General features: G+C 44.9%; 1 protein-coding gene across 1 annotated transcript; it reads right to left on the bottom strand.

Moving 5' to 3' along the window:
• Positions 1-23,952: 23,952 nt before the first annotated feature.
• Positions 23,953-130,564, bottom strand: ANKFN1 (ankyrin repeat and fibronectin type III domain containing 1). The gene is made up of 17 exons (XM_033138735.1): positions 130,324-130,564; positions 122,432-122,642; positions 117,649-117,843; positions 114,218-114,331; positions 100,496-100,593; positions 97,652-97,742; positions 89,408-89,515; positions 77,099-77,198; positions 73,601-73,733; positions 70,813-70,929; positions 64,490-64,705; positions 53,039-53,205; positions 49,694-49,841; positions 44,752-44,920; positions 35,424-35,590; positions 29,742-29,961; positions 23,953-24,751 (listed from the first exon to the last, which is right to left on the bottom strand). The coding sequence occupies exons 1-17, from the start codon at positions 130,507-130,509 to the stop codon at positions 23,958-23,960; spliced, it is 3,234 nt and encodes a 1,077-aa protein (XP_032994626.1). The 5' UTR covers positions 130,510-130,564; the 3' UTR covers positions 23,953-23,957.
• Between the last annotated feature and the right edge of the window lie 13,615 nt (positions 130,565-144,179).

Here is a 144,179-nt window from a genome sequence, read left to right as displayed (position 1 = left end):
AAAGAAGTATAAACAACCAAGGTGTTTGGGCTGTGCCCCTGTTCATGTTGTTCGTCAACCTTTCCTATTTCCTACACCCGGCTCCTACCCCAGTGGCGGACCTACATTTTTTGGGCCCCCGAAGTTTGAACTGTTATGGGGCCCCCTTTGCAACCAGCAATAATGTCTGAGTAACCACTGCTATCTTCTTCATTGGGGTTGTTCTGCGACTGATCAGCACACCTTTACGTGACTGAGTGTTTGGGGGCTGGGTGGGGAATTGTGGTCTGTGAAGACTCCAAGTTGGCATAGGCTGGGGTAGACATTTCTATGGGTCTCTGCCCCCTTTCCCCCCTCAAGGAACCAGTCTTTCCCACCACCCAAGCTTGCCCTCAGTGAGGCCTCCCAGAAGACGCGGAAGAAGCTGCCCCCTTTCCCCATGATTGGGTTTTCTTGGCGTTTTCAGTTTAGGAACACAAATACAGGCCTCTGTGCTGACTCTAGAACATACGGTTGCACCCTCTTTTCCAAAACATGACCCAAGTTCCTTTATCACCCCGTGTCGTCTTTGACTTTCAAGATCCTCACATCTCCTTTTGCTCTTTCTAATACTGGCATCCTGCTGTATTCGGGGCCATTGTCATCAGGACAGATCCATGGGCCAGCTTGAAAGTGTCTGTTGGAAGGTACTCCTCTAAACAGCTCCCTTCGCCTTCTCTCTGCTTTCTAGCCGAACAGGAGTGAGCATACAGCTCCCTTTCTTTTCTTTGGCACCCAGACAGCTTTGCCACTGTCACTGCCCTGCAGTCTTCAGGCAGCCGAGGAATTCCAAAATAAATGAGCATGTTGTAATCAGGAGAGAAAATATTGTGTCCTTGTGGTGTCGATGTTGATTGCAGCTCAGATCCTCCAGCGACTGCCACAAGTCCAGCTGCATATTTCCCAGCGAAAATATGCCTGGGCCGCTCAGCTTGGCAGGCCCTGTGCTGAATAGATACTTCAGCGGCTTACATGTGAAGCTGCGGCTCGACAAAGTGCTGTTGATGAGCTGGGTTTGGCCAGGCAAGTAGCCCTGACAATCGGCACACAGTCTGCTCCCAAAGCTCGGTGGGCCGCCAAGACGGGCTGCTGGCCGTGAGGCTCTCCTGAGCTTTTGTGGAAGCCAAAGTCTGACAAGCTCTTGGCAGGGGGAGGTCTGCGAAAGAGGCAACGCTATTGAGCAAAGATCAGCCCGCCCCAGACATTTTTTCGGAAACCACACCGGCAAAATGAACCAAGTAGGTCACTCGCAAATATGCCTGTGTGACCAGCAAGGAGTACTTTTGGAAGAGAACAAGCTGACATTCAGAAGCAGGGAGGGTGAAGAGACGAAACGTCCTGCACCACACGGGTCCACACAGCCATACTTTCTTTCACAGCAGCATCCGTATGCAGGGATGCAGGCTCGGCAAAGAGGACCAGGGAGCAGGCCTGTAGCGAGAAAGCACCCACTTCCATACTACATAGGGTGCTGGTGGCGGTGGGTTCTAAACTACTGAGCCTCTTGGGCTTGCCGATCAGAAGGTTGGCGGTTCTAATCCCCGCGATGGAGTGAGTTCCCAACCTAGCAGTCCTAAAGCACGCCAGTGCAAGTAGATAAATAGGTACCGCTGTGGCGGGAAGGTAAAAGGAGTTTCTGTGCGCTCTGGTTTCTGTCACAGTGTTCCGTTGCACCAGAAGCGGTTTAGCCATGCTGTCCACATGACCTGGAAATGGTCTGTGGACAAACGCTGGCTCCCTCGGCCTGAAAGCGAGATGAGCGCCACAACCCCATAGTCGCCTTTGACTGGACGTAACCATCCAGGGGTCCTTTACTTTTACATTTACCTATAGCTATAGCTATACCTATACCAAAGCAGACCACTGGTTCTTCTTTTTTAATAATAATAATAATTTTTATTAATTTTCAATTTCAATCCACTAATAGCCTCATTATAACAATACCAAATTATCATATAATTACTAAAACCAATTGTTTGAATACCAAATTATATAATTTAGGTGGTCTCTCGCATGCTAGAATTGATGGTTTGATGATTTTCTTTATTTCCGCTTTCCAAAATCTTATTAATTTCAATTACATTCTGGTCAAAATAATAATCCCTTATACAACAACTTGTATTCGTGTTGACAAATTAAATGATTTATAAAACTACAAGTGAGGCACTCAAACAATTCCTTGTTCTTCCTGTGTGTGGCAATTATTCTGTCCGTGGTGTTTCTTCCTGTCCTTGTAAAATGTTGTGTCTATCTTTTCCCAGTTGTTGCTGTTCTCCATCATGCCTTGGGTGGAGCTAATATCCCATTGTTGTTTCTGGACCACTGGTCCTTCTGACTCAGTACTGCCCACACGGACTGGCAATGACTCTCCAAAGTCTCTGTTGCCTGGGATTGAACCTGGGAGTTTCTGCATGCAAAGCAGGTGTTCTCCCATGGATATATGGCCTTCTCTCCCCCCCCCCTTTAGACAGCTCATTCACCTGGGTAAATGTCACATATGAGCCAACCAATCAGGGAAATGGCCTGCAGCAGTTTCCCTGATTGTATAGCTAGACCCAGTTATGGCTCCCTGACAGCTATCCTTTCCAGTGTTTTTGACCACGTGTGATTATGGCTCAAGAACATCTGCATCTCTGGTCAGTTCAGTGTCCCCCCTCCCCCCACTCCTTAAACAGTTTAAGGAGTCTACATCTTAGGTACGAATGCTGAAGGCACAATTTGCCCCTCCTTTGAAAAAGTAGGGATTTCCCCCTATGTTGCTAGCATTTCTGGAGTTATGATGTGGTTAGCCATACCCCAACCATAGCAAATGCTCTTAAAATAGGGCTGGGCTGAAACGACCCCTTCCTCAATTTCATGGACTCATCTATAGGCTATGAAATTGGGGAGCTGGTGGGTGCTAGATTTGTGATTTTCAAAAGTAGGAGCATGCAATTTTGAAGGGGAAGGTGAAACTCATGGTAGCATTGGGTTGCCATACGCCCAGAAGCTCAGCATCTTTGGCAAAAAAAAAAGTCAACTTTTGTGTCTGGATTTTCACTTTTTGAAATATGGCAACTCTATGGAGCACTAGAAGACAGCCAATGTGGTTTACTGGCCAGGGCCAGCCCTACCGTTAGGCAAAGCAAGGCAACTATTCCTCCTAACCACAATTACTGGCCATTCCCCTCTTTTGGATGATGAAGCTATACAATGCTGCATGGTATTATCCTGGCCCAAATCAACTAGCTTGCAGTCTTTGACATGATGGAGGAAACGACTCCGTCATCAGAGTTGAATTAGTGTTTACCTGTCAGTCCCGTCAGCTTCTAGATATGGAATGGAGAGATGGTGTTGTCTTGTCCCCTGCCTCTGGTAGCCAAAAACTCTTGGGTTGGCGCCATGAATGAAAATAGGGGGAAAGCGGGACATTCCGGGATCAAATCAGAAAGTGGGACGGCTTCTGTAAACCCGGGACTGTCCCTGGAAAATGGGGATATTTAACTGTGTTGCTTGTATTTAACAGTGGTTGTTCTTCCTTTGTCGGCATTAGAAGTCATCCCTTTCCTTGTCACTCGCCTGAAGATGCCTCTGTGTGGCTTCTTTGTAAATCACCGGCATTGATGTACACAAAAGAGGAGCTTGTGGTAACAGTGCTCATCCCCGGTTTAAATCCTGCGTTGACACTTGGAGGCTTTGTTGGAGGTACACAGGATTTATGCCGCTTTCAAACAAAGCGGAGTCTGGTGTTGCTGTGTGGCTGTGTCCTCCCCCCCCCACAGCCCCCCATGCTTGCCAAATTGCTCCTATGGCCTACCAACAAACCTAAAAGTGGAGGGGGAAGAGGTCGGAATGGATGTTCTCTTCTCCCCATGAGGCCTCACAAAAGGATGGCTCTCATGTTTAGTTGCGGCTACCCCTGGAGGGGAGCGGTGCTGTTTGTTTTCTTTCTGCAACCCTTTGAAGATCTACGAAGGAGGCAATTTTTATGGTTGATTCATTAGCTAGCTGGCTCTGCCCAGCCTTCGTCTTGCAGAAATACTGGATAATAATTCCCTAAGCTCATTGTAAGTCTCACAAGGATGAAACTAAAAATAAATGAAGGAACTTGCAAGCTTCCTCCTTTTTTAAAATAAATAAATAAATATAAAAAATGTCCAACCCACTTGGGAAATGTTTTCAAAGTGACTGATCTCTATTTTTTTTTTTAAAAAAAGAAAGACTCTGGGATTTTTACATTACCACCAAATTGACAGAAAAGGGGATACATAGAATCCGTTGCTTAAATCTGTAGGTGGAGCTGTGAAGTCTTTTGAGCTGAGTTGGGCTGGAGTTTTCAGAGTTTCAAACTGGGTTTTGGTATGAAAGGTCCGTCTCTTGGCAAAGATACTGAAGTGGTCATTGCTGAATAATAAGTGTGCAAAGTCACAAGGGGAGGGGGGAGGGAAACCCTGCCCAACTGTTGAAAAGTGACCTGTTAGTGGAAAAGGACAACTACAAATGGGAGCGGCAACAAAATGTTGCAGAGCGAAGTGCTGATTGTTCAGTAATTCCAACCACACCATTCCCTGCCCCCCCCAAACAGTCAGTTAGCATTCCCTGTGCACTGACTCTTTCCAGCCATTGTTGGGCTGTTTGGGGAATAAAGCCTCTTTTGGTATTGTGCAATCCTAACCCGTCTATGACTGTTGCGTCTGTCAAAGCAGATGGCAGTAGTGAGCCTTTTCAGATGCATAGGGCCAACTATGGATGGGGAGCAGGGGCAGTTTCCCTGACACAGCCCTTGATCTGTGTCGCACATGCCCCGGTCCCGAATGCTCATACACTGATGTGCACATCTGCAAAGGGTCAGCCTCTGTGCAGTGTACACACAAAGGCAAACATCTGCACCAATGCATGGATGTCCTGGGGGATGGAGGCTGTCTTGGGAGGAGCCAAGAGGCAGAGCTAGGTTTGCCACCTGTCCTATATACAAGGTGCGATCGGAAAGTAGTAGTAGTAGTAGTAATTTATTTATACCCCACCCATCTGGCTGGGTTTCCCCAGACACTGTGGCCGGCTTCCAACAAAATGTTAAAATACAATAATCTATTAAACATTAAAAACTTCCCTTAAAAGAGCTGCTTTCAGGTGTCTTCTAAAAGTCTGGTAGTTGTTTTTCTCTTTGACATCTGGTGGGAGGGTGTTCCACAGGGCGGGTGCCACTACCAAGAAGGCCCTCTGCCTGGTTCCCTGTAACTTGGCTTCTCACAGCGAGGGAACCGCCAGAAGGCCCTCAGCACTGGACCTCAGTGTCTGGGCAGAACCATGGGGGTGGAGATGCTCCTTCAGGTATACTGGGCCGAAGCTGTTTAGGGCTTTAAAGGTCAGCACCAACACTTTGAGTGCTTGGAAACGTACTGGGAGCCAATGTAGGTCTTTCAAGACCGGTTTTATGTGGTCTCGGTGGCCGCTCCCAGTCACCAGTCTAGCTGCCGCATTCTGGATTAGTTGTAGTTTCCGGGTCACCTTCAAAGGTAGCCCCGCATAGAACGCATTGCAGTAATCCAAACGAGAGATAACTAGAGCATGCACCACTCTGGCGAGACAGTCCGTGGGCAGGTAGGGTCTCAGCCTGCATACCAGATGGAGCTGCCCTGGACAGAGTAGGCGGAAAAATTGCATGTTCTGTGTGAAATTGTTACTGAGGTTACTGAGTTGTCCCACTCTCCATTATTCTCCCAATCTGGCCCCACCAGATTTCTTTCTTTTTCTAGAACTGAAATCTGCACTGAAAGGGCACATATTTTCCAATATTTCACACGTCCAAGCTGCTGTGATGAGGGAACTAAACGCAGTACGAAAAGAGGACTTTTCCAGATGTTTCCAACAGTTCTACGAACGTTGTCAATGGTGCATTGTATCAGAGGGGGCCTACTTTGAAAGTGGCGCTGTGGTCTAAACCACAGAGCCAAGGGCTTGCCGATCAGAAGGTGGGCGGTTTGAATCCCCATGATGGGGTGAGCTCCCATTGTTTGGCCCCAGCTCCTGCCCACCTAGCAGTTCAAAAGCACGTCAAAGTGCAAGTAGATAAATAGGTACCGCTCCGGCAGGAAGGTAAACAGCGTTTCCGTGCGCTGCTCTGGTTCGCCAGAAGTGGCTTAGTTCTGCTGGCCACATGACCCGGAAGCTGTCTGCGGACAAACACCGGCTCCCTCGGCTTATAGAACGAGATGAGCATGCAACCCCAGAGTCGTCTGCGACTGGACTTAACGGTCAGGGGTACCTTTACCTTTAAGGTATGTATGTTTGAATATTTCTTACTGTCTGATTTCTGTGACCATTCACCAAACTTTCCGGTCACACCTTGTAACACAGGGGTGTCCTGCATTTCAGTGTAAAATATGTCCTGTATTGATACAGTTTTGTCCTGTCTTTCAGCTTTCAGGTCTTCTCTCTCTCTCTCTCTGCCAAGTTAGCGCTATTCTCCAAATGCATGGCTGTGAAAGGTCATGTATTTAAGCTCTGGGTAGCCAAGCACAGACAGAATTACAAATTTGTGTGTGTGTGTGACGAATTCCAGAGGGGCCACCCTGTTAAACTGCAATAGATTGTATTCGGTTGCTTTGAAGACACTTCAGTGCCCAATGAAAATAAATAAATAAAAACCACACCCCTCCCGACCTTCCTGCCCCACCCAGCGTTTTTGCAAGAACGATGGTGGCAACCCTAGACAGCCCGATGCCCTTAGTCCCCTGTGCTGTGGATGGCCATGCCTGAAAAGGGCTTCTGCTGGTGGCCATAAACACATTTGCTGGCTAAGCACGCATAGGATTACATTTGGCCTTAAAACAGCTGACAAATTCTGAGGATAAAGGCTGGTTTACTCCAAGACACATTTTTTCCAGGTTAGTAGAAGCACATGGTGCCGCTGTTGCTGGTGTGTGCGGTGGGGAGGAAGTCTGGAGCAAACACACAGGTGCACGGAAAAGAAAGGGTTTCCAAACAAGCTGGCTCCTATGCATAGGAGGCAGTGGCTGGGATTTGTATAGAGACCTTGTTCCCAGACTTGTTTTGCTGGACCCCTACAGCATTGGAAATAAACATGAGCAAATCGAAAAGGAAACGGCCACCTCGACATTCTTTCTGCTCACCCATTCTGCTTTTTCGTACAATTAAAACTTTTCTGTACCACTCCCCTAATAATAATAATAATAATAATAATAATAATAATAATAATAATAATTTAAGGTGAACTGTTATTTAGTCCATTGGCAAAGGCAGTGCCTGTACACTGAGGTCACCATGCCTGGTTTGTGGTCAGTGCCCTTGATGACGGGCATGGTGGCGGCAGGTGACTCCATGGCCAAGGTGGAAGGAAAACTGACAAGGTGGAAGGATACTGACAAGCTGGAACGTGTCCAGAAGAGGGCAACCAAAATGGTCAAAGGCCTGGAAACGTTGCCTTATGAGGAACGGCTTAGGGAGCTGGGTATGTTTAGCCTGGAGAAGAGAAGGTTAAGGGGTGATATGATAGCCATGTTCAAATATATAAAAGGATGTCATATAGAGGAGGGAGAAAGGTTGTCTTCTGCTGCTCCAGAGAAGCGGACACGGAGCAATGGATTCAAACTACAAGAAAGAAGATTCCACCTAAACATTAGGAAGGACTTCCTGACAGTGAGAGCTGTTCGGCAGTGGGATTTGCTACCAAGGAGTGTGGTGGAGTCTCCTTCTTTGGAGGTCTTTAAGCAGAGGCTTGACAGCCATCTGTCAGGAATGCTTTGATGGTGTTTCCTGCTTGGCAGGGGGCTGGACTGGATGGCCCTTGTGGTCTCTTCCAACTCTATGATTCTATGATTCTATGAAAAGGCTTTGTTGCATGATGTCTCTTTGGGGCCAATCCTCACTTTCCTGTCTGAAGGCTATTGGATGAACAGACATAGGAAAACTGCGCTCAGAATTTCGGACACATAAGTTATCTGCAAAGCATCTCATAGTCGATTGCAGGCACGTCCAACTCCCGAGACACCGCAATCTACTCCCAGTATTAAAAAAAAGGATGTTGATCTACCCATTGTCATTGGAGGGAGGATGAGCGTGCATGGGGTGTTTGTGTGGAGGGGGAGCATTGCCCAGAGTTGTTGAGTTTTTTTTGGGGGGGGGAATTACAGTCAGTTGCTCAGGTACTTAAAAGGGGGGCAGGATTAAATCACTCAGCAGGACATCGGATGCTAACACACACACACACAACGCTAAAGAATACGCCTAAAGACTGCCCACTGGATGCGGTGGAGAGAAAGAACGAGGGGGCCAGGGGGCAGAAACATTCATTGCCCCCCCCTTTTTGCTACGGATAAAAAGGATCACACAATTGATCGTGATCACCTGGGGATCTACCTGTCGATTGCAGTCGACCGGTTGGACATCTCTGGTTGTATGATGCCTTAAAAGGCATGCAACTCAGATTGATTATTATTTTTTGCACATTGCTTTTTTTAAAAAGTATTTACTGTTTTATTTTCCTCAAAAATAGTAAATAAAGTAGTATTCATAAACTGTATACTTTTGAGTATGGAAATTGATTTTTTCATTCCAAACATTGATAAACGGAGCTCATCTGTCTATAATATTTTATAGAATATTACTTTTTGGTCTCTCTGTCATATATATATATATATATGTATGATATATATATATATCATAATCACATTTCTGGTTTATGAGTTTGGCATTTTAAGAACTTCCATGCTTCTTTGTGCCTAATTTATTTGACTTGATTTATTTCTGTCTATGATACCCCACCCTTCTGTATCAAGATATACTCAAGACAGTTAATTTGTATGGCTGTTCATTTGCTTTGTATGAGACACGAGTCTGAGGCAAGTAGCCAACGTGGCTCAAATCCAAAAATAAAAAAAATGGGTCAATGGTGCCTTGTGACACCAGATGACCACACCTCTGCTCATAACACTGTGCATGTGTAACAGAGGGTAGCATCATATGGCTGCTTACCCTGGAGTAAGCCCCATTGGGACTTCTAAGGAGATACCTATAGAACTGCATTTAGTCACCCAATAGTTAACCAACACTGCAGACACAGGATTTTTACCCATCCATCAGTTGTCATTTATGTTTTCTGCCCACACCCAGCTTCTTCACAATCACCTTTGCACTTCACTGTGTGATTTGGTGCAAATCAAGCAGAAGAGAACAGCACAATACTGTGTTTTGTTTTGTTTTTTAAAAGTAAATCATACCTTTCTAACCTCTGCAACTATTTGTCTGAAATTGGCAGGCTCCATCTCCTCAGAAGGACTTACTATGCTTGTAACGTTAATCAAATTCTGACACCAAAAATATATATATTTGCACTTTACATAACAATACATGAACTGAAACTCAGCTATGCTTCAATATTTGCATGCCTGTATTTTGCAATGTACTTCTTCAACCAAGCAATGTATGCCAAAATGTATGTGTGCATATAAATGCATGCAATTGGTGAAGGTAATGCATTGTTTTGGCAGAAACTGCTTTGCTAAAACGTGTACTTTAGGCAATGTTTCATTTAAAAATATGAGTATTTAGGAGAAATCCACATGAAAATCCTGATGAATTCCAAACTGATACTGAAATGTGGAGAACTGAAGATAAGATTGGCAAAATGCAGAAGAGAGAGAACCTGAGAGAACCTGAAACTGAATATACCTATTCCCTGGATGAGAAGATGATCCTTTCCTTCAGGGAGGGACAGAATCATTCCCTCCACTGGTGCACTGACCATTCCCTCTGCCGGGAAGAAGATATAATCCCTTCTCACCTCTTCTTTCCTCCCAGTGCAAGCTGAGAGGCTGAGTCTTCTTCAGATCTTAAATCCTCTGAACTGGCAGCTTCCATCTCACATAAATATGCATGCGCACACATGCACACAAATAAATACATACATTACACTGCTCCGCAGTTGAGACTTCAATTTCTGGATTGCTCTATATTCCTCAGCCCACTCTTCTGGCGCGGTGTTAAAAGACTTCATGGTAAGAAAGCACTGGCACTAGCTTCCCACCCTACACTTTTAAGAAGTGGATATATATTTAGAACTGTGATCTATAGCAAAGCCAACATGCCCAAGGCCATTGGTGTGATCCAGCAAAACAGTTCTTAACGTTTTCTCCTCACCTCCCTATAGTGAGCCAGTGCACCCCTAAATCCTAGCTGTTGGGAAAAGCAGTACGTAGTGGGGAACAGTACTAAAATCTTAACCCCTTCCACCATGCATGTATGAAAGGTAAACACTAGCAGTGTCGAGAGGACTCGTTCAAATTAATTCACTTTTCACAAGAACTCTTGGTTTTACGCATATGTGACCCTATATACATGCAACTGATTGATGATTAGCCCGCTAAGATTTATTTAATCAAGCTACAGCTCCAATAAAACGTAACCACAACATATCCTCTTAACATTAACAATGCTTGTTTTGAAATTCAATCTGGAATAGATTTAAGAACGAGCCTTGGAATGTTGCTGTGAATCTTGTTCCACGCTAAAATCTCTTTATCTGTAACCGCTGCCACAGCCTCCATGGTACAACCAAGGGGAAATACATGGGAGCCCATCACATGTGTACAGAATCATGTGTCCATCTCTTTAAAAGTGTGTGTGTGAGAGAGAGAGAGAGAGAGAGAGAAAGAGAGAGAGAGAGAGAGAGAGAGAGAGCGAGAGAGAGAGAGAGAAGTTTACCAAGCATCCCGAGGCTAAGGTTTTCAGAGTCAAAAGAGTTCAGGGCTCCTGCACACACCCATAATGGCAAGCAACAAAATCATGCCGTTGCTGATGGCAATTCACAAATGGAGCAATCTTATCAAGACTTCCAGCTTTGCCACAAATGGAAATTACAGAGGGTATAATTCTCACACCAATACTCACTGAGAAATACCCTCTCCGTAGCATGGTGTTCCTGCCTACTGGGGGTTGTTAGGAGATGTTGCATCTGTTGTTAAAACTGACAAATATCAATCATACAGTTTCAAAACCAATCCTGCTTAGTTACACCTCTACTGTGACGTGTCAAGTGTTCCCAAAAAGCTACTTCCCACTCTTTGGCCCACCATCTTTCCTTTGTGGGCCCTTCTACTGCTTTCTGCCATCTAGCCACCTCCATCCGACCACCTGACAACAACAGTGATACGAGTTCTTTACGATGCACCAAGGGGTTCTGTTCCCTTTCATCCAAATGCAACGCCAACATAGGGTCAGGGACCAAAAGCTGGCCATTTATACCGGAGACTCAGAACAACCAAACTCAGAATTGGTTCGGCCTGGTACATTCTCACCACATGTGAATAAGTGTCCCCCTTTCCCCTCATCAGACGGGATGCAGGTGGCGCTGTGGTCTAAACCACTGAGCCTAGCGCTTGCTGATCAGAAGGTTGGCGGTTCGAATCCCCGCGATGGGGTGAGATCCTGTTGCTCGGTCCCAGCTCCTGCCAACCCAGCAGTTCGAAAGCATGTCAAAGTGCAAGTAGATAAATAGGTACTGCTCCGGCAGGAAGATAAACGCTGTTTCCGTGCGCTGCTCTGGTTTGCCAGAAGCGGCTTAGTCATGTTGGCCACATGAACCGGAAGCTGTACACTGGCTCCCCCGGCCAGTAAAGCGAGATGAGCACCGCAACCCCAGAGTTGTCCGCGACTGGACCTAATGGTGAGGGATACCTTTACCTTTACCTTCCCCCCCATCCATGTCAGTTGAGAGGGGATAAGGTCCTATTCATGGAACCAGTAATGGCAGAGATCCTTGAAGGGAAACCTCTGCAATGGGGTGCCCTCTCACAATAAGAGCCTAGATTTGGATTTTAGTGTTAGGAATTATAAGATTGAAGCTCCCTTTATGGCAGGAGACTAACATGGCTACTTTCCTGTTGCTTGTTCTTCAGCCATTCTACCATGTGAAAAAGAATATTGCCTCTTTCTTTCTATAATATCCACCCTCGGTAAATAGTGGAGCTCCAGATTGCCTGCAGAGCTTAGTCTGAGCCAATGTTCAGCTGTAGCAACTCGAACGCCCGCAACACGGGGTGTGCATAACCCGGGGTACCACTGTAAACAGCCACTGAACTTCCCGGCTCCCTTGCCCTCAGATTATGAACTCTTTTCACCCTAGTTAATGGTCTTATGGAAGGCTGCCCATAGGGAAAACCTGGAGCGTATTTGCAATCATTTGGATATATTAACTGCTTTGTTATATGGTTTTTATTTTTTTTTAAAAAAAATCAGCATGACAATATATAGGCACATCTATTTCGCATCTTCCCCATGAGCTGCAAGGATAGAACCAATCAAGTAAATGAATACGGGAAATTACAATAATTTCCAGAAGTTCCAAGTTTGCTCTAGCTACAACAGAGCACCCAGCAATAACGTATTCCCTAATGCATGAATGAGACTCGGTTAGACATGCCTCATTTCCTGGTCCCATTACAGTTACGGCCATGATAATTGATTTGTTTTGTGCCATTTCCCTTTCTGGTTACAGAGAATGGGTCCTCTAATAAACGGGCTTCCTAATTTTACCTTACTTGGGCCTCTGGTTCAACAACACTACCCTAGTACATGTGTTTGAAGACGTTATCCTTTTCTTAAGTATGCTGAAATACCTTTTAGTGCACAAACAAGCTGTTAATGCCTCTACTTGAGGTCTCATTCCACCAGATCAGAGTTTGAGAAGTTGTGGACCTCAAGATGCTGTTGGACTACAAAACCCATCTTCCTTGACCCCCTGGTCATGCTAGCTGGGGCTTATTTGGGTTCGAATCCCAAAAGATATTGAAGACCACAGATTCCCCATCCCTGAAGGAGATCTGAGGGCTTGGCTAGTTTCTGGAAGGGAGGGAGAGAAAGAAAGAAAAATTAAAAAGAGAGGGGGGAAACTCAGAAATGAATTCTTTGTAAACCCCCATCCTTATACAAGCCTCATCATCCCTAGCTAGCAAGACCAGTGGTCAGGGATGATGGGAATTGTAGTCTGAAAACAGCTGGAGAACCCACACGATGCTAGAGGAACAGAATGCTTTAATCCTCATGAACTGCACAAAATTTAAATTTCCAGTATGTGACTGAATCCCTCTTTCAAAATACCGACAATCTGGAGGGGACCAGAATCCATTAAAAAAAAACAATGCAGAGTTTTAAAAAGCATGCTAATAAAGCAATTTAAATAACCTTGTGTGTGTGGTTTTTTTTAAAAAGGTTTTCATTTTATTATTTGAAGACAAAATAAAAAATAAAACAAGGATCGTTAAGGAAAGGCAACATTTTAACCAGGAGAAGACGACACATTTGGAATCTGAGAACGGAAAAGTTAAACGGCGGTTGTTGTCAGAAGAGCGAGTCACAAACATGCTGTTAAAACAGGTCCATTTCACAGTTGGTTGTTGTTGTTGTTGTTTTCTCCAGTTGGTTTTTAAAGCGTTTCAGTGTACGACACAGAGGCAGCTGGAAAACGGAACAGTCCTTCCTTCACAGCAAGACATGACAATTCAGAAAAGAGCTTTGTGGAAGTTGTAAATGCTCACCTCAATGACTTCTTATGCAAAGAAGAAATCATAAGCACCGGTAAGTATATACAACCCAAACAGGCCAATCCATCATGGTCCATGCAAAACACATGCACAAAAAGGTGGTTTTTTTGTTTTAGTTTCAGTGGCCTGGCTTTTTTGGGGGGGAGGGGTGTTAAATCACCTTTGTGCTACGATAAATGTTTTTTTTTTCCCCCACCCCCAGTTTTTGCTACATGCAACAAAGCCATCATCTTTGGAAATTAAAAGCTCAAGGAAGGGCACACAATATTGTTAGAATTCTTTTTGGCTTTGGCCCAAGACTCCTTGGCTGCCTTTTTTGTTGTTCTGGTTGTTGTGAAATCTGTTCTCGCACATCAAAGCGGCCCAATGTGCTTCAGTACTCTGAACGGGTGGTTTGGTGGAGCCTGCACACTTGGGTTCTGCCTGGTAGACTTCTTATTGGACGGTGACTTCAGCATGGAATGTCGGTTACCATATATACTGATGCACAAACCCCCAGTTCGGAAGCCGATGAAGATATTCCTGTGATGGCCAATTTCATTTCATTCCATGGCATTTTCAGGTGGACTGTTGGAAGCCACCCAGAGTGGCTGGGGGATGATGATGATGATGATGATGATTGAATAGGACATCCCTATTTGCATTGGAGAAATGTTGGAGGGTATGTGGGTGGGAACCACAGCTCAGTGGTAATAATAATAATAATAATAATAATAATAATAATAGTAAATTTTGCAATTAACAGGTGACCCACAAATAGTTTAAGTTTATTCTTCAGGGAAGGCCAGTGCCTAAGGGAAAAAAATGCCATCTATTGTACTGCTGGGTACAATAAATAATAATAATAATAATAATAATAATAATAATAATAATAATAATAATAATAATAATAATTTATTTATATCCCACCCAAGTGGCTGGGCGGCTCCTGACAGAATAATAATAATAATAATAATAATAATAATAATAATAATAATAATTTATATCCCACCCAACTGGCTGGGCGGCTCCTGACAGAATAATAATAATAATAATAATAATAATAATAATAATGCAATAAAACATCAAACATTAAAAACAGGGCTGCCTTCAGATGTCTTCTAAAAGTCAGATAGTTGTTTATTTCCTTGACATCTGCTGGGAGGGCGTTGCACAGGGCAGGCGCCACTAGTGAGAAGACTATTTGCCTGATTCCCTGTAACCTCACTTCTCACATGGAGGGAACCGCCAGAAGGCCCTCAGAGCCGGACCTCAGTGTCTGGGCTGGACAATGGGGGTGGAGACGCTCCTTCAGGTATACAGGGCCGAGTCCGTTTAGGGATTTAAAGGTCAGCACTAGGTCAGGGGTGCCAACTTGAATAACATTTTTTGGGTGGAGGCAGGAAAGCCCCACACTGCATAATCAATCACAAGACATTGCACATGGACACAATTTGAATGACAATGCCCATCAACTTAGTGGGGGCCTGGATCCTCAAATATTTTATTGGGGGGCCTGTACAGACATCAGCCCCTAGGAGTTGGCTCCTATGTAATGGTAGAGGAGAATTAAGCAGTGGCTTGTTGTTCAGATCAAATCAAATATGCTGTGTACTAGGTTGTTTGCAAAGAAGAAGAAGAAGAAGAAGAAGAGGAGGAGGAGGTGGAGGAGGAGTTTGGATTTGATATCCCGCCATGTCACTACCTGAAGGAGTCTCAAAGCAGCTAACATTCTCCTTTCCCTCCCCCCCCCCCACAACAAACACTCTGTGAGGTGAGTGGGGCTGAGAGACTTCAAAGAAGTGTGACTAGCCCAAGGTCACCCAGCAGCTGCATGTGGAGGAGCGGAGACGCGAACCCGGTTCACCAGATTATGAGTCTACCGCTCCTAACCACTACACCACACTGGAGTAGAGGGCCAATCAACAACTCACACCCACCCATATTAATCGCTGGATGGTACATTAGTATATATGGTAACCTGCAGCTCAATTCTATAAACATCAACGCAAATCCTATGAAAATGAAAGAGGATTTGCAAAGGTTGAATGATCTGAGAACTGAATCCATCCTTGTATATTTCCTTTAACAGTGGAAAGAAAAATAAACTGAAAATGCATTTCAAACAAGAATTAAAACAACATTTTGTGTCTTAAAAAATTCAAAAGGCTCCTGCCTCAAGATGTCTTATTAGACAGAAAATAAAATTCAATTTCATGTGGGTGGCGCTGTGGGTTAAACCACAGAGTCTAGGGCTTGCCAATCAGAAGATCGGCAGTTCGAATCCCTGCGACGGGGTGAGCTCCCGTTGCTTGGTCCCTGCTCCTGCCAACCTAGCAGTTCGAAAGCACATCAAAGTGCAAGTAGATAAATAGGTACTGCTCTGGCGGGAAGGTAAATGGCGTTTCCGTGCGCTGCTCTGGTTCGCCAGAAGCGGCTTAGTCATGCTGGCCACATGACCCGGAAGCTGTACGTCGGCTCCCTGGGCCAGTAAAGCGAGATGAGCGCCGCAACCCCAGAGTCGTCCGCGACTGGACCTAATGGTCAGGGGTCCCTTTACCTTTACCTTTACCTTTAAAATTCAATTTAAAAACAAAAAACTAACAACTTTTATGGCTATGAATACAATTCACTCAAATAGATTCAACATTTCTTAGGCTGATCAATTTTCTCTCTCTTTAAAATAGCATTTCATACATTTGAAGGTATCAAAAATACATGTTGTCGAAAATTAGATTCATTTCATATTTAGTGTTAAGAGCCAGCCTCTTTCCAAAACACAAGTCAAGAGGCACAAGAGATAACGACAGTATTTTTAAACATTTTCTGTTTTGTTTTTAGCAATTTATACAGGAAAATATTGTTCGGGATGCAAAATCCCCAGAGGACACTTAACACAGTATCTATTGTGCATCTGTGTATGTACAGAGTTTTTAAGCACACAAAATTGTGCATTTTAATGTACCAAAGTTGAGACTTTTAAACTTACACTCAGTTGCATGGATAGCAACAAGTTACAATAAGAATAGGAACAAGGACAAGAAAAACAACAACAGGCAACTTGCTATATACAAACAAGGCCGAACGGCATTAAATCGGGTCAGCCCAATATACTTTGCATCCTGAGCAACTGAACCATGTAATATGATAGTTGTGCCCCAGCATCCTCTGGGGAACTGCCAAGGATTCTGGGTACATCTATGGAACCCCTTGCTGGTTCAGTGGCAACCCTATGAATATCGTCATCTCAAGCAACCAATGGGACTGATTTTGTAGTCAAGACGACTCTAGCACTGAATCTGTCTCACGCATTTCACTTTAGATGGTGTTTTCTCTGAGGGGGAAGCCACGAGTCCCATCGTTCTGCCAAGAGAGTGTTGTGTTCCATAAAACATGCTACCAGCCATCTAGATCACAATTTCGACATATAAATAGCATGGTATACGAATATAATTTCCGTATCCTGGACAGAAGGCCAAAACCTTTAGTCAGAGTCAACATCTGTACGGGTGGGGAGGAGGAGATTGGGCAGGGTGTCACAAGTTGCTCCAATTGAAGTGGGACAAAGAAGAGGAAGAAATCAGAAAGTTCTCTCCCTGCTTATAAATGTTGGGTGGAGAAGACTTGTGTAGCTCTTGATTCCTCATGTCCATGCTCCTTGCACTGCACTGACCAGTTGAGGGACCCTGAAAAACTGGGCTGGGAGTGTTGGGTCAAGGGACAGCCAGTCCTGTTTTGCCACCTGAGGTGAAACAGGAAAGTGCCCCCCCCTACTTTAGATAGCGGCGGCTTCCAGCGAGATCTCACCGGAAGTGGCCAACACAACTCCTCCTTGCTTCTCTGGTGGCAGGGAGGGGTGGGGTAGTTGTGGGAGTGCCATGGGGTAGCTAGCTGTGGGGTTCCTCAGCCTGAGGTGGCTGCCTCAGTCTGCCTCATGGGCAGGCTGGTTCTGATGGTGGTAGCAGGGCTCACAGAATCCTGCAGTATTTGTTTTCATGCAACCAGGAGCAGGCAGAACGCAAGACACAAGCCTTGCACCTTCTTAGCATGCCTGTCTCCGGAGCTTTAGTTCCAGCCTGAACTCGCCAGAACTCAGTTCCGTCACCTCTCAGGTGGATGCTATTGCCACTATCAGAGAACAAGGGAGGTGTTCATGGTGAGTTCCAGCACCTATTTTTCTAGAAAAATAGCACTGCCTGTCTCCCACTTTGAAACAGTGTGGTTCCACCTTTCAGCCATTGTGCTCAGCTCCTGGCCAGAACAAGAGTAAGGAATCCAGGCCATATTCTCATGGCATGGGTCTTGGCACACCAAGAAGAGGATCCAGCCTTCTTGTTGTTTTGAAGAGGGCATCGTGAGCAGAAGCCCAACAACGGAGCTTCTCGCTACTCTACCGGCACAGGGGAAATCTGCCGTTGCGACACCGCAACAAGAGGAGGCATCCCTTCTTCCTGCCGTACGAAGTAAAAGAGCACAATGACTGAAACAAGGAGGAACCCCACCATGGAGGAACTTGCCTCTGCAACCACACACAGAGACACACACAGGGGCCTGTTCTAAAAATATATTTTGCTGATGGCAAAGTTTGACACTTTGCAGAAACTCTGAAATCAGAACCTTAGAAGCCTCTAAGCTGCACAGCATCTATTTCAAACACACTACAGCCTTGTTGTTGGTAAGGCGGCACTGGAGATATAAATAAATACATACATGTATGTATGTATGTATGTATGTATGTGTGTGTGTGTATATATATATATTACATAACAGTCACAAGCCATGTGTTTAAAAAGAGTTGACCAGCAACTTTGTACATTTTTTTTGGTGTGTGTAACACATGCAACAGATAGATGCACCGTTTCTTTCCAAAACATTTCTCCTTAAATACACCAAGCGTAAACGTTCGGGATAAAACATTCCATTCCCTATATACACGAAGCCCCTCTCCTTCCCCCCCTCCTCCCCACCACTTCGAATCTTTCATTGGCTCCATTTAAAAATATTTACACTTCAGCAATGAAGTAGTAATTTATAGCTTTCTGTGTGGGGTGCCTTTTCTGTATCTACGCATGCATGCATGCAAAATGACCCAATCATTAATGAATGTGTAGTAGTTAATTCAGAAGGCAAACAGAGAGGGGTGTTTTTTAACTGGACAGTGTTTGAGCCGGGATTTCAGTAAGTGGGCTAGCCTGACAGCAATGAATGATGGGTGCAAACCTAGCTAGTTATACATGAAAACTGAATTTTAGGCCGAGAATTAATTTGGGAGCTCTTGTGATCTAGAGATACTTGAGGGCTCTGATAGGATTAAGCCCACATTTACGTGATTAAACCCAGCTTAGTGGCTTTCATTGCAGTGTTATTCATTTCACTTAAACTGAAGCATGTTGATTTATCAGCTTTCAGTCGGAATTGCAGAACAGCTTGTCAGGACCATATCTTTCTTGAACTTATCCATAACTTCAGGGAGTGTGCCTATGTCATTAAATTGCAAGGTGCAAGAGGACAATTAGCAACCCCTAGCGCTGAAAAGTGCTTTTCTCTTGGGAGAAAAGCAATGACAAACCTAGACAGCATCTTAAAAAGCAAAGACATCACCTTGCCGACAAAGGTCCGTATAGTTAAAGCTATGGTTTTCCCAGTAGTAATGTACGGAAGTGAGAGCTGGACCATCAAGAAGGCTGATCGCCGAAGAATTGATGCTTTTGAATTATGGTGCTGGAGGAGACTCTTGAGAGTCCCATGAACTGCAAGAAGATCAAACCTATCCATTCTCTAGGAAAGCGGCCCTGAGTGCTCACTGGAAGGACAGATCCTGAAGCTGAGGCTCCAGTACTTTGGCCACCTCATGAGAAGAGAAGACTCCCTGGAAAAGACCCTGATGTTGGGAAAGATGGAGGGCACAAGGAGAATGGGACGACAGAGGATGAGATGGTTGGATGGTTCTCGAAGCTACTAACATGAGTTTGGCCAAACTGCGGGAGGCAGTGAAGGATAGGCGTGCCCGGCGTGCTCTGGTCCATGGGGTCACGAAGAGTCGGACACGACTGAATGACTGAACAACAACAACAAAGCGCTGAAACAAGTAAACGTTTGAAGTTTGTTGAAATGCAATTTTGCCGTTTCTGAATTCTGACTGTTTCTACTTTGAAATTTTAATCTTAGGCTCTGGCAGCTATGCAGTGTACTCCTGCGCATGTCAACCCAGAAGTAAGTTCTGCGGAGTTTAATGGGACTTGCTCTCCAATAAGTGTGTATAGTATTGCATCTTTAAATAATGTTGGCATGTCCCGACTGTTCCGAGCTTAGTAAGCTTTAAGAAAGAAATCCCATAAATTGCCAAAATACTATCCAACATGAAATGCTGTTGCTTGTCAGCTATCATGTATTGCCCAGTATCAATGCTCAAATCCAAAGAATTAAAGTCAAATGCCATTTGATATCAAATGCACATATCAAGTATTTGAACACTTTGAATTTTCAGCAAATATGTGTGCATACAGCAAGGTAGGGAATACTCAACATCAAAATTTGGGGGGGGGGGCAGGACAGGGGACAGTTTCAGGCAGTAGGGTTCCCACCCCCCAGACTTAGCATCCACCATTGCACTAGAAAACTGACATCCCTCCCTCCCAGACCCTCCAAGTGTCCCTAATCTTCAGGAACATCCCTGATTTAGAGAAGCCGTCCTGGTTTCTGATTTGACCCTTGGAATGGCCCGCTTTTCCTTAGGATGTCCCTATTTTCACTGTAGAAATGTTGGAGGGTATGGAGTTATTTGACCCCCGGGCTGTCTGAAGGCAGCCCTGTATAGGGAAGTTTTTTAAAAAATATGTTTAATGTTTTATTATGTTTTTATATATGTTGGAAACTGCTCAAAGTGGCTGGGGCAACCCAGTAAGATGTTAAGGGGAATAAATAGTAAAATGATCATTATGGAATGGGACGTCCCTATTTTCATTGGAGAAATGTTGGAGGGTATGCCCTCCCCACCCTGGTCATCTGGTGCTCGCACATAATTTGGTGATAAAACCAACAGTACAGTTTGTACGGAGGAGAAACTCCCAGCTCCCATCAGCTGCAGCCAGTATAGCCAGTGGGAATGGACAATGGGCACTACAGTCCAACAGCATCAGAAGTGCTGTCTTCATTCATCATACCATAATCTCTGGTTAATAAGGGGTCGAGGTTTGTGACAGCTCAGAAACCTCCAAGACCTCCATGACCAGTATCAATGGGACAAAAGAAACTGGCATACTATGCGCAGCAATGCTTCTATAATGATAGCTTCCACTCTCAAAAAGTGCTAACATCAGCCCTAGGTGAAACCTGGTCTTTAAATAAGTTTATGCAAGACGCAGGACCACCTGCATTTAAAGCAGAACCATATCACTTTCAACAGCCATGTCTTCCCTGAAAATATCCCGGGAGCTGTAGTTTGTAAAGGGTGCTGAGAGTTGGGGCCCCCATTCCCCACGTAGAACTACCATTACCAGAGTTCCCTGTCTACAATACCCAGGCTCTTTAGGGTCTCCTCCTCACAGCACCCCCTTAACAAACCACAGTTCTTAGGATTCTTTAGAGGAAGACGTGACTGTTTAAAGTGGTACGATACAGCTTTAAATGTGTCGGTCAGACGAGGCCACTGTATTAAAATGAAACGGAATAAAATGAAAATGTCATCTTTTGTTCGTAACTATAACACCACCAGAATGGGGAGGGCAGGGGGGAAAACACAGGTATTGTTTGGGAATGGAGGTGGTGTTAATTTGGCTAAAAGATCCAGGTTTTTGGCTTGTTTTTTACCAGGGAAGATTAGTTTGTAATTCCGAAACCAACATTATTAGATAGTTTCCCTCTATTTTCAGCTTCGTACAGAGACTTAACTGAGATTAATTTCATTCTTCATTTCCCTTTATAGATTGCTTCATGATCCAAAATGTCCTATGTAATAATGAGTTAAAGCTCAGATTTCCAGGGGTGCAGAGTGAGAATATTGGACCAAGGTCACTGTGCCCATGGGGTTTCTGCGTGGGGCCACACAGGAGCTGGAATCTTGTACGAACTTGGGCATGAGTTTTGAGATACACTTATATTTTAAAGTTTGGTCTCTACAGTTTCCACTATAATAAACGGTGGCAAACGATAGAGGTTAAGAATCGTGGTTTTCAAAATGCCTTTTTCTCAAGCGCCATAGAAAATACAACACTCCAGTCTTCGGGATAGGCCCAGGGTCGGCGAGAAAAATCATGTCTCCCACCCTGTGTGTTTTATGGGAATAAGCCACCAAACCCACCCCATTGCCTAACAAAACCCCTTTTGAGATGCAAAGGAGAAGCTCGCAGGCATCCTACAAACAGAATTGCCAATTCTACCCCGTCGCAGAAGCAATAGGTAGATTGCAAACCTCTTTCGATTCTGTATCGCTTTTAAATGTCCTGGTTGTCCCCACAAAGACCTTTGGGAATGGTAAGCTTGTAAGGTGGAGAAAATCATCTGCAGGAGCAGCTAGCTGAACACCGTAGAGCAGCTATGACCCGAAGGAATTCCTCTCGAATGAATGACGGGGAGTCATTGTTTTCATTTTTCTTTTTTTTCCTGTTTTTTTTTTGGGGGGGGGTTATTGGTTATCTTTTTGTGATTGTGTTTGTATTGTATGATTTGTATTTTTCTTTGCTGTATATTTGTGTGTGAATGTATTCTTTTAAAATATTTTGAAATAAAGATTATTAAAAAAAAGGAATTCCTCTCCCTCTACAGCTGCTCCCAGACATCCAAATATCAAAAGTTAGGGCTTAGTTGAAACAGGGATGTCTTTGTGCAACAGTTTCATTGCCCTCTCCCCAAAGCACTATCTTTCCCAATTTAGGGAGTTTAGGGAGATCTTTGTGTGTGATTCCTCCCACCCACCCTATGGGGGCACACTGAAGGCAGAACATCTCTCCCCTCCCCTTCCCCCCGGCTCAAAATGGGTACCCTCTTTATCCCAGTTCCCTTGGTTTGTCACTTCGTAGCACCAATCAGCTGCACCGTTGACACCGTTTCATTCTTCAAGTGAGCCTTTTCTGTCCTAACACCTGACAATGTCCTGTAGCCAATCACATCGGGCCACACAATGTCACCGGCACCATCAAATGTGCCATGTGAGTTGCCCTCACACTGAATGACGCTCCCATGACATCACACAGCCCAAATCTGATTTGCTACGTGATGGCGCAACACTTTGGTTGGGAAAGAAGAGCAACCTTGAAACAAAAAATGGCAGCGAATCAGCAGTTGATTGGGGCTGGGAACACCAGGAGTAGGAAAGAAGGCAAAAAAAAAAAGGAGAGCTCTCACCCCCCCTTTTTTCCCCTAGCAGGATGATCACCACCATGAAGCCGAGTGAAGTGACTGTCTTAGGCTGGTGATTTTGGGTGTCACGGAAGAGCTAGCCATTAAATTTATTATTATGCCAGGGAGGGGAAGAGGCTCTGGAGCTTTCAGTTTCAGGTACCAACATAAATAGACTGGCCTTGTGCATTACGCACCATGCTCATCCACACGCCCATTTGTCCCGTGTCTGGAAAGCACGGGCCCGAGGAGTTTTCTGCTTGCCCCACACTTTCTGTGCATGTGTCCGAGTGGTTTTGCCTTTGCCCTGCTGCTCCCCGCCCCCCCCCTGGAAAACCCACTCTTTAGCGATAAATAGGAACAAACGGCGATCCGCAGAAAACCCGATTGCCGTTTGTTCCAATTCGGCGCGAAATACTGGGTTTTCTTGTGGGAAAGCGGTGGGGCAAATTGAGGAGCAAATGGAGACCTGCGGGTATAGGGCAGTATACAAATGTTAATAATAATAATAATAATAATAATAATAATAATAATAATAATAATAATAATAATAATAATGTGTGTTTGCCTCACATTGCTGCTGTTCCTCCTCAGGCAGCAAACGGGGCTATATCCAATATTAGCCCAACTCAAAGCAGACCCAAGAGTCGGACACGACTAAACGACTAAACAACAACAAACATAGGCCCGTTAATTTAAATGGCTCTCATCTGAGTAGAATCGACAGCCCATTATCTTGGGACATGAATGTTTTTCATTTCCCTGAAAGCCCCTTTTGCACACGGGAGAAAAAACAGCTCACTGGATAACCTTTCTCCCTGCCCTATTAAAAGCACAGAAAAACCCTTAACAGTTAGGGGTCAGCTTCCCTGTTTTCAAGATGGTTGCACAGGCATGCATGTTTCTAAGAGACAAAACCCTTTTTTCATGCCGCACCCCAGAAATGCATGGTAACTCTGAACTGCATCTGGCAAAGACGAGAATGCAAAGGTTGCGTTGAAGCGAGACCTCTCTCTTCCTCCATTTGCAATAATTGCGATCACACCCTGAAGGCAGTATTGAGGGGGAACAGAGCCTGCAGCACCCTTAAAGATCGCTGCTGTATACCTCAGCGGTGTTGGAACTGGACTGATCTTCTTGAACCATTCGCTGGCCTGCGGAAATGTGCAAATCTTCATGTTCCTCCGGCCGGCTGCCTAGCGCCCAGGATTTACCATCCTCGCCGGTGCCGTACGGCTCCACATATATCCTGCGGATGCTCGGCCTCAGTTCCTGGTATTTGCCTTTCCCTTCTTCCGGGAGGCTCGTAGCATGAGGTAAGAATGTGCTGCGCGGACAGTCGATGGAGATGCTTATCTGCTCGCTGCCGGAGGTAGGCTCTTGCGAGAACTCCATTGCTCGTGTGAGATGTGGCGTATACAGACCCTCGGAGAGGGATATGGACTGGCTCTCGCTGTGCACACGCAGCCAGCGATGGTGTCGGCTGAAGTAGCTGGAGTGTTGATGCTTCCCGTGCTTCTTCTTGCCCAGGAAGCTCAAGGGTTGCCTCAAGCTGGCGGACTTTTCCGTGCATTTAGGCGAAAGCCCCCCTCCCAGCGACAGGCTTTGCAGGTGCTCCTTGGACTGATCGACGTCGGCCTCCAAGGTGCCACCCCCTCTCAGGTTCTGCTTTGGAGTCAAGCAAGGCTTGATGTCGTGGATCTGGAGAACGTCCGGTGCGCTGCCGCTCAGGCAGCTCACGGCCTGGTGGGATATGTCCTGCGAGGACGAATAGACCAAATCCAGCTCCCTCGGGCTCAAAGCATCGCTAGAGTCGTAGTCGCTGTCGGTCGGAAGGAAAACCTCCGAGCAGCCTTCTTCATCTGAGTACGGCTGGGAGTCTGCAAACAAGAGGAGAAGAGCAGATTAGCCACTGGCAGGCTGTATACCCAATACGGTTTTACCTTGGTTTCCGAACAGCTTAGTTCACAAACAACTTGGAACTCAAATGCCGCAAACCTGGAAGTAGGCGTTCCAGTTTGCGGACTTTGCCTTGGAAGCCGAATGTCCGGCGTGGCTTCTGATTGGCTGCAGGACACTCCTGCAGCCAATCAGAAGCCGCGCCTTGGTTTCTGAACATTTCGGAAGTCGAACGGACTTCCGGAACACATTCTGTTTGTAAACCCAGGTACGACTGTACGTACATTAGATGCAGTAATAGGGCAAAATTGTCAGGAGTGGTACTAGCTAGTTCTGTAATGCTTGTAGTATGAACGGGGGGGGGGGGAACGGGACACACACAGGTAGTGCTGTGGTCTAAACCACAGAGCCCCTTGGGCTTGCTGATCAAAAGGTAAGTGGTTTGAATCCCCGCGACGGAGTGAGCTCCCGCAGTTCGAAAGCAGGCCAGTGCAAGTAGATAAATAGGTACCGCTGTGGCAGGAAGGTAAACGGTGTTTCCATGCACTCTGGTTTCCGTCACGGTGTTCTGTTGCACCAGAAGAGGTTTAGTCATGCTGGCCACATGACCAGGAAAGCTGTCTGTGGACAAACGCTGGCTCTCTTGGCCTGAATGAGAGATGAGCGCCACAACCCCATAGTCGCCTTTGATTAGACTTAACCGTCCAGGGGTCCTTTACCTTTACCTAGTCTGAACAGAAGTCCATATAATTTCTCCTTTGAAATGTGACTATGTTGACAAACAGTTGATATGCTTTATTACAGATGATATCAAGCAGTGTTTTTTTCTGGGGGTACACAGAGGTAGCACACCCCTAACCATTTTGCAAATCTAAGTTTGGCCTCATTGAGGGGCAGTATTTGAATATGAGTAGGGAAATGAGAGTACCCCTAAACTTTTTTTTTTTAAATAAAAAAGCACAGATATTAAGACAGATCCTATGCTCTAGTTTCCACGAATGCAAATGGCAGCTAAGTTGATAGCACTGTGGCGTTGGCCCACTCTTTGGGAAAATGTTTGTACAGATGGAGATAAAAGGGTTAATATGCTGACCAATAGGAAGGCCCAGGGGCGGAGCCTAGCTGTGTTTAAAGTTCAGCACAGGGGTTTTGGCAGTTAGTTTTGTTAAGAGTAGCAGTTGGAGTTAGCGGTAGGCAGTTGGTGTTTGTGGTTGGTGGTTGTGAGGGTTGGTGTGTGGAACTTTGTGGTGGGGAGGTAGAGGAGTTAGAGTGAGCTAAAGGCAGAAATGAGACTGAGAGGTTAAAGTGCAACAGTGTTTTCCAGGGGGATCCTGGTTGGTGGCAGCGGAATAGTGGTGGCACAGGGTCAATAGTTCGTGGAACGACTGGGGGCTCTGTGTGATCACCACAAGCACCTAGTGAAAAGCAGTTATGGGTTGGTTGGATTTTGCATAATTTGCATTTACCAGTCTCTTGCAAATTGAGTTTTGCAAATAATAATAATAATCATGCAATTTAAATTGAATTAATTCCTTTGTATGGATGGGACTTCCTGTGGCGTCACACACTATTGCCTAACAAACTCTAAAAGGGGAGATGCTTAAGAATTTGATGAGAAGTGTGCTACCTATCCTACCCTGTATTTAATAATAGTAAAAAATTAAGCAGTATTTAATTTCATAGTGGGACCATTCAATTTGGTGTAATTCTGACCTTCCTTTGTCACCCTCCCATTATGTCCATGCCACTGCATCCTGGAATAGTGCCAACAGTAGGGATCTATGCCAGTGCAACATTCCACTGGCAAAAGCCTCAGGTCACAATGGTGTAGGGACACTGCCAATGGCATATATCTAATGTAATGGGCTTCCACCAAATCCTAAAACTCTCCTGTAAGAGTATCTGCGACATAGGACTGTGCTTTAGTGTTTGAAATATTCACTTAAATGTGTACACTGCGAATGGGGCAAGTGCATGCTTGTAGATACAGCCGTACCATGTTTTGCGACAGGGATCCGTTCCAGAGCCCCAGCCGCTGGCCAAAAAGGGCGCAGGGCAAAGCGCCACGTCTGTGCACATGCGCGGAGTGGTTTGCGCTTCTGCAAGCGGCAAACCCGGAAGTAACCCATTCTGGTACTTCCGGGTTTGCCGCGGACTTTCACTAAAGCGGACGCTAGACGAGGCGGACGTTCACGGACGTTTGTCACTGTATATGTACCATACAGGTATTTTTTTTTGTCAGGGAGATGTGATTGGCTGTGGCTTCTTGTTCCTTGTATACTCTGTAGCAAACCCAGGCTTGCTGCAGCATAAATCACCTCAAGTATTTGAACGGCTTCCCCAAAGAAACTTGTGGACTGTTTCTGGAACCGTCAGACCCTGGAGTTTGAACTTTTCTTTACATGAATGTCGACATTATTACCCTCTCTTTCCCCACAAGTTGGAAATTCACAGCTATCTTATATATTCAGTTTGCTGTGGAGGAGGGATTTCTGAAGATTTTACTTTTCTTTTTCGTCATGGAGAAATATTTGGTGCGGTACTAAGTTGGGCCTGTACAAACTACAGCAGGGATAGCCAGTGGGGTTCCAAATGTTTTGGACTACAACTCCCATAATTCCTGACAACGGCCCATACTGGCTGCAGCTGATGGGTGTCGTAGTCCATTTTGAGGGCACCATGCTGGCTAGCCTTGCTGCAGATTCTTGACAACACAACTTCAAAGGGGGTAAGCCAATTAATGAGCTTTCCTTTCTGCTATCTCCAAACTCACCTCGGATATGTTGCTTCCTGCTGGAACAAGTCTGGGCAAGTCTCTCCTTATGTTCCATATTTGGTTGCCAAGGCATTATCTTGGGTAATCCTTAACTTTTAAGGTAAAAGCGTTATTAGGAGTATATTGATAAGAAGATGATTACTAAGGTGGGCTCTTAACTTTCTATCTTTTCTTAGGTATAGCCTGCAGAGACAGCCTTCAAGAGAGGAGCTATCTAGGCTGACTTAGCTGCCAACAAGTCTAAAGTACTTGAAATTCAAATTACCGTATTGGCCTGAATATAAGCCTCACTTTCCCCCTAAATTACGACCATGAAAAGTTAAAGTGCGGCATATATTTGCGACCTTACGGTATGCAGCCAGGAGCGTGTGGAAAACAGCACCAGGAGTGTGGGGTAGCAGTGCCCGCCCTGCTCGTAATCCCCCCGTCCTCTCCTCCAAGGCCGGGAAAGGAGAGAGTGAGGAAGGGGAAAGGCCTCTAGCAATGCAATGCAGCTCCGCACCCTGCCGCCACCCAGTATGCAGCCAGGAGCAGCACGGAAGGTAGCAGCTTATATTCAGACATTTTTTCTTTTTTTCTCTCCCCCCCTCCAATTTTAAAGGTGCAGCTTATATTCGGGTGCGGCTTATATTCGGGTCAATATGGTATGGGCTAAAATGGTGTAATCACAATGCCTAGTATCCAATTTTGACTTGTTTAGAGTAGACCCATTGAAACTAGCAGGGCATAAGTTAGGCAGCTTGTGCCTGAAAGAAACTGAAAGGGACAAATTCACCCATTCAGGTCAGCAGACACCAATGGACCACCTAGGCTGATGGAGTCATCCTGGAGCCTGAGAGAACATCATTGATGTGGGAAGTCTGTAGTTCTGACTGGATAACCACAAGAGGCAGCAGAGCACAGATCCAAAGGTTCCTTCTTAGTTCTGGCCTTGTTGTTCCCGAGGCTCATCTCTTTATAACCATTTGTGTTCTGGGATCCATTTTTTCATTAGTCGTACCTCATGTTGCGTTCGCTGTGGGTTGCGAACGGCATGGGATACGAACACGGCAAACCCGGAAGTGTTTACTTCCGGGTTTCGCCATGCGCGCACGTGCAGAAGCACTCCGCGCAGTCTGCACATGCACAGAAGCGTTCTGCACAGGTCGTGCATGCGCAGAAGCGCGATATTGCGCTTCCGTGCATGCATGATATTGCCGCTCGGGTTGCAGACTTTTTGGGGTGAGAACGGCACCCCGGAATGGATCGTGTCCGCAACCCGAGGTACCACTGTACCCTGAGCTCTGCTGCCTGCTGCCTGTTCTTCCAATTAGCCAGAAATCCCTCTTTTCTTTGTAGCATTAGATAATCTTTAGTTCAACGATAATCACCTGATGTTACCAGCCTTGCTTAATTTGATTTTTGTAAAGATGTTGTTCCCTTGCACAAACCACCTGAGTGCAGTAGAAGAATGCCAGTTAAACTAAATCACTAGACCCATGCTGCAGGGAAGTCCTCTGTCCAAACTGCAGGAGAAGGCCAGAGAGGTAGAGAGGCGATGTGAAGACAGGAGAGGTGTCAAAGGCAGGAAGGAAAATGTACCCACAACCCTCCCTCCCATTGATATATATATTTAAATTTCTCTATGGAACCTTAAGCTCTGAGCTGCAACATACTAGAAGACAAAGCAGAATTTTACTTCCAGGATGAGGAAAGCTAACATTGAGCTGGAAGTCAATGCAAATTATTGGCCCTGAGATTATTTAGCCGTTTCCACAGGCATCTTGAAATCTCTGTGGCAAGTTTTGTGCTCCCGACCTGTATCATTTAGCAGAACTCACCATGTGAAAAGTGCCCATCAGTTTCCTCATTCCCCACATGGAATGGACCACCTCACTGTGTAGCGGGCAGCATTTGTGTGATGGGACCCCCCAGAATGGTACAGCTGCGGCTGGTGTTGGTGCGTGATCTACATGACAGATGTAATATGTGGATTGGGTCTCAGTATTCTATCGCTGTGTTTGCAAATGGCTAAAAAGCAGGTTTCCTCACTCTGCTTTTAGCCATTTGCCTGTGGCAAGTATAAACACAGGCAACCTTACGGTCACTGGGCAAGTCATAACGTACGATGCCCACGTGCTTCTGAATCAGAAGTGATGGGGAATTGTGCCTTGTCCTTGCCTAGACCGAAGGGGAGTGAGATGCTTTCCCCTTACCGCTCAAGACTTTTCTCCGGTGGGTCTCCATCTCTGGCGAGGGTGGCGGGGATGGAAGACAGTCGAGGTGAGAGGATGTTGAACTGATCTTCTTTTGGATGGGTTCTTCTGACAGATCCACAATCTTCGCTACCGGCAAGCCGGCGGGCGGCTGTCTGTACCGTGCATATTGTAGTGCTTCATTGATCCACCTCATTTCACGCCAGATCTCATCGATTTGCTATGGGAAGAAGATGGTGCAGACATATATATATTTATGTATGACAAGTTTGAATAGATACCTCATTGTTAATTACAAGAGAAGTGTAATGATGACTGGCGGTTCCTGTAGCTTTAAAGGGGGTAAGGAAATCTGTCATTGATGTGGTTCAGCCTCCCCTGATCTCTGAGATGAATAGTCTTCTTGTACTCCCAGAATTATTGCTGTGCCTCAGCCATCAATTTTCTGACAGAGGGCGGTTTTTGCCAACTTCTTCTGGCAAGAAAGGTGCAGCCTTTCTTTCTTGCTGGGACTTGGCGAGAACAATTCCCGATTCTCTAACATTCCTGATTTTTTACTACAGCCATGCCCAGTGTGGCTAGGGCAACCCAGTCAGATGGGTGGGTATAAATAATAAAATTGTTGTTTTTGTTGTTACTCATAGAATCATAGGGCTGGAAGGGGCCCCCAAGGGTCATCTAGTCCAACCCCCTGCAATGCAGGAATCTCAGCTAAAGCATCCATGACAGATGGCCAGCCAACCTCTGCTTAAAATCCTCCAAGGAAGGAGAGTCCGCAACCTCCTGAAGGAGACCGTTCCATGGTCCAACAGCTCTTCCTGTCAGAAAGTTTTTCTGTACGTTTAGTTGGAATCTCCTTTCTTTTAACTTGAGGCCCTATGTCCCTTACAGATCAAAATGCAAATCAAAAATGTAGTATAAACACTGACCAGCTGGGAAACACTGCCCTGCGAGCATTCCAATCGGACAACAGCCTTGACCGAAGGTGTCATGGGCTTTGAAGACACTCTAACTCAGGACGAAAGGGAGAAACGTGCTAAGAGGAAGGCACGCTTGGCAAACCCTCACCGTGATCAACTCCCGCCTGGAAACCTATGTCCCCACTGTGGAAGCACGTGTGGATCCAGCACAGTCACTTATGGCCTCACTGTTAAGACCATGGTGAGGCAAACTAAGGCCCGGGGGCTGGATCAGGCCCAATCGCCTTCTCAATCTGGCCCGCAGACGGTCCGGGAATCAGCATGTTTTTACACGAGTAGAACGTGTCCTTTTATTTAAAATGCAAATAGGAATTTGTTCAACCCCCCCCCCAAAAAAATATAGCCCGCCCCCCACAAGGTCTGAGGGACAGTGGTCCGGACCCCTGCTGAAAAAGTTTGCTGACCCCTGGTTAAGACCGTGTTTATGGAAGACAATCTTACTTGGCTACAAGCGATCGCCAAAGAAGACGACAGATCACCCCCCCCCACAAAGTTATAAATCAAGAACGAGTAAGACTGTCCTGTGTCATCATGGGAACATCACTAAATTATAACACCACAGGGAAGAAATCAAGGAGAGATTCTTGGTAGCTGCTCAACCTTTCTGGATTTCCTAACCCCTTGGGGCCAAAATCAGAGCACATTTTGGAATATGTGAAGTCCAGAAGACCAGTAGGGAGTGGCCGGATGGAATGGGGGCACCCTTACAACCCCATAGTGGGCTGCTGTTTTTCAAGACAGCAGCTGTGTGAATGAACTGTGTGTGTGTTTGAGAGATAAATAATGGGGAGTTGCCATCCTTTTTCAGGTCCCTCCGGGTGGATTGTTTAGATGGGCATATTATTCACAGTAACTCCTCCCATCCCTGTTTGATTGTTACCCAGTCTGACCCAATATATTTAATGAAGCTTACGTATGGACCTTTGTTTCTGTCACCAATACAGCTCTAAAGGAACATTATGCTAATAGCCCAGTCATATGAGCCACGCTTCTCGCAGAGTGCCTGACACATTACTGTACATATAAATTATGGCTTAATTGCCATTTCAGCTCCAGATATTCAGCTTAGCTTGGGTCAATCCTGAAATACCCCTTTCCTCCCTGCCCAACAGCCTGTTTCAGACACAACATACCTTATCTATGGCATATAATTTTTTTACTTTCTGGTTTCTCTCCAGCTCCCATTTCAGAACAGCTTTTATGGACTCCCTTCGCTCTTTACAATGTTTGGTTTGTGTAGTGACTCCAGCACTGTCTCAGATCTAGGATCATACAAATGCTCTTGTGGTTTTGCGGTCGCCGCTGAAGATTGCGGTATGCGCTGGGCCGAAAGTCCCTCCCTCCCCCCCCCAATAGGTGGAATACAGCTGGTTTTAGTTTGGGAAGGAACCTGACAAGTCTAATACACTGTCACAATAATTCGGTACAAAACACTGTGGTTTGAAAGGCTCTGCTACGTTTTCATCCATTACGAACAATCACGAAACCTAAAGCTTGAGTCACTGTCTTCTCTAAGAGGTCCTAGGCTGAGGCCACAACAGACCCCTTTGTTTGAATCCTTAATATTTTCTATTTCATTTATTTTTTTAAAAAAAAATTCTCAATGTCCCTATACATCATGCTTTGTGAGAATTGCGACTCCTAACCTTCTACGATACATACAGCTTTCTCATTTTGTAATGATTGGTGGGGGTTTGGGTTTTTTTTGGGGGGGAGCAATAACAAATTTACACACAGCCAGCCAGCTGTTCACTTCTCTTGCTTGCTGCTATGTTTGCTGAAATGAGGAGGAAAAATGGTAGCTGGCAACCATGACTGTAAACCTACTGGGATAGTTCAGGTTCACGGTTAGAGGGGAAATACGTATCTGTTGAAATGAGGATGTTACTGGTGATGATTTGTGAACATGTGGATTTGGTATAATCAGATTCACATACACAAATTAAAAAACGATTAAGACTTAAGCTGAAGGTACGTGTGAGAGGTAGGCCAATGTTAAGCATCTGCGCCCAAGTCCTAATACTTTTTGAAGTATTAACTTCAGCACTAAAAATGTAAGTGCACCACAGTTCAAGAAGGATACTGACAAGCTGGAACGTGTCCAGAGAAGGGCAACCAAAATGGTCAAAGGCCTGGAAATGATGCCTTATGAGGAACGGCTTAGGGAGCTGGGTATGTTTAGCCTGGAGAAGAGAAGGTTAAGGGGTGATATGATAGCCATGTTCAAATATATAAAAGGATGTCATCTAGAGGAGGGAGAAAGGTTGTTTTCTGCTGCTCCAGAGAAGCGGACACAGGGCAATGGATTCAAACTACAAGAAAGAAGATTCCACCTAAACATTAGGAAGAACTTCCTGACAGTAAGAGTTGTTCGACAGTGGAATTTGCTGCCAGGGAGTGTGGTGGAGTCTCCTTCTTTGGCGGTCTTTAAGCGGAGGCTTGACAGCCATCTGTCAGGAATGCTTTGATGGTGTTTCCTGCTTGGCAGGGGGTTGGACTGGATGGCCCTTGTGGTCTCTTCCAACTCTATGATTCTATAAGTGAATAAATGAATAAGGAAGGACTTGAAAATTGGGACAGGGCATAAAATTAGGCACAGCTGTCTCAGCGACTAGAAGCATGGGAAGTCACCCAAAGACTTATAATTTGGTATAAAATTTGGATAGTTTGATTGCATTATAATTTGGAATGTATTTAATGTGGATTTAATTGGATTGTTAAAATGGAAAACTTAATAAATATTACTATAAAAAAGAAGCATCTGCTAATATAAATTATGCAAAAATAAAATAAAATCCAAAGGCTGGAACACGGCGGTGAGGTGTTCAGGACCACCTGGGTTCAAAAGGCCTAGGTTTTGTATCCTGAACTCTGCTGAACTCTATTCCAGGAGTGGAATACTTGTGTCTCTTCAGATGGTGTTGGCCTCCAACTCCCATCATCTTGAACCAGTGACCCATGCTGGCTTGGGATGATGGGAAATGGAGTTCAGCTATGTCTAGAGGACCGTAAGTTCTTTGCCTTCTCCTTCAGTCCTAGAATTCTCTCCATTCTAACTTTAAACACAGAGAAATATGGCAAAATTCAGAAGGGTATTAGGAGCCTGGAAAATTCTGGTGAATTCTAGGCATGTCTACTCGGAGGTTAGCCTCCGAGTGCAGTGCATCTGGCCCGGCGCCGCTGCTCCTGTGGCAACTGGGGGAGCTGCCAGGTGAGAGGCAGCTTGTGGGGCTGCCCCGTCCGTCCGCGGAGCAGCATGGATGGGGTGCCGGGCAGTGGGGAGTGGTGGGAGGGGCCACCAAGTGTCACCCACTCCCCTGGAACCCGGGGCATCCCGCTCCTATCGCCCCTCCCTTGCTACGCCTCTGAGCATCTGTAACCTGAAGCATCTGTAACCCAAGGTACCACTGTATCTGTAATCTGCATTGAGTCCTGGTATGGGAAGATGGCAGGATAAAAATAAACAAAGTGAGATAAAACAAACAAACAAACAAACAAACAAACCATAGCCAGAGTAACCCAGTAAGTTTATATCAAGGCCTAAGTGAAACTAAGGGCCAGTACGCACTACCCCCATATGATACAGTAATTGAATTAGCAGCATTTCAGTTTGTGCTATTGTACTGGGAACTAGGCACTAGGTAAGGTTCGCAAATCGAACCATATTTCCCCTGCCTTGCACTAATTAACAAAGGTTGTAACGAACCAAGAAGATCTCTGCCTAAGCTGCTACTGAACTGAATGGAAGCCATCTAAGAGCAAAGCACTGGTCCATTTTAAGGGTGCTGGGGGACAGTAGCGTAGCATGGGGTGGGGCACAGGGGCAGTTGCCCCGGGTGCAAAATTGTTAGGGGCATGAAATTTCAACACCCAGTGCTGCCTCAATGCAGCTGTGTGCTTCCGTTGCCGGGCTCTGTTGAAAACAGCTTCTCCATGCAAACCAGGAAGTGACATCTCCAGACAATGGAATGACTCTTCTTTCCTTATCTCTGCAGCTGCGATCTCCTGGATGATGTGGACACCATTAGGCAGATGAATGTGCATGCGTTCTCTGTCCGTTTCCCTCCCTCCCTCCTGCTCTGTGTGGCTCCAGGCTCTGGCAACCCACGCTACGCCACTGCTGGGGGAGGACAGCTTCTTGGCGAATGGTGCTCCATGCCTGATCTGTTTGCCTCCCACCCCGCCACCTTCACGGGTCTCCCCAAATCTCCTGCCTAACCCAGCTGCTGCTTCACATCACCTCACAGTAGGGCCGCCTCTGTCAAAAGAAACAGTTGTTGGCAGGGTGTGCATGTTTCATTGCAGACTGACAGTCGGAGTGGTGGTGGGGTCTTGTAACGTAAAGAGAAGAAAGGCTACAACCCAGCCTAAACTGAGGTTGTTTTTGGTTTTTTTGCCTCATATTAGAGAGGTAGGGGTGGGAAATGGGATTTATAACCCAAACTGACACGCTTCTCTACAACACTCCAGTATAACTGTCATATGATTTTATCCATGAAATTTCTCCCAGAAAGCAAGCGAGGGAAAAGTGGGGTTGGGGGGGAGGGAAGAGCTGCAGAGTGGCTATTTCATAAAACCCAAATTGTATTTTGACACTAAACGTCTTTATGCTGTGCCTTTGCCCAACAATTCTCCATTTAGGTTCCAAATTACAGCCCCTGCTAGAAATCACCTTTGACTAGTCGGAAAAACAGACGGTTACCTGTGTGTAATCTAGGACTTGCTGGTGTCTTTGTTTAGCTGCAGCGACTTCACTGTCTGAAATTGCTTCCCTTAGGGATTGCTGGGTGCTCAGAAAATCTAGCTCTATGACAGCGGAAAGGCGGCAATACAGACTAATAAATTTCTCCTTGTAACTGCAAAAGTGAACTGTGGAGACAACAAAGCACAGAAGCAAGTGTGTTAGAAAGACACACACTCACAGAGGCAGCTCTCAAAAAAAGCCTTACCTTTCTGAGGATCTTGAAAGAAACAAGCTGTCATTGCTTGCGTTTATCCCAGAAAACAAGTGTTTTATATATATCTATATCTATATTTAAAAGGTTATAATTCCAGAGGAGCAGCGAAAGCTACAGAGAGTCTTGTAGCACCTTGAAGTTTAAAAGATCTAATAGTGGACTAAGCTTTCATGGACCTGGCACAGGTGTTAAATTAGACACGGATAGCTCAGGGGTAGCCTAGGTGGTGCCCTCCAGACATTTTATTTATTTATAAAAATATTTAGAGACCGCTATCAAGTGGTTTATAACAAAAAAAAAATACCTAAAACCATACAGTAAAAACATTAAGAAGTTAAAAACAGACACCAACCACAGTGGAAAGACGTACTTTCAATTGTCTGCATAGGCCTGTTTGGGGCACCCAACTCCCATCAACCCCAGTCAGAATGAGCAATGGTTAGGGGGGGTGGGAATTATAGTTGTAGGAAGACAAGGAATGTTTTCACAGGGTTTCCTGTTGAGGACGCGTCACTATATATATTTTTCTATGCATTTGGGATCGGCATGGAAATGTAACAAAGAGGTTACTCTCCACGCACCCCAGTTTGCATTTTTAAACACTGCATCCAAGAGTGTGTGTGTGTGTGTGTTTATGCGCACATGCGCCAACTAAGGACGTTTCATGCATCTGAAAACGTGAACTCTAGTACATGAAAGCTTGCACTGCACACACCAAATCTGCTAGGGCTGTTACGCTAGTCACACTCAGATTGAACCCCTTAATGGATGTGGCTCAATACGTCTACTCTGAGTACGACTTAACATTAGAAGCAACCCGTAGAAGGTAAAGGTGAGCTTTTCCATTGGACGGCTTCCTGTTGGTGTAAAAGATATGAAAGTTTCAGCTCTACACAGAAATCTTGATCAGGCAGGATGGAAACATAAGCAAAGAGTCTGTTTACACAAGCATTTTTATCACCCAGTGGGGACAAACTCAGATGATGTGTGAAGATGCCCATTTCAGTTTAATGACCAGTGACAAAGCTTTTTTTATTTCAAATGCTAAAAAGTGGGGAATTATTAAGTGGTGTGGATGCAAATGTGGACCAAGCCTATGGTAGGGTCACTCCTGGCATAAATCTATGGGTTGTAGCTATGCAACAGATGCTGGTTGATGAGCTAGAGTCTTGCACAATATATGGCTCAGCTGTGCATCCGATGGGCAACAGACCTACACAACCAATTTTATGCTGCCGTAGGACACACATGACTGATTGACAGTCATAGAGCAGTCATAGAGCAGCCATCTGCCTGCTTCAGCAGAGTGCCATTCCATGACACATTGTTCCTGATCAGTCCAGTGGGTTTGGGCATATGACAGTGAAGACTTGGTCCACAACCATTCCAAGAATTCCTTGTCCATGTACGTGGGGATGCTGTCCCTGTAACACACTGAGAAGTTGATGGGTGTGTGTGTGGAAATCTAGACCTCCCCACAACCCCAGAATAGCTACAATCGCATTCCAAAATAAACACAGCCTTGCACATGAGCAAATACTAACATGAATGATTGCGTAACAAGGGAACTGGCCCTCAGCCCTATGGTAGGGTTGTGGGCAGATGGTCCTTCACTTGTGCCTTTTTTTAAAAAATGGAAGTGACTAGGATTGACCAGGGACCTTCTGCATGCAAAACACATGACCCCTTCCCTTTATGACCCCAAGTATTTTTAGACATTTCATGTAGATAATGATCTAATGATGCCTTGACATTCTGAGTGCTTGTTGGCCAAAGCATTGCTGTCTCTATTGTTGACAAGATCTATCTATCTATCTATCTATCTATCTATCTATCTATCTATCATCTATCTCTATCATCATCATCATCATCATCAACATCATCATTCTCTCTCTCTCTCTCTCTCTCTCTCTCTCATCTATCTATATCTATCTATCTATCTATCTATCTATCTATCTATCTATCTATCTACCCTCTAACTTTAACTGTGTTAAATTTTTTCCAGTAGCACCTTAGGGACCAACTGAGTTTGTTCTTGGTATGAGCTTTCGTGTGCATGCACACTTCTTCAGATACCTGGAAAGAATTTTCTATTTTGTTTCGACTATGGCAGACCAGCACGGCTACCCACCTGTAACTGTTAAATTTGTGCTTTTCTTGTGGGCTGTAACTTCTCCAAAAATACCTCTTTCCCAGGGAAATCATGGTAGCATTTGAAAAAGTTGTGTGGAAGTGTGGCACCATGCAGCCTCACTCCTGCAAGTGCTCCTTTAAGGTAGGGATGGAAAACTTTTTTTTTTTACTCCTGTGGAAAGCACATGATGGTGGGTGGGTGGGTGGTCAGAAGCTGCTTGGTGTGTTGGAAGGAGCATGACTCACATGGGGGGAAAGGTATGCAGAGATGACTTTTCCTCTGCAAGCCACTCCCCATATCACCATTGCAGGAGAGGGCAAATTCAGTAAAATTTTGTAGTGGGCTGCAGTGAAGACCTCTGAGGGTTGCACGTGACCAACAAGCAGCAGGTTGGCCACATGTGCTTTAAGGATAGCAAAGGTGCCAACCTGTGCTGGTGTCATCACATGTGCGCCGTCACATTGCAACCACTAGTCGAACAGCGTTCCTGTCTTCACAGAATAATGCAGGGGGGGGGTAATGCTGTATTTCATGCCTTGAAAGTGACTTTTTGCACCATTTCTCCTTCCAGGCAATCAATACTGCAGTTGGATGGTTTATCAAGGCTTTTGCAGGGAATGGATTTATTTTTTGCAGGAGCCATTAGCACTAGTTTCACACTGCATGTTCACCCCCCCCCCCCCGTGTGTTATCCAGTTTTCACAACATGCAGCAATGGCTGCGACGTATATCAATGACTTTTTAAAAGGTGAACATGGAGGAAAACAGGACAATCTGTGGGGATTATGGGCCTTATTAGGCAAATGTGCAAATCGTGTGATAACAGAAAGGGCTCCGTTGCATCACAAACTCTAGCCAGGAACTGCGGTTCTGCAAGGAGCAGCAGCGAACTTCCACATTCCATCAGTGCAAGGATTTCTGCTTGTCTGACAGGACGTCCTCCCTCTCCTCCCTGTGTGCATGTCCCCATGTCTGTTCCAGGTGGCTGGGGGAACCCCTAGAAGAAATTTAAGGGGGTGCGTGGGGACCGGGAGAGGCAGGGAACATTCCATTGCACAAGCAGAAATACCTACAATGATGGAATGTAGAGACATTGCACACACTTTTGTAAATCAAGAATTTTTTTAATAATAATAATAAAAATGATGGAATGTTTGTCGTAGTAGAAACCAGGGTCACCAAAATGCTCTGCTTGTGAACTTCAACAAGACAGCTGTCTGGTCAGATTTCTAACTCAGTGCTCACAGTACTTTAACACCGATCCCTAATCCAATGTGGCAATGCATGGAAAAACCGATGAACACCCTCAATAATCTTATTGTCATATTCAGAGTGAGCCCACTGAAATCAACGGACTTAAATTATTTAAATCAATTAATTTCAATGGATCCGTTCTGAGTATGAAACTAGCTATGGCCCACAGAAATTCTATTTACACCCCTCACATTTCCTTGTTGCATTGTTTCAAAAGCCTGCCAAACCTATTTGACCAGAGATGGTGGGTAGAACCAACAAAGTGGTGCATGCTCTGGTTATCTCCCACTTGGACTACTGCAATGTGCTCCACGTGTGGCTACCTTTGAAGGTGACTCGGAAACTCCAACTAATCCAGATTGCTGACTGGGAGTGGCTGCCAAGACCATATAACACTGGTCCTGAAAGACCTGCATTGGTTCCCAGTACATTTTCAAGCACAATTCAGAGTGTTGGTGCTGACCTTTAAAGCCCTAAACGGCCTCGGCCCTGTATACCCAAAGGAGCGTCTCCACCCCCATCGTTCAGCCCGGACACTGGGGTCCAGCTCTGAGGGCCTTCTGGTGGTTCCCTCACTGTGAGAAGTGAAGCTACAGGGAACCATGCAGAGGGCCTTCTCGGTAGTGGCGCCCGCCCTGTGGAACACCCTCCCATCAGATGTCAAGGAAATAAACAACTATCAGACTTTTAGAAGACATCTGAAGGCAGCCCTGTTTAGGGAAGTTTTTAATGTTTGATGTTTTATTGTGTTGTTAATATTCTGTTGGGACCTGCCCAGAGTGGCTGGGGAAAGACAGCCACATGGGTAGGGTATAAATAAACAGTAATAACTATATTATTATTATTATTATTATTATTATTATTATTATTAAATGGGTGTATTTGCCCCTTGGGAACCAAAGTCTCTCCCAAGCCCCTTTCAGTTCTGTAAAATCTATGGTCCATCACCAGCATTGAAATGTTTGGAGACACAAACTTTTCATATCACTTTCTGAACATTGCGTATGGTTGGGAATCAAACCAATCTGTTTTGCAAAGAGATCACTAGCAGTATGATCTGAGCCTACAACTCGAAGGAGAATAGTCCTGACTCTTTCTGCTCCCCTCCCAGACATCTAGCTCCTGCAGTGGTCCAGGGAGCAAGCAGCATGTGGTCTGACAGCTCACACCAGACGTGTGGCACCATTAGTGAAATTGCAGCCGCCGCTGCAGCTTCTAGCCACTGCGGTTGGAAGCCAGGCTGTTAATGTTACTGTAACAAATGTTGCTTCAACATTGCCTTTTTTGCGGTTTCGCAATTACAGATTCAGTAGCCGCCAACTAATAGGGAGTGGAAGCTTCTAATATTCCGGAGGTGAATCACAGCCATTTTATAGGCACTGGGGAGAAATGTGCAATAAAACCAGACAGAAAATGGCCTCCGCTTTAGGGCACGAGATTGGTTGCTTTTTGTTGGAAAAGTAAAATTGGGCTTTTATTGGAATTCTCCCTGCAGTACTACAAAGTCCCCACACCATAAATTCACCGTGTTGAGAGACAAATGAGGAAAGTCTGCCGAATCCTCATTGTGTACGGCAAACCACTTTGCCATCTCCATTGCTGCTCTAATCTATGATTGACATTAAATACGTTTGTGATCTTGCCTTGCTTGACATGTTTCCGACATGCAGGTGTAACAGTGGATTGGGTCCCCTTTAAGGGGAGAAAAAGATGCTAGTTCTCTGTGTTACAGACCCTCCAAGTGTGCTTATATTCCAGGGACAGTTATGGATTTACAGAAGCCGTCCCAGTTTCCTGATTTGATCCCGGAATGTCTCGCTTTTCCTTAAGATGTCCCTGTTTTCATCATAGAAATATTGGAGGGTATGGTAGAATTTGAATTATGGTGCTGGAGGAGACTCTTGAGAGTCCCATGGACTGCAAGAAGATCAAACCTATCCATTCTCAAAGAAATCAGCCCTGAATGCTCACTAGAAGGACAGATCCTGAAGTTGAGGCTCCAGTACTTTGGCCACCTCATGAGAAGAGAAGACTCCCTAGAAAAGACCCTGATGTTGGGAAAGATGGAGGGCACAAGGAGAAGGGGACGACAGAGGATGAGATGGTTGGACAGTGTTCTCGAAGCTACTAACATGAGTTTGGCCAAACTGCGAGAGGCAGTGAAGGATAGGCGTGCCTGGCGTGCTCTGGTCCATGGGGTCACGAAGAGTCGGACACGACTGAACGACTGAACAACAACAAATGGTAGAATGTCCCTATTTTCAAATGTTGATGGGTATGGAGTTTAGTGAGCCCCCAAGCCAAGGAGATAAGTAACTAACTATACAACCTTTGGAGGACATCTGAGGGCAGCCCTGTATAGGGAAGTCCCCCCACCCCCACCAATGTTTAATGTTTTATTATGTGGCAATTATTTATAACCCACCCACCCAGTCAGATGGGTGGGGTATAAATAATAAAATGATGATGATAGAATAAGACGCCCCTATTTTCATTGAGGAAATGTTGGAGGGTATGGTGTTAAAAAGCAAAGACATCACCTTGCCGACAAAGGTCTGTATAGTTAAAGCTATGGTTTTCCCAGTAGTAATGTATGGAAGTGAGAGCTGGACCATAAAGAAGGCTGATCGCCGAAGAATTGATGCTTTTGAATTATGGTGCTGGAGGAGACTCTTGAGAGTCCCATGGACTGCAAAAAGATCAAACATATCCATCCTTAAAGAAATCAGCCCTGAGTGCTCACTGGAAGGGCAGATCCTGAAGTTGAGGCTCCAATACTCTGGCCACCTCATGAGAAGAGAAGACTCCCTGGAAAAGACCCTGATGTTGGGAAAGATGGAGGGCAAAAGGAGAAGGGGACGACAGAGGATGAGATGGTTGGACAGTGTTCTCGAAGCGACTGGCATGAGTTTGGCCAAACTGTGGGAGGCAGTGGAGGATAGGGGTGCCTTTCATGCTCTGGTCCATGGGGTTACGAAGAGTCGGACACGACTGAACGACTGAACAACAACAACAACAACAACAACATGGCATTAAATACTGGAAAAATATGTTGAAATGTAAGGCTGAACTCATATTTTTTAAATATCTGAGGCTACCAACAGTGTTGATTCATAGTTGCTGGTCACAGAAGGCATATGTTGATTGTGGGAGTTTAGCCTGGCAAATTTGGCCTGTGCATTACTCATACCCCAAGAGCTGTGGTATGTAAGAGATGTAACCACCTTGCCCAGAAAAGGGCTTCATGAATGATTCATAAAAGAGAGCTGGCAAAGAAAAAAAAACACATTATTCTGGGAATGGCTCAATCTTCTTATAAGTTTATATCACTTAGTGTGTGCATTAGGGTTATAACAGTCCTAACAACTTCATGTTCCTGTAGCTTAGTTAGATGAACTTTTGCCCAAAAACAAAGGAATGAACTGTCATTTCCAAATCTTTTGGAAAAAGGTCACCCTGAAACCAATAAATCAATTTTTGTATATGTAACTGTATAATGTATTATGTAACAGGCATAGCACGTGCAGGAAAAAAATGGAGATGGCAATTTCTTTTAATACCTGTACAATGTTTTGCACATTGTACATCACTTCTTACTGCTTAGAAAAAATTGAGGTTGCAGTTTGTCTTCGTTTCTGCTGCGAGCACCATAAAGTTCCCACATCACTTTGATTGCGCGTTCTGCGCACTGATTACTTCTTGTTATCTGGTCTATGGAGGCCTCTTGCTTCCAGTGATTCTCCAATACAATACATTACAGCTGTCTAGGAAGTTCCAGACAGCTGTAAAAGTTCTAAACAGTTCCACAAAGTTTTTCAGAAGTGCGAATATACCTATTATATATAATGCCCCAATTCTAATCTATATATTTTAAATGCTGCTGTATATGTATATATACGTGTATGGTTTTTGTTGTGCAAATTTTAATGTATTATTTTTGTATTATTGATTTAGTAAGTTGGGCTGTGACCGTAAAAATATATCCATTCATTCTTATGTAGCAATGTTACATATACGGTGATTCAAACTTTTCATTTCAGGGCGACCCTTTTTCACAACTGAGAACAATTAGTCCCTTCTGCAGGGTTTCTGAGCAAAAGTTCATCCCTTTACGTTACAGGACATCCTTTTTCAAAAAGTCAAAAAGTTATGAACCTATTGTGTATGTGTGTGTTTATAGATATGGGATAGTTTATGGGTAAAAAACCCTTGGATGGTTAAGTCCAGTCAAAGGCGACTACGGGGTGCGGTGCTCATCTTGCTTTTCAGGCTGAGGAAGCCGGCATTTGTCCACAGACAGCTTTCTGGGTCATGTGGCCAGCATGACTCAACCGCTACTGGTGTACAGAGGACTGTGACAAGTGCCAGAGTGCATGGATACTTTGTTTACCTTCCCGCTACAGTGGTACCTATTTATCTGCTTGCACTGGTATGCTTTTAAACTGCTAGGTTGGCCGAAGCTGGGACAGGGCAACGGGAGCTCACCCCATCACGCAGATGCGAACCGCCAACCTTGCGAACAGCAAGCCGAAGAGGCTCGGTGGTTTAGACCACAGTGCCACCCGCGTCCCTTATACATATGGAAACATGCATGAAAGATGACTGTTACTTGTAAGGAGGGGGGATGGGTGATAGGGTGGTGGTGACAACTCAGTCTCAGTGGCAGAGGGGTGGAACAGCGTGCAAACAACAATGCACATCATGGGCAATGCTATCACAATATTTGCACGTTCTGTGTCAGGAATATCTTGGTACTTTGCTGCTTGAAATCTGTCCATGCTTTTTCTAGTACTGGATCTGTGGGAGAGAAGATTAAGGAAACTTTTGCTGAACAAAATCAATCATCTGGCTCTGTATGTTTTTCTCTGGCAGTGGCATTTCAGCAGCGAGGGCTACCAACCAGAAGACCGTGCTTGCTGGTGCACATTCCCCAACCTTTATGGTATGAGAGAAACCACCAGCTCTCTGTGGCACTCCAGATGTTACTGGACTCCAGCTCCCATCAGACCAAACCATCATCATTAGGGATGATGGAAGTTGTAGCCCACCAACCTCTGGTGCTAACAGCTGCGAGGTCTCCTTGCATCCCATAAATGGAGTGTAAAACTCGGGATTTTGCGCACTCGCATTTATCCTACTGACCGTCAATACTGCTTGCACAAAAATTGTCTGATTTCAATGGGACTAAGTCTGGATCTGGCCCGATAACAACAAATAAATTCTGCACCAAGCTCAGTTCCGTAATCAAAATGGTAACGGAGAGGCTGTCAAAGATGGGTGATCCGCCTTCCTCGGACATATTTTGAAATCAAAAGCCCTGCTAAGGCAGCTTTGAATCGTTTTGCTTTCACCGAATGCCGCCTGAACTGCCCATTTCAACATTCACTATTCTTCATGCCTATAACCAAAGGGTCGTGTTGTTGCTCGATAGCTTGTGGACTGACTGGCTTCTGCATTCCTGTAGTTATGACTAGAGCATGTAACCTGGTAGCTACACTCCTTCTATTACTTGTCTGTAGTCAGAGAGAAAAAGTGTTGTTGCCAAGAAATCATCACGTGATCTATTGACTCTCCGCTGGGACGGGGGGGGGGGAGGCAAGGGGCTGGAGGGGAACAGATACAACTTTGTGATTTTATTATAAGGCGACTGGGTTAATATTTCTAGGTGAAGCAAGGTAGTATACCGAGTTCAAACATCTGAAGAGGGAGGTTAAGGAATCCTGAGTGCGGGGTGTAAGGGTTATTCTGTCCTGGGGCAGTGCAGACGTCGTCTGAGGCAGGGAGCAGGAGAAGAAAGCACACATTGTGACCCAGTTCCAACACCTCCTGTGTATACAGACGGAAGAGCTTAGCCTGCAGAGGAACACGCACAGAGAAGAAATGGGGGTGGGCACGGGGGGGGGGGGGAGAAAGGGGAGGCGAGAGTTACAGCATCGTACTTATATAAACAACCCCCAAAATTGTATAAAACATTAGCGCAAAGTTGCACAGCATCAAGATATAGGGGTTTTTGTAAAAGAGAAATGGGGGGGGGGGGGAATATATACCTGTATATGTATATATATACACACACACATGTTTGTGTGTCTATATATCGAGGGGGAGAGAGAGAGAGAGAGAGAGAGAGAGAGAGAGAGAGAGAGAGAGAGAGAGAGAAAGGCCATGTGTGTGTTAATTTTGCTTCATAAAATAAAGATTTAATGCTCCAACGTTCCACATTAAAAGACACACACGTGCACACAACACAACCCCTTACCTCCCCCAGAAAATAACATTTATGTTTCTTATTAGCCAGAAAACGATCGCACTCCATGAGCTTTTCAAGATTATGATTGTATAATTATGTGAAAACATGAAAATGAATTCAATTAAAAACCTTTAACATTCAATTTAGGAGCTGGTTAGCAAAACTATGCAGATCCCCCCTCCTTTTTTGGGGGGGGGGGCTTGCTTCCTCCCTTCCCCTCCCCATTTTCTCCCTGCAGCCTGTCACCAAATGGTGCAATGAAAAAGATTTAACAAGCCGCACTGAGAAAAATGAAAATGAAATAAATATCAAACAGCAAGAGGTGTATGTTTGATTAAAATTGACTTTGATGCTGAATGGAGGCATGGAATCAGCTGGGACCATTATCTAAGCTTGTAATCTCTCCCTCTTGTTATCAATCCTTTGTGTGGGGGTGGGGGTGTGTGTCAGGCTCACCAACTCTATGGTGCTGAGGTCTCTACAGCCCCACAAATGTCCATGGGGACAAGGCTCAGCCCCACAATCTTGAGGGAGCAGAAGAGGCCTGGTGGGAAGTCGCCTCAGGCTGCGTGGCATCTCCTGATGCTGTGAAACCTGGAAGGAAGCTGTTCCGGGGCCGTAGAGCTTTGGGAGATATTGTGTGGACCAGTGTGCACTGGCGTGCGAATTTTGCATTTTTTGAGTCTATGGCCATCTTTGGCCAACAAACACTCCGATTTGGGAGCTATGGTAGAAGCTCGAGGTTTCTTATCTTTTCTTTAAGTTATGTGAATCAGGGCTACAAGAAAGAAGTGTGGTAGTAACTTACATGGTTATGTTTCCTAAATCAGCTTCAGCTCAGCTTCTTCATGGAATGGATTTATAGCTACCAATAAACCATGCTTGGATGATCACATCTCAGTTTATTAAGCAGAGATATGCCTGAGTTTTTTTGCCTGCGAATGTGGCTCCTTTGTTCCTCCTGTTGCTACGAGCTGCAATAAAATGGGGAAGCCTCTAATTAACCATAGTTTCTCATTCCATCCGAACCAAGAAGCTATGGTTATGGCTTCAGAACAAGTCAAGCTGCTGAACCAATGTTTTAAGTTGGTTCGTTTAATATCCTGGCTTGTTCTGAACCTGGTAACCACAGTTTCCCAAGTTTGAACACAACAGGAAACTATGGTTTAATTGGAAGCTTCCTGGTTTAATTGTGGCTTTGAGCACCAGCAAATATGATTGTTGGGAGCATATATATATATGCATCCGAGGCTGTCTCACTTTTTAATTTCTTTTAATTTATATTAAACAAGACTAACAAAATATTCAAAGAAAGACAGAAATTGGATTGTTGAATCGTTGGAATACATTTTATCTGGAAAAATCTTAGCATGCTTGAACTAAATCCTGGCGCACTCCTTTTGGATCAAAGATTGATCCATATAGGCTCCCAAACATGGCAGAATATGGTAGCATTCTATTACTGTATTTTATTTATTGTTAAATTTCAACCATACCTAGTTCCAGCCCACCAACAGGCTTTCATGATGGCATGCAAACTTAAACTACAACACAAAAGCATAAAACACAAAGAGAAACATCTGCAACAACAATAAAAATCAAGAAATAACGGCTGCCCATTATAAAACAATCAGCCACCATCTGCCCACGTAGAAACTTTTTTTGGTTTTGGGAAATGTCTGTGTAAGTTTCGTGTGGTGATGCCTCACGAGTAACGAAGCAGGAGCCCAACCTCTCTTTTTACAGGTTTATTGTGCAAACTATTTACAGTGCAGAGTTTCAAAGTACACGTCCGTCTCAGTCGCTGGCAGAATCCGGGAGCGGCCCCTTCCGGCTCTTTCCCCAGCATAAGAACTTCGGCACCCCAAGTCTCCTCCTACCCTCCTTGCGTTTCATTCCTCTGCGCAATTGGGGCGATGGAAATGGTGTTCCTTCCTCCTGACCAGCCGGGCGAGGTGAGCGCAGGGTCTCTGTAGCTTCCCCAAGCCCCTTTCCTGCCAGACTTCCTGTTTGCCGCTCCTGGCTGGATGAGGCGCTGGGGCTCTCTGTGGCATCCCCAAGCCCTCTCCTCTCCAGGCTGGCACCTTCCCTATCCTCCCCACTGGAGGTGTGGTGGCTTTCTGCGCTGGACGAGGTACTGCTGCTCAGTTGGCGCCGGGGCTCTCTGTATCCTAACAGACCCTCCGGTCCCCTCAGCGGGCCAGGTGGCGGTTCCCTGACAGCCTGCATTCAAGCTTTTTTTGGGGAAAAGAACTGCCTAGGAAAGTCTCTGCGTAAGAAAGTCTTCAGAAACCATCAATAATGCGTCTTCGCAGGATCTAGCTATTTGAGCTTGCTATGTGGGTAGTACAGGCAAACAAGGGCTTTTGCTTTCCTGGAAAGACTATGATGGGCATAAAAGAGGTGGCACATTTAAAGTATGCTGGGTATAAGCCAGAGAGCCTGGTAAGCAGCATACTGACATTACATATTTTGACATTCACATGTGCGCATGTAAAGGTAAAGGAGCCCTGGATGGTTAAGTCCAGTCAAAGGCGACTATGGGGTTGAGGCGCTCATCTCACTTTCAGGCTGAGGGACATGGCATTTGCCCGCAGACAGCTTTTCCAGGTCATGTGACCAGCATGACTAAACCGCTTCTGGTGCATAGAACACCATTTACCTTCCCGCTGCAGCGGTACCTATTTATCTACTTGTGTTGGTATGCTTTCGAACTGCTAGGTTGGCAGGAGCTGGGACAAAGCAATAAGATCTCACCCCGTTGCACGGATTTGAACTGCCAACCTTAGGATCAGCAAGCCCAAGAGGCTCGGCGGTTTAGACCACAGTGCCACTCGCTTCCTGCCCTGTATGCATGTAGATCTGATCAGTGCATTGGTGGTCAGGAGTGGTGCCAGCAGAGGCAAACAATGGATTTTATTGATTTCTTGAGAACTGCTTTGGGATTATTATTTTTTAATGGGAAATGGCAGGAGACAATTTAACTAAAATTAGATAAAATTCCTTCACTGATTAGCCACACATATTGTGTTGTCTGCAAAGGGTTTATCAGGCCTCCATTGATACTTAAACGACTTTCTCATAATTCTTTCCTATGATAAAAATGGGTGGATGTCACTAGACTGGAAATGTTCCCGATTCAGGAGACTGTGACTTGTACCATCGAAGATGACTACATCAGGATGCTTGCAGTCAGCTCTTGTGGGCTGAATATGGGTTCGTGGTGAGAGAACCATATAATAGCTAGATCTTACAGCCAAATCTCTCTTGCTACATGCGAGCACTGAGCATAGCACTGCAAAGGTCCACAGAGTTACCTGTTAGCACTGGCTCAGTGAAATGCTCCTCCACACTAAAGACTTTGGGACTTGGGTGCACAAAAAAGCAGTTACACCATTGCGTCACCTGACCTTACTGTCAAACTACCGTATTTTTCCATGTATCAGATTCCCCCCGATTTTGGGGGGCTAAATTTAAAGAAAATGAGGGAAGATGGCCCAAAGTTGTCGAGCTTTTTTTAAAGGGGGAATTGCAAGCGTGCCATCAGCCCAGCATGGGCGTTGGTGTGGGTTGGCAAAGTGGGCAGCCACTCACCCCCACGCCACGGTGGGTGGGAATAGTGCATGCTTCCTGCAGCAGCATGGAGGGGGGGTTGCGTGCCCACCAACCAGCTGGCTGGCAGCACACAGCTCCCCCCCCCATGCCACTATCTGTGTATAGGACAACCCCAGTTTTTTGACATGATTTTTGAGTCAAAAAACCTCGTCTAATACACGGGAAAATACTGTAATTTCACACACTTTCAGGAGTGTACAAGACTCAGTTGTAACAGAACTTTGCCCCCTTATGGCAGGCCATTTCATTTACGTGACGCTGATTATTTTCCTGCCTGGTAGTGATGTACCTTGTCAGGGTTCTGCTGTGGATTCAGACCCCTCTGCAACTCCGAGCATCATTTTTTGACAGCATGGCAATGGCAATGCAGCCATGATGTCTGGTAATGGATCCAGAATTGGCCTCCACAGTCACTTACGGACACGCTGTTAAAACTGTGTTTATGGAAGACAATCTTACTCGGCTATGAGTGATAGAAGAAGAAGAAGAAGAAGAAGAAGAAGAAGAAGAAGAAGAAGAAGAAGAAGAAGAAGAATGGAGCCCTCATCCATTCAGCCTCTTGTGGACTAAATGAAACCCACCCTTCCCATATAGGCCACACACTGCAGGCAAACAAACATGACCTTCAATCAGCCCTGGAATGTATGGTTCTGAAACAAAATGGCAACGATAAGCAAGAATATATTTACAATTCAAGGCGTGAGGAAGAGCGTGATGTTCAAATTCCTCCACAAATCGAAAGTGCCACAAACAATGCATCGTACCTGTCGTAGAGGAAGACTGATCTGCTTCAGGAGAGCTTTCACTGCCATCTGGAGCTCCACGAACAGTTGAGTTGGACACTCTGCGGAATGATCCATATTTTCCATAGATTCCGAGCCAGAAAGGCTTTGGATCCATTCCCACTCCTCTCTGTATACGGAGTGAAGTTTAAAATTAGAAATATAACAAAAGTTCACTGCACAAGGAAGAATTTACTGTACGTATGTTTGGGCTCTGTTGAAGTTTTCGTTCTCGGATAGTAAAAAGATTTCTAAACTTATAACAGGCCCGATTGCTTGCGGTTAAAAAAAGGGCCAACTTTCTGATTTCATTCTCGTCGAGTGCGCATATCAAGCCGAAGACTTCTTTACCAAGGTCTTAATAATAATAATAAAAAAGCCTTTGAAACATTTCAGCTTTCTTTGACAAGAGGGCTGTTCCATGTTTCTATAATCTTTTCGCACACATGCCTTGGGCTACAGTGGCATTTTTCCAGGGGTCTCTGTTTTCTCATCAGCCATTTGATTTCGAGCACTGAACATAGCCAGCAAAAACTGCTTGGATTTTGGTAGGCACATTTCATGCCCTGGCCCCCTCTTTATGCATGGGCGAGGAAGCAGGCTTGCCTGTGATTGTATGGAGAGAAGGCAGGTTGAGGTACGCAGTTGGTCATTGTGCATGTTTCTGAGCCAGCACTTATTGACGGGCGAGTGGGGAGGAGGCATGCCAAAGTAGTGGATGGGCTCACTGGGTGCCCAATAGCTCAGCATCTTCCTTCCAGACCCATTTGTGACTTTGCTTACAACCCCACCTCCTCTGATCACAGAGAGGGACCATCCAGTCATTGGGTGAGACCATGCAGAAAGTCAACCTCTGCCCCTGAATGGCTGTGGGATGCACGTCAATTGGTTTGCCTACTTTACACCGCAGACAGTGAACAGGTGTTGCAAAATCGGTCAGGTAAAGGGATGGTGCAGGTAATGGATTTTGGCAAGCACCCTGAGGAGGCAAATGGTTGAAAGGCTTCCCTGGATCAGTCTCCAAGGTGCAGAGGGCTTGCGGCAGGGAGACAGAAGCTGTGCTGGCCCCAAGGGTTTGTCCATGAAGCGAGGTCCAAGTCCAGTCCTGGGTCTAGGGGTCCAAAGGAGGTCAGTCCGGCGGGGAGCGAGGCAGGGAGCAGGTCAAGGTCCAAGGCAGGTTCAGGCACAAGGTTGCAGGTTGAGCACACGCTTGCAACTATGTTGCTCACGCAACTTGGGCTGGGTCTGGCTGGCTTTTATCTGGCCCTATGCTTAGGGCCGCCCCGATCCTCTGGAGACTCGCCTCTCCTCCGGGCCTGGAGGCGAGCACTCCTCCTGCAGACACTTAACTCCCTTCGCCTCTCTGCCCTGAGCCTCTGTAGCTCAGGAGAGGCTGGTGGGTTACTGGACCCAGGGGATGCCTCAGCTTCCTCTGAAGAGGCTGGGAGTGGAGCACCTGCAGGCAATGGGTCCTCCCTCCCATCAGGAGCCAGAGCAGACTCTGCTGATGCCTGCACCTGGGGATCCAGCACAGGTGGGGATCCTTCAGGCTCAAGCCCTGGCCCCAGCTCAGCTGGTTCTGGAGGCGGGGAATCCTGTGCAGGCTGGGATCCCTCAGGTTCAGCATCAGAGTCTGACTCCCAGGCCATCACACCAGCCCTTTGAGGTTGGACCAACTCAGTGATGAGCATCTGGAAAGATTTGTGTGTGATGACAGGGACAGGATACTTCAGGAGGTGTGGCTAGGAGGAGCACATGTTAAGGGTGGGAGAATCTGTCCATTTCTACTTTTCTCCATTTCTCCCATTCAGTCCTCCATAATTCCACATCAGTTCATTTTTGTGTGTGTGTGTTGGTATCTATATCTATTCCTATATCATCTGTATCTATATCTAAACCACTCGTGAAAATTCATCAGCATTTTAGAGCAAATTTCACATGATGTGCACATTTCTGTGCTAAATTTCTGTACTAAATTTTGCCTGTTTGCCCCCTTTCCCTTCAAAGTGATTTCCTCTGATACCATGCTTCTTTTGGTATGTTCCCCCCCCCACAAACATATGCATTTTAATTGACACTTTACCCTAGTATATACACTCTTGTATAAGGCATAACAAAATCGAAAATTCTTTCTAGTAGCACCTTAGAGACCAACTGAGTTTGTTCCTGGTATGAGCTTTCGTGTGCATGCACACTTCTTCAGATACTCATACCAGGAACAAACTCAGTTGGTCTCTAAGGTGCTACTAGAAAGAATTTTCGATTTTGTTTTGACTATGGCAGACCAACACGGCTACCCACTTGTATAAGGCATGTTACTGGAGAACTGCATTGCAAAATTCAGAGAGGTGAGAATTTTCAAGGTTGGCTGTGCTTTGGTTTGCGTATTGCTAGGTCTGCCCCTGTAAACGTAGCTTTGTTTGGGGAATATTCTGTGATCCCACCTAGCAAGAATGTGGATGGGGAACCAACTGGGAACTTCTGCCATGCTAGGTAAAAAAAGGTAAAGGTGAAGGAGCCCTGGGCGGTTAAGTCCAGTCAAAGGCGACTATGGGGTTGTGGCGATCATCTCGCTTTGATGCTGAGGGAGCCAGCGTTTGTCCACAGACAGCTTTCCAGGTCATGTGGCAAGCATAACTAAACCACTTCTGGCTCAACAGAACACCATGACGGAAACCAGAGCACACAGAAACACTGTTTCCCTTCCCGCCACAGCGGTACCTATTTATCTACTTGCATTGGTGTGCTTTCAAACTGCTAGGTTGGCAGGAGCTGGGACAGAGCAACAGGAGCTCACCCCGTTGCCGGGATTTGAACCTCGGACCTTCTGATTGGCAAGCCCAAGAGGCTTAGTGGTTTAGACCACAGCGCCACCTGCATCCCTTCTGCTATGCTATCCTGAAGTTGTAATGCTATACATATTTGGCTGGCAATAAACTCCATTGAAAACAATGAGACTTGCTTCTGAGTTGACACGCAATTGAATTGCACTGCGAGTATCTTGGGTGTAATAAAAAAATCTATTTGCAGCTTTATAAAAGTAAATCTGGATGGCAATTTCAAGTTCACTAGCATGCATTTGAAAAGTTCAGTGAACCAATGTGGTAGGAACTGGAGCTGGGAGCCCTGAGTTCAACTCCTGCCTTTGGTACGGATTCTTTGGCACTGTCTCTACTGCTTTCAACTTTATTCCCCTGCTTGTGAAATGCCAGTTAACCCTACACCCATATTCTCTATTCAGTGGGGCTCAATCCCAGGTACCTGGGTCAGCAGTCCCCAAAGTGCTAACTAAACACTAGGTAGGGGGAAAAATATTTTTTCACTTACCTGGACACATTGCTGTTGTCTCGGATTTTAACATGACAAAGAATGTTGGGCAGCTTTTGCAGCACCAGGACTTTTATCTGGTCCACCGAGCTGCAGAGTTTCAGGTAGCCTAAATAGAGGCCAGGAGCCAGGCGCTGTTGGCTCCTTCTGTGATAGGAAAGAGTGTCCTGTTGGAGAAGAAGAAGAAAGAAAGAGAGAGGAAGGGACCCTCCTTCAGCATTGGCCTAGATACACTTTTTGGAATTGCTCCCCTTGAAAAGGATTTTTTAAATAATAATATTTTATTCGTTTTTCCCATATAGAAAGTTGCATTTGTTACTCAACGATTATATTCCAGTTCAACAAAACTAGCGGCTTCCCGCTCACCCAGCATCAATGTTCATAACCCAAATCGCATACAATTGTGCTTTAAGGTCCTGTCTTACCTCATTTCATCCCCTCTAACATGTTTCATAATACAGTCTGCTGTTGTCTTACACTCTGAACCCCGCTGTGGTCTTTGCATATGGGAAATAGCTTTTTATATAGATTAGGGAAGGTTTCCAGCCTTCTTTAAGAGATTCTCTTTTATCAGTGCCGTCCATTTTGCCATATCCCATAGAGCAGGAAAATTAGGGGTCAAAAAAGCAGACGATGTCATTGCAGGAAGTGTCTGTAGTGGTACCTCGGTTTTCGAATGTAATCTGTTCTGGAAAACCATTCAGGTTCTGAAACGTTCGAAAACCGAAAACTCAACAGCCAACAGCTAGGCCTCAGGATATTGCATTCATTGGAAGCTGCGTGGCATGTTTGACTTCCGAGGTGTGTTCAAAAACTGAAGCTTTTACATCTGGGTTTATGGCGTTCAAAAACTGAAATGTTCATCAACGGAGACATTCGAAAAATGAGGTACCACTGTATCTGGTGTGTGTGTGTGTGTGTGTGTGTGCATCCCTGCCTCTTGGTTTCCACTTTCCCTCCAATCACTGATTTTGGTCCTGCAGCTACAGATATGCGCCTTTTGCTTTTGTTTATGAAAGATCCATTGAAGTAAGCTCTCAAAATTAAGTGTGGAAAGGCTTGTGTATTTAAAAGTAATTTTTGGTGGTGAGTAAATTTAGTTTAATCAGGAAAATTGGCAGGGTTTAGGAAAGGTTCAGAAGTGCCTAGGAGCCGAGGTTTGGTAAAAAAATATAAGGATTTAAGTATGATATTGATTGATTTTGTGTAATAGGATAAAGGTAAAATTTTTATAGGTGTGTAAAATAGATTTGATTATGAAATTGGAAAACTGCAAAGAGGATAGACAATGAATTCAATGGGGGGGGGGATTCGGGGAAGTCAACCGACAATGAAATTAAGGAAAAGAGGAATGTTTGGCCTAGGGAAATAGGCCAGACTTAAGCAATGATTTTTTTTGGTATGTTAAATATGTTAAATTTTCAAAATGTTTAATGTTTTCCCCTGTGTGCAAGGGGAGTGGAAATTTGCTCCCCCCAGTGAGGGGGGAGGATGAATAAATTTAACAACTATGTAATGTGCTTAAAACTGTAAAAACCAATAAATTTTCGAATAAAAAAATAAAAATAAAAGTAATTTTTGGTGGAACTGCTATTGACAGGACTTGCACGAAAGATTGCATCAGAGAAAAAATAGCATGTGGAAGAGAGAGGGCGGGCCTCCATATGTTCAAGGCTGTGTGGAGATCAGGGGCAGGACCAACGAATTGCCATCCTGAGCTCTATAAATCCGTTGATTTGTAGACTAATGTTTGAGTGTCCTCTGCACACAGAAGTGTCCATCTTGCAGTGATTGGGGGAGGGGGAGCCTCAGCTGACGCAGCAGAAGAAATCCGCCGGCGCATTCACAATGGGTTCTTGTCAGCTTTGAGCCGTGTACTTAGAACTGGAAATGATCCTAGATCTGTTGAGTTAAGTGCCTAGCTCTAAATGAATGATGAAAGCGTTCTAATTAATATGTGGAAGATCCAGCACTAATTAGTCTCCCACCCTGACTGCTTCAGCATTAGGATGGCAGCCAGTTACAGACAGTCCCACAGTAGTGTCCAATTAGCTCAGCTGCCAGGTACAGAAACTCACGGCTAAGAGTGTCTTTTTCGTCCTTGCTAATGTTCTCTGTTTTCCTCAAGCGTATAAAAGAGACCCTCAATATTTGCTAAGGTTGACAGGAGGGGGCCAACAGGAGAAAACTTGAACTGCCACCAAAATTTGCTTTAAGCACAATTTCAGAGGTGAATTTGGAAGGCCCTGCTGAGGTTAACTATCTGAAGGAACTTAGGGAACCGGACTTTTACTTTCTTGGGTTCCATGATCACTGCAGATGGTGACAGCAGTCACAAAATTAAAAGACGCCTGCTTATTGGGAGAAAAGCGATGACAAACCTAGACAGCATCTTAAAAAGCAGAGACATCACCTTGCCGACAAAGGTCCGTATAGTTAAAGTTATGGTTTTCCCAGTAGTGAAGTAAGGAAGTGAGAGCTGGACCATAAAGAAGGCTGATCACCAAAGAATTGATGCTTTTGAATTATGGTGCTGGAAGAGACTCTTGAGAGTCCCATGGACTGCAAGAAGATCAAACCTATCCATTCTGAAGGAAATCAGCCCTGAGTGCTCCCTGGAAGGACAGATCCTGAAGCTGAGGCTCCAATACTTTGGCCATTTCATGAGAAGAGAAGACTCCCTGGAAAAGACCATGATTTTGGGAAGAATTGAGGGGACAAGGAGAAGGGGACGACAGTGAACAAGATGGTTGGACAGTGTTCTCGAAGCTACCAACATGAGTCTGACCAAACTGCGGGAGGCCGTGGAAGACAGGAGTGCCTGGCGTGCTCTGGTCCATGGGGTCATGAAGAGTTGGACATGACTAAACGACTAAACAACAATTTTGTTTTTGCCTCTATGGGCTTTCTAGTTCAGAAAAAAAACAGACTAGTAAAGTTATATAAAGGCATGTAATATAGAGGATTATAAAGTGATAAAAGTTGTATTAACGATAGATGTGTTTAAAAAAATTGCATGGTGCAGAGAAAGTGGGCATAGAGAGCTTTTTCTTCCCCCACCATATACAATACTACAACCAAATGGGACCACCCAATGAAACTGAATATTGGAAGATTCAGGACAAGAGAAAGAAAGTAGTTATTCACACAGTGCATAGCTAAACTATGGACGTTGCTCCCACAGGAGCTGGGTTGGACTCGATGACCCTCGGAGTCCCTTCCAAAACTATGATTCCATGAAAGAGGTAGTGCTAGCCTCCCACTTTTATGGCTTTAAAAGCAGATTGGACAAATTAGAAGCTTCTTTTTATCATATGTGGTGGTCTTGTAGTATGGTTAAAGCTTATTGGGAAAAGATCTATAATGAATTGGAAAAGATGTTTAAAATAACGTTTGTAAGAAAACCAGAAGCTTTTCTTTTGGGAATTTTAGGGACAGAACTACCGGTACCTAAATTGTATGGAAATTTATTCATGTATGCTACTACAGCAGCAAGAATGCTACTCACCCAAAAAGTGGAAAGAAGCAGAAGTCCCAGTAAAGGAAGAATGGATACAAAAACTTAAGGAATATGGAGAAATGGCGAAACTTACCAGAAGAATAAGAAATCAAGATAACAAACTTTTTATGAAAGAATGGGAATGGTTTACTGAATATTTACAAATAAATTGTAAATAGATTAAAACATTAGCAGGATTATTGTAACAACCTGCAGTTTCATAAGAGTGTATATTTACAGTAGATAATTAAATGAGTAAGTTAAATGAATTTGGATATGCAGAATATTTTTTTTAATGAATGAACCACAGAAAGAGGGGGAAGGAAGTCAAATTTTGAAAAGTTAAATTGATTGCAAAACTAATGAAATGTATAAACTCAAAAAGTATAAATTAAAACTTAAAAAAGAAAGAGGTAGTGGGGGCCACCAACAGATTAGACAAATTCACGGAGGATAAAGCTATAAATGACTCCCAACCACAATGCCTGTGTTCTAGCTCCACTGCCAGAGGCATTATGCGTATGAATACTACTTGCAGGATTCGCAGGTCGGCAGAGTGCTGTTGCGCTCAAGTTTTGCTTGTGGGCTTCCTGCAACCATCTGGGCAGCGACTGTGAGAACAGAATGCTGGACCACATGGGCCTTGGGACTAGGTGGGCCTTTGGCCTGATCAGGCAGGGATCTTATATGCTTTTGCTGTTCTCACTATTAACTTTAGCATTTGATCCTGGATAGCTCAGTTGGTTAGAGCGTGGTGCTGATAATGCCAAGGTTGCAGGTTCGATCCCCATTTGGGAGAGCTGCATATTCCTAAATTGCAGGGAGTTGGACTAGAGATGATCCTCCAACTCTAGAATTCCATGATTCTATGTAGCCTAAACGGACCTTTTTTTGAGAGCCAGGAACCCATGACCTTGTGCACAGCTGCTCTACGTGGTGGTCTACCGAATCTATGCAGCATCGCTCTAGCCACTAAAGAGTACTAGAATGACTCCACCCACCCAGGCTAGCCATTGGCTCTCCTCAGCAGGAAGGGTTGTCTAGAAAGGCTTTCAGCTCAGGGTGGGATCTTGCTTGGCCAATGATAGTCTTTACTGGCTCTTTACCCAATGTCTGCTGTTGACTTCGCTCTGATGTCAAGATGACCCTAGCAACATTTCCCAGGGGGACAGGGCAATTCTCCACACGCCCGAGTTGCCAGCAGATGTTTGCTTCAAACAGTATAAGGAAGGGATCTCTTTGAAAATCTCACTGAAAGTTTGCACAATTTCTCGGGGGCATCTCGTACGTATGAATACAAATTGATTGGCATCTCAATATTGGCAAGGTTCGGCTCAAGCTAGCCTTGAAGTAAAATGCTTTGTGAGGCCACGCAGCCAACGTTCGGTTCTAGAAAATGTTATTGACATTTCAGCACCTGAAAAGCAAAACCATCATCCCTCTAATTCAGGGTTTCCTAAGATGTGTTACTTATTTCAAACCATCCCTATATTAGGAGGAATGGATTGTTTTAAAATATGGAGGAGAGATATATCCAAATTCATCTGGAATGGAAGAAAACCAAGGATAAAACACCAGATCCTTATAGATAAAAAAGAGAGAGGTGGTTTTGCCCTCCCAGAATTAGAGATATACCATGCAGCTGCCGCCCTAACATGGCTAAAAGAATGGATAAATTTGGAGAACTATGAAATACTAGAATTGGAGGGGTTTGATAACCGCTTCGGGTGGCACTCTTACCTGTTGTATGGGAAGGTAAGTGCCCATAAAGGATTTCTAAATCACATCATAAGAAAGTCTTTGTTTAAAACCTGGACAAAATACAGATGGATGTTGGAACCCAAAATCCCACTATGGACATCGCCAATTGAAATAATTACGGCCAAGAGAAAGAACATGCAGGGCAAATGGGCAAGGTATAGGACACTAATAAAAGAGGAAAATGGAAATATTGTATTAAGGGAATACAAAGAGATAAGCAACCAACTGACAGGATGGTTACAATACTTCCAGTTGAATGAAAGGTTTAAGATAGATAGAAAGGAGGGGATAGCCAACGAAACATCCAAATTCGAGACGCAGCTAATTCAATCCAAAGGGAAATATATCTCCAAAATGTATGATCTGATACTAGAGTGGGAGACCAAAGAAGAACTGGTAAAAAGTGCCATGATAAAGTGGGCCCAAGATATTGGGCACAATATTTTCATGACACAATGGGAGAGGCTGTGGAAGGAAGACATGAGATTCACAGCTTGTATCAATTTAAGGGAAAATGTCATGAAAATGACATATAGGTGGCACTATAGCCCAATCAAACTATCTAAAATGTTTAAAAACCAGTCACCCTTGTGTTGGAAATGCAAAAGTGGCTTGGGAACGTACTTCCACATGTGGTGGGAATGCGATATAATTAAGGAATATTGGGGAAAGGTTCATAATGAACTAAAAAAACTTTTGAAAATCTCTATTAAGAAGAAACCAGAAACCTTCCTCTTGGGAATACTACCTCCAGAAATTAAATCAGAGAAAAGAATGTTAACAATGTACGCCCTCACAGCGGCCAGAATTCTCTTAGCAAGAAATTGGAAGAACGAGAACAATCCCACAATATATGATTGGCAAGCTTTAATGACAGAATATATGCAGTTAGCGGTAATGACGGGAAGAATGAGAGGTCAATTCAATCAAAAGACACAAAAGGAATGGGAAGGTTTTATTGACTATTTAAACCAGTACAATAACATCAAAATTTCCTGGCAATAGAAAGGTGAAATCTATATACGTATTGAATATCAATATATTATTAGAAAGTAATAGAAGATCAAGTTGGATGTAACAAGACCTGTGTGAGAAAAAGGGTTAAGATAAAGAAACAAAGAGTGTAAACGGAAGTCAAGCGTATGTAATTGTATTGTAATAATGTTGTAAATAGTAACCTTAATCTAGACTTTCTACTTTTTTTTCTTTCTCTTTTTCTTCTTCTTTTTTCCTTTTCCCAATTTTTCTTTCCCCTTCCCCCTTTTTCTACTTTCTTTATAACCTTTTTCCGTTTGTCTTCTGAACCCCCTCTTAGGATTAGTCCTTCTTTTTAAATACCGTCAAATTATGTACGGGTTGTATCTTTTTCTTTATGTGTGCTTCGAAACTATTGTGTATTCTGTTTTTTGTTGTTTAATAAAAATTTAATAATAATAATAATAATAATTCAGGGTTTCCCAAACTTGGGTCCCCAGCTGACTTTGGACTACAACTGCTATCATCCCTGACCACTGGTCCTGCTAGCTAGGGATGATGGGAATTGTAGTCCAAAGTCAGCTTCGGAAACCCTGCTCTAGTCGGTGGCTCCAAAAGCTGGCAGTGAGTGATACCCTATTTTTAAAACCATTTCCCTTTCAAAATCAAGCTTTGACCACCTGAGATTGCCTTCCTGGATGTCCTGTGCTCTGTATCCGTTTCTATCCTTTCACTGAGAATTAAAACTGTTTCTACATATTATTTGCACCCCAAACTCCACTCAAATAACCTAAATTCTTCCGCAAAGACCTTCATCATGATAAGAGTAGGTGAAATAATTGCCTAGTTGTACCGACAGAAAAAGGGCAACTTCAAACCTCAGAAGCAGGAGATGGGCAGGTGCAACACTGGAATGTGGTGAACAAATTGCCCCCTTCCCCCATGCTTGGGTGCCAGGTGGCAGCCAAGTTAGTGCATGGGCTTTTGATGCCACCCAGTGGTGGTGGCTTACAAGTGTCAATGGTGAGCTACAACGTCAGTCCGTCGAGAGCTAAAACATTCTGGAATAAGATGCATACTGATTGAGCAATGGATATCTAGATAATTGGCCAATTGCCACTTTGGGATGGGGTTATGCTCATGAAGGAGCAGGTTTGTTGTCCGGGGTACTCCTGCGGCAAAGGCTGTCTTTTGCCAGCTTCGGTTGGTAAGACAGGTACATCCGTTTCTGGATCAGGATAGCAAAAACCAGGCTTCCTCAACCTCGGCCCTCCAGATGTTTTTGGCCTACAACTCCCATGATCCCTACTAGGTAGCAGGACCGATGGTCAGGGATGATGGGAATTGTAGTCTCAAAACATCTGGAGGACCAAGGTTGAGGAAGCCTGGCCTAAACCCTGTCATCCATGTGCTGGTGACCTCCGGACTGGATTACTGCAATGTGCTCTAGGTGGGGCCGTCCTTGAGGCGGACCTGGAAACTGCAGCTAGTGCAAAATGTGGCAGCTCAGTTGCTCACTAGGGAGGGGTATCCCCATGGAGTTACGCTGCTGCTGAAGCAACTGCACTGACTACCAATTAGGTGCCTGGCTGGATTCAAGGTTGGGTACAGCAAACCTAAAAAGATAGCTTCATTCCCTACATATCCAACTGGTCACTGTGTTCTGCAGGACAGGGCATCCTGCATATGCCATCCTACCAGGAGGTCTGTTCCGCATGATATAAAAACTGGGCCTATACTGTTGTGGCACCTACCCTTTAGACCTCTCTCTCCAATGCACATCAGGCAAGCATCTTCTCTATAGGCTTTTTGGCACCTGCCAAAAGTGGGATATAAAGCTGTCAGTCAAGTCCAACATTCTGAGAGGACTAACTGCCTCTGTGTGGCAGTCAGTTGGTTGGTTGCTGCTAGGAGTGTTAACTGGTAGCTGCTCGGATGCTGCCTTCTCATGACTCACTACTATCTAGCACATAGTTTATCTGTTACGTAACCTAAGCCTGCCTTCAGGAACAACTCTGTAAACCTGAATGAATCTGATAGTAAAGTAGTTTATGTTAATGTGATTCAGATTCATGTGTGTTTTCTTTAAGAGGGACAGAAAGGGATTATCAACCCAGGAAGGTGTAATTATTGATAGGACTCAAACGAGTTAGTAACCCGCTTGTTGCTGCATAAACTCAAACAGGGGATCGTTTAAGCTCTGCTAAATTATATAAATGTTCCCACACCAAACAGGTTCAGCTTTCAACTAGCTTCCTAAAAGCTTTATCCCAGGGTGGTATCTGTCCTGGATCTGAATTGATTTCATGCATGTGCCGTTGTTTTAAACCGTTTTTATATTCAGAGTTGTGATTTTTAGAAAAGTATTTTTTTACATGCCATTGTTTGCTACTGTTTTTATATATGTTGCAAATCCCTTTGAGAGGGCTTTGAGATGGGAAGCAATCCATAAATGAAATAAACACATCATCGAAACCTTTTGCAAATGCCACTTTGCAAACAAACAAAACAAAACAAAACAAAAACCTGCAGCACACTGCTCTGCCGCTGCTACTCTCAAGGGCCCAGTTTGCCAATCCCCTCAAAGCTGTGGTGAAGAGTCCTCAGCCCAATGGAGAAAGTATCCAATAAACAGATCACTTGGTGCTGCTCCTTTTTGTGCTTGGAAATACAATGCAGTTAAAACTCCTGAATGCAATTGGTCCACGTCAGACTGATGTCAGGGGAAGTCCTGGGTGCATCAGCCCAACCAGCTGCAAAACTTTGCTGCTGGAATAAAATCAGCCATCTAACACTAGCCGCTTTCCATTCTCGCAACACAAGTATCTTTATGATCAGAAAGAGCTCTCCAAGAGGGCTGGCACCACCCATTGGCATGTACTTAACTAGTGTCCCTAAAGCAAAATAAAGAAAGCATTAGCGGCACAATAGATAGAGAGCCAGTGTGGTGTAGTGGTTAAGAGCGGTAGACTCGTAATCTGGTGAACCGGGTTTGCATCTCCGCTCCTCCACATGCAGCTGCTGGGTGACCTTGGGCTAGTCACACTTCTTTGAAGTCTCTCAGCCCCACTCACCTCACAGAGTGTTTGTTGTGGGGGGAGGAAGGGAAAGGAGAATGTTAGCCGCTTTGAGACTCCTTCGGGTAGTGATAAAGCGGGATATCAAATCCAAACTCTTCTTCTTAAAGATTACCCCAATAAATGAAGCCGACTGCTATCCTGAGTTATGTGTGCCACTGCAGAAGGTGAGAATTAAGGCACCCAGCCCCATGCCTTCACTCCTGAAACTGTTGCATTATCTGCCATTGCTATGCTTGGCTCCAAGCAAGGCAATCAGATCTTCATTGTCACATGCTTTTCATGAACAAAATAGCCGTTTGATGATCATTAAGGGAATTGCCCCCTGCCCGCAATGGGAACTTGGTGGAAATGTGATCAGCAGATCTGGTTTTTTTTGGGGGGGGGGTTGGTTGGTTGGTTGGTTGGTCCTTATATAAAAATATACTCTGTTCTTCTCACCCTGCTTTTTCATATGTGTAATGCATTTTTAATACCGCAAGCCTAGCGTAGATCCAGTGTGCACATTCTCGCTCTCACATCTTTTTTAAATTAGGCAAAACCCCCAATGGGGAGAGCGGCGGTGTGGTTTATTATGAGCTGCTGATTTTCAGTGCTTAATTCCGATTGCTCCAGCTGGCTTCTCCGGAGCCATTATGGAGTTACATGGGTCGGTGAGATAAATGCTCACAACAGCTATTACAGGAGGGAGGCAGAAGCAGGGCTCCGTTGAAGCCAGGGAGTTGGCTCTGGTTTCTTGTGCCAGGGCTGCCTGTGAGGTTTCCCTGCACTCCCAGTTTGGCATTTCACGCTCTACCAAGCTATATGAGAAGAAAGGGCCATGGGATCATATGCCAGGACACAGTTCCTTGGCTGGATTTCTTTTGGTCCTGATTGTTGAAGTGGCACAGCCACCCTGCTTCTTGTATACCTGAAGGAGCGTCTCCACTCCCATCGTTCTGCCCGGACACTGAGATCCGGTGCCGAGGGCCTTCTGGTGCTTCCCTCACACAAGAAGCCAAGTTACAGGGAACCAGGCAGAGGGCCTTCTCGGTAGTGGCACCCACCCTCCCACCAGATGTCAAAGAGAAAAACAACTACCAGACTTTTAGAAGACATCTGAAGGCAGCCCTGTTTAGGGAAGCTTTTAATGTTTAATAGATTATTGCATTTTAATGTTCTGTTGGAAGCTGCACAGAGTGGCTGGGAAAACCCAGCCAGATGGGTGGGGTATTAATAATAATAATAATAATAATAATAATAATAATAATAATAATAATAATAATAATTAAACATTTTCTGGCATCCGGGTTTCTGTTGTTTTTGCCTGGCTCTCTTGCAATCATCATCTTGCTGAGCATCTGCCTGATTTTTCTCCTCCTCCTCCTCCTCCTCTATTGCTGCATTTGTTCCCATCTTTCTGCTTTTGCCCAGAATTCTTAACTCAGCTTGTTTGCCTGGTGTTCCTGGGTGGGTGTCAATTCTGCAAAGACTTTCGAATGACTTGGGCTATCCAGACCTCCCAGTAGCCCCTTTGCAATCGGTTGGACAGGAGGTACAACCAAATTAAGTCTCGATCTGCGGTGTGTGTCTGAGGCTGAGCCCAGCCAGCGCAATGTTGATATAATGTTGGCCATAGTCCCACCTGTGATATGGGCTGTGCCCCACAGTGGTTGCTCTTGTTTTGAAAAAGAGAAAATTGGCTGCCCATGACCCAAAGACAGATTTCCACTGAACAGCTCAGTCGGTTAGAGCAGGCTTCCTGAAACTCGGCCCTCCAGATGTTTTTGGCCTACAACTCCCATGATCCCTAGCTAGCAGGACCAGTGGTCAGGGATGATGGGAATTGTAGTCTCAAAACATCTGGAGGGCCAAGGTCGCAGGCTCGATCCCCATATGGGACCATAGCTGTCAACCCTCCCTGCTGTTTGCCAATGCTATAATAAGGGAATTTCCCGCCAAAAAAGGGAAAGGTTGACAGCTATGTAATGGGACAGCTACATATTCCTGCATTGCATGGGGTTGGACTAGATGATCCCCGGGACCCCTTCCATTCTGTAGTGAGCTGCATTTCAGTTGCTGGGTCCCCAAGTTTCAGGGTCCTTTTTTTTCAGAAGGAAAGCTTGGTTAGTTGTAAAGTTTAACATAGCAAAAAGATACCTGGATCGTGATGAGCAAGATGTCCAATGCAACTGGCTCTTCCGGTGTTGAAAGGGATTTTCTCTGGCTTTGTAGTTTGGATATCTGCATCCACTTGCCATTAAAAAAAGAATAGAGAGTCTCCACTTCTCTTATTGTAACTATGATGATATTGCCATGCCGGTCCTTGATAGGTTCATAGTAGACTCTGCCCAAGTTGTGTGTACCAAGCAGATTCTTTATGCGGCAGGTGGGAGAGATGGAAAATGAAATACAACAGAAAGCATAATTATTGGCTTATTTTCACAAATACTGCTATATATACACCTTCAATGATCTGGGGGCCTGAGTGGAAGTGCTACCAGAACAGCGGGCCAATGCAAGAGGAAGAGACAGCATAACAGCTGGACCTTTAAAATATCCACGGCATCAGCTTTACACCTTCTCCACTTTTGCAAGATGGTAAATTCCAAACATGAGCAGCTGGCTATATCCCTCCTGGTGAGTCTGCAGATGTACTGCAGTGACAGACTCACTGTGCCTGGTAGCTCGGTTTTCGAATGTCTAGGAAGTCGAACGTTTTGGTTTTTGAACGCCGAAAACCCTGAAGTAACTGCTTCTGTTTTAGAACGCTTTTCGGAAGTCGAACGTGCCACGCAGCTTCTTTTATTGAGTTTTCCGTAAGTAAATGCTTCCGGAAGTAAATGAATCGGTTTTCAAACGTTTCGGAACGGTCTTCCGGAACGGATTGCGTTTGAAAACTGAGGTGCCACTGTATATCTTGTCCAGTAATTATGTAACCGCAGTTCAAATGCAGTCCTACCTTAGTACTCAAATGGCTTGGCTCCCAAACAAATCGGCTCCCGATCGCCGCAAATCTGGAAGTGAGTGTTCCGGTTTGCGAACGTTCTTTGGAAGCCAAACATCCGATGCGGCTTGCACGGCTTCCGATTGAGTGCAGGAAGCTCCTGCAGCCAATCAGAAGCTGCGCCTTGGTTGTCAAATGTTTTCAGAAGTCAAATGGACTTCCGGAACAGATTCCATTCGATAACCAAGGTATGACTGTATACCTATATCCATCTATATATACACACACACACGGGGCAGAAGATGTTGGAAAGGCGAAGGATGACATATGTGCCATGACCCTATAGCAAGTATGGCCATTGGTCCATCTAGACCAGCATTCCCAGCTCTGACTGGTAGCAGCAGCGGTCCAGGATTTACTATACTCCCTTCTGCTGGGGTTTGAGCATGGATCTGTCTGCACACCGAACATGTGTTCTGCCACTGAACCGAAAGTGAGGCAAGCGTTCCATCCTGCTGCATTGTTGCCAGTTAATTGACAAACACGAATGGAAAAGAGAGAGAGAGAAAGAAAAGCAGTCTGGCACAGGCCGTAAATCACATCGCACCGAAACCAATGGCAAAGCTCCCATTGAGTTTTAATGGAAATGGACCACATCCATTGCCTTAGATCTCTTCTCACAGATGGTAATGGGAGTTTTCACACTTACTTCAAAGGATGGAGAATTAATCCAATATGGAGATCCGTTTGAAACTCTCTCCGTGTATCCCTCAGTGCAGCTAAGTTATGCCAGGACGGCTGGGTTGAATATGTAGGAATATTTGACAGCAGGGGTAGGGAAGCTGTGGCCCTCCAGATATTGGTGACTCCAACTGCCACCAGCCTCGGCCAGTATGGCCAATGGTCAAGGACGATGGCAGTTGTAATTCAGCAACATCTGGAAGGTCACAAAAGTTTAGATCTGTGGTTTATAGGGTTGGTTCACAGGTTAGACTCTATAATAAGGCAGCACATGTTCAGAATCCTCTCTTGACCGTAGGCCAACATACAGAGAGACACTATTAGGATTCTCTCTATTCGCCATCAGTAACGCATGTGGGTTTCTATCTTCTTAAACGGAAAGGGCATCAAAAATACAGCCAAGTTTGAAAGGTGCCGTTTGCTGGAGTTGTTTAGGGCTACAGAATGTGTCGATTTCTCTGGAATATATTTATATAAAAAGCACAGTGTGTTCGAGAAAACGGCTTTGGCCATGAATATGAAAGCATTCTGGCAGAATGAATGAAAGCTGAAGGGGCGGGGGGAGAGACTTTAAAAAGGAAATGAAATAATATCGGCCTAAGGGCAAAATGAATGGGAGATGTGCATGGGTTCTTATACTGTTGTCATTGTTGTTCTACATTAATATGCTGAAACTAAAACATTCAAAAGTTGTACATAGTCAACTGCTAAGATGAATAATTTCGAAGGAGCCGCAGTTTGCCTAAAAGTCGTCCAGTTTCCCATATTTTATTCAGCTGTTATTTTAACCGGTGGATATTTTTCCCCTCTTTATTTCCTTCTGATACTTGGCAGCAAGCATTCTCGAAGCAGTTACCATGTGTGAGATCAGTTCTCTGTCTTTATAAGACAATGGACCACTGCATTTTAGCAGGACTTCTGCAGGAGAACTTCTCGCAAGATCACGATTCTTGCCAGGTCAACATCTCGGAGGAATCTGGCGGGCCTTTCTAGATGCGTACAGGCTAATCACCACTGGAAACAGAATGCTAAACTAGTTGGGCAACTGCTGGGGTTCTTATCCATCAATGAAGTACCCCCTTATAAGGCATGTTGACTCCGTAGCAATCAGCTCCTGAAGAGATGCCCAGATGTCTCAAAGAGAAAAAAGAAAAATCCCTAGCATTTAAAATATGCTCCTTACTTTGGAAGTTCTCAAAAGATCTACAGTCAGCGAGTCAGGGGTGGGAGCTGTTTAAAAGGGAAAAAGCTGAATTGACAATGTGGCACATTGTACATGTATGAAAGCAGAAGGCCTGGACATTAACCTTAATGACATTCTCATCTGAGAGATAAAGCCACCCTGAGCTGACTTTATCTGCACTTAGCAGACACTATTTACTTCTGAACAGCATTATTAAAATTGTTTATAACCAGAGCACTCCAGAGCTGCCCGACACAGTGATTGCCATTTAGAAATGGCTTCAAGTAGCTATTTTAGCTGTAGGCATTGCCATCTAATGCACACAGTAGGCGTTCTGTATCCTTACGGGCCCTCTTCTCTTCGGCTGCCCGTAAAAAGTTGCTCAGAGGGTCGGATAGACTTTATTTTATTTATCATAAAGAGGTCGTACGAACACGATTAGTGCTCTATTTCTTTTGCCACAGGGGCAACAGACTACAACTCAGGGCCTCTTATTCAGGCTGGCTGTGCAGCTGGGCACAATTTGCGCATGCGGATGAGGGAGCACGGGGTTTTTTAAAGCCGAATTCTCCACGGCATTCGCGTCTCACACACAGCGGACGGCGCATTAGCTAGAAAATATTTAGCTCTGCAAGCCAACTTGTGGGTTGGGATGCTTGTGTAAGGATAAACCTGTAAGCATCTGAGCATCGACGGGAAACTAGACCCCCCCCCATGAGACATTGTGAATTCTCCTTCTTCGCAAAACAAGGGAAGGGGATTGGATCTGGCCAGCTGGCCAAATCTGACAGGTGGATAGGGCCAGGGGCTTAGAGCGGGGAGTGCTAGGGGGGCCGTGGCCCCGGGCACACAATTTTTGATTGGGTGCGAAACAAGTGCCCTTACCACAGCCCCCCCCCAGCATGGCTCGGCATGGTGTTCCTCTTCACCCACCAAGGGCCACACTGACCGACTGGGCTCCCCTCTGTGCTGGTGGACAGGCTGCTCAGCATGGCCCTGCTTTGCTCCAGTGGGAGGGGGGAGTCACTCCAGCTGCGTTGGCAGTGAGGGCTGGGCTGGGCTGGAGTCCTCCCTCCCGGTGTGTGCGCGCACCTGGCCCAGGTGCCAACAACCGCTGCTACGCCACAAGGTAGGCAGGGCATCTCATCTGTTGATCACTTGATGCAGCAGTGATGTTGGTTGACCAGTTTTGATGCACGCGGCTTGCAGAGAGCCATGCAGAGAAGCCCCAACTATTAGCTGATCACCAGGGCTTCAAAGCACTGTGGACAACTAGGTGACCAGCTGATTGCTGGGGCATGCAAAGAACTGCACAGGGCATTGTGCACAGGGTTTTGAAGGTGCCCGCCGAACCACTTTTTGGCCCAGCTGTGTTTTTACCTGCCTCACACTTGATATCATAAGTGATTCCAAGTGTGGGGCAGGTGAGCGTAGCTTAGCCATAATGGGCCAAAGGGGGACGTCTGGTGGGCTGCATCAGGCCTGTGGATCACAGTCCCCACCCCCGTGACCTAAAATGTCATCAAAATCAAACGGTAGCAGAACCATCACCTGGGGTTCCTCCTGGGTCCTGCAGGTGCCTATCATAAATCCACCACAATCCTGGCACTGATGGCAGTCTTCTTCAGACAGTCTTGGGACTGGATTGTCATGTGCCTGCTAAGGTACTTGGGAGTCAGAATCATTCCCTATGGTGGTTGGAGTCCATTGGGGATTGGCAAAGGAGGCCAACAGTCAATGATGCCAGTGCCATTGGGAGAGTCAACTAATTCCAGTTTTGTCCCTCATCCCCTTCGCTGATCAGTGGGGCGGTCTTGTGCCCAAGATTGAGGGCCCCATTACGCAAGTGCGACTTTATGCGCACATCACATGTTTGTGTGTGTGGCGTCACATTGTCAGGAGGAGGCTGAGCATGGAGCCCAGTGTGACACGGCTACCTCTCTCTCACTCAAGAGGAGCCGGCCACCGAACTGTGCCATGCTTGGCTCTGTGCTCAGCCTCCTCATTGAGTGGACCTGGCCCCCTGGCAGCAGATATTGAGGTGGCTGAAGACACCTCCGCCTCTAGGAGCAGGCGCGCCTGTCCCTGATGAGTTCTACAAAAGCAAAACATTGAGACTAAGTACGCAGGTGGCGCTGTGGGTTAAACCACAGAGCCTAGGGCTTGCTGATCAGAAGGCCAGTGGTTCGAATCCCCATGATGGGGTGAGCTCCCGTTGCTTGGTCCCTGCTCCTGCCCACCTAGCAGTTCGAAAGCATGTCAAAGTGCAAGTAGATAAATAGGTACCGCTCCGGCGGGAAGGTAAACGGCATTTCCGTGCACTGCTCTTGTTTACCAGAAAGTGGCTTAGTCATGCTGGCCACATGACCCGGAAGCTGTACGCCGGCTCCCTCAGCCAGTAACGTGAGATGAGTGCCGCAACCCCAGAGTCAGACATGACTGGACCTAATGGTCAGGGGTCCCTTTACCTTTACCTTTATTGGGTGTAAGTTGGAAAGCAGGTTGGGGATCGGGGAGCCCAATGGGTCAGCCTCTCCACTTGTTTCTCAATGGTCATGGCATTACTAGGAACGGAAGGGGGCAAGTCACACAATCTGACAGCTTATCTGGAAGATGACCTTCCAAGGACAAGATGAGAGGATGGCGCAGAGGCCTCTATGCTGTCACACAATTACCTTGTGTGTGTGTGTGTGTCTATCTCTGTGTATGAATGTGTGCAGGTCCTGCCAGGTCAGGTCCTGCCAGATCCACAGACCACCATTCAGTGGCACAGCGTGGGTCTGCACAGTGGTGGTTGATCGGTAGGAGGGAAATGGACAGAGTACGCATGCCTAACAGCGTATGCGTCAACCAGGAGATTGCAGCCACAGTGATAAGAAAAGAAGAAGAAATGTTCCGCTGTCTGGAAAGGTCACTTCCTGGTTCACATTTTAAATGGAGCCCAGCAACGGAAGCCCACAGCTGTATTGAGGCAGCACCAGGTGTTGAAATTTTGCACCCCTAACAATTTTGCACCCGGGACAACTGTCTCTGTGGCCCCTCCCACACTATGCCACTGCCACCATTCACTTACATTAAGCATGTATCTCCACCAACAGGGGTGAAAGTGTGATGCATTTTCTCAGTCTACACTCCTGGGCTACCGTATTTTCCGGCGTATAAGACGACCGGGTGTATAAGACGACCCCCAACTTTTCTAGTTAAAATATAGAGTTTGAGATATACTCGACTGCAGATTCTCCACCCGACGACCCCCGACTTTTGAGAAGATTTTCCTGGATTAAAAAGTAGTCTTATACGCCAGAATATACAGTATTTATTTGCTGTGTCACATTTAATTTCTCCCCTGCTTCTTTCTTTCTTTCTTTCTTTCTTTCTTTCTTTCTTTCTTTCTTTCTTTCTTTCTTTCTTTCTTTCTTTCTTTCTTTCTGTTATTGATGGCCTGCGAGCTCCGGCTGGCGTGTTGGACTCTGCTGCTTGCTTCACAGCAGAAGATAATTCTCCCCCAGAGGACAGGAAGTGCTGAAGCAAGTGACAGCTGGCAGCCTCCTGCCCTCCGAGGCCATAAACCTGTGGAAACCTGCGACCGAAAAATACACCGGTGCCACTGACCTGTAACTGGGCCGTTGCAGAGAGCATTTTCTGCCTGGCTTGGAGGGCGGTGGATGATGACACGGAGACAGACATGTTTTGTCTCAGCCACCTGATATCATCCCACATACAAGAAAGCTGCAAAAATTGGGGTGGGTGGTTGTGGGGGAAGAGAGAAAGAGAGGATTTATTTTTCCCCCCAAAAAGTAAGCTGCTGTTCATTTTGCAGTTCTGTGGGTGGCACTGTTAATAAACGATCAGAGTGACGTTGACTCTCGCCAACGTAAACAGCACACATCTCTCCCAGTCCATCTGTGCACCCATCCTATTAAAATATAGGTCACTGGGAACCAGGCAGAGGGCCTTCTTGGTAGTGGCGCCCGCCCTGTGGAACGCCCTCCCATCACAGGTCAAGGAAATAAACAACTACCTGACATTCAGAAAATACCTGAAGGCAGCCCTTTTTAGGGAAGTTTTTAATGTGTGATATTTTTGTATTTGATTTCTATTGGAAGCCGCCCAGAGTGGCTGGGGAAATCCAGCCAGATGGGCAGGGTACAAATAATAAATATTATTATTGTTGTTGTTGTTGTTGTTGTTGTTGTTGTTGTTGTTGTTGTTGTTGTCAGTGGGGCCCAGAAGTGACAAGAGGAGAGGGTCACATTTGCACCTGGTACTTCTTAACTCTTCACAAATGTCTAGCCTTTTACCATGAAGCTGTAGCTAATACCAGTCCCATGTCTATTTTCCCTTTGGGATTTTAAGCGATAAAATACTGTCAAAGGACACCTGTGCCATTATGGCCCAAAGACTTAGCGGGATGGGGCGAGGCTCCCTCAGTCAAATCCCAGACTAATCAAAACTGCTTTACGGGGGCAATGAATGAATGAATGAATGAATGAATGAATGAAGGGTCTTCTAGGAATAGTTTGAAAATATGGGGGGAAACTATGGATTGATTTATATCCCACCTGTACTCCAAGGAGCTCTAGATGATACACACATTTCCCCTCCCTCAGCAATATCTCCTCACAACAACTCTGTGAGGTAGGTTGAGCATTGGTGATTGGATCCTTGGTGTCTAGCTCTCTGACCAATAAACCACTCAGTGGCCCTAACTACAATGTGGACAATAATATCTTGCCTATGGTGTAGGCCCCCTTCAGTGCCTCTTTCCTTGTTTTGTAGTACCTTTATTTAGGTAAAAGTAAAGGGGCGCGGGTGGCGCTGTGGTCTAAACCACTGAGCCTCTGGGCTTGCCGATCAGAAGGTCGGTGGTTCAAATCCCAACGATGGGGTGAGCTCCAGTTGCTCTGTCTGTCCCAGCTCCTGCCAACCTAGCAGGTTGAAAGCACACCAGTGCAAGTAGATAAATAGGTACCACTGTGGCGAGAAGGTAAACGGCATTTCTGTGAGCTCTGGTTTCCATCATGGTGTTTCCGTTGCGCCAGAAGCAGTTTAGTATACTGGACACAAGACCCGGAAAGGTGTCTGTGGACAAACCATCTTCCTGGGCCTGAAAGCAAGATGAGCGCCACAACCCCATAGTCGCCTTTGACTTGAATTAACTGTCCAGGGGTCCTTTACCCTTTTACCTTTATTTTAATGGCACTCGGGATATGTTGTCTTTTGTATAGTAACAAATGTTACAATCCCTAGAAATGACAGCTTTGAAACGTCCTATGTTACGTCTCAAAGAACTACTTTAACCCCCCAAAACTGTAATTGGGGTTATAGAATCATAGAGTTGAAAGGGACCCAAGGGTCATCTAATCCAACCCGCTGCAATGCAGGAATCTCAGCTAAAGCATCCATGGCAGATGGCCAGGCAACCTTTGCTTAAAAACCTCCAAGGAAGGAGAGTCCACCACCTCTCATGGGAGTCTCTTAACTGTCAGAAAGTTTTTCCGTATGTTTAGTCGGAATCACCTTTCTTGCAGCTTGAAGTCATTGGGCTGTTGTTGTTTTATTTAATACTGAATTTCTTTGAGGCAGAGCGTTAATACTTGCTCACCAAAGCCAGAGATTCATCTATTGGTTTAGATGTGGGAGCCCTTCTAGTTTTGAACATCTACTTTGGTCCCAAGCACTACACCAGAATAACAAGCAGTGGCGGAGCTTCATGCTCCGGCACCGGGGGATGGAGAGCAGGTGGGGGCATGGCTGGCGCACGTCCTGGGGGCGTGGTGCGCCTCCTGCAGGGGCGTACGTGTGTTCTGGGGGCGTGGTGTGCATTTTGGGGGCATGCCGCACGTCCTGGGGTGTGGCGTGCGTCCTGGGGCATGGCATGCGTCCTGGGGCATGGCATGCGTCCTGGGGCATGGTGCGCTGCCGCCAGGGGCGTGACGCCCAGCGCGGGTGGGGGGGGGGTTAGCCACAATGGCACCCCACCAGGATCGTGCTGCTGGGGGCGGTGCACTCCCCCCACACCCCTCTTCCTCCGCCAGTGATTACAAGTATTGTAACTTCTCTCCTCCATTAATCCCTTTCTTCCAGCTGAGTTTATCCAAGCATTCTGCCTCCCAGGGAAGGTGCAACGGCTAACTTTTCCTTTAGCCCGTAGAAAACTTCTCTGCAGTCTCAATTCCACCTACAGTTCCCTACAGTATATACGTATGACTTGGCTCACAACAACATATTCTCACACAACGTAGGAATGCATGTCGGTGAGAAGGCAGCCTGGCTGTCGGTGAAAATGGAAGCAGATTATGTGCATTGCCCCAAACAAGACACAGACCCCCCACCCTCCTTGCACTGACCCAGTCAATTGAGTGATCAAAAGGCGATGGCAGGTTGCGTTTTAATGTACCTTTGTGAACCAGAGGAAATCTTGCATAATGGAACTGGCGTGAGAATCATCGATTTCCACAATCGGGATCTGATCTTCGTTGGTGACCAACATGTTGTCTTTGTAATAAAATATCACAGCTAAATAGAGCCCTCTGAGGGGGGGGGGATGAGAAAAATGAGAAAGGAAGGTGATTCGAAGGCTGTTCTGGGAAGGCTAGAGAATTTCAGAGCAAGAGAGAGCTATTTCGTTTGCCTAATCCTGGCCTCGCAAATGACTGAAGCAACAGATTTCACTTCGTCGTTCCCAGAAAGGAGAATTTCCCAGAAACATCCAAAAACTAAATTCCAGCAAATACTGCAAAATAGCTTCAAAAATGTTGGAGTTGATACTGCCTTCCCTGTATAAGCAAAACAACTCACAATGTCAGTTTTTATAGCAATTCTGTTTAGACAAGTGGTACGGCAGGATTTTTACTTTTCTGCCTTCGGAAATCAAACATTGTGTGTGTGTGTGTGTGTGTGTGTGATATAAGTCAGTGGCTTTCATTAAGGGAGTACTCATTTGTTTAGTCATTCATTAAAAGTACATTTATTGTGTTACTCATTCAAATCAAATTAGATTTTGTTACTTATATTGTTTTAATTATTTCCCCTCTTTCTAACTTTCAACTTTTCATTGCCCTTTCCGCCTGTGGCAGTAGAGTTCTCTTGTCCATAATTTTACTGCTCCAGAATGCCCTGGGTATTGTGTTGTCCCAGGGTACCCTGGGGGAAATGGCATACCACCCGACATTTCTCTGATGAAAATAGGGACATCCTATTCGATAATAATAATAATAATACTAATACCCCACCCACTTGACTGGGTTGCCCCAGCCACTCTGGGTGGCATCCAACCTATATAAAAACATAATAAAACATTAAAGAATAGGGGCTCCCTACCATACCCTCCAACATTTCTCTGGTGAAAATAGGGATATCCTAATGGGACGCGGGTGGCACTGTGGTTTAAACCACAGAGCTTAGGGCTTGCCGATCAGAAGGTCAGCAGTTCGAATCCCTGCGATGGGGTGAGCTCCCTTTGTTCAGTCCCAGCTCCTGCCAACCTAGCAGTTCGAAAGCACGTCAAAGTGCAAGTAGATAAATAGGTACCGCTCTGGCAGGAAGGTAAACGGCGTTTCCGTGCGCTGCTCTGGTTCACCAGAAGCGGCTTAGTCATGCTGGCCACATGACCCGGAAACTGTACGCCGGCTCCCTGGGCCAGTAAAGCGAGATGAGCGCCGCAACCCCAGAGTCGTCTGCGACTCAACCTGATGGTCAGGGGTCCCTTTACCTTTACCTTTAATAAAAAGCAGGATAATCCAGGATCAAATCAGAAACTGGGACTGTCCCTGGAAAATAGGGACGCTTGGAGGGTCCGAGATGATTGTTTGTGGGGAATCTCAAGCTCAATGCTATTCTTCTAGAAAAAGAGGTTCTGGAACTCACAATGAACTTGTTCTTTTACAATGGCAATAGTGCTCACCTGAATGAGGCTGGAACTGAATTCTGTTAAGTTCTGGCTGGAAAAAAAGCCCTGGGAAGCTGTCTTTAAGGGGAACTTGTCTACCATTCCCTATTTTTTTTTTCACCCAGGAACCCCTAATAAGCTTCCAAAGGTTCCCCAGAATGCAGCGTGAAAAGCGTTAATCACAGGACCTCTTGATTTATAGCAACGTGATTCAGTGCTAAGACCACCCGAATCAATGGGGTTATTTTGGATGTGCGTTAGTGCAACAGAGCATCATTTTGTCCAGCGTATCTGTGGCACTGTTTACATAAAATCCATTCCTTTTAAATATTTACGTTTGTAATTAGCTACATACATTAATCAGTGGATTTAGTGAATTGAAGAATCTCCGGGGAGCTTTTTTGGAAAGAACCAGCCTCTTATCAAAATACAAAGTGGGGGGGGGAGGGGGAGGGAGACAAACTAAGCACTCGGTGATGAAAGAAGACAGAATCCAGCCGTGTGCATAACTTTCATTCACAGAGACCAAAGCTTCCAGAGGCAGGCAGGTTATACTGGGACAGGGGTGAACAGCCAAAAAATATTAAGGAATCTCAGATACGGGTTTGATCAGGAAGAAAGCATTCAAATGGCTTTCTGCTGTCATTTTTTAAAGCAAAGCAAGCCCTGGAAGTGATTCATTTTCATCAAAGGGAAACATCAGCCCCACCCCCCCACCCCCAGATATTGAAAGGGCTGCTGTCACATAAAAGACTACGGAACAAATTTGTTTTCTGTCGCTCCAGAGAGTAAGGCCCAAAGGGTTTTGCGTTAAACATCGGGAAGGATTTCCTGACAATCTGTGCTGTTCAGCAGTGGGACAGTTTGTCTCATTCTTTGTTTTACCACCCAGAAGTGAATCCCAGACCACTCCAAGTGTCCCTATTGTCCAGGGACAGTCTTGGATTTACAGAAGCTGTCCTGGTTTCTGATTTAATCCTGGAATGTCCTGCACTTCTTTAGGATGTCCCTATTTTCATTGGAGAAGTGTTGGACGGTATGGAATTATGCGATCCCCAAGCCAAGGAGGTAAGTAACTATACAACCTTTACAGGACATCTGAAGGCAGTCCTGTATAGGGAAGTTTTTTTTTAAAAAATGTTTAATTAATGGTTTATTATGTTTTCATATATGTTGGAAGCCGCCCAGCATGGTTGGGACAACCCAGCCAGATGAGTGGGGTATAAATAATAAAATTATGTTGATGGTGGAATAGGATGTCCTTATTTTCATCAGAGAAATATTGGAGGGTATACAATCCCGTTGATTTCAATAGGACTTACTCCCAGGGAAGTATGCCCACAGCTTTGCAGCCTTCTGCGCTAGACATTGAAAGCAGTATCATACCAAAATGGCATGATTCCCACTAGCCATAGCTGTCAACTTTTTCCTTTTTTTTAAAGGGAAATTCCCTTATTCCGAATAGGATTCCTCGCAAGAAAAGGGAAAAGTTGACAGCTATGCCACTAACAACTCTTGGAAACTGCAGATTATTAATGGTGATTACAGTTGTTCAGACCGCTATCCCCTGCCCCCCCCCCCCGACTTAAAACTCCCAGTTTCATGGGTAGAGAGTCTGGTTTCTAAACAGCTCTGAGAATTGTAGCTCTGAGAGGGAAATAGGGGTTTCCAAGCAACACTCGGCATCCTTATAAAACTACAGCCCCCAGGATTCTTTGGGGGAAGCCATGACTGCGGCCCAAGTTAGACTTTTGATTTACCGAATCCCAGAAGGTCCAAAGGCCATGCTTTGACCCTTCTCAGAGGATGCCTGCTCCTCAATGAGCTTCCTGGCTTCACCAGTGTCATCTGGCGAAGCCTTTTTCTACGTGACTATTGCCCTGGCACGCGGTATTTTTTATTTCCCTCAGTGCCGAGCACTTTCTGAAATCATACCCAGGCTTACGTAAGAGAGATGCTCTGGGGAGCTCTGGCTACATAGTTCAGATTCTGCCACACCAGACAAACCTTTTCAAAGTCTTCACAAACTTGTTTGAAGAATGGAAGAGATGCTTCAGGCTTCTTGAGACGGATTGCTTGCGACCTGCGTTCTGCAGTTTAGAACTATCTGGAGACGTGAATGAAAAAGAAACAAACGAACAACATAAAAGAGAGGTGTGATATTGAGTTTTACAGAAATATTAGGACGTGCATTTTTTTTTTTTTGAGACCACAGCCCCTCCAAGTGTCCCTATTTTCTGGATTTACAGAAGCCTTCTGATTTCTTCCCAGAATGTCCCGTTTTCCCTTAGAATGTCCCTATTTCCATCGGAGAAATGTTGGAGGGCATGGTAGGAAGTTCCTATTTTCACCTGAGGGTATGGAGTTATGTGACCCCCCAAGTTGGGTTGCCATCTTTGTCCTGGCAAAATACAGGACAGGGGGGGATGGGGCAGTTGGGGGACGATTCCCCCCTCCCAACCTGGTGCTGAAGTGACTTCAAAGCAATCTATTGCAGCTTAACAGGGTGCCCCTCTAGAATCTCTCCTCTCTCTCTCTCTCTCTCTCTCTCTCTCTCTCTCTCTCTCTCTCTCTCTCTCACACACACACACACACACACACAATTTGTAAATCTGTCTGTGCTTGGCTACCCAGAGCTTAAATACATGACATTTCACACATGCATTTGGAGAGGACCCCTAACATGGCAGAGAGAGAGAACCACCTGAAATACAGGACAAAACTGTATCAACACAGGAAGTAGCATTTGACATTGAAATACAGGACAATCCTGTGTTATATAGGACAGGTGGATACCCTACTCTCAAGCCATGGAGATAAGTAGCTATACAACCTTTCGAAGATATTGAAGCAATGGCAGAGCTACCTGCTCTGGCACTGGGAGCGGCATATGTCCGGGGACGTGGCTGGCGCACATCCCAGGGGGTGTGGCACGCGTTAGGGGTGTGTGTGGCAAGTGGTTCGCGTCCCAGGGCGTGTGTGATGAGCGCCGAGTGTCCCGGGGGCGGGGCGGCTAGATGGACTCGATGATCCTCAGGTTCCCATCTACTATTTTATGAAGCAGGTGTAGCTATGAAGGCTTGGGGGGCGGGGTCGCATACCTCCATACTGTCTAACATTTCTTTGCTGAAAATAGGGGTGTCCTAAGGAAAACTGTACCTTCCAGGATCAAATCAGAAACCAGGATGTCTTCTGTAAATCTGGGGACTGTCCCTAGAAAATAGGGACACTTGGAGGTCCCCCCCCCCATTTATAAAAATTATTTCATGCCGTGCTCCAAAACTGCTCTTGGAATGACAGAATTTAGGGCAACCAGATTCCAGTAGCAATCGCTCTCCATTAATGCCAATGTAAAGAACAGACAGGAGAATAACGTGTACCCTGGCAGATCTCACTATTAAATTTATCTGCTCTGGAAAGGAACAATAACTAGACAGCAACTACTGAATCCTTTTCCTGCAGCAGATTGATTATTCCACTTTACAAAGCCCCATTGTTTTGACCGGCAAGATAAAAGTTTGCACGAGGAGGATCCAGATTAAATTTGAAAATGTTGTCAGGCTTACCTTTCTTTGCTGAAGGAGAAGGGCGGCCGGGGGGTGGGGGGACACACCCTGCCATCTTTTTTGGGTGAATTCTCAAAAGAGATTTCTCCTAAACTTTTCACATGGAAGGAGGCATCCGACTGCCTCTTCTTAACAATTCTGAACACATATGTCAAAAACCATATGTGCATTCAGCATTTTTTAAAATAAAAAAAATATGAATACATTTGCACCCTAATTTGCACATTGAAGAAGGCGATAGAAATGAGGCATAAATTTAGCATCATTCTCCTAATGCAAATATAAAGAACATTCAGATGCTGATAAATAATTCCCTTCCTGGACGGGGATAGCTTGGCCACCAAAATGAGATGATTTGGAGGAAACCTGAAAGTGCATAGATTTGTGCAGTGCTTTGTAGAGACAGGTTTCTTTTTTTGAGGGGGAGGGGAGTTATAACAGTAGGGCTGCTATACGTCTGGGTTTTCCTGGACGCATCCAGGATTCGTCGGTTGGAAATAAGTGTTTGGACAGAATTTCCGAAAATCACGAAAAGGTTTGGGATGTATGGCAACCCATTGTGGGATGTGATCCATGAGAGGCAGTCAAATACAACATTCCTTGATTTCCTAGAGTGGTCATGCAAGGGGATGTTTGGTCCAGCCTGTCGAAACTTCCTGTTCCTCCTGGGATTATCCCCCCCCCCAATATGGGGTAGATCCACATGTACATATTTATAACTAAGTCTGCCTTCAGGGATCCAACTTTGGACTGATGTAGGGAAACTTCTTTTATTGACTTTGAATAAGATTGTGGCATCTTTATTCTTTGAAGAGGGATTCAAGGGAATTTACTAGGAACGTACAATTCAATCTGAGACGGACTGAACTGTATAATAGTGAGAGGCTTACACGAGCCTGCAACCAGCTATCTGCTGCGCATGCAAAAAGGGGAATGTAAGCCCTGCTAAGTAAAGGAACTTGCTAGCGCAAGTTAGGAAGGATATTAATTAACAATATATCCTCTCCTCCCACCCTGAACATTCCCACATCCATGTCAGAAGTGTGTGTGTGGGGGGGGGGTTGGGTGAATTTCCTTAGAAATATCTCAAAAACTTCATTTTGTGTGTGTGGAGATTCTGGATTTTCACTTTTTGAAATACAGTGGTACCTTGGGTTAAGAACTTAATTCGTTCTGGAGGTCCATTCTTAACCTGAAACTGTTCTTAACCTGAAGCACCACTTTAGCTAATGGTGCCGCGCGATTTCTGTTCTCATCCTGAGGTAAAGTTCTTAACCCGAGGTACAATTTCTGGGTTAGCGGAGTCTGTAACCTGAAGCGTCTGTAACCTGAAGCGTCTGTAACCTGAAGCGCCTGTAACCCGATGTACCACTGTATGGCAACTCTACCTAGCAGGTGCCTTGGTGGGATCATTCATACTTACTCTTAGCTTGGAAGCAAATGAGTTTTAAGTATGTTATTTGCCTGCAACCTCAGATAAGTTAGGAGCATGCCTGTATGAGGGAGTCCTGGCTTTCTGAAGAGAACGCACCTTAATACACCAAGAAATATCAAGTATCCATGCTACTGAAATAAACAGGGTGGATTTAAAGTGGGGGAAGCTACCCGTTTTCGCTTGTCAAATGGTTTGGCTCTGCTCCACCAGCGTTTTAATGGCCACTACAAAATGACCCACATGCAAAAACTGTGGGAATTATTTCCATCCTGTTGATTGCTTTTGTTTTTACAATCTTGTATAAACAGGGACGAGAAATACCGAAGTGGGATTATACGGCCACATATATGTAATAATAATAATTTGGGAGTCACGGGAAGAAGGCGTTTGAACGGCCTGCCATTTAATTAGGTAATAAATAACGTGGCGTGGTACTAATTGCATGGCAGCAAAACGATATGCAGATGCAAAGCTGCATCAATAAATGAAAAGGCCACAGAAGTGGGGGGGGGGAAGAAACCTTTGTGCAAAGGCTGAAGTGAGCAGCGCAAAGATTAGGCAAAGACTGGCGCTTCGAGTAGCCTTTGCAAACCAGGGGCATTTGGAGGGCACCCGGTTGGTGAAGGCTGAGCTCATTTTCGCCCCTCTCCAAAGAAACACTCAAAAACTTGTCCATATAATTTGACTTTGTTGTCTCACTGCGTTAAAGCCAACAATATAACTGGTCTGGGGAAGTGAGAGGGAATCATAGAATCACAGAGCTGGAAGAGACCACAAGGGCCATCCAGTCCAACCCCCTGCCAAGCAGGAAACACCATCAAAGCATTCCTGACAGATGGCTGTCAAGCCTCCGCTTAAAGACCTCCAAAGAAGGAGACTCCACCACACTCCTTGGCAGCAAATTCCACTGCCGAACAGCTCTCACTGTCAGGAAGTTCTTCCTAATGTTTAGGTGGAATCTTCTTTCTTGTAGTTTGAATCCATTGCCCCAGGAAGGGAATCCTGTGAAGATTTCTGGCAGATAAACCTGAGCTTTGGCAGAGCACGATGGGTTTGGTGTCATTCACAGAGGGTACTTCCACATTTTTAAAGAGCAAACTTGATCGCAGCAGGTGGTAGCCAGTGGCAGGGAAGGAAGAGGCAGTAGGGATGGAAAGAGAAGCAAGCCAGCAAAGATGAGATGGCCTACACGAGCCTTTAAACCAGGCATAGGCAAATTCGGCCCTCCAGATGTTTTGGGACTACAATTCCCATCATCCCTGACCACTGGTCCTGTTAGCTAGGGATGATGTGAGTTGTAGTCCCAAAGCATCTGGAGGGTCGAGTTTGCCTATGCCTGCTTTAAACACTAGGGCAGGGTTTCCCAAACCTACAGTAGATCTCCAACTGTTTCTGGACTACAATTCCCATGACCCAAGTTTGGAAACCTCTGCAAACCTTGACCCAAGTCTGCTGGTCTGAGGCATGTTTCCACTGAAATAATAATAATAATAATAATAATAATAATAATAATAATAATAATTCTATTATTTATACCCCACTCATCTGGCTGGGTTGTCCCAACCACTCTGGGTGGCTTCCAGCAAATATAAAAACATAATAAAACATCAAACATTAAAAATTTCCTGATACAGGGCTGCCTTCATTTGTCTTCTGAAAGCTATGTAGTTCTCATGAGGATTATGTAGTTTTCATTAGGACTTTAGGGGGGGGATGCAAATTGCTGCAGAAATGCGAAGAACTGATTTTAATACTGGAAAAATGAAAAATTTTGAGAACCCAAATAACCAGATCTTTTCATCTCTAGTCTGGACAGGGCCTAAGAAAGAAGTGTGGCCCTAATTTAAGTCAAAATAGATAGATAGATAGATAGATAGATAGATAGATAGATAGATAGATAGATGATAGATAGATGAGAGAGAGAGAGAGATGTGTCCCAGGGTTCAAAATCTGAGAAACAGACATGTTTCCAGCATTCCAATGCAGTGGTACCTCGGTATAAGAACAGTCTTGTTTAAGAATGCTTTGGTTCCGCAAAACCGGAAGTAGTGTCCCAGCTTGCGAACTTTACCTTGGTCTAAGAACGGAATCTGAACGGTGGGAAGCCTCATTAGGGAAAACGCACCTCAGGTTTAAGAACGGCTTGGGTTTAAGAACGGAATTCTCGAATGGATTAAGTTCGTAAACCAAGGTACCACTGCATTCCAACATTCTGTGTAACAACATTTCGACACATAAGAATGTAGATAATCTGCACAATATTGCAGCTGCGCAATATTCCCCACCGACAGCGGCAGAGGAATCCTCTTTGCCGCCCAGGGCAGCAGTGCGGAGGCACCCCCCTGGGGGCGTGGTGTCACGACGCGTGTATCATGACGTCGTGACGCCGCGGCGTGTCGGATGCACTGCACATGCCTGGGAAAAGCACGGACAGGGGGCTGGGGAGTGCCACCCCCCTCCCACGGAACTGGGGGCGGAGCACCCTGTCCTTCCTACACCGCTGCCCACCGACCCCCTCCCCTTCCTATTGCAACTGCAACATGAGAGTCTCTGCTCTGCGCCAGCTTCTGTTCAGGACGCCAGCATTCATGTAACTTAGCATGCAGCAGCACAGCTAAAAGCTAGCCCACATGCTGATGAAGGCTTGTGGGCCGTCATGCCCAGAGAAAATAATGAGAATAGGCCCCTAGATCTGGGCTAGCTCTGCCTCCATTCCAACCTTGCCTTGAAACAGCCTGCCATCCAAAACCAGCACCTCTGCCCTTTGCCAAATGAGGTAAGAGCTGGTTCCGCAGGTCCCAGATCAAATTACTATTCAAACATTTTTAAGGATTAGCTTCGGACTTAGCCCGTCAGTATTTTGCTGGACAAGTGCCACCGAAAAAAAAACAAAAAGGGTAAGCATCATAATGAAAAGTTTTGATTCCCCCCACCCCTTACCTTAGATCACCACAACGATACGTTTAACTACAAAGAGTTGATTTGAAATGTATGATTGGAGAAGGATGAAAGCTGGGCTGGGCTGGGCGGAGGAAGCAACTGCTTCAACCTTAGGCCCATACAATGCCAAGCAATCTGTAATTGTAGTAACCTGGTTATGCTATTTATGAAGACAAATGGGTGACCTTGTTGCTTGTAATCATCCATGTTTTCCCCCACCGGAGATTAAACTTTGGAAACCAGAGCTCTCTCTCCCCCAAGGATAATGGCAAATTACAAAGCGAATTCTAAAGCCACAGCAGATCTGTTTGCAAAGCCTCTGAAATGCAGCCAGCATGCCAAAGTTGTCAAAGGTTTTCCTGGCGATGTTTCTGTGGGGTGGTTTACATCGTTGTCTCTTAGGGTCAACTTGGTATGAGTTCTGAATTGTTCAGGGGCCCTACATGCTTAAAGCAGCCTCTCTCCTTCAGAGGTGACCCACAGAACACAGGAGAATTGTGTGGGCTGCGGGATGAGGACTTGACGGGGCTGGCACATCCCTGCTCTCCCCTCTTGTGCAGGTGCAATTGTTCAAAGGAGATGCCCAAACAGAGATGACACGTTGTTGGCTGGCATCCGTCTGTCTCAAGAGACAATGGAGTGCACACATCTGGGTATGAAGCCAAGCCTCTGTTCCAGCAGCACTTGGGTGCAATCCTGAGCACTGTGTATGTATCTCCTGGGCTGCCCAGATGACAAGACCACCTTCTCAGCCTTGCTGGTGTGGTCCAAAGGAAAACAGAATGATACATTTGGCACCAGCTTGGCTGCAGGAGTTGGCTGCAAGGTGCCATCCAACTGTCTTAAGTTCTTCCCTCTGGATTTGTGTAGGGCTTACTTCTTAGCTGTTTTTTCTTTTCCCGTGCCTCTTCATCAGCCTCACTCATCTCTGCCTCTTGGCTTCCCTCCTCACCTTCAGCTTCTGCCTCTGACTCTGGGCTTCTGTCTGCCGCAGACTCTCCCTGCTCACTAAACCCTGTTACCTCTTCAGCTTCCAACACCTCCTTCTCCCTGTCTTCTCCCTCTTCTCCTTCTGACCACTCATGGTTGTCCCACCACCACTCCCCGGGCTCTGGGCCTACTTCTTTGGGGTTGGTGGGTTTCCCAGCTGGTTCTTCCCACCATTCCTCTGCATCCAACCAGTCAATGATGCCTGGTCTCTGAACTCCGCTAATACCTCTTTTCAGTGCTATTTTTCTAGAAAAAGAGGTGTCAGAGCTCACTATGAACTCAGGTGGCAGCAGTACCCACCTGAGAGGTGCCAGAGCTGAGCTCCCGCTGAAAAAAAGACCTGCCTCTTTCGTGCCAGGATGGAGGACAGAGTCGGGTGTGTGTGTATGTGAGTATGTGTAGAAACTAGCTTACTGCAGGTGAAACTGAAAGATTTCAAAGAGATAAGGGATTTATTAACAGATTGGTTACAGTTTCACCAATCAAATTATATTTTCAAGGCAGACAAAAAGAAAGGTTTTAGTTATGAGATCACAAGATTTCAAAAAGACCTGCTAGAAAACAATATAAAATTACTGTTGAAAATGTCTAGATTGCTCTTGGAATGGTATACAAAAGATGAACAAGTTAAATCTGTGATGATACACCGGGAGAGGGACTTGGGGGGCACAATATTCAACTTTTAGATTGGGAAAGGTTATGGAAAACTGATTTGAAATTCTCGGCATGTTGCACGCTGGAAGAAAACTATATGAAAAGGATGTGCAGGTGGTATTTGACTCCTAGTGAGTTAGCAAAAAGGTATAAGACAAGTACAAATATCTGCTGGAAATGTAAAGAAAAAGAAGGCACCTATTATCACATGTGGTGGTCGTGTAAAGTAATAAAAGCATTCTGGGAAATGATATATAATTAATTGGAAAAAATGATTAATATAAATTTTTATAAAAAGAAAACCCAGATGCTTTCTTATTAGGAATTGTAGGACGGACGGATCTGGATGCTGGTGTAATGGAGAAATGTTAAGAATTATTAGCCAAAAATTTTGAGACCAGAGGGAGGTACGGTGCAGAAAAAAGAAGAATTTAGGTGTAAAAAACTAGTTTAAGTAGGGGAAAAATTGATGAGGGCTTTAGAAAGGTTCAGAAGTATTTAGGAGCCGAGGTTGAGTATAAATTATTAGGAGTTAGTCTGATATGGTATGATTTTGTCTTAAAAGATAAGGGGAAAATATATTGTGATTAGGCAAAAATAGATTTGACCATGAATTTGGAAAACTGGTAAGGAGGATTGATATTGAATTCAACAGGGGGGGGGGATCTGAGGAAGTCAATTAACAATGAAATTGAGGAAAGGAAGAATGTTTGGCCTAAGGAAAAGGGCCAGACTTAAGCAATGATTTTTTTGTATGTTTAATACGTTAAATTTGAAATGTTTAATATTTGCCCTTGTGAGAGAGGGGTTTGGGTAATTGCTTCCCTCAGTTGGGGGGGAATGAAATAGTTTAACTGCTATGTAAATGTGCTTAAAATTGTCAAAATTAATAAAAATTAATTTTTTTAAAAAAAAGGAATTGTATGTACCGATATCCCAAAGGAGCAGAAAAGTCTATGTATGCGACAACAGCCGCAAGGATGCTACTAGCCCAGACACGGAAAGAGGAAAGAGTCCCTACCACAGAGGAATGGCAAACTAAGCAGTTGGACTATGCCGAAATGGCAAAACTGAATGGAAAGCTCAGGAACCAAGAAGACAAAAACTTTTAAGAAGGAATGGCAAAAAATTATAATTTATTTAGGAAGAGGAGGAGGAGGAAGAGGAGGAGTTTGCATTTGATATCCTGCTTTTCACTACCCGAAGGAGTCTCAAAGCGGCTAACATTCTCCTTTCCCTTCCTCCCCCACAACAAACACTCTGTGAGGTGAGTGGGGCTGAGAGACTTCAAAGAAGTGTGACTAGCCCAAGGTCACTCAGCAGCTGCATGTGGAGGAGCGGGGAAGCAAACCCGATTCACCAGATTACAAGTCTACCGCTCTTAACCACTGCACCACACTGGCGAGACCACTGTAAGCAGATGAAAACATTAACAGGATTTTAATCTCACTTGTAATGTAACAATCACTATGGACAATACGGATAGATACAAAATATGGGTTATGAAATAATATGCAGTTGAAAACGTTGACAATAAGACCCATGGAAGGGATCTTATAACTCTATGCTTGTAAAATGAAATAAAAATCGTTTTCAAAAAAAGGAAAAGAAATAGCTTGCTGTACAGTGATAAAATTTATGTACGCTGCTCCGCCAGATTTCCTCTCTGGCCCCACCCACCACGATATGTGGTCTTGGGTCACTGTTTCAAAATCGAATGTTGCCTTCAGGTTGAAAAAGCTTCCCACACTCCTGCCAAGGTTACACCAAAGAGGTGGTGCGAATTGCTCACCCAACCACCGTTGTAACGCACTTCAGAATGTCAAATCGTACATATGCTCACTACAGTGAGTTCACACATCACCGTGGCAGGCGCCACAAAAGCATAACAAAGAGCACCGAGGGAAAAGAATGGTTTTCAAGAGGCCGCAATTATAAAACAGATTGCTTTACGGGGACCCTAATTAGAAGGTGGCGAGGAGGGAAGGGGGAAAAGAAGCACTTATTTTCATGCAACATTCCTTTCCCTTTTTCAAAAAGGGCATTTTCACATCGAGTGTATGTTGCCATAGTTACAGCAAAGGAACACACAGACCTTTGCTAGTCTGCATTGTTGCATATTTGCACACATAAGAATCGAAGGCGCCTCGTGCAGAATCTGCCAAAGGGATCCGCTTTGCCTTCATTGAATTAAAACAAGCCTGATCCAGCCTTGGGCGAGACAGTAGGGGGGGGGGCAATCAGAACTTTGTAATAATTTGATTTCTCCTATTAAAAAAGATGGGGGGTGAAGTTCCTTTGTCACAAAGCCATAATTTCAAGAAAAACTATATATATATAGAGAGAGAGAGGTGGGGGGAGGTAATTAATTTTTTTTTAATCGCATTTCAACAGCTCACAGAGAAAATGGGCTTTTGAAACATATCTCAAGCTGCTTCCCTGGTTTTCAAAGGCACATTTGTCCCCCTTGAATGAAGAACAGAGAAATTGCTGGGCTTTAAACGGTCTCTACGTCTAAGGGAACAGGGGAGACATTTTCATTAAAAACTTAGCAATTTTGCTTCCCCCCCCCTGCACTCATTAAAGGTAAAGGGACCCCTGACCATTAGGTCCAGTTGTGGACGACTCTGGGGTTGCGGCGCTCATCTCGCTTTATTGGCTGAGGGAGCCTGTGTACAGCTTCTGGGTCATGTGGCCAGCATGACTGAGCCGCTTCTGGCGAACCAGAGCAGCGCACGGAAACGCCGTTTACCTTCCCGCCGGAGCGGTACCTATTTATCTACTTGCACTTTGACGTGCTTTCAAACTGCTAGGTGGGCAGGAGCAGGGACCGAGCAATGGCAGCTCACCCCGTCGTGGGGATTTGAACCGCCGACCTTCTGATTGGCAAGCCCTAGGCTCTGTGGTTTAACCCACAGCGCCACCCGCGTCCCTCTCCGCACTCATTAGGGTGCCTCTTTTTCATTACGAGTTGGCATTGCTTCCTAGAGAATTTATAGCACCTGTTTTGCTGGCAGCAGCCACACTGCTTTTGTTCAGTCCAAAGGTTGTAACACACAATATTAAAAGTTAAAACCACAGCCAGAAGCAGTAATGGGTGGAGTCAGAAAAGTGCATGTGGATAAATAGGTACCGCTCCTGCGGGAAGGTAAACGGCGTTTCCGTGCTGGCCACATGACCCGGAAGCCGTACGCTGGCTCCCTCGGCCAGTAACGCGAGATGAGTGCCGCAACCCCAGAGTCAGACACGACTGGTCCTAATGGTCAGGGGTCCCTTTACCTTTACCTTTTACCCACCACTGAACCCTGCTGCCATCTTCCCTGCTGGTGGGCATCTATTATAGCTATTTATTGCTCTAGGGTGGTGGGGTGGTGGTGGGGAGAATGTCTCCTCCCACAAACTTCAGTTGCTGTGAGAGGCTGGCTGCGGACATGCAATGGTAAGGGAAAGCACTTTGTACATGCTCTGGGGGCAACGCCTCTTTTTCCACATGCTGCAGGAACCACGGGCCGCCTCTTGCCCAAGGCCCCACAAAAACATGGCACTACCAGCAGTGGCGGAGTAAGGCTCCGCGGTACCCGGGGCGGCAAAGGAAACGCCCCGGGGGCGGGGCGTCGTGACATCACATTGTGACGTCATGACGCTCCGCCCCCAGGGCGTTTCTGGGGGTGCCGGCTCCGCTTCTGCAGCCCTCTTTTAAGCCGAAGAGCTCGCTTTTAAGCTCTCCGGCTCAAAAGGAGGCTGTGGAAGCGGCGATCCGATGACAGAGTGCGCCTGCGCGTGCAGGCGCACTCCGTCGTCGGGCCGTGCGCTGCCGCTCCCAGGGTGACGGAGGGAGCGGCAGCGCGTGGGAATGGTGGGAGGGGCTGCCTCTTGTCACCCCCACGTGCCGCCGTTCGCTCCATTGCCCCAGGAGCAGCAGCACCGCACACACCGTGCGCTGCTGCTCCCGGGGGGACGGAGCCAGCGGCAGCGCGTGGGGGTGACAAGCGACGGCCCCTCCTGCCACTCCCCACGCTGCCGGTCACCCCGGGAGCAGCAGCGCTGCACGGACGGGGTGCTCCCTCGGCCGTGCGCTGTTGCTCCTGGGGTGACGGAGGGAGCGGCAGCGCTTGGGAATGGCGGGAGGGGCTGCCGCTTGTCACCCCCATGCGCCGCCACTCGCTCCGGTCGCCCCGGGAGCAACAGCGCACGGCCGAGGGAGCACCCCATTCGTGCAGCGCTGCTGCTCCCGGGGTGACCGGCGTTGCCTGGGGAGTGGCGGGAGGGGCGCCGCTTGTCGCCCCCACCCGCCGCTTGTCGCCCCCACCCGCCGCTTGTGGCCCCTGTCGCCCGGGGCCGTACCGCCCCCACCGCACCCCCCTAGCGACGCCCCTGACTACCAGCCCCGTTAAGGCCTGTTATCTGTCTTTGCCAGGAAGTCTTTAAACATATCAATTGGCTTTTGTGATCTGAAACAATTTACTAGGCAGGGAAGAGAGGGGGGGGGAGAGGGAGAGGCAGCAGAGGGCTTTGGCGAAAGCTTCTCTTCAAATGTTTGCCGCGTTGCCAATTGGGAGAGGCAAGAAGAGCGAGATAGTCTGCTAAAGTGATTCCAGATGGGCCAATATTAATATCTTTCTCTTTCTTGATGAATGAGACAGTATGGCCCAGATAGGAAGCTGCTAAAATTACAGGCGCCACGGAGACTTCGCCTGGTGCCCTACCCCACGGAGGACACTCTATCCTTACCTCTGCAGCTGTAACTCGGACGAGATGCTCTAACCTGTTGCAGCAAGCGTTCCAGAGCCTCGACCTGTCCCCTGTGCCTAGGCTCTCGGCCATCGTAGTCTTTCCAGTCTGTTGAGCGAAAGAAATAAGCAATTTTAAATGCGGAAGAGGAAAGGGAGCCACGCAGAGAGTTTCTTTGCTCTCAGCGTCTCCTGGCTCAGGACAGAGTTGGCCAATAAGCCTGTTTTTTTTAGTTTGTCCTTGATCAGAACGCTGTGAACTTCCCTCCCAAATAGCTACTGCTTCTACTTTACTACCTTTTTGGAGATTTGATTTTTTCCGGGGGGGGGGGAGGGATGACCCACACACTTACAGGGAACCCTCCCCAAACTTAGCAGTTAAATAGTGTTTCCCAAACTTGGGCCTCCAGCTGGTTTATTTTTTATTTTTTTTGGACTACAACTCCCATCATCCCTAATTATTAGGACCAGTGGTCAGGGGTAATAATAATAATAATAATAATAATAATAATAATAATAATAATAATAATTTATTTATACCCCGCCCTTCCCCGCCAAAGCGGGCTCAGGGCGGCTAACACCAATAAAATCACAACAAAAACATAAAAAAAACATAAAACAGTTCATTAAAATACAGATTAAAACACAATTTAAAATTAGGGGAATTTAAAATGATGGGAATTGTAGTCCAACAAGAGCTGGAGACCCACTAAATAAATATATCTGTTTGTCAAGGACCATGTTAAGCAGGACTGCACCGAGGAGGAATGGTGGGAGCCACTCTCCCCCCCCCCTGATCCTGACTCTTCCCAGGAGCAGGAGGACAGTATAGATTTGGAACAGTGGTTTGTAGAGGGGCATAGTTCAGAAGGCAGAAGCTGGGAAATACTGCATGGGGAACAGCTAGGAGAAGAAACACTGGAAGAGAAAGTGTTAACAGATTCACAGTCTTTGGACAGCTCCACTGCCCTCCCCAAAGTCGAGAAGATCTCAGAAATTCTCAGAACAGAAAGTGCAGAGGGTACAAACTCAGATTACTAGATTTAGGAGTGATGTAGATTAATAGGGACAAGGGGGGGGGTGTGTAAGCCTTAATTGGGCGCACCGCCATTTCCAGGGAGACGTGTTCTTTTGTCTCTCACTTTGATTATTAAAGAATCTAAGACGTTCCTTTCATTTTATCTTCTTATTTACTGCCACAGGTGAGTAAGCCAATTCCCCGAAGCCTGACACTGGTGCTAATTCCAATGGTAAATGTTGGAAACATACCAAATCAGGAAGGCAGGGCATATAGTCTCATTCCTATTGTGTCCCAAACTCTGCAGGAGATGCACATTATATCAGAAATGGTCTCCCAATGCAAAGCCTCTCCAATTAGGAGTCATATTGAGTTGGAACATTGATCCATCTATCTGATTAATGGCAGTGGCTCTGCAAGGCTTTAGGCAGGAGACATTCCCAACCTGGAGATGCTGGGGACTGAACCTCCAACCTTCTGCATGCAAGGTGGGTGCTGGACCACTGAACTATGGCCCTTCCCAATTCATGCAATGAACCTCAGGTCCTGACATTAATAATAATAATAATAATAATAATAATAATAATAATAATAATATTTGTAACCCGTCCATCTGACTAGGTTGCCCTAGTCACTCTGGGTGGCTTCCTACATATACAGAAACATAATAAAACACCAAACATTTAAAACTTCCATATGCAAGGCTGCCTTCAGATGTTGTCTAAAGGTTGTATAGTTACCGTATTTTCCGGCGTATAAAACAACTGGGCATATAAGACGATCCCCAACTTTCCCAGTTAAAATATAGAGTTTGAGATATACTCGACCGCAGATTCTCCACCCAGCGTATAAGATGACCCCCGACTTTTGAGAAGATTTTCCTGGATTAAAAAGTAGTCTTATACGCCAGAATATACAGTATTTATCTCTTTGACATCTGAAGGGAGGGCGTTCCATAGGCCACTGCTGAGAAGGTTCCCTGTAACCTCACTTCTTGCAGTGAGGGAACCCGCCAGAAGGCCCTCAGAGCTAGATCTCAGTGTCTGGGCTGAAACGATGGGGGTGGAGATGCTCCTTCAGGTATACTGGGCCGAGGCCATTTAGGGCTTTAAAGGCCAGGACCAACACTTTGAATTGTGCTCGGAAACGTACTGGGAGCCAATGTAGTCCTTTCAGGATCAGTGCTATATCGTTCCAGTGGCCACTCCCAGTCATTAGGTCTGCTGCTGCAAACATGTGGCACAGGAGTGGGAAAGCACAAGTCCTCTTCAGTGATGAAGCCCAAACAGGCTATATAGGGTATGGTACAGAGGGTATGGGGCTGTACACAACAGCCCTGCTTTGAGTAGAGTAGAGAGTGCCTGTGTGCTCAACCAGACATGCCTCAACTCTCCTGCAACCTCTGAAGAAAAGATCCTTTATGCCACACTAAGCTTGGTACCATATTATTGACAAGGCAGCTTCTTCTGCCAAATGTCTTCTATATTCTAGTAGAATCAGCTGGCAGCTCCTTATTGGGTACCGCAGGGCTCAGTGGTGGAGCTTCATGCTCCGGCACTGGGGGGAGGAGAGCAGGCGAGGCGGGGCTGGCGTGTAGGGGCATGGCATGCATCCTGGGGGCATGGCACACCACCTGCGGGGGCGTGGCGCCCTGCACAGGTGGGGGGGCAGCCGTGATGGCACCCCACCGGGATTGCGCTGCCAGGGGCGGTGCACTCCCCTCGCACTCCTCTTCCTCCGCCAGTGGCAGGGCTACTATTTGAATTTTAACAACAGGCCAGCAAAAGTCCTTCATTCCCTGCTGACTCTCTCTCTCAGGGGCGGAGGAAGGCGCCCGGCTACCCGGGGCGGCAAACCCGGAAGCACCCGGGGGCATGGTTTCGCTCCCAGCACGCACGCCCCCACCGCCCCCTTGCTCCGCCCCTGCTCTCTCTCTTTGAATTTTTTATTTTTACATTTTACAATATTTCAACAAACATTTAAACCTAAACAAATTCAGCCTACATTTTCTTCGACTCCGCACCTCCACCTCTCTGCGGTTCCTTACTTTAAACTTGCTGCATAACCAATTCAAACCTGTTTACAAATTGAACCTTTTTACTCGCTTTAAGTTATTTCTTACTACCTTGCTGACTCTCTTGTCGGCGAGAAGGGAATAATAATTTTGGTCAAGTTTAGGGCACTCCTTGTGACCTCTCCCCCCCTGTCATGGCTGCTAAGTTTAGCTGCTATTTTTCACACTTCTTTTAACGGAAAAGAATAAAGTTAATAACCCGCCTCGGCTCTGCAAATAAAAGCATGCTGCCGGCATGTTTGCCTGTTGACAGGCTCTGCATAGCTGGCACCGAGTATGTGAATGAATTCAGCGCTACCCAATGGCTGGCTTTTTGTGAACGGTGCATGCTCGGTTAGTTTACATTGCAAGCTCATGAAGGGCATGGCATTCCCGGGAAATAAAGCAGCGAAAACCACACTCAGCACCTCTCTCCCATTTGCAACCAAGGGCCACAAGATGACACGGTGACCGTTTTGTCTTTTCGCACAACGCCTTGTTTTACGAGTTGCGTAAAAGATGATGGTGTTCATCCACAACCGTATTTGGGTGAAACATCTGCATCATCAACATTGGGAGGCTGTTGCAAAGAAACTGATGGAAAAACTGACTAAGAGAAGGTAGATGGATTAAACTGAGGCATAAAAACAGAAAACGTTTGTGCGAACTTAAGATCCAAAGCATTCGCTGTTGGATGAATAAATAAGCTTATGCAATACAGTGGTACCTTGGTTATCAGACACCTTGGTGCTCAAACAAATTGGAACCCGAACATTGCAAACCTGGAAGTAAGTGTTCCGATTTGCGAACTTTTTCCGGAAGTCGAACGTGCTCCGTTTTGAGTGTTACGCTTCCGTTTTGAGTGCCACACTTCCGTTTTGAGTGTTACGCTGAGGTCTGTCTGGTTTTGCTACTTGTTTTGCGTTTTTGTTTTTGCGGCTCTTTTTTTTGTTTTGTTTTTGTGACTGTGTGGAACGAACGCATTTCAGCTACTGATTGATTGATTGCTTGACTGCAGCACATTGTTTATTGCTTTCATTTTATGGGTCAATGGTCTCGTTAGATAGTAAAATCCATGTTGGCATGCTAGTTTCCAACCACTGCTGTTCGGCAGTGGAGTTTGCTACCAAGGAGTGTGGTGGAGTCTCCTTCTTTGGAGGTCTTTTAGCAGAGGCTTGACAGCCATCTGTCAGGAATGCTTTGATGGTGTTTCCTGCTTGGCACGGGATTGGATTGGATGGCCCTTGTGGTCTCTTCCAACTCTATGATTCTATGATTCTATGTTAAATTGCTGTTTTAGGGGTTGCTTTTAAAAGTATGGAACAGAAGAATCCATTCTGCATTGCTTTCTATGCGAAAGGGCGCCTTGGTTTTGGAACGCTTTGGTTTTGGAACGGACGTCCTGAATGGATTAAATTTGAGAACCAAGGTACCACTGTAAAATGAGAGAGGAATTATTCTAGTTCTAGGTAACTAAAACACACCTTTGGTCACTTAAAGGGTGGCTGGGGGTGGGGTGGGGGGTGAGTAATTCCGCTTTTCCCCAGTATTTGATTGCCATATCTTCTGTTTTAGAACTGGTCTAAGTATTATCTTTAACATACAGAGGAAGCTGGGAATGGTTTTTGGGTGGTCGCTTTTCCACCAAGGCCAGTCTCATGTACCAGTTGATGGTTGTGCATTGTGTACTTGGCTGTGGTTGGAAGCTAGCATGCCAACTTTTCCTGGCAGCCATAAATATAATGAGATCAGCTGCTGCACGACATTTCATGTTGGTGGCTTGGAAAAGCCACAGAGAGAAGCCATTTCCAGCTTGCTAGAGTGATAAAAGTACCGGTAATGTGTAGACCAATTGCTAGCCTTCTGAATTTGGAGAATGTTAAGGAGAGGATCCGATCATGCCTCTTCATTTTAACATTTATTTTCAAAGAATATGAAATCTTACACACACACACACACACACACACACACACAAACCCTGTATGGTTTTAAATGAATATGGGTGTAGGGGTTCTTTTTCATTCACATTTTCCCATTTCTGTGTTTTGTCATTTTGTTGTGGCCCCGAACAAGCAAACAGAACCTGACCTAAGCAAGCTGTCTAGGAAGTCAGCCCTTTTAGGATGAAACTGGGTCTAATCCCGAGTAAACATGCACATAAGCGCATTGCACAAGGCCATAATGGAAGTGTAATGAATAATACTTGGAGAAGTTCTTCCTGATTGTTTAAATATGTTCCTGTGTGTGTTCTTTTTTTAAAAAGAAATCGGCAATTTTCAATACACATTGCTTTACACAAATCAACAGTGTGATGCAGCAGCAGCAGCAAAAAAAAAAAAAAAAGCTAATGCTATTCTAGGCTGTGTCAACAGAAGCATAGCTGTCAACTTTCCTCTTTTTCTAAAAGGGAAATTCCCTTATTCCAAATAGGCTTCCTCGCAAGAAAAGGGAAAAGTTGACAGCTATGAACAGAAGTATAGTGTTCAGATCAAGGGAAGTAATTGTACCACTCTATTCTGCCTTGGTCAGACCATACCTGGAATGCCATGTCCAGTTCTGGGCGCCACAATTTAACAAGGATGTTGACAAACTGGAACGTGTGCAGAGGAGGGCAACCAAGACGATCAAGGGTTTGGAAACCAAGCCTTATGAGGAACATTTGAAGGAGCTGGGTATGTTTAGCCTGTGTGGGAACCAATAGGAGCTATTCAACCACCTTACAGGGTCCGCCTCCTGGCGTGACCTAGCCAATTACAGAAGAGCTAGGAGGGCGAACACTCCTATCAGAAACAAGCTAACTAAGGACTCTCTTTTCTCTGAACACAGTTTTAAGCAGGAGCGAGTCAGTCTGGCTTTGGCAGGCTCACATGCAGCAAGGGTTGTTTTTGAGTTCTAGTTCCGTTGTTAATAATAAAGGACATTTGGAACCAACGCTGCCTCTGCCTCTTATCCTAGCTGAGTACATAGCTGAGTACATAACAGCCTGGGAAAGAGGAGACTGAGAGGAGATATGATAGCCATCTTCAAATACCTCAAGGGCTGTCACATGGCTATCTCAGCTTGTTAAGCCCATATATGATAGCCATTACATATGGCATTTACCACAAACCCAGCTGTTTTGGTTTAACCCCTTCTTGTTCCCATATTAAACTGAAATGAATCCTAAGTGCGTGGAATTACTTCTGTTCCTATCTACCCAGTTATGCTCACCTCTTACTTTCCTCTTTAACCTCCCCCCCCTCTTGATTGTTGAAATTTAGACCGGAAGCTCCTTGGGATAGATAGCAAGTTCCCGCCCCCAACAATGGTACAGTACAAAGTGCAGTACATTTCCGAGCACAATTCAAAGTGTTGGTCTTTAAAGACCTAAACGGCCTCGGCCCTGAATACCTGAAGGAACGTCCCATCCCCATTGTTCAGCCCGGACACTGAGGTGCAGCTCCGAGGGCCTTCTGGCAGTTCCCTCACTGCAAGACGTGAAGCTTCATGGAACCAGGAAGAGGGCCTTTTCGGTAGTGGCGCCCACCCTGCGGAACGCCCTCCCATCAAATGCCAAGGAGATAAGTAACTATGCAACCTTTAGAAGACATCTTAAGGCAACCCTGTACGGGGGTGTTTAAAATGTTTAAGGTTTTATTAGGTTTTTATACATTCTGGAAGCTGTCCAGCGTGGCTGGAGAAACCCAGCCGTATGGGCGGGGTACAAATAAAATAATAATAATAATAATAATAATAATAATAATAATAATAATAATTTATACCCCGCCTATCTGGCTGTGTTTCCCCAACCACTCTGGGTGGTTTCCAACAGAATGTTAAAATACAATAATCTATTAAACTGTAAAAGCTTCCCTAAACAGGGTTGCTTTCAGATTATTATTATTATTATTAGATGTGACCATCAGTGGTGCTACACATGTAAACAAACGAATAAACACATAATTTCATACACAACTGGGTGTGAGAAAGACCATGGCTCAGTGGTACAGCATTCGCTTTGCACAGAGTATAGAAAAAGAAGAAGAAGAAGAAGAAGAAGAAGAAGAAGAAGAGGAGGAGTTTGGATTTGATATCCCCCTTTATCACAACCTGAAGGAGTCTCAAAGCGGCTAACAATCTCCTTTCCCTTCCTCCCCCACAACAAACACTCTGTGAGGTGAGTGGGGCTGAGAGACGTCAGAGAAGTGTGACTAGCCCAAGGTCACCCAGCAGCTGCATGTGGAGGAGCGGGGAAGCGAACCCGGTTCCCCAGATTACTAGTCCACTGCTCTTAACCACTACACCACACTGGCTCAACCCAAGGCAACTCCAGGCAAGGCATGGAAAGGCCCAACTTGGTCTGAAATCTTAGAGAGCTGCTGCCAACCAATATAGGCATTGCTGAACTTGGAGTAAGGCAACTTCCTGCTTCCACATGTAAGTTCTTGAAGGACCAGGTATTTCACAGGCAGCCAAACACAGGGCTAATTGGGAGGTTCAAAGACCATAGATCAACTAACTCTATAAATGCATTCCATTTTTATTCATTTTTTTGCTGCCATGATCATTTCACCTTGGCTGAACTAACCTTTTAAATGACACTTTATTAATTTTTTAAAATAAATTTTATTAAGTTTTATAGCAGGCATAGGCAAACTTGGCCCTCCGGATGCTTTGGGACTACAACTCCCATGATCCCTAGCTAACAGGACCAGTGGACGGGGATGATGGGAATTGTAGTCCCAAAGCACCTGGAGGGCCGAGTTTGCCTATGCCTGTTTTATAGAGAGAAAGACAAAACTGAATATCTTTTCCCTTTCTAAACCAAACCAGGACTTTTATCCAGATACAATAAAAATCCAAAAAAGGGGTGAAGAAATGGAGAAAGAAAAAGAAATAAATAAAGAAAGAAAGAGTAGAAAAGAGGTTAAAATAGAAAAATAGAAAATTAAGATTCAGAAAAGAAAGAACTCCTAATTCATCTGTCTGCTATATAAAAACAATATTCACTTTGTCCAATCCAATATAACACCCCACAAAGCCAGTTTCTATAAACAAACATTATCTTCCATCCTCAAATCCAGATCTCATTATTAAATTTCACTTTAAATGAGAGGGGAAAAGAGAGGATGAATGAATGTTGTTCAGATAATACAAGCAGTCAATGTTGAAATAGACAAAAACTCTTAACCTACTCGAAGGAGAAGCACAGGGGGGTGTGGAAGTCTGAGGCTGCCCCCAGCCTTTCATGTTATAAGCATAAACTCGGACGTAATAGGTTCGGCCCTGTAATGAGAAAATAAAACAGACGACCCCAAGTTTATGAACCCAGCCAAAACGAACATTCCAAAGTCATACGGCTACCCATTGACAAAGGAGCGAGCCCAGTGACCCAAATACATTTCTTGTAACCTGTTTTATAGCAGGGCTGTGCTGAATGTTCACTAACGTTTGAAACTGGCACACTCAAGACAGCTGAAGCTACTGCAGAACATGCGGCTTTGCTTATGGCTGCCTGTGATGATAGCACATCAGCCGTAGCGCTGTGGCATCAGCGAGAAAAGCGTGCAGGTTCCCACAACCAAGCGGCTTAAGCAGAAGTGAGAGGAGGAGGAGGAGGAGGAGGAGGAGGAGAGGTTGGATTTGATATCCCGCTTTATCACTACCCGAAGGAGTCTCAAAGCGGCTAACATTCTCCTTTCCCTTCCTCCCCCACAACAAACACTCTGTGAGGTGAGTGGGGCTGAGAGACTTCAAAGAAGTGTGACTGGCCCAAGGTCACCCAGCAGCTGCATGTGGAGGAGCGGAGACACGAACCCGGTTCCCCAGATTACGAGTCTACCGCTCTTAACCACTACACCACACTGGCTCTGAGTCTCAGGACAGTGAAGCCAATAAGAGGAAGAAGCAGAATTAAAGGAAGAAAGGGAGGAATATAGTGGTACCTCGGTTCCCGAACGCCTCCATTGTCAAACGTTTCAGTTCTCGAACGCCCCAAACCCAGAAGTAAATGCTTCTGTTTTCAAATGTTTTACGGAAATCGAACGTGCGACGCGGCTTCCGCTGAGAGCAAGTAGCTCTTGCAACCAATGGGAAGCCGTCCCTTGGTTTTCGAACGTTTTGGAAGCCGAACGGTCTTCCGGAATGGATTATGTTCGAGAACTGAGGTACCGCTGTATATATTGTAAACTGTCTTGTGATCTTTGGATGAAGGGTGGTGTAGAAATTTGATAAATAATTATAATATTAATGAGGGAGGGAGGAAGACATTACTGAGAAGAAACAGCAGCTAGAGAAGCCAAATGTTGCCAAATAGCACTGAAACTATGCTAATAATACCATAACAAATGTCAAAAATTGACTTTTCTTCTGTGCCTTCACTGTCCACAGTCGAATGTTTCATAAACAAAGCTTGCCCCCAAACAAACACAAAGGTTACCCCAAAGAAATATGAGGCATGAACTGCTCGGGATCATCACCATCATTTTTATAATAGAAAAACGTGTTGACCACATGTTTTATTCATGTATTGGCACTGAAAGTTTGCATTCTCCATCATTTACAATTGGCTTCACCTTATCTCTTATAATATTGCATACTGTATCTTTGGGAACCTGAGAAGTAGTTTAGATTAGCTAGCACCGGGCGGTGCATGGCTTTTATCATTCTTGTACGTTGTATAAATTGCTGGCGATTTGCATCTAAATTGTCTCTCAAGGAACAGCTCCTGAAATAAGTCAAAGGGAGGTCCATGGGATGTGGATGTTAGGGCTACAACCACAGTCTTCTAGGTCAACAGAGGTACCCTGTTTTTAGATGTTCCACAGAGATATGAGGAGTTGCCTTCTGCTAAACCAGGCCAAGGCCCAAACTACACATGACATAACAAAGCAATCCTATATCCTACACAGAGCACGTTGAGGGGGTGCAAGGTAGCTGATATCTTCCAAGTGCTGCCACTCACACTTGCCAGGGCAGAAGGTGTGTGTGTGTGTGTGTTTCCCTGATCCAGGCTGCTGCAGGTGAGGGACCTGGGGATTGGTCCTTTCCTGGGATCTACAGGGCTTTCGATCTCCACTCCTGCTCCCAAAACGCCCCATTTCAGCTGCTGCCTCCCATGGACATGAAGCTGGGGGGGGGGATATTATCTGGGAAATCGTATGAGGCATCTTATGAATGTCTCTACCAAAGCATTTGTTCAAAGCTAACCTTTGCACAAATCATCATCAACAACAATAAAAACCCAACTGAAAAAGACGCTTTTGAAATCTAAGCTTCAAACCCCAAGATATTAAATGTTGGGTTAAAAAGTCAGTTTAGAAGAACTTAAATATGCCTCCCCCGACTAACACGGGTTTTTCTTTCTTTTCTTTAAATTAAAAAAAAAATGCAAATGATTTTGAGACAGGAGAATGTATCTGAGATTTCCCTCCAGCTGTAAATACTGATGCATTTTTAAAATTAAAAAAAAACCTGTTACTGATGTCAAAAGTCACATTCAGCTGCTTATGAAGGACCGAGAAGTGAAGGCAAATGTGTGTGATGTGGACATCCCTACCTGCCCCCCTCCCGAGACTCTCCATAGGGAGATCATTGCCCATCAGCCACCCACTTTTAATCTCTATAAAAACACCCCTTTCTCCTTTTAAGTTGCTGCAGCCAGCGACTTTTGTTTCCCCTACGAAGCGGTGGGGATAGAACTGTTATTTTAGGCATCAGACGTGGAGTCAGGATTGGATCTCTCCAAAGCCTTTGATCTGCCCTAAGATTACCCCATGATCCACGGCACAGCAGCTTTAATTCCACTCTCTTCAGATCTCCCCCACTAACACAGCGACTCACAAAACAACCTACAGCCAACCGCCCATCCCTTTGTGGTTTTCCGATGCTGGGTACCAGACAGAATGCGTTTAATGACTGGCAGCCCTTGCTGGAGGAATGGCACTCAGCTGTTCTCCTCAAGCAGCTTAAATTCAAAGTGGGCAGTTTTGCTAGTGTTTGGGGAGCAGCACAATCTAAATTAAGGCTTTGTCATTTACCATGGTGAGGGCGGTGATGGTGCACCTCAAAGACTGAAGGTTATCCATGACGATTTCCCCAGCCAAAGGAGAAAAGTCTTCTGAATAGCTCCATTCCACTAGGAAACAAAATCAAACAGAAGAAAGGTTAACAAGACGTCAGTTGTCTAAGAGAGGAGCATACACATTCAGCTAATTTACGTCATCTCTCCCTTGTTTGTCTCAGGCCTCTGTGTCAACGAAAGTGTTGCAGAAGGCTTTTTGCATGCAAGTTAAGCCAAGCAAACATTTGCTCTGATTTAGGCACTTTTCCTCTCGCAAAGAGAAAGGGAATTTTGGCATGCAAGCAGCTAAGCAAGTACGGGGATCTACTGGTTGCAAATCAGCAAACAATTCAGTGCTTAGGAGGTGACGTTCGGTGGGGTTCACAGTTTGAAGGAACACAAGAGGACAGTTTCATTTGTCTAAAAATAGAATACAGTGGTACCTCAGGTTAAGAACTTAACCCGTTCTGGAGGTCCGTTCTTAACATGAAACTGTTCTTAACCTGAGGTACCACTTTAGCTAATGGAGACTCCCGCTGCTGTCACACCGCCGCCGCACGATTTCTGTTCTCATCCTAAAGCAAAGTTCTTAAGGTTAGCAGAGTCTGTAACCTGAAGCGCCTGTAACCTGAAGCATCTGTAACCTGAGGTTCCACTGTAAAATTATTGAACCCAGTGACGTAGCAAGGTGGGGGCGTTGAGAGCGGTACACCCCCGATTCCAGCCTGGAGGGGGGGGTGACACTTGGCACCCCCCCCCCACGACTCCCAAGTCACCAGCTGGCATCACTTCCATGCGGCGGCTACTCACGCACTGCAGCCTTACAAGTTGCCGCACAGACAGAGTGCCTCTCACGCCCAGCATCCAGGACGGAATGCGCATGTGTGCACTTGCGCAGTCCGTCCCGGATGCTGGGCACGAGCAGCCACTGCTCGGGGGGGCTGAGGCAGCCTGTCCGTGTGGCTGCTTACGCCCGACAGCCTTGCGAGTTACCGTGCGAGCAGACGCCGCACGGACGGGCTGCCGCAGCCCGTCCATATGGCAGCTGCTTGCGCCCGGCAGCCCGGATGGACTGCTCTCCGTAGTGCGCATGCATTGTAACATCACAACGCATGTGCTCTACGGAGTGGCACCGTGCCCCCGGGGGTGCACCCACATTTGCCACTCAGGGTGGCAAAGCGGCTCTGTATGCCACTGATTGAACCACTGAATTCCTCAAACACATACAGACACACAATGAATGAGAACGGAGCTGATAATTATTTTGGAAAACCTTTAAGCTTGAAACTTAAGCATTGGGGTTTATCAAAGTTTGTTAAAACCATACCCACTCTTTTCACTTTCCCCTACCGATGTTGCTGTCTGTTTTGGGGACGGCAGAGATCAATTTCCCTGCTTTTGCTGGGCGCAATAACTAGAAAGCCCTTAAATGCGGTGTGTGTGTGTGTGTGAGTCGTTTGCCTCTGTTTACAACGCTTCCTGAGATCACTGAAATCACATACCCATTCACCAGAAGAACCATTTTGAAACACCAAAAACCTGAGTTGGTTTCAAAACGGAGCTGCGTGCATTTTTGAAGAATACTATTAAATTAAATCAGGTGCTGGATATAGCTTAAAGAGCTGAAGAAGAGCAGAGGCAGCAAATTTGGAAGAAGTAATCTAAATGAATAAAGGAGGCTGCAGATCTAAGACCACTTTATCTATAGTAAAAAGGCAGCACAGTCCTAAACTCTTGATATGCTAGCCAGAGCACACATCTAGCTACTGTGCTGTTGCTTTTAAACGAAAAGACAAGAGTGGACAATAGCAAGTCTACCTGCCTCCATAATATACAAAGGAAATAATACAGAGCCTCATAGTTTGCAGGGCTACAACAGCAAAAATAAAATGTCACACTTTGATGACTGATGACAATAGGCCCTAACTACCGTATTTTTCTGTCTATAAGATGCCCCCATGTATAAGGCCACCCCTATTTTTTGAGCCCAAAATTAAGAAATAAATATTTTAAACATTCTGTGTATAAGACGACTCCCAATTTTAAACTTTAAAAAATTGGGAAAAAACATAGTTTTATACATGGGGAAAATACGGTATTTTGCAAGGATGGACACCATAGCAAAGAAACTAACTTACGGGCAGCTTCCCTGTATCAAAATAAGGCCCAATTGCTACGTATATGAAAGAAAGAAAGGGTCATTTCTGCAGTGGCTTCCTGTTTGTGCAATGCTCTCCCCAGGGTGGTTCTCCCATCACCTTCATTGTACAATTTTAGGCGTCTGGCGAAAGCATTCCTCTTTAACCAAGCCGTGGGCTGATTAACATCCAATGCCCTTTTAAAATGTGTTGGGGTGGGGAGATTATTGGGCTGTTCTTGTTCTTATTTTTATTATGTATTTTGTGATTTTATCTTGTGAACTGCCCTGAGACTTACAGTTATAGTGCAGTATACAAATTTCATCATCATCTCTGATTATTGTCTGTGAGAACTAGGGATGGTGGAAGATAGAGTCCAACAACATCTGGGAGAGTCGAAGTAGTAGTAGAGGAGGAGGAGGAGGAGGTGTTTGGATTTGATATCCTGCTTTATCACTACCTGAAGGAGTCTCAAAGCGGCTAACAATCTCCTTTCCCTTCCTCCTCCACAAAAAATACACCTGTGAGGTGAGCGAGGCTGAGAAACTTCAGAGAAGTGTGACTAGCCCAAGGTCACCCAGCAGCAGTGGCGGAGCTTCATGCGGAGGGCGGAGAGCAGGCAGGGGCAGGGCTGGTGCACGTTCCGGGGGCGTGGCGCGCCACCTGCAGGGGCATGGTGCCCAGTGCGGGCGAGGGGCAGCCGTGATGGCACCCCACCGGGATTGCGCTGCTGGGGGCAGTGTACTCCCCCCGCACTCCTCTTCCTCCACCAATGCCCAGCAGCTGCATGTGGAGGAGCGGGGAAGTGAACCCAGTTCACCAGATTATGAGTCCACCGCTCTTAACCACTACACCATGCTGGCATCATCATCATCATCATCATCATCAACAACAACATCATCGGTTTCCCCAGCCACTCTGGGCGGTTCCCAAAAGAATATTAAAAAAACGATAAAACATCAGACATTAAAAACTTCCCTAAACAGAGCTGCCTTCACATGTCTTCTAAAAGTCAAATAGTTCTTTATTTCTTTGATATCTGATGGGAGGGTGTTCCACAGGGCGGGCACCACTACTGAAAAGGCCCTCTGCTTGGTTCCCTGTAACCTCACATCTCACAGTGAGGGAACCGCCAGAAGGCCCTCAGAGCTGGACCTCAGTGTCTGGGCTGAATGATGGGGGTGGAGACACTCCTTCAGGTATACAGGGCCGAGGCCGTTTAGGGCTTTAAAGGTCAGCACCAAGACTTTGAATTGTGCTCAGAAACGTACTGGGAGCCAATGTAAGTCCTTCAGAACCGGTGTTATGTTGTCTCGGCGGCCACTCCCAGTCACCAGTCCAGCCAACCTTCTCATAAAAAATCTGTCACAGAACGTGGCTTGGTGGGCTTCTTTTAGCCATGTGACATGGGGCAGGAGATACCCAGTCACATACAAGCGCCTGCCTTGATCCAAAAGCGACACATACATTTTGCATTATGGTTTTTCACATGGGTTCAACTTCTGGGACTGTACACAGCCTTTCAAACATAATGTGAGAAGCAGCGCTCAACGAAACTGTAACTTTTGTCCATTAACCTTGAGCTCCCCGAAGCTCTAACAACACAAATGCCTCAGACTTTAATTGAGAGTCGCAGAACTATCTCCAGCCACGGCTATGAAAATTTAGAGGCTGTTAACAGAACATCTTGTATGGGGGTTTCTCTCGCTGGCGCGTAGTAGCCTTTCATTACAGAGTGCCTGTAAGTGTCATTATATTTGATGGCCTGTCACATTTTCCATTGTAAACCACAATTTTCTGGGCTTTATAGCTTTTGCTGCGTTAAATCACTTCGAACTAAAGCTGGGTATACAAGCTGCCAAAACAGACAAGTTCCATTACTGGGCCGGCGTAAAATGGAAGAAGACCGTCCTAGGTTGTTTAATGTCAAACCAAAAGGAATGTGCAGTCTTGTCAGAAGACCTGATCTGAAGGGAAGAGGAAAATGGGCTGCAATTTGGGGCCATTCTTTGTCGTCATGTACAGTGAAACCATACGGTGCATCGCGGAGGGATTTAGTGTTGGGAATAAAAGGGAGCTGACAATAGTAGGATCATCAAGAATCAGTGCTAGCTATAGTGAGTTCTAGTCAACTTTCTAAATCAAGATGTTGGAAAGGAAGGGGGGAAAGGGAGGAGGGCTCCCTAAAATTGTGTTTCATACCACATTTGGAGGAAGAAGGGAAAAAAAGGATGACTCTGGAATCCCATAAAGTCTTCCAAACCTAAAAGGTAAAGGTAAACGACCCCTGACAGTTAAGTCCAGTCGTGAATGACTCTGGGGTTGCGGTGCTCATCTCGCTTTACAGGCCGAGGGAGCCAGCGTTTGTCCACAGACAGTTTTTCCGGGTCATGTGGCCAGCATGACTAACCCGCTTCTGGCACAACGGAACACCGAAACCAGAGCAGCACATGGAAATGCCGTTTACCTTCCCGCTGGAGCGGTACCTATTTATCTACTTGCACTGGTATGCTTTCGAACGTCTAGGTTGGCAGGAGATAGGACTGAGCAACAGGAGCTCACCCCATCGTGGGGATTCGAACTGCCGACCTTCTGATCGGCAAGCCTAAGAGGCTCAGGTTGCCTTATTTCAAAAAGTGAAAATCCGGACACAAAAGTTGTTGAGATCTTTTTTTACAACATCCCCCCCCCCAAAGGAAGTTTGTTACCTATTTTTTAGGAAAATCATCAACAAACAAACAAACAACACTTCCGATATGAGCTGCCACATGCCTGGGTTTTCCTGGACATTTTGGACGCTTTTCTTCGAATATTCTGCCCGGATGCCATTTTTGATGGACGAATCTCGGCTATGTCTAGGAAATTCTCGACCTATGGAAGCCCTAGCCAAACCCATCATGAGGTAGAGCCTATATCAAGGGACCTAAACTAGCATTAGTGGTACTGCATTGGCTTAAATAGCATGTCAGTCACAGCCAGAGAATGACCATGGAGTCAAATGCTCCAGCATCCGGCAATTGTTTTAAAGGAAAAGGAAGTCTGTTTGAAAGGTGTCTCTATTCATTATGCCTTTAATGGCCCCCCTGTGACTGATGAAATGCTCAGACATTGCTGTATCCCATATAGTATTCTCCCATATATTCAGGTGTATTTCAGTCTGGTTTGTCCATTGGTGAGCTATCGCTAATCTCGCTGCGGTCAGTGAAATGCTGGTGAATTTTAATGAGAGTGTTTAACAAACTATATCTGCAAAATGATGAGGAATAGTGAAGAACTGGACTTGATTGGAAAAATGAGAAACTGAGAGAAACTGAAAACGACATCTTCGCCCATCCCCACGCACAAAGTAAATGTTTCTGTGGAATTTCACATGAAACAAAGTGCTCTTATTGGCTTCTTATTGGCATAAATTGGCTTCTCATCCTGGTTTAAAAGATGGGAAAATGAGTGTTAAGGGTGATCACTTACCACCTATAAAGGATTTTGAATGTTCACTCTTTTAAACTGGCGTATAACGAAAGGGCTCAGTGCCCATCTTCCACCTCTTTAGTATTATATTTTCCTTCTATCAGAATGTGGAATATATCTGAAAGCAGTTCCCTGGACCTTGTCAAATTTGCAGAGATTCAGGCTTTAAACACTGCGAGTAGCTTTTTAATGCACTGGGCAGTGTTAACAAACACCAGAAATTGCCTGAACTGAAGGCTCTGGAAACATTTAAAATGCAGGTGTAGATGTTTGGGCAAAACAGGTCATGTAGTGTTATATTTTTAAAGGCAGCAGGATGGGGTGAAATATTGCACAATACTCTTAGATAATATTTGCTTTCCTCCTGGTAATAGTTTTCCTTACCCATCAGTTGGAAGGGGGGAAAAGATGAATCCTGATTCCCCATGGAAATGCAACACATTTTCAGTAATGCATGCAAGAACCAGGATGTACTTACCAATAATGTTTAAGAATTTCAAAACAGTGTGAAATACTTTGCTTTAACCATCATCCAACAGGCTGGGTATTATTATCATTTCTGTGTCACTACTGCAGATACTGCAGATAAATTCCACTACTTTATTTATTCTGCCTTTAGAGGGTCTCCTTCTTTTAGAGATAATGTGTGTGTGTGTGTGTGTGTGTGTGTGTGTGTGTCACAGGGCTGTCAGAAGGAGGCCTGGAGCAGAGGGAGGGGGCAGAGTGGAGCGACGAAGGGACTGTGGAAGGCAGTAGGCTGGAACGAGGAGAAGGGGAAGAGAAAGGGTTAAGGGAAGCCAGTCAGATGGAGGAGGGAGTCCCTGATGCCACAGGAGAGGGTCAGCACCGCCAGCTGAGCAGTAGCTCAGGAACTGATGGAGAGGCGGTCACCGTACCCTTGGCAATGGAACGAAGGGAGTGGAAGTGTGTCGCTTTACCCAGACTGCTTTGCTGGAGGCGGTCCCGTAAGTCCGCACTGCCGGCAACTGAGAGTGATGGATCGGACACTTGAGAACTGAGCTCCGGCTTGTATATATGTACATAATAAAGACTACTCAGACACAGCCAGCCTGGCAAGTGCGTTTTCTCGTGGAAGGCTTCCACATGATCCTGACACACTCTCTCTCTCTCTCTATATATATATATATAGGTGAAACTCTAAAAATTAGAATATCGTGGAAAGGTTCATTTCTTTCAGTAATTCAACTTAAAAGGTGAAACTAATATATGAGATAGACTCATGACATGCAAAGCGAGATATGTCAAGCCTGTATTTGTTATAATTGTGATGATTATGGCGTACAGCTGATGAGAACCCCAAATTAACAATTTCAACTTTGGGGTTTTCATCAGCTGTACGCCACAATCATCACAATTATGACAAATAAAGGCTTGACATCTCTCGCTTTGCATGTCATGAGTCTATCTCATATGTTAGTTTCACCTTTTAAGTTGAATTCCTGAAATAAATGAACTTTTCCACGATATTCTATTTTTTAGAGTATCCCCTGTATATTAAACTCCAGTAGCTAATGAACAATTGCTTACATAAATTGACTTTTCCACGATATTCTAATTTTTTGAGTTTCACCTGTATACACACACACACACACACACTTCTCAAGTTTATACATTTCACAATCATTTTGACATTTCAAAGCTTGACTTCCTTCCCCCTCTTTCTGCGGTTCCTTAAATTTATTTTTAATATCTTCTGCATATCCAGATTAACTTAATTTGCTCATTTATTCATCTTCCTTAAATATATACTGCAGCTTCATGCTGCAGATTATTACAATAACCCTGCCAATGTTTCTTACTTTCTTACAATTTATCTGTAAATATTCAATAAACCATTTCCATTCTTTTATTTTTTAAAAAGTTATCTTGATTTCTTATTCTTCCGGTAAGTTTTGCCATTTCTGCATATTCCATAATTTTTTGTACCCATTCTTTCTTTGCTGGGACTTCTCTTTTAGAGACAACATTGCCCAAATAAGGGGGCAGAAGGAAGAACAGAACCCTTCTTTGCATGCAAGAATGGACAAAGGGCTCCCAATACACTGGGGAGTGAAAAGTAAATTTTCACCTGTGGAATATTCTTCATTGTGAAGCATATGGGGACAAGTTCCCTATTGACTTCGGAAATGGGATGATAGAGGCATTATTTTTTATTTTTTGGGGTCGTGCTGTAATACCATCATCACCTTATAGACTTTTAAACTGTAAACAACAATGGGCAAATTACGTCTCTTTCAGGTGTGTGCAAAACCCCCAGTAGAAATCTCATTAGTCTTTTCAAACTTATTTTGCCCATCCTTGAAATTCCTCAGATGTTTGGCCTGAAAGGAACTCACTATCCATTTCACTTTAAGGTGCAATCTGGTAGCAATCTGAGCCGCCGCCATCCCTTGAAACATTCTGTCCATCTGACCAAACTCTTCATCCTCCTTTGTGATTTCTCAGGTGTGTTTCCTGAGGAGAAACACCCACATCCACTTTGGATTTCACTTTGGGTGAAATTTCTGTGGCCAAAAACGGGCGGCAAGCGCAACTTTCCGAACCCATCTCTAAAGTTGGGATTCAATCAAAACGAGCCTGCTTTTTATAGCCTAATGTTAATTCTAGGAGGCTGTTGAATTTCTCCTGAGAAATTTCATTATTGACATGAATTCAGGTGAGCCGTTCTTCTGACGCGTATTGCCATCTGGCCGTGCAAATACTGTCTCAGTAAATGGGCCCACAGAGGCCAGCTTGGCAACCCTTTTGCGTATTATCTTCCAGTAAATGTGGTCCATAAAAAGGACCTTCTGTCACCTCCCACCCTCAAGCAAATTGTCACAGCAAGTGGAAGTCTAGCTATAAGCGTCAAAGTAGTAGCCCAGATATGAGCCATTTATGAAACAATTTCACATTTCATCATACTTTCTCTAGAGTTATAATATTGCAGAGAGAGAGAGAGAGAGAGAGAGAGAGAGAGATTATATATATATATATATATATATATATATATATATTCTGGACAAACTACATTTAGGACTTATGCTTAGGACTATTTTCTTTTCTTCCCTAACTAAATCTTTAAATTCTTGTTAAAACACTTCTAGATGGTGCTTAGGGATCAAAGAAATTCTCTCCTCAGCATGGGGCCTCTTAAGCTGTGAAATCTTACTTTCCCTGACAAAAGCACTGGCTTTGAGGTGAAAGATGGAAATCAGAAGCCTCAGAGACTGAGGGATAAGAGCTCAGGGAGGCTAAAACAAACATAAACACTGACTCGGGCCTTCTTAATGTGACTTACTGTTATATAATGACACCAAGGAGCAGTTTTACTCCAAGATTTTCTATCTGAGTGGCAGCTGCTCCCCATCACCTCAGATCTGAGGTATGCAGAACCACGTGGTCCATCTATTGTATGAAATGCAATGCGTATGCAGTTGGATAATACCACCAAAAAATGACAGAAGATGAAAGAATCCCTCATAACTCTGTTTCTTTCTGAATGCGTCAGCTGCTTTGCCTGAGGAGGAACCTTCATATTCACTCTGAATTTTGCTTTGGGAAATCTATCGACACGGATTGGCTTGTTTTGCTTTAGGGTTAAGTTTCGGCGGCAGCTCCGAATACGGACTATGAGAAATGAAAGCATTAAATGGCCCCCTCTCTGTTTGAATTAGGGCTCCTCACACTTGCTTCTGAGCAGTGCTATTTGCTAGAAAAAGAGGTGCCGGAACTCACCACAAACACCTCCCTTGTTCTCTTATAATGGCAATGGTGCCCTGAGTTCCAGTGAGTTCCAGCTGAAAAAAATCCCAGCTTCTGAGCAACCTAGAAGATCAGGTGTTATGTACTGAGTTGAATAGGATCCAAAATGCAGCAGTCTGATTGGTCCTAGAACAATAGGATCCAGAATGCAGCAGTCTGATTGGTCCGCAGGAGCCACCCAATCCAGCTCCAGGTGGAAGTGAATCCGCAACCCGATTGGCATACAGAATCCCAGAATTAGCCAATCACGTGGGGCCCATTGTGTAAATAGGATCAGGTGAAATTTCATTCCCTCCTCTGGTGTAGTGTGAACATTCAGAGGAGGCCTGTTTCTTTTGTCCCTGACCCCCAGGTCCTACACAGCTCTTTTTTAAACCAACTTTTCTCCCCTCCCCCTTGCCGCCGCCTTCGTAATGAAAGCTGGGGATTCTGAAAAGCCACTTCCATGGCTAAGTAGAGTAGAGTGGCACTCAAAAATGATTTGCAGTTCATTTGATGCTTTTCAAAATTCTACAGTATAGTGGCCAATTCCATAGGTTGGGGTTCCATGAAGGGGGGGTATATAAAAATGCATAATGAATATTACCCGTGCATCCCAGAACCAAGGCCGTATAATATTATCGCATTGTTTTCAGTCTTGAGTACCATGTTCACACGAGGTATGGGGAGGCTGAGTTTAATCACCAGGGCTGTGCCTAAATACAAGACTTTCCAGTGCAAAAATGTGATGCCTTAAAATTACACATAAATAGAGAGATCCAAACAAGAGGTGCAGTTTAAGAAGCAGCTTGAAAATAGGGGATAAACTTCATTTGACACTTCGTAACAAAGCCCTGGTGCCCTTTGCAAACTAGTGCCTCCGGCAGAGCACTTTGAAATGGAAAAGTAGCAAAAGGAATAATAATAATAATAATAATAATAATAATAATAATAATAATAATAATAATATTTATTTATTTATACCCCACCCATCTGGCTGGGTTTCCCCAGCCACTCTGAGTGGCTCCCAACAGATTAAAAACAGAACAAAACATAAAATATTAAAAACTTCCCTAAACAGGGCTGTGGGGTGTGTGCTTAACACGTCTCCTGCCATCCTGTTTTACTCCCCAAACCACAAATAAGATGATGCCTTTGACCAAACACATCAATGTAGCGAAAACATTACCAAAGTTACAGATTTTGCCACTGCCATCTGCTTTAACTCCTGTGGTATTCTAGAGCTATGCAGGTTCTAGAGCTATGCAGCTATGCAACAATGGGGTAAAAAACAGCTGGGGAAAGAAAGTTTTTTGGGGGAAATGACTGGCAAGGGAAGGGTTAAATATTGCCATCCATTCCACCCCTCCTGTGTCACAAAACACTGGAGTACGCTGTCCCAAGGGAAAATGGGTCAGAAAGTCCTCATCATCCCTAAGGCACAGTACCTACTAAACATACAGAAGATATACACTTTAATAATAACACAAACCATGCAAAAAGACAAGGTTTGTGGGAAGGGGTATACTTTGCTGGTCCAATGCCACTGGGACAAACCTATCAATTTCAGTTTCTCTCTCTCTCTCTCTCTCCAGACAACAGTTTAGACCTCCACATTTACACATCAGATTGCATTAAAAAAAAGCTGCATGAAAATTGCACTGTATTGCACATTTCTCCAAACATTTGCATTGTTTGTATATAACAGTGCCTAATTTTTGCAAAGCAATTTCCTCTAATACAATGTATTTCCGTCTGTTATTTTCATGAATATATGAATTTTTAGGCACATTTCACCTGTGTGTGTGTGTGTGTGTGTGTGTGTGTACAACACATTCCTTGGTTCGCAAACTATATTGCAAAATTCACAGAAGTGCAAATTCTGAAGGATGGCTGTTTTTTTTGGTTTGCTACAGAATGTGCAAACGAGGTAAGTTCACTTTTAAGTGTAGACTGAATCAATTTTTCATCCTCACCCCGAGCCATATACCACACTTTTATTATAAGCAATAAAGTTAACCAATCTGAAAGCAAATCCTAATTTCACAGGGAAGCCATAAGTAGCTTATTTTTGGTATTGGTTTTACCCTTACTTTTCTTCTTTTTTAATAGCAATAAAGTGTGACATTGAATATGATTCATAGGGACTGTGATCATAAACAATTTAACTTGAAAGAAGTGATGCATGCTTCTGAGTACTTGACTATTTGGCATGTTGGAGCATGCCGAACCCATGCCTCATCTTTTCCCTTCTTCTGAGAAATTTTAATTTGAGGTTTGTTGGATGGAAGATTGGAAGTAGACCTGGGCTTGAAAACATCTAACTCCTCATGCGAGGAACTACAAGAAGGAAGATTCCACCTAAACATTAGGAAGAACTTCCTGACAGTAAGAGCTGTTTGGCAGTGGAATTTGCTGCCAAGGAGTGTGGTGGAGTCTCCTTGTATGGAGGTCTTTAAGCAGAGGCTTGACAGCCATCTGTCAGCAATGCTTTGATGGCGTTTCCTGCTTGGCAGGGGGTTGGAATGGATGGCCCTTGTGGTCTCTTCCAACTCTAGGATTCTATGATCCTTCTGGATGTTGTTTGAGCAAACTTCCCATTGGCCATGCAGGTCGAGGATGATCGAAGTCAGAACAACCTTCGGAGGATACCAGATCTTAACAATCAGCTAATCTGTTTTCTCTCTCCCCTAAAAAGTTGTATTCCCCCCCTTCAATTTCCTGGGACTGGCCCAAATGATAGAAATTGTTCTAAATTCTTAATTTCTAGATCTGAACAAACGTGTTGAGAAAAAAACTATCCGCCATTTTAATGGTTGATTACATCTGCTACCTTTCCCTTGACTAGACTCTGTGGCTGTGAATCAGCTGGATAGCTAGCTCATGACATACTCAGACCACCATACTAAATAAAGTGTTGATTTTATTCGTTTGATTTTTTAAAAAAAGCACTAATATGGGTTGTTTTTCTATAAATGTTAATAAGCGATAGCAAAGCATTCTGTGTATCTTTGTTTCTCCCAACCTTTATATTGTTTCCAAATGTTTCCTTTGTTCGGGGGCTAGTATATATCACTTTCTTGCTCTTAACAAAATATAAAATAAACTAAAAAATTCATTCCAGTAGCACCTTAGAGACCAACTAAGTTTGTTCTTGGTATGAGCTTTCGTGTGCATGCACACTTCTTCAGATACACTGAAACAGAAGTCACCAGACCCTTATTTCTTGCTCTTGTTTGAGTAAATATGATTAAAGCAAGGATGTTAGTTTAAAATGTGCTGTTGTTCTTGTTGTTGTTAATTCAATTTATATCCCTCTCTTCATCAAAATATCTCAGGGCGGTGTACAACATTAGAAACACATTACAAAACTTCAATGATAAAAACATAATTAAAACATAGTAAAAAGCATACTGACGTACAGCCCAATAGTAAAATAATCATAATAAAAACAATCCATTCTTCAAGAAAGGGCTGGTTCTCATGTAATCACAATATGCACAAAAGCTGACCTCTGGTGTCAGACATCACTCAGTGATACTGTATCTCACACCAGAGTGGCTGGGGCAACCCAGTCAGATGGGCGGTGTAAAATAATAAAATTTATTATTCTTATTCTTCTTATTGTTATTATTATAATACATTGCATATTTGCAATGCTACTAACAAGAGGAAACCTATTAACTTCCTGGCCTCTTAAAGTTGGAAGTCATGTCCCAACCTGAGAAGAATGGCAGATGAAGTTGATGGACTATGCCAAAATGGCTAAAATGACTGGAAGAATCATAAATCAGAAAGACCAAAATCTTAATAAAAAATGGGGAAAATTTATAGCTTACCTTAAAGAGCATTAAACTTGTTAGTAGGATTGGAATATGCTAATGGAATATCCATTGCATATAATGGAGATGTAAAAGATTTGGATCATCATAAAAGATTCAGGAGGAAATGATTAAGAATAGGACCCACAAAGGGGAGGAGGGAAGTCCAGGAGATCTTGTTTTTATGATCTATGTTCGATATATGACTGTAAATTTTTTAATCTGAAATACCAAATAAATAAATTTCAAAAATAGAAATAAAAATGGAATTCCTTCAGATATGAGTGCTCAGTCACATGGAATGGAAAGACAGGAAGGGACCTGGGCATCCCATTTGCAACCTGCCCAGCCCTCCTAATCAAACCTTACTTTGTCCTCGGGGAACAATCTCGATGATCTTACTCAACATTTGACCCCGTACCATATTGTTAACCTGGCCTGATTTGTGAGATGGTTGCTGTAAACAGGCCATCTTAATCAGACAGGTCTCATCAACGCAAGGTCATGAAACCAACCCAAAGCCAGTACCTTTATATTTGGTCACCACCGCTGAGTTCATGCTATGAGGTTCTTGGAAAGTGACAGTGAGTGATGTGCTGCTTGTCACCATGAGGCAGACGTTGGTCGGTGCCTCGGGGGCTCCTGTGAGCAAAGAGAAAACATCATGTTACAGGCGGAACAAATACTTTTCAAACAGTGTTCATCAAAGAAACGTCCCCAAACCATACAAAAAAAAATGTGAGCTTTCAGATGGTGTCGCTTTGAACGATACTAGGCAGTCTATGCTAATGAGATCTGATGGACACTATTTGTTTGGTTGGTTGGTTGCCTTCATCTCTTTTGGATAATGCTAGCACCCCAGAAATCAAACATTTCCTCGATATATGTAGATAAGAAACAAACAGACACTTGCTGAGATCAGTACTAGGACAGATAAGGAACCAAAGAAATTTTGTTATTTATTTTTTATCTGCATTTCAAATTATTGCTAAATAAGCAAGCACATTTATATGGCAGCTCAAACCATTGCTTTATTTTCTTTATGTGCAGCAGTAGCATGACCACCTTTCACACTTTTGCCAGAGAATAAGTTCCCAAAAGCACAATTGAACATATTTTGGCATCTAGCTATGTATAGGTTTGCAGTGTAAGCTTTCTCAAACTGCAGTAATTGAAACATGTTTGTTTCAGAATGAAACTCTCTCTCTCTCTCTATATATATATATATAAAGTTTATACATTTCACTAGTTTTATGTTGTTGTTGTTGTTGTTTAGTCGTTTAGTCGTTTCTGACTCTTCGTGACCCCAAGGACCAGAGCACGCCAGGCACTCCTGTCTTCCACTGCCTCCCGCAGTTTGGTCAGACTCATGTCGGTAGCTTCGAGAACACTGTCCAACCATCTTGTCCTCTGTCATCCCCTTCTCCTTGTCCCCTCAATTCTTCCCAACATCAGGGTCTTTTCCAGGGAGTCTTCTCTTCTCGTGAAATGGCCAAAGTATTGGAGCCTCAGCTTCAGGATCTGTCCTTCCAGTGAGCACTCAGGGCTGATTTCCTTAAGAATGGATAGGTTTGATCTTCTTGCAGTCCATGGGACGCTCAAGAGTCTCCTTCAGCACCATAATTCAAAAGCATCAATTCTTCAGCGATCAGCCTTCTTTATGGTCCAGCTCTCACTTCCATACATCACTACTGGGAAAACCATAGCTTTAACTATACGGACCTTTGTTGGCAAGGTGATGTCTCTGCTTTTTAAGATGCGGTCTAGGTTTGTCATTGCTTTCCTCCCAAGAAGCAGGCGTCTTTTAATTTTGTGACTGCTGTCACCATCTGCAGTCATCACGGAGCCCAAGAAAGTAAAATCTCTTACTGCCTACATTTCTTCCCCTTCTATCACTAGTTTTATACATTTCACTAACTTTACATTCATTTTGACATTTCAAAACTTGACTTCCATCCCCCTCCTTCTGTGGTTCCTTAAATTTATTTTTAATATCTTCTGCATATCCAAATTAACTTAATTTGCTTATTGATCCATCTTCTTTAATTATATACTCTTATAAAACTGCAGGTTGTTACAATAATCTTGCCAAAGTTTTTTTTTATCTGTTTATAATTTATCTGCAAATATTCAATAAACCATTTCCATGCTTTTATAGAAAGTTTGTTATCTTGATTTCTTATTCTTCAGGTAAGTTTTGCCATTTCTGCATACTCCATAAGTTTTTGTAGCCATTCTTCCTTTGCTGGGAATTCTGCTTCTTTCCATTTGGGGGCAAGTAACATTTTTGCAGCTGTAGTTGCATACATGAATAAGTTTCTGTACAGTTTAGGTAGTTCTTTCCCTATAATTTCCAAAAGAAAAGCTTCTGGTTTTGTTTACAAGGGCTATTTTAAACATCCTTTTCATTTCATTATATATCATTTCCCTGTAAGCTTTGACCTTACTACAAGACCACCACCAGAATGAAACTTTTCATAGAAATGCTTGATGATCCTGTGGTCTCCAATATGGCCCCCTTAGGCCCCCACCAAGGCGCCCTCATCCTCCCAGTTTTTAAAATGAGGATTTTTGGCTTGTTGGTGGTGGTGGGGTTGCCTGTGCACTTTTGTATCCTTTATTTGTTTTAGTGTATACAGTGGTACCCCGGGTTACGTACTTAATCTGTTCCGGGTTACCCCGAAAAGGACGTAACCCGAACAATTCTTTCTGCGCATGCACAGACTGAAAAACCCCTGAAAAAACCGAAAACTGCGAAAAACGCTCTGCGCATACGCAAACCGCACACATGTCGGGTTGCGCATCCGGGTTAGCGGAGTTCGTAACCCGAAAAGTATGCAACCCGGAGCGTATGTAACCCGAGGTATGACAGTATGTAGGTGTCTTGCCTCTTTGCGGGGCAGGGCGCAAATTCTGAGCATAACCAACATTTTTTTTCTGTGAAATGGGTATTTTGTGGTGCTCACAATAGCTTCTTTGATTTCCAAGCAGGCTGTTGAACTCCAAAAAGTTTGGGGATCCCTGCACTAGATGATGCTAGATGGTTTGGAGGGTTCAGAATAAGCAAACAAAAAATGAACCACGGCTTGTAACACCGGTTTGGAGAGATTGCTCAAATCATGGCTTGCTGTTTTGAGGATTTGTGATTTGAGGAAAGTCATATATTAAGATGTAAGAGAGAGGGGAAGGAGGGAAGAGGGAAGTGGAGAGGAAGAGGGAACATGAGGTTATTTTTTGAATCTGTGTCATCTTGAGAGAAAGGCTTTAGGGAAATAAAGAATATGGCAATTGTTTAATTAAATACTGTTATGTACTGAGCTTGGATCCTAGAACAATAGGCAGGTAGGATACTAAAAAGCAGCAATTTGATTGATCTGCAGGAGCTGCCCAATCCGGCTCCAGGAGGAAGTAAATCTGCAACCTGATTGGCCCACAGGAGCAGCCCAATCAGGCTCCAGGAGGGGAGTTGAATCAGCCAATTACGTGGGACCCATTGTGTAAATAATGTATATATATATGTCCAGAGGGGTTTTTTTTTGGGGGGGGAACGACGACTCACTCACTGTTGACCGTGAGCTGAGATAAAGAGCATGAAATCAACAGTCAACTCCCAGTATATTTCAAATAGTTTTCTGTTTTTAGCCTATTAATTAATCTATCAAATGTAAATTCAAATAAACATTGCTGCATCTCTTAAAAATGTAGGTGTCTTCTGTTTTTAGTAGTAGAAGCCTTAAGAAAGTATCATGTACTTGCAGAGGCTGCTTTACAGCTATGAGAAACATGGGTCCTGTCTTCTTCATGAACTAGATAAGGTCTACTTGAATCCCATCACCCACAATACTTTAAGTTCCAGGAGGCAACTTGTTCTATCTGTACCAGTCCCCCTGGTTTTAAGACTGAGGTCTACTGCTGCTCTGCATGAATGCCAGTGAGGACGAATAATTGGTTTTTCTTACTGGAATGTTCATAGCCTGATTTCATGCGCTTGTAGAGTCGGTATCTCCACTCCCAGGATTTCAGCTGCTTCTCCTTCTCGGAGCTGTCTGTGCTGAGCCCTTCGTTCATCACTTCTGCAGACAGATCGCTGACTCGTTGCTGAGCCTCTTGAACCAAGTTGCTCAGATGGATCGACCTGCTTTCCATACTGACAACTAGCAGGGGAAGGGAAATGTGGAAGTTAGCACTAGGACTTTTGCATGGCAAAATCGCAAATTTCATCCGCTGTCCAGGGGTTAGGGTGAGGTGCAGGGGAGAAAGATCAGTGTGCGGGACAACTTTTGCCAAGCAGCTGTGACCCAAAAGGGGAGCCCCACCAGCATACTCTATCACACTGCAAGAGAGTCTGAAGAACAAAACACAGGAAGAACATAGGAGGTACTAAGCCTTACAAGGAGCGCTTGAAGGAGTTGGGTATGTTTAGCCTGGAAAAGAGGAGACTGAGAGGAGATATGAGAGCCATCTACAAATGTCTTAAGAGCTGTCACATGTGTGACGGATTGGCCCTAGGGTGGAGGAGGTATGACATCCCAGCGCAGAAAGAGTTAAGCCACCTTCGTCTTGATGGACAGTTCATCCTTGGGGACGGGGCAATCCCCGGTTTAAAAGGAGGGAATGGCCGTTTTGGCAGTTGAGAAGAGGGAGGGTGTTTGTGGAGACAGGGAGAAGATGGGTGTGGGGCCAGGATAGTGGTGGTTAGGCTAGGATAGGATGAAGATTAGTCTGTTATACTGAAAGAGTTTATATTCTAGATGTAACTAAGCTGATGAACTATTGAAATACGCGAAACATGATGTTCTGAAATGAATAAAGACTTGATTTTGTTGAGCCAAGAGAAAAGAGGCATTTATTTGGTCCAGCCATATATGGGTGCTCATGAGGAGGTGAACCCAGGGAAAAGGCAAAACTGACCTGCAGGGTGATAGTTTGTGTCTTGGAGTTTCACTCAGGAGGGGCAAAAGGGCAGAAACCTTGGTAAGGCTACACAGTTACTAAAAGGGTTTAGCTAACTGACACAGTGGGGGGATCTAATGAGAGAGAGCCCCAGAACTGATAGAGCTGAGAGGTATTCTTAACCCAGGAGCCCAGAGCAATATATATATATATATATATAACAGGCCACGACAGCTAAGTTATCCCTAGTTATAATAAAAGGGGATTATCCGCACAGACGGACCTCAAGAATCAAGGTGGGGGTGGATAGAAAAAGTGACCCTGAACACCTCAGAAATAATACACTTAGTAACAGAGGGGAAGTTGGCAGGGAGGTTTGTCGCAACATGGAAGAGGGAACAAGCTTGCTTTTTCCTGCTCTGGACGGTAGGACTCGAACCAATGGCTTCAAGTTACAAGAAAGGAGATTCCGACTAAACATTTGGGGGGGGGGGAACTTTTTGACAGTAACAGCTGTTTGGCAGTGGAGCTGACTCCCACAAGAGGTTGCGGACTCTCCTTCCTTGGAGGTTTTAAAGCAGAGGTTGGATGGTCATCTGTCATGGACGCTTTAGTTGAGATTCCTGCATTGTAGGGGGTTGGACTAAATGACCCTTGGGTCCCTTCCAATTCTATGATTCTAAGGGCTATTTATTAATCTAGAACAATTATATCTTGTCTTCCACGACAACTTCCAGGTTGCCTTATAACAACCGTTGGTACCATAATGAACCCACAAACAAATCCAGCTAAAAATTACATCAACTTAAAAGATTTGTTTTAAATAATATAATAAAAAACCCATCCCAACCTTAGATGTACTTGCTCACTACACATTGAGTGTACCCTGTAAGGTAAAAGGTAAAGGACCCCTGGATGGTTAAGTCCAGTCAAAGGAGACTATAGGGCGTGGCACTCATCTCGCTTTTAGGCTGAGCATTTGTCCACAAACAGCTTTCTGGGTCATGTGGCCAGCATGACTAAACCGATTCTGGCACAACGGAAGACTGCGATGGAAACCAGAACGCATGGAAATGCTGTTTACCTTCCCGCCGCAGTGGTACCTATTTATCTACTTGCGCTGGCTTGCTTTCAAACTGCTAGGTTGGCAGGAGCTGGGACCGAGCAACGGGAGCTCACCCCATCGTGGGGATTCGAACCGCCGACCTTCTGATCGGCAAGCCCAAGTGGCTCAGTGGTTTAGACCACAGCACCACCCGCGTCCCTATGAGTGTACCCTTTGTGTAAGTCTGGCCCTCTGTATCACTGATCAGCCGCTGGGCAGGGAGAAGAGAGAAAGGGAAATAGATGCGGCTCCCTGGTGGTGCCAAACTGCTGGATGGTAACTGAAAATTCCCAATCACACAAGCAGCACCCAATCATTTTGCACAATTCCCTGACCTGCTGAAGTTATGGGTATGAAGAAGCAGTGTTCAGCCTTCAGGTGGCCCCTAGATGGATCGAGACGCCAAATTTAAAAAATGGCGATAAGTGCAGTGCAGTGTTATTATTATTATTTTAATGGAAATGAAGTGGTTATAGATTCGCATTCTCTGTGTTCATAGGCATGTTTGCATTAATGACAGGAAATGAATATAATTTATGATTGCCCCCGCATGCCATCAGACTACATTTGTTTACCGATGAAGTCAATGAAAAATTAGTTTAGTCTTTTTTCCCTCTCCCCCCCCCCCACTGCTGTTTAGAACACTCAGGACTGTGTTTTCCTGCAGATCTGTCATGCCTAATGAATGTTGCTTCAGCCGTCAATCACGTACTCCAAAACCCTGTCACACTTCTTTCCCCCCCAGTCACGAACCATGACAGAAAAATAAACAAATAAATATAAAACTACACAACTCTTTTCATTGAGCAGCTATACTATGCAAGGAGTGGGGGTGGGGTGCGGACAAGGGGGGTTGGGGATGAAAATAATCTCCTGGGAAGGTTAAAAGAGCCCAGGATAAATGATAATGTAAGTGCTGTGGACATTGCAAAGCAATAAAGGTGCACCAATTCTGGCTTTTTTTAAAAAAAATATGGGGGGAGTAATGCACCCTCACATACACACACAGTCCAGTGGAGAAAAAAAAATCGGCAATATTAGTAGCCTCAAGGTGCAATTTCCTGGAGCTCAGAGATTGACAGGTCAGTACTAAATGCTGTTAATTTAACTAACTCCAAATTAATGGCAGAGTCTGCTCGGTCCGGACCCCTGAAAACACGGTTTCATTATGGACATGCTGGGAAAGGCCTAAATATAGGCATTGACGGTCTCGAGCGAAATCTGTAGGCATTGGTGTATTTTTAGCCACAGGTAAGGCGTCAAAATATGTGTCATGGATTAATGGGCCTTGGCAAGCCGCTCGCTCTCCCCTCGCAAACAAACAAGCAAACAAGAACAAAAAACGGACTGAGACCGTCCCATGAAAGAAGACAAAGGGCAGTTTCATAAGCCACTTGTGAAGTGCTCTTAGTGTATTAGCGGAGTGCTGATATTGGACAGGAGTCGGCCTTCGGTAGCAGCCAGCAAAGCAGACATAGCACAACCAAACATGTGAAAATACAAGGATTTCATTTGTTTCTCGCTGTCAGTTTCCCCCTCTCCCAGCCAGGGCCCGGCGAACTTCATTTGGCTTTCATTGGGATCCTGCGAGACCAAAAGCACAGTTCCCAGGGCTCCAGATTCTGGATTTATTTATTTGTCTAATTTATTGTGCAGTTGCTCGAGGATCTCGTGTGGCTCGGTGCTATTAAAGGACAGGCAAACTCTAAGGTCGCAATCTATCGCACAGCCCCACATCCCGCTGAATTTTCAACTGGACAAATTAATTCACTGGTTAGCATTCACGCAGTGCTAACGGAGCGCTAGGTGCTGATCACATCAAAAGGAGGCTTTCATTCGTGCACAGAAGACTTTCTGTGCAATTCTTACAAAATATCGAAATCACAGTGCATTTTGGGGACTATATTATATAGCCCATGGGTAGGCAACCTAAGGCCCGGGGTCCGGATGCGGCCCAATTGCCTTCTCAACCCGGCCCACGGACGGTCCGGGAATCAGTGTGTTTTTACATGAGTAGAATGTGATCTTTTATTTAAAATGCATCTCTGGGTTATTTGTGGGGCCCGCCTGGTGTTTTTACATGAGTAGAATGTGTGCTTTTATTTAAAATACATCTCTGGGTTATTTGTGGGGTGTAGGAATTCATTCCCACCCCTCAAAAAAATATAGTCCGGCCCCCTACAAGGTCTGAGGGACAGTGGACCAGCCCCCTGCTGAAAAAGTTTGCTGACCTCTGATATAGTCCTTTTTTTGGTGGGGAGCAAATTTAGCTACTCAAAAAGCAATAGGTGTATGGGTCTCCATTTGCAAGGTTCTGATAAGCAAGCTTGTCTGATGACACACACATCTATTATCCAGTTACAGCTAGAGCTGAATGGAATTTGTGCCCAATTGTCAAGCTTTTTAATAATAATAATAATAATAATAATAATAATAATCTGTAACTGGATAATAGATACTTTGAAGTAAGTATGTTTGCCTAAATATCCTAAGGCATGATTTACAAGTTAGCCTCTGTTTTTTCCACTCATGTTAATGGGATTTAAACATGGGCCACAGGGGACTGTACCCTCTGTACATCATGCCTGGGCCTTGCCACATGACATCTTTCTCTCTGTGGTGCCGATTATCATATGCAAGTCCTCATGCACCTGGCTTCCTTATGTCTTGACACAGCTCCCCAATGTGGTTGCCTGGCCCCTTTCTGTACAACTTAGCTACAGTACGCATCCTGCCATACTCACAGTGCGGACTCTCCTTTGCCCCAGCCTTCAAAAGAATCTTGGCAATAGGCACATTATTTGTCAAGATGGCGACGTCCAGTGCAGTTAGCCCCTCACTGTTAGGAGTGTTGAGATCCAGCTCCTCGGGTGTGTATTGATAGAGGAGAATCTGGACAGCGTCCAGGTCTTGCTGCTCCACAGCTTCCAGCATGGCTTCACAGCACTGAAAGTTCTGTTCATCCACATGAGATTTTTTTTTTTGTAAAAACAACAACAACACAAAAGATGTCAACATAACTGTGCATCTTAGCATCTCTCCTCACATTTTTATTTTTATTTTTTCAATCATAAACACACAGAAACACACACACTTAAAACAAGGAAGCAGAACCTTTTTCAACCCGAGAGTGATGTTCCTCCATGATACAACTTTTTTTGGCAGGCAGAGCCATGGATGTGACTGTTACCTTTGTACAAATATTATACAAAAAAAAAAAAAAAAATCAGATACAGAAGCTTAGTCTCTTTTTCTACTTCTTTCTCTTTCCTTCTGTACCCAAAACTTGTCGGGGTTTGGGTGCTGGAGCTCCTCGTGCACGAACTTGGACTGATCATGCACGAGGTACCAGTTGCGGGGAAAGCGGCCAGCGTTCCGCGTGCTTTTGAGCACGGTCGCCGGCCAAGTCTCACAATCCGAAGGAAGCTGAGTAAGCCAATTGATGACTCCGAAGGTGTATGAGTTCCTAGTTGCCTTCTTAATGAAAAGTTGCCTCGTGAAAATAAATATACCCTGACTCTGAATAGATGGACCAACTTAAAGAAATTAAATTTTTACTTTGAACCTTTTACTCCCCCTTTACCCCAAAGGAAGACAGACGCCGGTTGTATCTTTAGTGGCTTCGGCAGAACCCGCATAGGCTCGTCCCCTAAGCTAAGTTCTCCTAAGCTTAAAGTCCCTGCGCGCCCAATCTTCCGCGAGGCTAGCTAAATAAGACTAAAACAGAAATATCTTCCGCAAGCCTAGCCCTAGGCTAAATCTAAAAGAAACCTAACTAAAACTAAACCGAATGATCTTCCGCGATCTAACTCTAACTAAAGAAAACCCATCCAACCCATCCAGCCCGCTCCTAATCCCTTAAACTAAACTTGACTTCAACTAAAACCCAACTAAAGCGAAACGGAAAGAATGCACGAACGAACGTGCCTAACCCAAACTGAACGTGCCTAAGTGGGGGTGCCTCTGCCTTTTATTAGGGAACAAACGTGACATCATCATCAATGTCTCAACCAATAAAATCACTGTTGCTGCCCTCCAAAAAGGCGGGAAGCAAGTTTAACGCTCATTAACAACTTTGAACATGACCGGAACTATAAAATAAAGGCGGATTAATCTCATAAGTGAACCACACTATTCATTTATGCTTTCACTTTCACTTTCGCGCGTAGTTATACCAAAAATAGATCCCGAAAACCTCATAAAATAACCAAATAAATATAAATCCATGGCGGATCCGTGAAACGTATTCCGACAAAAACTGTGTTTGAAATTTGTATTGTTAGCTGTCCCAGGCTACCACTGGGATGAAGGGCAGAAGAACAGGGAGATAAATAAAGACTTGCGCCATTGGCTCAACTATTAAACTTTTTTTCTTCCACTCCTTTGCTTCCCGACACACACACCCCCACTGAATTTGGCTGGGGGGGTTCTCCTTTCTGATGCAGTCTCAATCATGATTGATGATAAAATATCACAAAACATCACATCAAATCCCGATATAAAAGCACAATAAAACAGCAACTGTAAAACCAGCAAAATTATCAGTTACAGCCCAAACAGAAAGGTTTTTGTGACATTGGGGGGGGGGAATTAAGTATCGTTTGGGAGGGGGTTAGACATTTGCCTGAATATGCAAGACCTTTAAAATGTGGAGGGGGAACATTGAGAGTCCTTTCTACAATCAGGAACCCTGATAAGACAAGACTTTCTCCTTTTCAGAGCTCTGCACTAAACACGTGAGAGTCTTGCCTGTGCATCTCTCAGCTCTCCGCATTTTAAGTCTTCATGTCTTCAGGCAAAGCATGATTAGGGCTTCTGTTTCCTCATTTTCAGGTCACTTTAATCACTGGTTCACCTCCAGCTTATGAATCAGAGGCTGAATCAAGTTTGGGGCTCTTATGATGAGATATGTCACCTCTGTAATGCCTATTCAGTCTTAACAACATTCCTAAATTATTGGTCTTAACAGCTGCCTGTTGGAGTGAATTCTGCATTATCTTGCATAATTCATTTTTTTAATTATTATTAAAAAGCAACAGCAACAACCCACACACCACCACTTCTAGGTCTCTGGGCAAGAGATGCCCCCAAATGACTGGAAAATGCCTTATATCATGTTTTATTATTCACTTTGAAATACATTTACTGGGCAGTTCAAAGGGTTGTTTTTTTTAAAAATCAATTTAAGCAAATCTGATCTTCTGTGGATTGAACAGCTGAGGTCTCTTGAGTTTGTATAGAAGCAGAGGAGATACAGCCATTGCCTTTTCACTCTGAGAAAGAAAGAAAAAGGGAAGCAAGGATCTGATATTCAAGGTCAAACTACTGCTGTTGTTAAATATGTCTTTGCAGATAATATGTAGGCTTTTAAAAATGCAAATTGTGTCACCTGGGGGAGCTGACAGTTAATGGGACCAGAGCAGGGATGAGGGGGATGGTTATTTTAACTCTTTTTGTGGTCCTGAGGAAAATACTTCTACTGAACCAGCAGTTGCTTTGGGAATCAATTCCCCATTGTCTCAAAAGTTAACACTGGCTTTACCTCTGTACGGTAGGCTAGTTTATACATGCCCTCACACACCTCCATCCTCCATCCGGACAAGCAAAGGACTAGTTTGCTATAATTCCACTCACCTGTCAAACTTGGCTCATGAAGGTGTGGGGAAGGTAAAGATATGGCCCACTGGTCAGATTCAGCATCCCACTCTCAGTTTACCCATTTATGTGAAGGGTTTAGATGCCCACACTGGTGTTAAACTCATGCAGAGGATGGTTTATTAAGCCACGCAGTTCTTAGCTTATTATTCCGTGCAGATATGGCCAGCATGGTCTCATCGCTCCAAAGGTAAAGGTAAAGGACCCCTGGACAGTGAAGTCCAGTCAAAGGCGACTATCGGGTTGCGGCGCTCATCTCGCTTTTCATGTCAAGGGACCCGGTGTTTGTCCACAGACAGCTTTCCGGGTCATGTGGCCAGCATGACTAAACCGCTACTGACGCATGGAGCAACCGTGACAAGTGCGTGATAGGGTGAGCTCCCGTTGCTCTGTCCCAGCTTCTGCCAACCTAGCAGTTCGAAAGCACACCAGTGCGAGTAGATAAATAGGTACTGCTGTGACAGGAAGGTAAATGGCTTTTCCGTGCACTCTGGCTTCCATCACGGTGTCCCGTTGCACCAGAAGCGGTTAGTCATGCTGGTTGCATGACCCGGAAAGCTGTCTGTGGATAAACGCCAGCTCCCTTGGCCTGAAAGCGAGATGAGCGCCACATGCCATAGTCACCTTTGACCAGATTTAACTGTCTAGGGGTCCATTACCTTTACCTTTTTATAGTTCCAAAGCATCCAGAAAATAAATGCAGGTTGAACAGCAAGGGATGGGGATGGAGGTACTAGCACCTGCACAATGGACTGTTCAAGCCCATAAAAGAGCAATCAAATCTTCCTGTTCACGAGTGAGGCAAAAAAAGGACAAGGCTTAGGCAGTGAAGAAACACACCATCTTTTAATTGAACAGGAGAGAAGCAGGTGCAGAAATATAATATGGCCTGCAGGTTTTTGTTTACAAGAACATCTTTCTAATGCTCTGCAGTGGTACCTTGCCAAGTTCTGCAGAATTCCTTTTTCAGTATCCCTTTGTGATAATTAGCTAGTAGCACTGTGCTAGTTTTGGAAGAAAAAGGGAGAGAATTATTTGCACAGCTAGGCCCAGCTGAGGTTGAGCATGCTGCACGTTGGGAGCTCTGTGGGAAGATTGTGACAATACTGTCTGGCCAAACAAAGTTGGTTCTACCGTGGACAAACCAGGCCAAATAATTTCCCCTCATATGCTCTTGCTTCACAACCAGAAGAATGGCATGTTTATGTTGGCTTAATTGGCTTTAGGGTACTGTGGTCTGATCACTACTTCTTCCCACCCTGAAGACTATTGCGCCAGTGAATTTCCTATCCCGAGGAAGAGAAGTGGCTCCGTGTGTTTTTACCCCATGACCATGTGATGTTGGGAGTAGGGTCAGAGAAGAGTAGATGACTCTTATCCAGGATTATAAACAGGAAGGGCAGATACCGGTAAGTTTCATGTCACTTCTAAGAGCATCTAAACTCAACAAATTAAGGGACTGTATATGGGATGCTGCGAGTTGTGGATAAAAATAATGGGGATCTGGGAGGTAACTGTGCATTCGAGAAGGTAAGGGGATGGTGTTTGGGTGGATTTCCATACCTGATATGGCAACTAAAGCACAGCAAGACAACTTGCAGGGCTAGGCATCGGGCTTCCCATAACCCAGCCCATATAAATAAGAGACCAGTAAGTCTGGTTTTGTGTCAAACCAGGCCACAGTTTTACTGACTACAGATGAAAGAGGTTTGGCTTGGGCATGGGACAATCTAAATACTTCCAGCCCGCCCACCGGAAGTGATGTTGGTCAATCCAGACAAGGGTTCCTAAGACTTACATCAAATAGGGTGACCCCTGCAAGGACTGCCTCTTGGGGGAGTGCCTTCGGCCCTGGTTCTGCCTGGGCACGCAGACATGGCCACTCCCCCCAGATCCCTTTAATGGGATACCCCGGTCAGGCGGAAACTACAACATCCTCTCCATCCAAAACAAAGGATTGCCCATATGCCCAGTTGTGACGATTGCTATGAGGTAGGCAAAACCGCCGGATCAGAGCCAGTTAGCCTGGTGGGCAAATTCCTACCTGGCCCCTTAAGGAAAACAAGGAATGTTGTACTTCACTGCTACTTATGTATCACATCCCACAATGGGAACCCAGTAAACTTCAACATGTCTAAAATTATTCATAGGTATATAAAAAGGATCAAAAGAGAGAAGAGGAGGACCCTCCTAGCACCTACTTTTTTCTGTATTTTTTCTTGCCTCTCTTTCCCTCCACTGTATCCACTATAAATAGATACATTTGCATGGCTGTTTTCGGCAGTCTGTCAAAAGATTCTTAATTCAAGCTCACACTCTTTTTCTTTTTCTTTTGGCTTTCCCTGCGGTTGAACTATAACTTTGGGAACTCAAAACATTTGTTTTCACCCCAGCAGCATCCGTTCGGGATAGAATACACAGAGATGAATAATAATATTGCTATTATCAACAACAACAACAACAACAACAACAACAACAACAACAACAACAACATTCCTCTTCCTCCTCCAACAACAATAAATGTCTTATTGCACGCAGAATACATGGGTGTGATTACATTTTTGTATGGCAAACAGGGATGAGAAGGCAGGACGAGAGACAGAATACGGACCCAAACCTGGGAGGTTCTTACAAGGGCAGGAGGCTTTCCAGAACAGATCTCAGATCCATTCTAGAAAAAAGCATATGAGACAGACTTAGCTAGCACTATCTTGAGATGCCCGTTGGCTGTCAGAATCAACTGAAAGGTAGCATTAAAAACTCTGATGCTGAAATTCAGTAATGTGATATTGAACGGGCGTTTTTGTTTTTATTAGAAAGCTACTAGTTTACTGTGATGTCGCTGGATGTGGATACTGGCGATTTCTCAAATTATTTGAGGGAAAGAGATTTCAACCTGAAAAGAAATTGCGAGAATAAACAACTCCATCTATAATCAGAGCTAGTCTTCTCTTTTGGGATTGGGGTCTGGTAAAGAAAAGGAGTTGGGCAGGTCGCAGTGACCCAAAACCATTATCGACTTCTAATGTGTTTTCCTGGGTTGGAGGAAATAAAATAGTTGGGTCTTATTCTGTGATTAGAACTATAGCACAAAACAAATTCTTACAGCGTCTTGGCAGGAAGATAAAATAGTCCATTGGTATTTACACCCTCCCACAATCCTCCTAAAAGGAGGAACAAAATGGAACAAGACACATTTTTGGTGTGTGAGAGTGTGAAAATTGCACAGAATGTGCATCTCCACCAAGATTTCAATTTAGTATCTTTTCTAAGAACTGAACTGACACAAAATCAACATTATGTGAAAATAAAGCAAACAAAGAAAGACAAACGTTTCATTTACACAAACTGTCATTACAGATGGCGGGTTTGGGATCTTACAGTCAAATCTCCCCTCTCTCCCTATCCTGATCTAGCCTTTTTCTTTGAGTACATGGCAGGGTTTAAGAACATAATTACAGAATCCCATGCCTGCAGAGTCAAATGGCACAGCTCAGGAAAATTTGTATCCGTCTCAATTGTTTGAGTGAATTATGTAAAAGAAATTAATTCTTGCATGCAGTGACAGGTGGTGCCCACTAGACCTAATGGAGCAGCTAGGAGGTCATGAGGACAATTATTATTATTATTATTATTATTATTATTATTATTATTATTATTATTAGTGAAGTCACAGGGGTATGGCCAAGCTGTTCTGATTTTCTCCCCATCCCCCTCTCTTGCAAAGCTACTGTGAACTTCGAATATTTGCATTTGTTACAAATACTTAGAACCTAACTAAGCTATGTGCTATGGTAATAGTTAGGAGATACAAAACAAGCCACACACACACACATTTCAAGTAAATTTTTGCTGCCGGTATACTCACTGAAATGAATGACTCGCTAGGGCCATTAATTTAAACAGGCTACCTATATTGTGCTCTGATCTTCTTAATGGTAATGATGATTACAAAGCATTCATACAACAACCCTGAGTTGAATGAGGATGGTATTGTGAGAAGAGGATTAGGATGGGATAACAAAAGCATCCAGCAAAATAGGCAGGCTGCAGTCATAACCCCAGTACTCCTGCAATGATGGTGATAATCATAGCTACAGCTATGCTGGTCTGCCATAGTCAAAACCAACCAACCAAACAAACAAAATCCTTCCAGTAGCACCTTAAAGGGACCCCTAACCATCAGGTCCAGTCGTGTCCAACTCTGGGGTTGCGGCGCTCATCTCGCTCTATAGGCCGAGGGAGCCAGCGTTTGTCCACAGACAGCTCCTGGGTCATGTGGCCAGCATGACAAAGCCGCTTCTGGCGAACCAGAGCAGTGCACGGAAACACAGTTTACCTTCCCGCTGGAGCGTCCCCTATTTATCTACTTGCACTTTGATGTGCTTTCGAACTGCTAGGTGGGCAGGAGCTGGGACCGAGCAACGGGAGCTCACCCCGTGGCAGGGATTCGAACCACCAACCTTCTGATCACCAAGCCCTAGACTCTGTGGTTTAACCCACAGCGCCACCTGGGTCACTTAGAGACCAACTAATTTTGTTCCTGGTATGAGCTTTCGTGTGCATGCGGCATTTCCATTCTCATTCTGGGGCAAAGTTCGCAACCCGGAGCAACTACTTCCAGGTTAGCGGAAACAAAATACAAAATAAAAAAATTCCTTCCAGTAGCACCTTAGAGACCAACTAAGTTTGTTCTTGGTATGAGCTTTTGTGTGCATGCACACTTCTTCAGATACCTGGGTTAGCGGAGTTTGTAACCTGAAGCATTTGTAACCTGAAGCGTTTGTAACCCGAGGTACCACTGTAACCTCCAGCATTTTGTAAACAAAAGAGAGATCCAGAGAGGGTAAAAACGTAGTGGAGAAATGATACCTACTAGAGCTGGGTGTGAACAAACTACTGGATCTAAACTTAGAGAAACGCATGATTAATTTGACGTATTACAGCAATAATTGATTGAGGGGGTAAATGAAGAAATTACCATTGAAGACTTTCGGAGACTGAGGCGGTCTGATCTGGCTCTGAAATAGGCCTCATCGAAAGACGAGTGGCTTCCCTTCAGCTTCTCTGAGAGGTTCCGATAGAGTCGCTTAGCGGCGTTGGGAGAAGACGGGGGGTTGTTCTTTCTCGACTGGGAAAGCTGCAGGCTCTGCATTTGCTGAGTCATATTTCACGCAGCAGTTCCTGCGCAGAAAGCCAGTACGGCTCCAGCAATGGAATATATGTGGGGTTGAACTTGCTGAGTCAAGTCATTAGAAATATTTGGAAATCCTTCGTGAAATCACCAAATTCTGCAATCAGAAGTAAACGGAGAAGAAATGATGCAAAAATTATTTCCCTTTAAACATTTCGTCGGTGTTTCTACGTGAAATATTTGATCAGGGTTCATTTAGAGAGGGTTTGAGGGTAAACTTGGGAGTTCATAGACCTCATTGGCTAGTGCCCTGATCTCCCAGGAGCACTTGCAACAGAAAGCAAGAGGAGGCTGATGCCAATTCATCAACCATCATTTTTAAAAGTGGCTTGAGAAAGGAACAATGGTTCAGTGGTAGCACACATGCTTGAAAGTATTAGCTAGCTGGTGATAGAGTAGACAGTGCAGTGCAGTGCAGTACACTTCTTCCAGTGTACTGGAAGAAGCAAAGATCACCAGTGACGAAGCAATGATTCTTCAACATCAACTTCGTTGAACTGGTCATGTTGTGCGGGTGCCTGATTATCGTCTTCCAAAGCAACTACTCTATGCCAAACTTGAAAATGGAAAGCGTAATGCTGGTGGTCAACAAAAGAGGTTTTAAAAAAATGTAGTATGAATACCGACAACTGGAAAACACTGGCTTGCGAGCGCTCCAATTGGAGAATAGCCTTTACCAAAGGTGTCATGGGCTTTGAAGACACTTGAACTCAGGACGAAAGGGAGAAATGTGCTAAGAGGAAGGCACGATTGGCAAATCCATACTGTGATCAACTCCCGACCGGAAACCTATGTCCCCACTGTGGAAGGATGTGTGGATCCAGAATTGGCCTCCACAGACACTTACGGACTCACTGTTAAGACCATGTTTATGGAAGACAATCTTACTTGGCTACGAGTGATCACCAAAGAAGAAGAAGAGAGTAGACAGTATAGGTCAGAGCAGACAACCCAATACCCTGACTTGTTAAGACAGCTCTCTGTGTTTCAAATCACTTACACTGTCTGCAGCCTTCTAACAACAAGTGGAAAAACCACACTGTTGTTGTTGTTTTAATGCTTGAACACATACCGTACAAATTTATTGATTGATTCATTAAATTTGTGTACTGCCCTTCATCTGAAGATCACAGGGCAGTTCACAACACAATTTTTTTCTACATGCTATGTGTACATGAAACAAAATCCATCTCTGGGGAAGGGTGCGGGTTGCTAAAAGAAAAATAACTTAAATGAAACAGCACATGAAGATTTTACTTACTTGTTCATTTTTATTTTTATAGGCACTTTCAAAGTAGCAATATTTGTACTCTTAGATGAAGTGGAATAACTTGGGCCTACAATTTTGAAATGAGCACTGAAAGATTACAACACAATTGTTGCCATTGCTGAAGTCCAGGAACACCGGAAGGAGAAATTTGGGTGGTGGGGGCATAGGAGGGAAGGGCTCAGCTCTGCCCCATAGATTTCTGAAAGAGAAATAAGGGGATATTTCACACTAATACTCTCATTCTAAACGGAGGTCATCTGAAGGATGTCTTATAAACTTTGATGGAATTAGCTTTCAAGTCGAAAACCTCAGGGTTGCAGCTCAACTTTACTGTCCATCTGATTATTCAGTTATAATCTATACGTGAATATTGCGCTTCCTTGAAATAATCACAAGGATTCAGCAATGAATGGGTGGCTGGAGGATAGGCTGCATGTCTGGCTTGGTGGAGGCAACCTGTCCACCTTGCTTCCTCTGGTACAGCCTATGAAATCCTCAGCCATGCTTTGGATAATAGGCACTTAAGGAACTCTAGCATTTTTCTCACTGAACACGCCTCCCTCACTATTGAAGCAGATTGCTTCACTTTGCTCTTAATTGGTCTTTTAGTACCAACCAATCAGTTCCCCAATTTCACAAATTTCTCCTCTTATCTGCTGTGATTGGCGTGGGGGCAGCGGAGGGACAGGGCAGCGAAACAGGCATTTCAGACGTGAATTGGGTCTGGTCGCAAATAGCCTCACACATTTCCTAGGCTAATGAAGTATTGTAAACAGACGGATTCCCCTAAATGACGAACATATGGTGAGAGACAGGGCCAATAATTGGGTTATACAATGAAGAGAGTGCCTTGTTAAATCCAATTGACAGTGTCTCCAAAGAGAATTTTCTAAAAGATGCTTCTGCAGGAAGAATAGATGGAAGAAAGAGAGGGGTTTGTGTGTGAGGTGGGGGATTTAACAGTCTTCTAGGACTCCAGACTTAAGTTATTCTTGGCTTATTACTTAGACAGCGTAAAGCATTGGAAAGGAATCATTTCAATTCCATTTTTCTAAATTGAATTCTACAGGCTATGAAATATGTATATGTGTGCATATTTGCTTGTTTCCCTTATCTTCTGCTAATCAAAAGCCTAAAGAGCAGTGATGGCCCAACTTGGCCCTCCAGCTGTTTTGGGACTACAACTCCCATCATCCCTAGCTAACAGGACCAGTGGTCAGGGATGATGGGAATTGCAGTCCCAAAACAGCTGGAGGGCTAAGTTTGGCCATCACTGCTATAGAGGCACTGAGGCTCCACTGCGGCCACTGGAAATCTTGTTTTCCTTGCGTGGCATTGTTTAACTTTACAATCTTGAGGACTAGAAACTTACTTTTGAACAGAGAATGCGCTGCCCCTTGAGGATGATGAATTCTGCAGTCAAATGGGGGGGCACTTTTGCATAGTAGTGGGACTGGGGCTCCACAGGTGTGGCTACCCAGGTAAGGCTACATTGTGTTTCTGACTTCCCAGTACCACATGCAGCTGCTGGTTATGGAGGGGGAGGCAAGGCAACAGAGAGCTTGGCATAGTACAGGCACAGCATTGGAAGTATCCGTTTGGTTGTGCCATTGCGCCAACCTCCCTGCTCCCTTGCCCCTCCCTTCCTCCCTCCCACCCTTGGCAGCCAGCAGTGGCACACAGCATTGGGAAACCGAGAGAGCAATGCTCCACCCATGCCAGCAGCTACAGCTTGTGAAAGTTCAGTCACAAAACGCACACAGTTCCTCTAGCGGTAAGCGGCATACACATTAGACAGTTGAAAATGTCTGCCTTAGTTGTGGTGAACCAATTATCCTGGCATGGTCAGGAATGGTATTGTGGGAAAGCTGAGAGGGGTTAGGAAAATAGTAGCTGTGTTTGGGGAGCCTTTGGGGAACTTTTGCTTGGGGGAGAGGAAACCTACAAAATGCCCACTAGAAGAAGAAGAAGAAGAAGAAGAAGAAGAAGAAGAAGAAGAAGAAGAAGAAGAAGAAGAAGAGTTTGGATTTGATATCCCGCTTTTCACTACCCGAAGGAGTCTCAAAGCGGCTAACATTCTCCTTTCCCTTCCTCCCCCACAACAAACACTCTGTGAGGTGAGTGGGGCTGAGAGACTTCAAAGAAGTGTGACTAGCCCAAGGTCACCCAGCAGCTGCATGTGGAGGAGCGGAGACGCGAACCCGGTTCCCCAGATAACGAGTCTACCGCTCTTAACCACTACACCACACTGGCACTAGCACAAGGATAGATGTGAGTATACTTTTAAGAGCATCTCCCATATTTAGTTCTGGACTAGAGGTGCCGAGTTGCACCCAGTATCGGTGCCCCAGTTGTGTGTACATCACATACACACAGCACTAGTGCGCCGGGCTCCTCAAAAGGTTGTGCCAGAGTGTTGGACCTTCAGCACTCTGGTGTGACCTCTGATGAGCTCAGTGCGCCTTCCTGTCCAGCGCTGGCATCCCTTCACAATTTGAAAAAGAACTCTTACAAAATAAAGAAAAGCTTTTCTATAAAATGTAAAATTTGTTATTAGAGTGGGAAATAAAAGACGAGCTTGTCAAAGCCTCTATGACACACCGGGCAATAGATATAGGACACAACATAGATTTTCATCTCTGGGGGAAACTTTGGAAGAGTGATCTGAAATTTACAGCATGTTATTCCTTGAAGGAGAACTACCTGAAAATGATTTACAGATAGTATCTAACTCCAAGTAGACTTGCTAAGACGTACAAGACAGAATCAGATAAGTGTTGGAGATGTAATGAGACTGAGGGTATGTTCTATCATATGTGGTGGACCTGTAAAAGGGTAAAAGAGTATTGGGAAATAATTCATAATGAATTGAATAAATGTTTAAAAGTACTTTTCCAAAAAAAAAAAAAAACCAGTCCTTTTTCCTGCTGATAACTCAGACAGAAATTCCCAGGTGTCAGGAAAGGTTATTTATGTATGCCACTAATGTGGCTCGTGTTTTGTTAGCCCAAAAATGGAAAATGAGTGAGGTCCCAACCAAAGAAGAATGGCAACTTAAACTGATGGAATATGTGCAGCTTGCGGACCTAACATATAGAATAAGAGAACAAGAAGAACATATGTTCAAAGAAGATTGGAAAATGTTTATTGAATATATGGAGGAGAATTGCATTTATTTGAAAACGCTGACAGCATTAAGATAAATTCAACAGTGTAAATAATTTTTGACAGGTGTCACAATGGAATACTGAATGGTTTAGTTTATATAAAACACGCAGGGATTTTATGTTAGGCAAAATAAACCATGGAAAGAGAAGAAGGGAAGACATTGATATTTTGAGGTTGTTTAAATGAATATTCTAAAATGTAAAACAGAAAATTTAATAAAAATTATAGAAGGGGGAAAAACCACATGGTGCCCCTTCACACAAGCAGTACCGGAAACAGGCAGCCATCTCCTTGATATCTGCTGTGTCTTCTAGACCCTTTTCCCCTAGCTTCTCATTATGCTCAACTGCCATCAAAATGCTGTGAGTTCACAAGTTCCTGTCAGGCGGGGTTTGCCTGTGCGTTTTTATAAATATCATTTCCTGCATACTGAGGGCCTCCCTCAAGCATGTAGAAGAAACTGATTTTATTTCACTTCCAAACTGATAGCTGCTCAACCACCCAAGTTTGAAGGAACTGTGGGTTGTCGTTGCATTGCTAATTAATAGCATTGCATGCATTTTAACTGCAAATTTGCCTGTTTTATAACCATTACTTGAGGCACCCAAGCAAACCTTAACTCAATGTCCCTATTAATGTGGAATTCATTGAAATGTTTATAATACTTACAAGTTATTCACAGTTATGTTCATGGGAAGGGAGACACACCATCTGACTACAGGATATTTCGGGTTGACATATAAACACCGCGACCCACCTGAACAGCCTTTGTAACTCACTTATGGGTCGGGACCCACAGGTTGGGAAATGAAGTCCCATTGCAGTCAAGTGCGAATCCTCTAACATTACTTGTGTGTGGACTAAGAGCTCTTCTTCGGGTTTTGCCAATCTCAGCTTTAACTTAGATGAGATTCAGAAGGTGTTGAAAAATTCTTGAATATGGCAGCAGGTTGTTGTATGACAACCTAATTCAGACTGAAAATGCATCCTCTCTTTTATTTACCTTTGCAAAATCCCAGAGGGCTTCTTAACATTTGAAGCTGGCATCCATGAGAAGGGGTGTGTGTGTGTGCTTGTGTGTTTGGGTGTGCATGGCAAAACAACAATGGCGAGAAGAGCAATTCCCAAAACTGAATCTCTGCAGAGACTTGAAAGTTGTAAGGTAATGCACGTTTTGTTTTGTTTCTAAAAACCTGCTACTTCTGCAGAGGCCAAGACTACATCTTTGACACACGACTCTCTTGTCCAGAACTGTCCAGTGATAGAGAACATTCACTGTCAGTCAGTGTAAATCTACTTCCTATGTCCTTAAAGGATGTGTTGTCAGCATCAACAGGCTCCTCAGAGGTAATCATTAAGAGTCCTCCATAGCTCTATGAGTCCATTATGGGAAGTGCTCTGATAACATGAGAGGTTGAATTAGATATTGTAAAAGGCACACAAAGGCACTACATACTCTCACTGGAAAGGCCCCAGCCTTGAACTCAAAGCTCACTAAAAGCTAAACATCTGAAAGGCTGCATTAGCAGCGTTTCTTCATCATCATAGCACATTCAACCAAGATGCAATGGAGAAATTTCTGAAACAACAATGGGATACCAGCTCCACCCAAGGCATGATGAACAACTGGGCGGGGGAAAAGAAAGACATAACATTTTACAAGGACTGGAAGAAACACTGCAGACCGAATAATTGCCACACACAGGAAGAACAAGGATATAGTTTGAGTTCCTCACTTGCAGTTTTATAAATTATTTAATGTGTCAACACGAATAGAAGTTATTAATATTGCAGTTATTGTATAAGGGGTTATTATTATGACCGGAGTGTAATAGAAATTAATAGGATTTTGGAATGCAGAAATAAAGCAAATAATCAAGCTATCAGTTCTAGCACATGGGGCCCCCACCTTATCTAAATTATATAATTCGTAATTTGAACTATTGGTATTAATAATTGTATTATAAATTGGTATTGCTATAATGAGGCTATCATTGGATCGCAATTGAAAACTAATAAAAATCATTATTATATATAAAAAGATATCCCATTGAAAAGAAACACACAGAGAGAGAGAGAGAGAGAGAGAGAGAGAGAGAGAGTGTTTTTCTGTACAATTTTCAGGGTGGAGAATCAAATTCAGAGAAATGTGAATTTCAAAGCATTGTTGCATCTCAGTTCACAAATTGTTTCAGGAAGAGTAAATCGGGAAGGTCGGCATTAGAATGTGAACTGAACCAAATTGTACCCCCATCACTAGCTTAGTCCCCTGTAAGAATCTAGAATGCCAACTAGGGTATAGGGTAGCCAATCAGAATGAAGAAAGAAAGGGCAATGAAGAGACTTCTCCAAGAATGGGGAACATTGTGTTGTCTAGAGCTACATCCCAGAACCTCCAGGCTTGGCAGGGCTAGGGTGGCAGGATGGACAAATTGATGAAATAAGATAATTATTGTTTGTTTGTGTTCATTTATGTTTGTTTGTTTTTAAAGGAAAATTTAATAAAAAATAAGAGAGAGAGAGAGAGAACAAGAACAAGATGTTGCCCTTGGACACCCAATGGGGTCGACTTTGGTATTCTTTTATAATATGGTGCCCTGTGTGATACCAAAATTTGGTGCCCCCCAATGGATCTTCTCAATTATGGATCTACTCAATTTTATGCCCCTTCAGCTCAGCACCCAGTGCGGGGGAACTGCCCACACCATAGCTGTCAAGTTCTCCCTTTTTTTAAGGGAAATTCCATTATGCCAAATAGGATTCCTCACAAGAAAAGGGCAAACTTGACAGCTATGGCCCACACTGCCCTAAATCTGGCATGGCACCCACTTGGTTTTCCTTGCTCTAAAATAACTCTTTCCCCATAATTACTCACCAAGAAGCTAGGTGAATCTGCAACTCAGCTGCTGGTCTCTTTTGATTATTTAAGAAAAGAATCAAGTGTGGGAAGGTGTGAGAGTGGCAGTGAGACAGAAGAACATGTTGAAGGGTTCAGGGCTGCCTGGTTTAATCTCTATGGGAATATCGCCTTATTCACAGACTTTTGGGAGGTTTCTACGGCAGTGTACATGCCATACATTTAAAGCATCCTGGGAACCGGAGCATTCCCCTCACTGACCTATAGTTCCTAGCAACTTCAAAAATTGTAATTCTCAGGATTCTTGGGGGATAATCATGTCCTTTAAACGTGCTTTGCATTTGTGGTGTGTTAGGTTACAACCCCCCAAACAACCCCTCCATATGGCAGATGCGTTATACTATATGGGATTGCCACTATTCCAGAAGGATCTCTCCTCCCACCACTTGATATTTGGGACTTTAGATGTTGGTGTAGAGGTCCTCCACAGGATGGCCATGATCTCAGGTGGGGCAACAGGAAGCTGGTGCATGGAGGGGGGGCTGTTTCAAGTGACTGGTGAAAGAAGTCTACCTTTAAGGGACTCTGGGAGGTGTGGGAGCCCCACAACTTCAGGAAATGCGGCATAGGGCAGTTCGTTTCATCCTTCCGTAGCTGTGTTCCTAGGCCGAAAGAGAATGAATGTCTTCCTTTCTGTAAACACCTGCTTGGTTTTGAAAACTGGCAGCAACAATTCCGCTGGGACCGTAGAACAAAAAAGGAAGCATATTCTGGCCTCAGACATCAGCTAGGCATCCAAGGGTCCTTATCTCCTAGGGTGAACATCGCAGCAAGGTGAAGACCAGTCTGTCCCCCATCCATCATGGATAGCTCGGTTGGCAGAAGATGAGACTCTTAATCTCAATGTTGTGGGTTTGAGCCCCACCTTGGCCAAAGGATTCCTGCACCACCCACCAGATGGATCACTTGCTCCCCACCACCCACCAGATGGATCACTCAGCTCCAATCACCTGTTGCTTTGGGACAACAGAAGGAAAGGCAAGCACATTCTTGTCCCATTCACCAGCAGGAGATCCAAGGGCTGAAGAGCTGTGAGAGATTTCTCTCTAGATTCGCAGCCTGCTGTGAATCCCCTTGAGAATCATGTGATTGAAGGGTTTAAATAAATATCAAGTAACGAACAATGCAGGAACCTGCTTGCCTGGAAATGCCATGGGACGGCTCCTAATGGATCCCCTGTGGAGATGGAGTTCATGTTCTAGTGAGGAAGAGCATGCATTGACGTAGCATCTGCTTTACATGCAGAAGGTCCCAGGTTTGAACATCAGCATCTCCAGGTAAGGGTTGGGAATGCCATCTATCTGAAGCCCTGGGGAGTCACTGACAGTCAGTGTAGGCAAAGCAAAGCAAAGCAAAAGCAAAGCAAGATGGACCAATAGTGTTTGATATAAGGAAGCTTCCTATATGTCACTCATGCTTCCTCAATCTGCACATGTAGCAACGGTGCCCCAAACCCTTAAACTTCATGCTCAATGGTGCTTTTCCTGCAAAGTCTCAGAGTGTCAGGGATAGGCTGGATGAGCAGGAGAGCTGGGAACTGCCAGCCCAAGATTCCCACAGGGAGGGATCGGACTGGCTGGATGAAGAAGACTGATGGGAGCCTGTCTTAGAGCCCAGAACCTGTTGGTGGGACACTGAGGAGCAGTCAGTAGATGGGACAAGCTGGTAACAGATAGACACAGGAGACTTGAGTGATCAAGGAGGGGGGCAGGAGAAGGAGGGATTTCAAGAAGAGTTTGGATTTGCTATCCCGCTTTATCACTACCCAAAGGAGTCTCAAAGCGGCTAACATTCTCCTTTCCCTTCCTCCCCCCACAACAAACACTCTGTGAGGTGAGTGGGGCTGAGAGACTTCAAAGAAGTGTGACTAGCCCAAGGTCACCCAGCAGCTGCATGTGGAGGAGCGGAGACGCGAACCTGGTTCCCCAGATTAGAAGTCTACCGCTCTTAACCACTACACCACACAAGAACAGCATGTGCACAGACAGTCACAGTCCTGCTGACTCTCCTTGCCCTCTGACTCCACGCTTGAGGAGGGTCCTGCACATTGCTGAATAACACCTCAGACAGGCCCAGAGGAGAAGCTCACCCCCTCAAAACAGCCTTCGTCTGCTTGGGAGGGATTCAGAGTGAGAGGCTACAGGGGAAGGGCATGCCTAGAGCTTAGTTTCAGCAATGCCTTCATTGAGTTAAGACAAACCAAAGACATTGCTGTGTTGTTGTTTTTCTTCTAATAAAAAGCTAATTGCATCCCGTGCCTTCCATGTGTGTGCCTGCCCTGTGGATGACAGTACTTGTTGACAGCTCCTTGACACAGAGGTACCACTTGTTGCCACTTCTCTCTTCCCTGAAACTGTCCCCAGAGACTCCCCCACCTCCTCCTTGCCTTTGTCCCCGACTGCTGCTACTTCTTAAGGACGTAAGGAGAGTCCTTCTGGATCAGGACAAAGACCCACCTAGTCCAGCATCTTGTTCTCACAATGACCAACTAGATGCCCCTATGCTATGAGAAACCTGCAAGCGGAACCTGGGCTCTTGCCACTTCTGATACCCAGTGCCTCGTACTCAGAGACATACAGCCACCTGCCTTTCTCTGCTGACAAACCTGCTGCGGCTTCCTTCTCTTGTCCAGTGTGCTGCAATGATTAGAGTGTCAGGCCAGGGCCTTGGAGACTCTAGTTCAAATCCCGACTCAGTCTTGAGGCTCTCTGGCTGGCCTTGGGCCAGTATGCATCTCTCAGCCTTACCTACCTCACAGGGTTGTTGGGAGTGTAAAATTGAGAGGCATGATAGAACCACGTGTGCTACCTTGAGCTCCTTGGAGGTAAGGTGAGATGCATAGATAATAATAAACAAACATAGATAACTCGGTTAGTTAGACCATGGTGCTGATAATGTCAAGGTTGCAGTCAGTGGCGGAGCTTCATACTCCAGCACCGGATGTGAAGAGCAGGCAGGGGCGGGGGGTGGCACGCGTCCCAGGGGTGTGGCGCACCACCCACAGGGTCCTGGGAGCATGGTGCGCCACCCGTAGGGGCGTGGTGTGCGTGCTGGGGCCCTGGTGCGCTGCCTGCTGGGGCGTGGTGCCCAGCATGGGCTGGGGGGGCAGCCGCGATGGCACCCCACCGGGATCGCGCTACCGGGGGTGGTGCGCTCCCCCCTCACTCCTCTTCCTCTGCCAGTGGTTGCAGGTTTGATCCTCATCTGGGACAGCTGTGTATTCCTGCATTGCAGGGGGTCGGACTAGATGACGCTCAGGGTCCCTTCCAACTCTACAATGCTATGATTCTATACACAGAAGTACACTCCACTTCCAGCCACTCCTGAACCATCCAGGATTCTCACGTGGCTTCACCAGCCACACCTGTGCCATGGCTCCCCTTGTTCTGTGTAACATGCACCACAGCTGCTGGCTGGAGCCGAAACCTGGCGGGAATTCTTTGCAAAAGCCGGCCGCAGCTAACGCTAGGTGGTGCAGCAAGCCAGTACACCAGAGGACTCTCATCTCCGGGGACCTCGGATAACAGCCAGCTTGGGTCACAGCGTAAATGAGGTGATGCGGGCACAGACCCCTAGCCGCTCCTCCTGCCCGTTCCATTGCTTCGTGGTCCTCGGTGCAGTTTATCCCAGCCGGTCAAGTGATCAAATCGCGGGGACATCTGCAGGAAGCAGCAGGAGGGCATGCATTCCGGTTGCTCGTATGCTAATTGCATTTAGCCGCTTGGCTCCCTTGGTGCCTTTCCCCTTTTGTCAAGAATTAATGTCACAGTGGCAATAAAGGGGTGATAATGAGTGTAAATAATCCAGTAACTTGCCTACCGCACAAGCCTTACACTTCCAGGAAAGGGAGGGGGGAGAGACAGCGCACACTGCATTCTGCAGTTCCCAACATTATTATTGTACTTGAGCACATATCTGTAATTCTCCTGATACTCATGCATGTCATTAATCATAAAGCATGCGTCTGGGGCACCAGTCAGCCCCGCATAGCATTGCATGTCAACAGCGATGTGCTTCTTCGTGTAGATTTATTACACAAGGGTGCATTTTCAGGTGTAAGCTTAAACCCTAACCTTTGACACCCCTCTGTCTTCCACGCAATGAACGTCGGAGGCAGCTTTCTAACTCGAGATTGTGGAGAGGAATTCCTAAATGTCATGCATGTCCCAATTGACATAGGTTTGCAGCCGTCCTATATATACATGCGCCTACACTTCCACGGTACAACTCAAGTGGGCACATGGGATAGCGAGCTTCTTTGTGAGGTTCCCGGAAAGCTGCATGCACAACAGGTAGGAAGACACCGCACAACATTTCTACAAGGTCCATCTATCTGCCAGCTGTCTTCTCCCCTCCCCCTCCCCTTAAGCTATAAGATGTGCATGTTAGAGAATTAAATTTCACTCACCAGTTTAGGAGGAGGAGGAGGCTGAAGAGAAGCAAGTTGGTGCCAACTGTCCACTCATTTCATTCAAATTGGTTTCTTTTGCGTGTTGCTGTGTGCTGAAGCTTCCAGACAGAAAGAGAGGGAGAGAGAGAGAAAGAGAGTGAACCTCTTCCCTATACCGAATATATATATATTCACCATCAGCAGGGGCTGAAGTTGAACATCAGTACTGTAAAAGCTTTATGCAAAACATAACGCACGCAAAAGAACAGAGAGGAGGGCTAGCAGCGACACGAGGCAATATCCAAATAAATAGAATTGAATTCTTTAACACTTTCTGCCCTCTTGGCACTGTAGCTAATATACACGCTTTTCAGAGTCTTGTTTTGTGTTGTCAAGGAAGCCTCTGGCCATATGATGCGATCTGCTGTTATCCTGTTGCGTCTCTCAGAACTGATCAGACCAGCGAGGAAGGAGAAAGAGAGAGAGAAGAGAGAGAGAGAGAGAGAGAGAGAGAGAGAGAGAGAGAGAGAGAGAGAGAAAGTAATAGCCCAAGAGTAAACAAAAACCAGAATGGTAAGCAACTGTCATTCTGGCTGATCAAACAGGCAATAATAGAACAGCCATTTAAACAACCACAACAATTAGTTTTATGTGAAATCCCTAAGAGGGCAAGAACTCTGAGCCCATCACTTGGTCCAGCAGTTTATTTTATGGTCACATCTGATGAAGTGGTCTCTCATTTGCCCCACTGCCAGGTCCACTGCCTTGCAATTGCAGCAACAAAGCAACAGCTACATCCATGGCTCTGGGACATAATGATAATGGGAAAGATCCCAGCCAGCACTGAACAGGTTAGCACCCCAAAGGTTATGAAATCTGCCCACACGTAAACCAAAACATTGCAGCTCCAATTATGCTTAGATTTAAGCTGTAGCAAATCCTAGCACGCATCTTTTGCAGTGCCTTGAACTATGTGATAAAAAAGGCATTTGTGAAATGTGCAATTTGAAAGAGGTTTGTGGTGTTTGTTTTTTAATGGACTCTCCTAGGGTTTCAAAAGTACCGTACGCTAAAAATACACCTGTGTGTTTTATCTAAGATAAAAATGACTGAACGCCGTACTATACAGTCCTGGTTCATTTCAGCTAACCGTAAGAGTCCTGTTAAGCACCTAGCAACAGAATAAAATTAAGAGAGCCTTTAGGACATTCATTGCAGATTCTGCCATTTTCAATCGTCTGCAACATTGTTTATAATGCTCCTGTGTATTTTTCGGGGAGTTCGGTTATGCAAGGCAACAAATGGGCTCATCTGCTATGTGGAATCATTTGGAGAAGTGCTGAGATCCTACGAATTGCTGAGCAACCCCTTTATTTTTCAGCATCTTCCGGAATGCCTACAGACAAACACTTAATATTACTTAATGTGGGCTAAGCATTCCTTAATCCACATCATTAACCATCATGTCAAATGCCCAATTCATGGTGTTTAAAGAGGGAGAAAGGAGAGCTTTCAAGGAACACTTATGACTATATTGGAGATCTGCAATGTGAGCATGGAACCCAGGTGGTGGCAGCTTATGCCAGACTAATTCGCACAACATTTAAGTAGGCAGTCTTGCATATAGGCAGAGCTAGTGGTGATAATGCAGTCTGTCATTATACAGGCTGGTTTGACAGGACAAGTAGGCACTTCAGAAACTCTGGACTGTGGCTATATGAAATCAGGATGCTTTGGGTAACAGGAAATGCTACCCATGAAGGCTGCAATTCTAACCCTGCATACCTTGGAATAAGCCCCATGGAATTCAATAGGACTAACTTCTGATCTTGGGTTCCATGATCACTGCAGATGGTGACAGCAGTCACGAAATTAGAAGACGCCTGCTTCTTGGGAGA

Source organism: Lacerta agilis, chromosome 2, assembly GCF_009819535.1.
Source record: "Lacerta agilis isolate rLacAgi1 chromosome 2, rLacAgi1.pri, whole genome shotgun sequence".
NCBI classification, from domain to species: Eukaryota; Metazoa; Chordata; class Lepidosauria; order Squamata; family Lacertidae; genus Lacerta; species Lacerta agilis.
The sequence above is the reverse complement of the archived record's forward strand: the minus strand, read 5'-3'. Positions and strand labels throughout refer to the sequence as shown.

Coding starts and splice junctions, on each gene's coding strand:
- ANKFN1 (XM_033138735.1), bottom strand. CDS start 130,509: ATGACTCAGCAAATGCAGAGCCTGCAGCTTTCCCAGTCGAGAAAGAAC. Junction 70,930..73,600: donor ATTTCCTCTGGTTCACAAAG/GTACATTAAAAC, acceptor CAATTTTTGCAG/CTTTCTTGTATGTGGGATGA. Junction 24,752..29,741: donor CCGGAGAAAAGTCTTGAGCG/GTAAGGGGAAAG, acceptor TCTTGTTTGCAG/ACTCCCAGCCGTACTCAGAT.